Raw genomic sequence first — 114,784 nt, forward strand, 5'->3', positions numbered from 1 at the left:
CATGAAGATAGAAAACCAGATGCGTGTTCAATTCTTTCCGGTGTCGCTACCCCTATGCGGAGACTTCAATGCGTATTTTTAACAATGCTGTCATTCTTGTAATATGGAAAATACATCAATTTTGCTTTCAATGCGTATGTGGAACTCGCGGCTTGGAATTAAAGCGGATTTACGTAGGACAGGAGATGTGAGACAATTTGTTTTTGTCAATGGATGCGACAACTTCATGTTTGATTTCAACATTTAGCTTGTAGCAGATGTGCACATTTCACCATGACGTCCCTGATCCACTGGTGAAAAGGACACTTTGATCCGCTCATCTTTCATTCAGAAAACAAAGAGGGTGCAGAAAGTGCTTAAGATTGAATGACAGTCGGTGTCTTTTGTGTTGTGTCACATTGTTTGTTATTTATTTTGTTTGTTGTTATTTTGTCTTAAAGATGGTGCAGCAAGAGTGGCTGCCTTTACAGAATGTTCAGTATTTTGTTTTTCTACTTCTTCCTTTCCTTTCCTTTCCTGCTTTACTGCTGTGCAATTTAAATTTCTCCACCGTGAGACTAATAAAGGCTCATCAAATCCAATACAATAGCAATTGTAAAGAGCGGCTATCGAGATTGTGACTAACATTACCAATCTAGCCTACCACTCCAGTTCACCAGTTGCCGGCCAATCGCAGGGCATATAGAGACAACCAACCATTTGCGCTCACAAGTAGGGACAATTTAGAGTGTTCAGTCATGTCTGTTATGCATGTTTTTTGGAATGTGGAAGGAAACCGCAGTACCCGGAGAAAACCCACCCACGCACGGGGAGAACATTCAAACTCCATACAGGAATACTGCAGCCAAAATTTAATCCTGCACCTCTGCAATATGAGGCCGAGCTGACAACCACTTTCCTTACTTTAACATTTACTATCTGTATTTGTCGAAAAAAATAAAAATAAAATAATAATAATAATAATAATAATAATAATAATAAATAAATATAGAATATGGTCTCCACGGTGGGCGAGTGCTTAGCACATCAAACTCACGATTCAGAGGGTCTGGGTTTGATCTCAGCTCCAACCTTCCTGTGCGGAATGCGCGTGTTCTCCCCGTGCCTGCATAGGTTTTCTCCGGGTATTCGGGTTTTCTCCCAAATTCCACAAACGTGGCAAACCGGTTCAGGGTGATTAAAATCAAATCTTTGCATAATGTTGACCGGTATATATACAGTCCAAGTATTTCAAGGACAACATGTAGCCTCAGGTTCTTCTCTCATTTTATTCCAGATTTCTTTTTCAGTAGCTAATTTGACGGTGTCACAAACGTGAGTTCATACCACTGGGAGATCGCATTTTCGGAAGTAATCTCGGCGCGATGGAAATCATGCCGTTGTTCTTTAAAAGACAAGTGAGACATGCAAGGAAGCTGTCACCTTTACTGGGCTGTGTGTGTGCGCGCGCGCGCCTGTGTGCGTGTGTGTGTGTGTGTGTTTGTGTGTGTGTGTGTATGTGCGTGTGTGTGTGAATGTGAGCATGCACGTGTGTGTGTGCGTGTGCGTGCGTGTGTGTGTGAGTGTGTGTGCACGAGAGGCCTTCACCCAAGTCTGTGCCATGCAGTTGCCATGGAAACATGTTCTCCTATTTGATGACAGCCGTGAAACTCCGTTTGAGGAATTTTATGTTTCGGTAAGCGCACATATGCCCAATTCATCACAGGAAGACATTTTGTGCGTGCGTGTTTCGAAACGTTGCTCACAGCAATCTGTATTCATGCATTTTTGTGCAGAAGAAAGCAAAATTGTTTGCTTGGACGGTATCGATGAGAAGGTTTCTTCAGCCGTCATCTGTACAAATTTGAAGGTTTCGGACGTTTCGCCTCCTATCCCAGAGGCTTCGTCAGCGAACTAAAGTCTAACTGGTCGTATGGACGCTATGTCAAAGTCAGCTTTATTGTCAAATATGCTAATATGCATGACATACTGCACAGATGAAATTACTGTCCTCTCTGACCCAGCATGCAAAGCACTTATAATGACTTTAACAAACATAATAAACATGAAAACGCCAATTTGCCGGGAGAGGGGAGCAGCTGCGTGTTCACGCGCCGCCATCTTGGGAAAAACAAAAATAACAAATAATATGACAGCAGAAAGACACAGTCATTCATTCTTCAGGACTTGCTGTACCCTCTTTGTGATGACATGAAGCAGTTCTAGATGAAAGAGGAGAGGATCAAAGCATCCATTTCAGCAGTGGATCAGGGACGTCATGGTGGAATTTGCACGTCTACTACAAGCTAAATGTTGAAAGCAAACACGAAGCTGTTGCATCCATTGACGAAAAGACATTGTCTCAAATCTCCTGTCCCACGTAAATCCGCTTCAATTCCAAGCCGCAACAGTTTCACATACGCATCGGTGCTCTGCGCTGACGCTCCTTTCTTCTTATCGCGGGCTCCTCAAGCCATGCATCCATCCAACCGCAGACTGTCCAACAGCACCGACCTTTCTGCTGAACAAAGAGGGGCTGTGAAGATGCTGCCCATTACAGACGCAAAAAAAGCACAATGGCCCCAGAGCTGCCCAGATGACAGTCAAATGGCTCCGACATTCCTCCCATTCAAAAACAGTACTGGCATATTCATGCTGCCGAAAAGGCGCAACCGCTCAGCACAGTCTCCTCCTTGATGATTGTCGTGGCCAAAAATGCTGAAAAAACAATCCGTATCCGTTCCACACGACGCACGACAATATAAAGTGACAAAAGAAAACACAATAACAAGACAAAAACAACAAAAAAGCAAGGCTCATCAGAGCACTTGCTGACGGCTGCCTACTCAGGTGCCATCTTGGAAAAAAAAATGTACTACTATCGTTCCTCTTTGCTGCCATTTGCATTTCACTTTGCCATTGTACAACTCAACACATTCACGCTGATTACAAGATACAAAAGTGACCGCTGAAAAGAGAAGGAAAGAAGTTTGCACTGTAAAGTGAAGGCAGGTCTCTTCATTTGACATTTTAATATGCTCAGTGGGAGCAAGTCACGTTTCTAGAAAAAAGACAAAATGAAATGACAATACAGCAGTGAATCGAGTACACGTCGCGATTGGCCGCAACCGGAACAGAAGATTAGATTGTCTCCTCCGGGTCGACACCGCCTGCTACAGAAACAGTGGATGAATATGCAAGTGCGTGTTTCAATTTCAGATGCTAATTGGTTCATCTTGAAGGTGCCGTTTGTACTTCTGAGGTCACAGTCCCCCTTTTTTTCATTCGTCACATCAATTTGCAAACGTTGGTTCTCAACGTGAATGTGCGTAACAAAAGTGGGCAACTGTCACAAATGTATCGGATGAATTAACGTAGGTATTTATAGCTTAGAAAATCTGAAATAAAAATAGCCTCCTCTTCACGTGAGCCATAATTCAACACATTGAAGCTAGACTTTCACATGAAAAGTGACTTTTGAATGAAAATGAATGTCAGAAATGTTGCCGTTTAAAGTTTTCATCTTAAATTGTGTGCATACAATATTTTCTGCATGACAAGTACCTAAAAGCCATGAATATTTTTCAAAAGCTGACCATGCACTTCATAACCCTGTGCGGCTATAAATAGAAAAGGGTTAAAAATATGGAAATTATTGAAGTTTCACCTTATAATCCGGTGCGCCTTATATATGGAAAAGTTTAAAAATATGTCATTCATCGAATGTGTGCCTTATTATCCGGTGGACCTTATAGTGCAGAAAATACAATACTTTATTAATGCTTTTCGCAGTCTATCACGTTCAACTCGAGAAGGGTTCAAAGACCGCCACAGAAAATACGTAAATTAAGAATTGCTACACAGACACTCTGAAAATCAAAGGAGGGTATCACAAAATAAATCCAATCGGAAAGAAAAATCAAATGGAATAGATCAATTAACATAAAAATGGGTATCCTATTTTCTGGTGAAGCACCCAAAAGCCTTTATTTTCTTCAAAAGATGACACTCTGCCTTCTACGCAGGTGCACCTTATATGTGAAGTAATATTGAGCCGCAACAGCCCTGGCAGCTGCTGTCAACAGCCACCAAGTCCATTTCCCACTTTATAAGTAGTCGTGCATAACCCCAGGGGACGCCTTATACTCCGGTGCGCCTTATATATGGAAAAATATTGAAAAAGCACCATTCATTGGGCGTGTGCCTTATACTCCCGTGTGCTTCATACACCAGAAAATACAGTTTTTCCTGCTTCCTCTCCCCACCCCCTGCCTTTTTTCTCTTTCTCTACCATTGTATGCATGTCCGAATGCGCTTGCCGAGCCAGCATGGCATCTAATTAAGTGCCTGACTTTGCCAGAGAGAAATGATGGATAACGCTAATAAAAACCAGCCAAGCTTAGTTAAATAGAGATTGGGAATAGGCTGCGTCCGATTCGAGGGCGTGACGTCACACGGCGAGGGGTTTGCAGATGGAGTTGAGGGTGCTTTGAGTTTTAAAATGCGCCCAATCCCATCGCGATGAGCAGTTGAGCGGGAGCGGAATGCAGTCACTGTTATGCTGCACAGTCATCTGTGATACACGGTTTAATTGCTGAATAATTTGCCAGCTGCTACGTGTTTAATTTGATGAATTATGTTTTCCAACTCAGGAAATGAGATTTGAATGCATTTTACGCGGTCGTCAGGACACGCTGGCTTCCACTTTTGTTTGAATTTTTGCTCGTGTTCCTTTTTCAAATAATATTTTAATTGATCTTCATCACAAACACGAATAATAAATTCATCCATGTGTACTTTTAAACAAAATGGAGCATATCCAGCAGCCACCGATAAGAGCAAAGTCAGTTGGTAACTGCTCAATCATCCAGACGTAGCGGCAGACAACGCTCGAACAATGTGGAGTGAAAGCGCCCCGTATTTCTGTAGTTTTACCCGCAGAGTTCTTTGTACACCCATTTGTAAACACCGAAGGACATTTGATGGATGATAAAGCTTTGCTGCGTTGAAAACCTTTACAGCTTTTCAGAGTGCATCAAATAGGAGGACCCTTGCGTGGCAGTATGTGTTCACATACGCGGATGTGTTATGACGATAAGAGCACAACCTAACGCTCAAAAGTTACCATTTAACATGCCCTTTGCGGCCTGAATCGGCGTGTCTCATGTCACCGCACTTCACTCACGATGTGTCTTTTCCGTCACACATTTCTTCCCCTCGTTGTCGGGCCTTGGTGTCTCCTCTGTGGCCTTCTGTGTTATGGAGAGGGCCCCCTCTTCAACCCCTCCCTGCCACGGCCACCATGTCTGAGTCCCTGTCAGGTCCATCTGTTGCTTGGATGCCAACAGATGGGGGAGATTTTGCCCACAGCGACTCATTAATACCGTGACACCAATGATGTTACTGTTCGATTAATTCTGTTTGGAATCGAATGCCGCATGACTTTTTTTTTGCGAGGCGTCGGAAGCTACGTCATGTGATCTTCAAATTCGGCTTTTGCAGGACGCTGCCGATGAATGTGGAGTCCGAGGTCTTTTTTTTCTTCTCCAAGCTGACAACCAAAATCAGATTTTTAGCCCATCTACATTGAAAATGGCTCTTTTGTCGACTGAAGTCACAAAGCATAAAAAATCCGATTTTTGTACCAATTGGGGATGGATGAAGTGGCGGGTGGGCTGGTCAATATATAAACACCAGAAGCGCTTCCGTCGTGCCATTTTCTATTCAGTCGCTATTGAATTTTATATCATACTTGGAAGTAACCTTACACAATGTGTCGCATTCACATGTGGTGGGGGTAGGGGGGCAAAGATAGAGCAGCGTCCAACATCTTATTGCCACTCAGTATTGAAAGCCAAGATGGATAGAACAAGTCATGCCGTGATGATTCAACATTAAAAGTAATGTCCTTGCCCCTCCGGGCAATGAATAGGGAAATCCGTGTCCGCATCACAGCAATAAATGTGTCTTTGCGGCTTCTTAGCCTGGTGATTGGAAAAAAGTGCCATTTATTTGAGGAGTGAATATTTCCGTCAATCTGAGCTAGAGTGTGGATCACAGAGAGAAAGAGAATGAGAGAGAGAGCCAGAGAGTGAATGAGAGTGAATGAGAGTGTGAGAGAGCCAGAGAGTGAGTGAGAGTGAATGAGAGTGAATTAGAGAGAGAGTGAGAGAGAGAGAGAGAGAGAGAGAGAGAGAGAGAGAGAGAGAGAGAGAGAGAGAGAGAGAGAGAGAGAGAGAGAGAGAGAGAGAGAGAGAGAGACAGACAGAGAGAGAGACAGAGAGAGAGTGAGTGAGAGAGAGAGAAAGAGAGAAAGAGAGAGAGAGAAAGAGAGAGAGAGCGACAGAGAGAGTGAGAGAGGGATTGAGAGCGAGGAGAGAGAGAGAGAGAGAGAGAGAGAGGAGAGAGAGAGAGAGAGAGAGAGAGAGAGAGAGAGAGAGAGAGAGAGAGAGAGAGAGAGAGAGAGAGAGTGAGAGTGAGAGTGAGAGTGAGAGTGAGAGTGAGAGTGAGAGAGAGACCCCATCCACACCACAAACGCGATTGAGCTATTTACGATGCTTAGGAAGTTATTGTTAATGAAGGCAGACAATGGCCGTGATTTCATAAAATGCAATTTGATAATGGTCATGTTTACGATGTCCCTGATCTACTGGTGAAAAAGACGCTTTGATGCTCTCCTTTATCATCTAGAACTCCTTCATACAACAAAGAGGGTGCAGAAAGTGCTTAAGATTGAATGATTGTGTCTCTGTGTTGTCATATTATTTTGCTATTTTGTTTTTTTGTTGTTGTTTGACTTCAAGATGGCGCCGTACGAGTGGCTGACTTTCCAGCCGCTCGTGTATTTTGTTTTTGTACTTCTTCTTTTCCTTTTCTCTTCCTGTTATAACTTTGTTGCTGTGAAATGTAAATTCCTCCACTGCTAGACTAATAAAGGCTAATCCAATCCATTCCAATAATGTAATGATTTTATTTATTGATTGATGTCATATTGTGCTTTTGGTTCTCCATGGAAGGTCAACTGACATACACAATGTACTAACATTTTTTTAATGATACATGAATTACAGTAAAGTCTCGTTATATCGATATCGGATATATCGATAGTCCCGGTTATATCGATACTATTTCTATGCACGCACGGAGAAAATTACATGCAAACAGGGTCGGATATATCGATATTTTTTCGGACTCCCTTGAATATCGATATAACGAGACTGTAATTTCATTCTGACACACTTTGGCCCCCAGAGCCTCCTTGGCAGGGGTCTGCATGAAACCGGTGTATGACTATTTGACCTGTGCAAGAAAAAGCTCTGCTTCTAAAGTAATCTCCGTGAGGATTTTCTCAATGTAAGAGCCAAATATTATTGCATTCATTTTTCATTCATATAAATTGCTGCAGTAGGAATATTGAATTGTCATGTGACGCCCAGTCAAACGCTGTTCAAATGCTTGAACCAACCATATGTGCGGTATGACCAAAGCATGGATAAAGCCGCAGGATTTTGCAGTATTAAACTGTTTTTATCTCAGCTTGGCTGGGAGATTATACCTCACAGAAGAAAGAGACCATCTGTCCGATGGGCCAGAAAATAGAAGACACTTCTCTACCTTTTTATGAAGCCGGGGTTCTATGGTGCAGAACAACTGCAGATCAAACAGCAAAACACTCTGAATGGGTCAGTAGGTGCGGCATGAGAAGAAATAGCTACTCGGAGCCTTTTATGTGCCGTAGCAATTCACATTTACTCCAGGGATGTCAAATACTCTCGCAGCCCGGATTCTTAGACTCTCGGTCCGACAGATACCGAGCAGTCTGAAGACAAAACATAAATTAACGTATGTCAAGTGTATCATTCTACCCATTCATTGATAACATTGATAAATGTGAGAAATATAGCAAGACCGTGCCAAAATGTGTCATGGTTTAATATATGTGTGACTGAATATGATAGAATCCAAGATTCCCTCAATGGAGTGCGGTTTTAAAGGTGTCACGTACCCTTACTGGCTCTGGAGGCAAAGAACATCAGGCATTTCAAAGTCATGACACATCCAAAAGTCAAATGGTCTGGAATTTAATGGAGTCTGATCAAATGTCCACTGTGTTACTCTCATTACGACTTTTATTCCCCAACCCATTATACTGTGTATTTAACATCACTTTTCCGAACTGAGCAGTTCATTTTTGTGGAAACGGAGCTTTTTACAGACAAAAGCCATAATAACCTACATCAAGGTTTATTTTATTGTATTTTTTCATCTGTAGGAATGGTAAAAAAATACTGGCAGTGGTTAGCCACACAGAGAAGGCTCCATTGGGGCTGATGCACAACGGTGACATGAAGATGAATTAATATATGAGAGAATGTGAATAGCTGTCCACGCTCGTAACCACTGTCCTTGAGGTTTAATTTGCGCACTACAGATGTAAAAAAATAGTGTTGTTGAGCTCTGTGGATTTTATCTCTATCTCGTGATCATTTAAACTTCAGGTCTATTTTGCAGATTACCGTATTTTCCGGTGTATAAGGTGCACCCCAAATGAATGGTATATTTTCAAACATTTTTCCATGTATAAGGCGGACCAGACTATAAGTTGCCTCTTCAATGTCAGCAGCCACCGACTCCATTCACCACCACCCCCATTGATGTAGTGCGTAACCCTTGCCTCTACTGTAGTGCTTTATAATGTGCTGTACCTTATATTTGGAAAACCTATATATATATATATATATATGGCTGCTGACAGTAGTTGTGAGTCCAATGTGGCTCAATATTATTCACACATAAGGCGCACCGTCGTAGAAGGCACAGGGTCATTTTTTGAAGAAAATGAAAGCTTTTGTGTCCGCCTTATACATCAGAAAATATGGTACACAGTTCTGAGGTTGGAGCTTCATATTGGACCGAAGACCGTATGAAGTTTGCATTTTTTTTCCTCAGTGATTGCATCCATTCCCTCCAAATTCTAAAATAAAGGCTTTTTTTAGGTGAGTCAAGCCATATTAATTTTGCTGAAATGTGAAAGGAAGTGAAACTGTGAACTGCAGTTCAGCATGGATCCCGCCTCCCACCCAAAATTAGCTCGGAAAGGTTATGACTCACCTGTGACCCGCGTGAACATATTCTGTGCAAAAATTGGATGAATGGAGGTATGGATGGATGGATGGAATTGATCTTAACGTTAAACTATGACATGTGTGCCTTCCCTTTACTTTTCCAACGGGATCGCCTGAATTATGCTAATCGCCCCTCAGAAACATGCAAATGAGACGGCACTGCCGGTGCAATCTGCTCAACATCCTCCACTGAATACCAAGGGCCTCAATGCAATTTCTGCAGGAAATGATTGCGCTGATGAGCGGAAGATACGAGACGTCATCAGCGGAAGCATGGACCACCCATCGAAATATCTGTTACGTTCAAGTTCGCCCGGAAAATGATCCGTGTCGTGCCTCTATTGCGGAATGGAGGCAGACTATTTTTCGCATCTAATTAGCCAAATGTTGCGGTGTGTCTCCAAGGAGGGGCGGGGCTATGTTGTCTGTTAAAGCAGCGAGTCCCAATAGAGACGACCTACAATCGGATCGCTCGCTCGATCATAAACCCAAAACTTACCCAGAAACTCTCGCGGTAGAAATGAACTTTAGTGAAGATTTGGACAAAGTGGAAAAATATGAGGGTGACAGGCTGGCAGTGTCAGCGCTATCACACTTCAGCTCAGTCCAACTCTGAAAGTGAGAAATAATTCAGCTGTCTGAACACTTTCAAATGCTCTTGTCATTAATCATGCATCTCCAAGTCTTAACCCGATGGAAACTTTTGTGGTGGTTTTGTTTTGATTAGATGAAGACAAAATAAGAGCATTGAAGAAGTAAAAGAATTTGGGTTTAGTGTGGCATACTTATTAGCATCAATTGGATTTTTGGAACTGTTCATAATCATTCATTGTTTGCAGTACATGAAACTGATAACATGCGTTTTCGATCCGCTTTTTCTTGTAATCATGTCAATGTCTTCCTGGCTCCCTACCTTTTTGAAGTATTTAGTTCAGTAACAGAAATAATTTGGACATCACTACATCATCCTTGACCGGGGTAGATGCAGGCAGCTTCAGTCATGGCTTACAGAAGACCAAAGGACATATGTAGTCATACTACAGATCTGGGAGAGTAGATCTATGAGAAGGTCGTCGATCTGAGTGAGTACGCCAAACATCAGCGATGGTGGAACCGCCTGTTTGGCAAGACGTCCGGACCTTTAGCAGAAAAATACTCCGTGGCCATACAGATAGGAGTAGTGAGTGGATGGTAATCAATGCATTTATTATTATTATTATTATTATTATTATTTGCTTTTTTGAATGTTGCTTTGCTGATGACCATTCTGTGTTTGGGAGCCTTTTCCTGAGCATCTTCATCTTTATTAAGTTCATAGAGTTGCTTGTTCTGTAGCCACAAGGGGACACAGGCCAGTGTCTTCTTGTGCCGGTCCCAAGCCCGGATAAATACAGAGGGTTGTGTCAGGAAGGAAATCCGAAGTAAAAGCTTGGCCAAAAAAACATGCAAATAAAACCTCTGAAGATGGAGGACACTGATTCGCTGTGGCAATCCCTTGAAGGGAAAAGCCGAAAGGAAAAGAAGAATACAGAAATATTTTAATAGCATTCACACCATGAAAAGTACCATATTTTCCGGTGTATGTGGTTCACCGGAGTATCAGGCACACTCCCAAAAATGGTGTATTTTCAAACATTTTCCATATATGAGGTGCACCTGACTATAAGGCGCCTCTTCAATGAATGAAAAAAGTATTCAAAATATTGTATATCCAAATATATACAAGTTTTCCGAATATAAGGCACACCACATGATAAGGCGCTACCGGAGAGGGTAGAAATGGAGTCAGTGGCTGCTGATAGTAGTTGTGAGACCTGTTGTGGCTCAATATTACTTCGCATATTAGGCGCACCGGCGTACAAGGCACAGGGTCATCTTTTCAAGAAAATTAAAGCTTTTGGGTGCACCTTATACACCGGAAAATATTGTATTTCTTGTTTTTGGAGCCCCACAAGCGTGTGATGTGATTTTTCCAAAAGAATAACAGTTCATTTAAAAGCAATTAAATAAATAGCTTTCATGAAAGAAAAGTAAACAAAAAAACTGGCTGATCTATTATGAATTATTGGGTATAATGATCTCAAAAAAGGAAAATAAAGAAAAATAAAGACATAAAACAATCCACGTCCAAAAAATGTCTAAAATCCCATGAATGCCATGAAAAAAATGATTGCAACATTCAACAAAGAATAGGAGCCCAGAAACCACCACAGGCATTTTCATCCCATCTGGTCACACAAGAGCAACCAAACCCTAAGGAATCGTGAAAGGAGGCAGAAGGACACCCGGGCTTCTTGCTCATCCTGCTGCTATCATGGCCTGAAGGGATGTTAACTGGCATGCGAGTATGAAGGAGGAGGCGGCCTTGCTAGTTGCCTGCTGTCATTTCAGGATCAAAGGCATCCAGTTTTGGAGGAACCCACATTAGTGTAAACAAATTCAACACCTGCTGCACTTCCAACAAAAAAAGCTCATAACGACAGTTAAGATATGACAAAATGGCAAACTGAAGGAATGGGCCTGTTGTACTGTTCATACAGAAACAAACTCCAACTACCATATTTTCCAGTATATAAAGTGCACCGCATTATAAGGCGCACCCCCAATGAATGGTGTATTTCCAAACATCTTCCATATACAAGGCGCACTGGACTATAAGACATACCTTCAATGAATGAAAAACATTTTCCAAATATCCTATATACAACTATATAGAAGTTTTCCAAATATAAGGGACACCACTTGATACAGTTATATTACAGTAGAGGCTTGGGTTACACACTAATTCTACAGGAGGAAATTGAGTCGTGGCTGCTGACAATAGTTGCGAGACCTTTTGTTGTTCAATAAAATGGCAAAAATGGCAAAATCTGACTTCAACGGACAGTTAGTCCGGCGGAAAAAATAATTGCAACCTACCCACTCTTGAGGACTTGCACACTGCAAAATCAAGAGAAGGGCGCGGAAAAATCCTACTGGAGCCTTCGCACCCTGCCTACCACCTTGTCCAGCTACTCACCTCAAGAGGCATTACCGATCCATGCGCACCAAATCCAGCAGACATTTAAACAGCTTCTTCCCACCAGCCATTAACGCTCTAAACCCAAATGTAACTATATAGTGCCTCTTTGCAATTTTGCACAACCCTGTGGAACAACATCCCGTTATAATCATTGTAGCTACAGCTCTGTACTCACTTGAACCACTGTCCGCCTGATACTTTGCACATTGTCTCACAGTTATTCCTGAAAGGTGCAGTCAGGATTTTTGATTAGATTTGATTAGATTAGCCTTTATTTGTGTCCTCCAAAATATGCTGAGCCACACCAACCCATTTTTCCCTCTACCATTTTTTACTTCTTTGAATGTTCATCCACCCATGTTTGTATTTTACACCAACACCCTCGTACCCACAAAATCTTACCGCTGGATGACTACATTGCGAGTGTGGGCCATGATTCAACTCAACTCGGCCTTACTTCAGAGATTGTTATGCAATATTACTGAGCAAACCATTCGGGCTCATCTGGGGATTAGTGGTGCAATTGTGGGTATATTGAATCAAGTTGTAATTATAGATGCATAATTCTTCATCTGTCTTCATCTCTGCTGCCAGTTTTAGAGATACTCATCCAAGTTTTTTTGACTACAAAGGACTGAGGGCAGAGAAAAAGCAATGTGCGTTTGTATGCATGTTGCTCTACTTCGTGCTCTTCTTTACAAAGTCAGTCAGGCCACAACATGATTTTTGATTCAGCACGAGACTTGATACATACACACACACACACACACACGCACGCACACACACACACACACACACACACACACACACACACACACACACACACACACACACACACACACACACACACACACACACACACGCACACACACACACACACACACACACACACACACACACACACACACACACACACACACACACACACACACACACACACACACACACACATACAGTATAGTCATCTAAAAGTCGTTGTTTTCATGGAAACACACAGTCTTCCATCAGCCGCAAACTGTGACTTGTAAAGCGACGCATAATCTCAGAGACTGTCATGTGTGACTCTGAAATGAGATGTGTATATTTATATCCTCATTAATAATGCAGTGTCAAAAAAATACTGAGCGTCACGCCATGTGATTAACCACATTGTCTAGGGACAGAAGGGATAGATAATGCAAATTTACATAATTGGTGAAGGAACATTTCTCGTCTTGATTGAGGTTGATACCCATATCCAATACATTTCATACATACACGATTATTACAATGATTACAACATGTAAATCAAGCCAAGTCACGCAAGGATGCATTTATTGAATAATTTAGCATATCTGCATTTCTAACCAAATGAGACCATTTTTGCAATTTAATGTCCCATTTTTAGTTTTACCTCTAAAAATTATATTTCGTATTTTTATATGCTATAAGAGTACCCACATTTTAAAAATCGCTGCAAGTGGAACTCTGTGTCGACGATTGTTCCCGGCAAGTATGTTGTTTCAAGGAACATCATCATATTTCAAAAGAACAACCAACCATGAATGGCCAGAAAATTTGACAGCTGTTTTTGATGGAAAAAATACCAACAAAAAAACAAAACATCATCATTTTAAATGGCCTTAAAAATACAACTCCAGAGCATTCGTTGTGTTTTGGGACCATGTGAATGCTCAAGTGGGGATAAATTCAATACATGGAATTAAATTCAATCGGCGCGGTGAAAAAGATGGAAGAATGTTTGTGTTCCTAACATTTTGCATGATAGAAACATGAGCATATTGACAACGCTTACATGTTTTGCTTTAACGCAGCAGCTTGTTTTTCCGTGGAGGAGGTACACGGAACGTGTGGGATGCTTGGTTGTCTGTCTGAGGCGCAAGCACCGCTACGTCCTTGTCATCTGGTGCTGTGATTCAGTATCAACCGAGCCTCCTCGGCATGCCCGCGTTCTGCTTTCTTTTCCTGCTGCCACTTCGATATTTCCTTTTTTAGTTTTATATTCGGTTCAAATTCCTTTCTGGAATTATTACCCAGTTGTCAGTCATTCTTACAGTTTAGTTGTCAAGCTCACCACTTTTGGATTTTGGGCCAATAATAAAACTTCATCTCATATCATCAGATGTCATCCAAGTAGTGATTGTAGATCAGCAATTAATCTTGGTGGGGCAACAGGGGGTCACTATAAATCCCGGCGACTTCTGTCTATATAGGAGGTCACCAGGCAACAGACTCACCTCCAAGTAATGATACAGCCCAAGGCCGTGGACACAGTAGCGGGCCAATAATGGAACGGCCACCTGCCTGTGTATCAGTTTAATGTTTTTTACAGCCAACTCGTACAAACTGTGTTATCCATCCATGTCTGCCAGTGTTTTAGCGGAAGCGACGGCTTCATGAGTTCGAAAAAAACGGCATATCGCTCTGAGGCGCTGGGCTATTTGGTCAGAGATTCATATTGCGATGTCAATTGCATTCCCTCACCGTAATGATATACAGTATGTATCATAATATGAAATTAGATTGGATTGGATTAGCATTTATTACTCTCACAGTGGAAAAATTTACATTTCACAGCAGCAAAGTTATGAAAGTAAGAGGAAAGGAAGAAGTAGAAATATAAAATACAGGAGCTGCTGTAAAGGCAGACACTCTCATGGCGCCGTCTTGAATCCAAAAGAGGAGCACTCTTATCCACCCTCTTTGTTGTATGAAAGAGGAGAGGATCAAAGTGTCCTTTTCACCAGTGGATCAGGGATGTCAAGATGAAATGTGCACGTCTGCTACAGGCTAAATGTTGAAAGCAAACACAAAGCTGTAGCATTCCTTGACGAAAAGAGACTGTCTCACATCTCCTGTAATTAAGGGTGAAATATTTGTATATGTATATTGCATATGTATATGTAATCAATGAATAAATATGTGTACTCCACGATAAATGCATACCCCAATCTAGAAGCAAACTTGATAAATTAAATGTTGAAACATGAAATTTTCATTTTTGGCCTCATATAAGTACAGCCTTCATTTACATGCAGTAGTCAGCACAAACCTGTTAAAATTTAAAGAAAAGTCATGCTGACTAGAAGTTATGAAATGATGAATCATCCTCACCAAACATAGAACCCCATCTTTTTTTTCCCCCAGAGTGACGAAGACTCTGTGAACCAGACACAAATTGGCAGAGATCGTCCCATCAAACATCCTTTTCACACACTCACAGCTTTTGATTCAGCAGCTCTGGTAATGAAAGTCCGAAGATTGCCGCCTGACCCAAAGCTCAAAATACTGCACAACACTCGGTGGTGAAATATTGCAGGTAGCTGTAAAATCATCCGAGAGCTTTTCTTCTTGTCTAGACTCACATCGTATCACTTGGCGGCTATGCCCTTGAGCAGCGGTCAAAAATGATGAACCAAAACACAGTGTGTTATTCTGAAAAAACATTTCAACTTGTGGGGTGGGGGCTTCAGAAGCTTCAGGAGGAGGGGGGGGGGCTATTCTCCAATAGCAGAAATGTGTGCGTTCCTCAATATGTGGACCGTTGGGGATGTTCCAAACTCTTTTGTCATTTTTATTTTTTTATTTCAATTTTAGGATTTATTGTTTTTACCTGAATCCTTCGATCATAACAGTAACTCTGTGTGTGTGTATGCGTGTGTGCGTGTGTGTGTGTTTGTGTGTGTGTGTGTGCGTGTGTGTGTGTGTGTGTGTGTGTGTGTGTGTGTGTGTGTGTGTGTGTGTGTGTGTGTGTGTGTGTGTGTGTGTGTGTGCAGCATATAGAACACGGCAATACTCAAAACTGAAGAGGTCTGTGTATGACTTTTTTTTTTTAACATGAGCTACACTTTTACCGCTTCCGTCTTATTTTTCCCTCCGCGCAGCGTCCAGGCCGCGTTTATGTTTCAAACCCTGAGCTGCAAAGCAGGGACAAGTCAGCCCTGTGAGCCCACAGGAGGTGAGCTGGCCAAGTCGATGCCTCTGAACCTCCAACCAGACGCTGTCTCACCTCCACCACTGACGAGTTCTTTATTCAGTGACGCCTGAAATGAGATGTTTCGTGGGATGGAAGTGCACTGGAATTGGTATTTCAGCCTCTCTCTGTCAATCACTGAAGCCAAAATAGTACACAAAAACACCCACTGGTTTATATATACATATATTCTTCTTCTTTTCCTTTCGGCTTTTCCCCTCAGGGGTCGCCACAGCGGATCAATGTCCTCCATCTATCCCGGTTTTGTGCATCCTCTTCCCTCACACCAGCTACCTTCATGTCCTCTTTGACCACATCCATAAACCTCCTCTTCGGTCTTCCTCTCGGTCTCCTGCCTGGCAGTTCAAGGCTCAGCATCCTTCTCCCGATATAGTCACTCTCTCTCCTCTGAACATGTCCAAACAATCTCAGTCTGGCCTCTCTGACTTTTCTCCAAAGCCTCCCAAAGAAAACCTCAACATCTTCAACTCTGCTACCTCCAGCTCTGCTTCCTGTCTTTTCTTCAGTGGCACTGTCTCCAGTCCAAACATCATGGCTGGTCTCACCACTGTTTTATACACTTTTCCTTTCATCCTAGCTGAAACCCTTCTATCACACATCACACCTGACACTTTTCTGCAGCCGCTCCAGCCTGCCTGGACACGCTTCTTCACCTCTTTTCCACACTCTCCATTTGTCTGGACAGTTGACCCCAAGTACTTAAAATCCTCCACCTTCTTCTCCCTGTAGCATCACTCTTGCACTTGGATCCCTCTCATTCACACGCATATATTCCGTCTTGCGGCGACTGATCTTCATTCCTCTCTTTTCCAGGGCATATCTCCACATCTCTAGTTTCTCCGCCACCTGTTCCCTGTTCTCGCTACAGATCACAATGTCATCTGCAAACATCATGGCCCAAGGAGATTCTTGTCGAACATCATCTGTCAGCCTGTCCATCACCATAGCAAACAAAAAGGGGCTCAGAGCTGACCCCTGGTGGAGTCCCACCTCCACCTTGAATTCCTCAGTCACACCGACAGCACAACTGTCTTGCAGTCATGATACATGTCTTGCACTGCTCTGACATAATTTTCCGTCACTCCAGACTTCCTCATGCAATACCACAGATCTTCTCTGGGCACCCTGTCGTACGCTTTCTCCAGATCTACAAAGACACAATGCAATTCTGACCTTCTCTGTACTTTCTTAAAGCAAACATTGCATCTGTCGTACTCTTTTTTGGCATGAAGCCATACTGCTGCTCACAAATGTTCACGTCTGCTCTTAGTCTAGCTTCAACTACTCTTTCCCAGAGTTTCATTGTATGGCTCATCAACTTTATTCCTCTGTAGTTAGTACAACTCTGTGTGACAGGTTGTAAATTATCGTATTTCCTATTTTGGTTACATTCGCGTAGTTCTATTGGTTTACAAATGATATATATCGAAAATGTTTATTTAAACATGGAACGCCTGCTTCGGTTCGTGTTTCGTGTCGGACCGATTTAGATCGTTGGACCGGAAATTGTTGTGCGCGTACGTTTGCATTAGATCGGGGCATTCGAAGTAAACCACTGTTGAGTCAAGGCGTATCACATTGCTTGTCTTGTGGTTTTTTCCTGGATCCCACAACACCGTATCTCCCTTACTATAGTGGAGAGCGCAACATTTTGGAGGCACCGCTGGGATATTTGCGTTCGAGTGTTGTCTACTCGCCGTGGGTAGAAGCTCGCGCCGAATATCCCCAATCAACCCAGTCGGAGTGGCGTCGCCGTTTACTGGTTTGTTTCTACATGTGCTCTAGTTGCATCTCTGTGCGTACAGCCACCACTAGAGGGCACTGGAAGACTTTGAAGTGAATCCGGCCAGCTGAACTGCGTCTACCCTCTCGAAAATGGCGTTAGAGGAATTACAGTTGGACATCAAAGGCAAGTTATTTGGACTGAATTTTCAACAGTTGTCAGAGTTATGTGCTGAAATCCAAATATCTGGACTGGAAAGAGAGCAACTTACAGGAAAGACTCGAGGCCAACTAATTAATATTGTGTCAACCTACATTGAAAGAGCTGAATTAGAGCTAGAAGATGAAGGAATGTCAGATTTGCTACGTGTAAAGGACTTGATTGAAAGTATAAAAGATTTTGAACTAGGAATAGCCAAACCAAGTGAAAAAGGTCGGGATGCAGTGCGAAAGAGAAGCATAGTGCCCCCAGACACTGCCCCCTGGCGCAAAGATTTCAAAATATCTGGACAAATAGGTGAACTCGGACAAAAAGATAAACTCACATTTCCTAATTTGGTCAGACAGATAGAAAGTGGGCTCAGTAAAGGCTACCAGGGGGATGAGATCATTGATGCAGTGGTTCGTGCCATAACACCAGGTCTGCAGTTGAGAAGCTACCTCGAAGGGAAAGAAAATCTCACCCTACCTTCTTTACGAAGGATTCTCCGATCTCACTATCAAGAGAGAGGAGCCACTGAATTGTACAAGCAGCTCTCATCGGAAGTGCAGACTAATAAAGAGTCCCCACAGAAATTTCTACTGCGTGCGATGGATCTTCGTCAAAGGATTCTTTCTGCATCTCAAGAGGCTGAATCAGGGGTGAAGTATGATCCCACGTTGGTCCAGAGTTTATTCCTGCACACAGTTCTGACGGGGTTACAGAGTGACAATGTAAAGAGTGACATGCAACCTTTCCTCCTGCTAACCACCACATCAGATGAAGTACTGTTAGAAAAATTAAACATGGCATGTGCAAATGAAAAAGAGCGACAGGAAAAAAAGAAAAATGCTGCTGCACGGGTGACAACGCTGAACACTGTCCAGTTAGATGACACACCAGTCCCGATTGGGAAGAAGACAGTCTTAAAGCAGAATACTTTTACTGTGCCGAATGAACTCCTTTCAGAGATCAAAGAGATGAGGTCAGAGATGATGCTGTTAAAAGAGCTGCGTGCAGAAGTGTCCCAGATCAAAGAGACTATTCAGAAACCAACAGCCACTTCTCAGCCCACCAGCGGAGGACCTGAACGCCTGCCTGACCACTACCCTGAACAGGTCGCCTTCACTCCACCTTCACAATATCAGGTAGATCAACCAGCCAGGCACTACTACAACCAGCACTCCCCATCAGCTCTTCAGCAGTACCACCCAGCACCAGGCCCCAGGTCGATGAGGGGGGCAGCACAGTTCCAGCAGCGGTTCGCCCCTCAGCAGTACTACATGCCCCGTCGCCCTCAGCCCAGGTGTTATTCTTGTATTCAGACAGGTGAAGAATATTGTCAGCACTGTTTTAAATGTGGAAGTAGTGAACATTTCAGAGCAGGCTGCAAAGCACAGAACTCAGCTAGGAACCATGCTTTAAACTAGAAAGGGTTACCCCAGTGGGACATGGTGTGACCACAGAGACAGATAGGTCCCAGCGTTACAGTGGTGCTATGAAAATGGAATGTAAGCCCCACACATGTGGCCCCGTTCAGAAGAGATATAAGCAGTCATTTGTCGAGCGTACAGATAAGAAACAGTGTGGCAAATTACCTTCGGTCAGGGAGTTAGTGGGGAAGAAATGTCTTATTCGGTGCTTTTTGGGTAACAAAAGGGTTGAAGCACTCTGGGACTCGGGGTCCCAGGTGTGTGCTGTAGATGAGTTATGGAAACAAACGAACTTACCTGACGTGTCATTGAAAAATGTGAATGAGCTTATTGACCCTGATAACACTCTCAATATTGTGGCAGCTAATGGAACGGATATGCCTTATGTAGGATGGCTTGAGATACCATTTAAACTTGGTGCTAATGATCCAGGGCTACTTGTACCAGTATTAGTACTAAAAGGTGACCAGCAACAGTGTCCTGTCATAGGGTTTAATGTCATTGAGCGTCTTGTGTTAGATAGCCTCTCTAATGAGTCACAAACAGGGGATACAGAAAAGCTCTTGAAATCGGTTAGACTAGCTTTTCCCCACCTTAAGCGCAATAAAGCTGCCACTTTCATAAAAGCAGTTAGTCTGGGACAAGCACATGAGTACCGTGTAAAAACAACAAATGAGAGATTCACTATAGCCAGGCATAGCTCACTTATTATTCCATGCAAAGTACAGGCTAAGCCCTTTAAGGAAGATGTTACATTGGTTTTTGAGCCAAGTGAAAACCCACAGTGGCCAGATGGCCTCGAGCTTTGTGACTCGTTGGTCTCAGTAAAGGCAGGTTCCATCCCTAGGATAGTTGTTAGTGTCCAGAACCCTACTAATCATGATATTAGGTTTCCAGTAAAGACTATTATTGGTACAGTGCAGTCAGTAGGGTCTGTCTACCCAGCTAACATATTTAAAAGGGACCTTCCTTCAGCGGTTGTCAATGAGGTCCATGTCCAGAATACCACCATCGCTCTCAGTGAGCAGTGGGACCCCCCAATTGACCTTTCTCATTTGGACGAAGATAAAAGAAAGACCGTTCAGCAGATGTTGAGAGAGGAATCGGCATCATTTTCAAAATCGGACGCCGACATAGGGTGTGTGGAAAACCTACAAATGGACATTTTGTTGAAAGACACTGAGCCCGTTTCAAAGACATATATGTCTGTCCCAAAGCCAATGTACAGAGAGGTGAAAGATTATTTACAGGACTTGATAGCGCAGGGTGGAAAAGTCCACTTCCTCCTACTCATCCCCTGTCGTCTGTGTCAGGAAAAAAGATGGTACACTGCGCTTATGTATTGATTACAGAGAGCTGAACCGGAAAACACACCCTGACCGGCACCCCATCCCACGGGTACAGGACGTGGTGGATAGCCTTGGGGGTAACACCATCTTCTCGCTGCTGGACCAAGGCAAAGCATACCACCAGGGGTTCATGTCCAAAGGGAGCCGACACCTGACTGCCTTCGTGACCCCTTGGGGCCTTTATGAATGGATTCGAATTCCGTTTGGACTCATGAATGCACCAGCAGCGTTCCAGCGGTGTATGGAACAATGTCTGGAGGGGTTACGGGACGAAATATGTGTCCCCTATCTTGATGACATTCTTGTTTTCAGCGGGACATTTGACAACCACGTTGAGGACGTCAGACGAGTGTTGCGACGTCTCAGGGAAAATGGAATAAAACTCAAAGCCCGAAAGTGTGACCTCTTCAAGCCGGAAGTGAGATACCTCGGCAGGATTGTCTCTGCTGAGGGGAGCCGAATGGACCCGGCAGATACAGCAGCAGTGCGTGCCCTGAAAAACAAGCAGCCAGGCACTGTCGGTGAGCTTCGAGCCATTTTGGGACTATTAAGCTATTATAGGCAATACATCAAAGATTTCTCTTGTATCGCTAGTCCCTTGTATGCTTTGCTTAAAGCCCCTCTGAATGTTGAGACTCAGCAGCATCAAAGACAAAAATGGAAAGTGAGACATAACAGTGTGTCTTCCAACACACGTATTGAGTGGAGTGATGAGCATCAGTCAGTGTTAGAGCAGCTAATAGACTGTTTAGTTCAACCACCAGTTTTAGGTTTTCCTGACTTCGCGCATCCTTTCATTTTGCATACAGATGCCTCTAACCGGGGTTTAGGCGCTGTGTTGTACCAAAGACAAAATGGCAAACTTCGCGTGATAGCCTATGGCTCTCGGACATTAACTGCAGCTGAGAAGAATTATAACTTACACTCGGGCAAGTTGGAATTTTTGGCGCTTAAGTGGGCGATCACAGACAAGTTTCGTGATTATTTGTACTATGCACCATTCTTCACTGTGTATAGTGACAATAATCCACTCACTTATGTACTGTCGACTGCTAAGTTAAATGCAACTGGGTGCAGGTGGGTCGCAGAACTTTCTGATTTTAATTTTACTGTTAAATATCGTCCCGGTAAGGAAAATGTTGATGCAGACAGTTTATCTAGGATGCCCCTTGATATGGTAACATATATGGAAGGATGTACAAAAGAAATGTCATATGATGCTGTGAGTGCTGCCGTACAAGCGGTTGACCAACAGAACGAGTCTAGTGCAGCTTGGTCTATGGGAATCTCAGCTACGTGTGCCGAGGTGTCACTAAACACACCGATAGCCCCATTGACTGTTGGACAGATCAAGCTAGATCAAGAGACTGACCCCATTATAGGACATATTATTAGATACAAACTGGCGGAGACGAAACCGCTAGGTACTGAACTAAGAAAGCATTGTCCTCAAGTTGTTTGTCTTGTGAGGGAATGGGACAAGCTACACTTTAATGACAGAGGTGTTTTGTACAGAAAAACGGCAAACAGAACCCAACTACTGCTTCCTGAAAAACACAAGGTGACAGTGTTAAAAGAGCTGCATGATGAAATGGGCCACCATGGTGTAGAAAGGACTCTTTCCCTTGTAAGGGATCGTTTTTACTGGCCCTTTATGCAAAAAGAAATAGAGGACTATGTACTGAGAGAGTGTGTGTGCCTAAAACACAAAAAGCCCAACCGTGAGACCAGAGCCCCTCTCACTAATATTGTGACTACTCAGCCTTTTGAACTTGTCTCCGTTGACTTTTTGCATCTCGACAAATGTAAGGGTGGTTATGAATACGTGCTTGTGCTAGTAGACCATTTTACACGTTTCGCTCAAGTTTATGCTACGACGTCCAAATCTGGCAAAACAGCGGCAAACAAAATCTTTAATGACTATGCTTTAAAGTTTGGGTTCCCCCTTCGAATTCACCATGATCAGGGTGGTGAATTTGAAAATCAACTTTTTGCTCAACTGAAGGAATATTGTGGGGTTGCGGGTTCAAGGACAACCCCCTACCATCCACAGGGAAATGGACAGGTTGAACGATTTAATCGAACACTGATCCAGATGTTAAAGACACTGACAGAGAAACAAAAGAGTAACTGGAAAGACTCACTAAACAAACTCGTTTATGCTTACAACTGTACCAAAAGTGAGGTGACAGGGTTCTCACCTTTTTACTTACTTTATGGACGTTCACCACGTTTGCCAGTTGATATGTTGTTTAGTTTGAATCCAGACTCTAACCAGGGTGAAACCAACCAGAAGGACTATGTGAAGAAGTGGAAACAGGGCATGGAGGAAGCGTATGCGATCACGCAAGAAAATAACAACAAAGCTGCTGCCAGGAGTAAGAGACTATATGACAGTAAACTAAAGTATTCTACCCTGTTGCCCGGTGATCGTGTTCTGGTTCGAAACTTAACCCCACGTGGAGGTTCAGGCAAACTGAGAAACCACTGGGAGGATGTTGTTCATACAGTGGTTCGTCAAGTCAGCCAAGACATTCCAGTTTATGAGCTGAAACCTGAGAGGGGGAAGGGCAGATCTATGATACTCCACCGCAATCTCTTGCTGCCATGTGATCATTTGCCATTAGAGACTTTACTACAGTCCCAGTCCAAGGAAAAGTCCACTCGGCAACGACCGAACAAGATGCCGGAAATGGATCCGGAAGAGGATGATGAGGAGGATGAGTATTATCCAGTGTTGCATCGCCAGAGCACGCGACCAGACTCACCAGAACCGCGGGACGTGAGCTTCGTGGAGACAACCCACCATGATGACAATCAACTGGGGAATGGACTGCCGGGGACAGAGCCGGGAGCTGCGGAAGTTGACCAACCTCAGGAGGGCAACATTGGTCCGGAAAATGATTCACCTGTGACGGTGTGTCCCCCTTTTCCCCAGCCAACCCCCAGTAATCCTGATATTGGGGGAAATCAACGGCCACGACGAGAACACAGGAGACCCAAGGTATTCACGTATGATCGCCTTGGTTCGCCATCTTGTTACAATGTAGGGACAGTACCATATCATGGTGAACAGACAATGCCTTGGATGTATGGCGCACACCCCTATCATGCCACGAAATACTACAGAAATGGTTAATCGACACTTCGGTTTAATAGAACAGTGAGATGGAAACAAGAAGACCCCGATGAGCCCTGTATAAGTAAAACGGAATGTATGAAAAGAGTTCCAGTCTGTGAATTGTTGATTGTTATAATGTAAACAGAATGTATGAAAAGAGTTCCAGTCTGTAAACTGTTCATTATTATAGTTCATATTTGGATGCAGTTCATAATACTGTGCGTCATTGTTTTGGGCACGTCGTCCAGCGTATTTATGTATTTACTAGTACATATGTTGGGGACAACATCTATTTTGAGGGGGAGTATGTGACAGGTTGTAAATTATCGTATTTCCTATTTTGGTTACATTCGCGTAGTTCTATTGGTTTACAAATGATATATATCGAAAATGTTTATTTAAACATGGAACGCCTGCTTCGGTTCGTGTTTCGTGTCGGACCGATTTAGATCGTTGGACCGGAAATTGTTGTGCGCGTACGTTTGCATTAGATCGGGGCATTCGAAGTAAACCACTGTTGAGTCAAGACGTATCACATTGCTTGTCTTGTGGTTTTTTCCTGGATCCCACAACACCGTATCTCCCTTACTATAGTGGAGAGCGCAACATCTGCACATCTCCTTTGTTCTTAAAAATGGACACGAGTACACTTCGTCTCCATTCTTCAGGCACCCTGCCCACCACCTTTTCCAGCTACTCCCCTCAGGCAGGCGCTACCGATCCATGCGCACCAAATCCAGCAGACATTTAAACAGCTTCTTCCCCCAAGCCATTAACTCTTTGAACTCTTTCAACAGTAGCCAAAATGGAACTGTATAGTGCCACTTAGCAGTTTTTTTTTGACAACGATACTAGTGCAGCGTGTTCTACCGGAAACAAATTCCTTGTGTGTTCTACATACTTGGCAATAAAGATGATTCTGATTCTGATTCTGATTCTGATCTGTTCACCATCTAAGATCTTGTTGAATAACCCAGTCAGGAACACCACCGCCACCTCTCCAAGACACTTCCATACCTCGATTGGTAAATCATCAGACCCGAGTGCCTTGCTCACCTTCATCCTCTTCAGCGCCCTCCTCACTTCATCCTTGCTGATGCTTGCTACGTCTTGGTCCACAACAGTCACGTCTTCTACTCTTTGCTCCTTCTCATTTTCCTCATTCATCAATTGTTCAAAGTACTCTTTCACCTTGCCATCACACAACTGGCACCTGTTAATACATTTCCATCTCTATCCTTAATCACCCGAACCTGCTGCAGGTCCTTACCATCTTTGTCTCTCTGTCTCGCCAGCCTGTAAAGATCAGTCTTGCCTTCCTTGCTGTCCAGTCGAGCATACAAGTCATCATAGGCCTCTTGTTTGGCCTTTGCCACCTTTACTTTAACCGTGCGCTGCATCTCCTTGTACTGCTGTCTACTCTCGTCCGTCCTCTCAGTGTCTCACTTCTTCTTTGCTAAACTCTTTCTCTGTATACTCTCCTGCACCTCCCCATTCCACCACCAAGTCTCCTTCTCTACCTTTCTTCCACTCGATACAACAACATTGAAGTCTCCACCAATAACAACCCTCTCACTTCTCGGGATGTTCTGTATGACTTCATCAAAGTCCAACCAAAATTCCTCCTTCTCCGCCAACTCACATCCTACTTGTGGGGCATACCCACAAACAACGTTGAACATCACGCCTTCAATTTCTAGTTTCAGACTCATCATTCTATGTGATACTCTTCTTACTTCTAAGACATTCCGAATAAACTTCTCTTTTAAGATAACCCCAACTCCATTTCTCTTTCTGTCTTCACCATGATAGAACAACTTAAACCCTGACCCTAAGCTTCTAGCCTTGCTCCCTTTCCACCTGGTCTACTGGACACGCAGTATGTCTACCTTCCTTCTCTGCATCATGTCAACCAGCTCCCGACCTTTACCTGTCATTGTTCCGACATTCAAAGTTCCTAAGTCGATACTCTTGGCGTTCCATCTCTTTTCCTCCGGGCACACCTCCCTCCTCTCCTTCTTCGACCAACAGTAGTCAATTTTCCACTGGCACCCTGAAGGTCAACAGTACCAATGGCGGCCGTTGTTAACCCGGGCCTCGACCGATCCGGTATGGGATTCGTAGGTTTGATTCGCATATTTGTTTTGGCAAATTTTTTTACGTCGGATGCCCTTCCTGACACAACCCTCTGTATTTATCCGGGCTTGGGACCGGCACAATATAGGCTCTCTCTCTCTCTCTCTCTCTCTCTCTCTCTCTCTCTCTCTCTCTCTCTCTCTCTCTCTCTCTCTCTCTCTCTCTCTCTCTCTCTCTCTCTCTCTCTCTCTCTCTCTCTCTATATATATATATATATATATATATATATATATATATATATATATATATACAGTAAAGTCTCGTTATATCGATATCGGATATATCGATAGTCCCGGTTATATCGATACTATTTCTATGCACGCACGGAGAAAATTACATGCAAACAGGGTCGGATATATCGATAGTCCCGGTTATATCGATATTTTTTCGGACTCCCTTGAATATCGATATAACGAGACTTTACTGTATATATATATATATATATATATATATATATATACATTTTGTGTCAACGGCGCCATCTGAAGGAAATCAGTGACTGCAAAGTAGTGGTTGGTGAGCGTGTAGCCAGCACAATATAGGATATCAGTAAAGTCTCGTTATATCGATATTCAAGGGAGTCCGAAAAAATATCGATATAACCGGGACTAGCGATATATCCGATATCGATATAACGAGACTTTACTGTGTATATATATATATATATATATATATATATATATATATATATATATATATATATATATATATATATATATATATACAGTAAAGTCTTGTTATATCGATATCGGTTATATCGATAGTACCGCTTATTACGATACTATTTTCATTTCCCTTGCACATTTCTAGTCTTTATGTATAATTAGTACCGTTTAGTACGATACCCGGTTATTATGATAATCCGGTTATTACGGTGCTCCTTTTCATCCCCCGCCGGCCATTTTTGTTGTTTATATCGATATATCCGTCGCGCCATTGGTCAACTTGGTCACGTGTCTTGTTACGTGAGCCGCCATCGGTCGCGCCATTGGTCGACTTGGTCACATGAGCCGCCATCAGTCGCGCTATTGGTCGACTTGGCCGTGTGACTTTGTCACGTGACACGCCATCGGTCGCGCCATTGGTCAACTTGGTCACGTGTCTTGGTTACGTGTAACGCCATCAGTCGCGCCATTGGTCGCCTTGGTCAGGAGCCATTTTCATTTTCAGACGCTAGCTCGTGTGTAGCAGACGAGATTGAAGTGTTTGTGTTAAAAGGTAAAAATGGGAAGCAGAAGAAGATTGATGACTTTTTTAAATTGTATACATAATACAGTAAGATGTAAGCGTTGCAGTTTCCCTGTTGTGTTATGTACATGCCCACTGTACTGTATATGAATGCAATCGTTTTTTGCAACAATGTTTCTTGTTTTGTCTGCTGAAGCGCGATGATTTTGAAAATTATTAACATTCCATACTGTGTATTAAAGGACAGCCGATGTCACTTTTTATTCAAATGCAAATAAAAATGACTTCACGCCAAGACATCTTGCATTGCTTGTGAATCGAAACAATGGCTTCAGATTTGGATAATATGCTTTCTTGTTACACATCCAGTTATGAATATGTGTTACGGGTGTCACAACAGTGACTGTCTTCATCTCCACGATGCTGCTGTATTAATGAAGACGAGACGCGTGGATGTGTCTTTTTATTTCTTTTATTTCTGCAACACAGTATGGCAGAAGGGATGGGTGAAGTCGCATGGGTTTCGTCTTGTGATTAACCTGAATCTCCTCGAGATTGTTCTCAAATGCAAAACATTGTAGATAACAAAACAGAATTAACAACGTGTGATCGTATAGTGGTTATTTACAGAAAAAGAGAATACAACACAAGTTCACTGTTATTTACAAGATGTCCCTGAACGCATCATGGGCGGAGACTCGGCAGAACACGCGGTGCGCTTGTAATGGCTGGCGCACAGTTCAACCAGCCACGGACACTCACGGGCAAATGAGACACGACACAAGAAACTAAATATTGTTCAATAAAAACGAAATGAAACAATTATTACCTGCAACACAGTATGGCAGAAGGGATGGGTGAAGTCGCATGGGTTTCGTCTTGTGATTAACTGCGATAGAAAAGCGCATATTCCTAAGTTCCACTCGACAAAACGTGAAGTAAATAATGACACAAAAAGTAATCTGGACTCGAATGAATAAGGGAACTAATTAGATAACACTAGACAGTAAAAAAGGGGAAACAAAATAAGATATTTTCATGAAAATGCGCGTTAATCAAGACCAACAGAAAATTGCGACTCACCCTGAATCTCCTCGAGATTGTTCTGGAAACTATGGGCGGGACATAGTGCCACACTGTGCGCCGTTGCGTCACTTCCTTCATAATTTAATAACCTAAGTGTACAACTCCGTTACATACACCCCCCTTAAATTATGCAGAAGTGAGGCAACATACACACGGAAGACAACAGAAAGACCAACAGGCAAAATAGACAAGGTTATCGGGCAAGGATGTACAAGGAAGTCAATCATAGGAATTCTTCTTTCAGAAGTGTGAAGGAATAGGGTGGTTCAAAACCCATCCTATCACAGACTAGTAGAAATGCCATTTACATTTCACAAAACAGCACATAACAACACCCGTTACTGAGAAGCCATAAAGATAATGGCGACAATTGGCACACAGCACAAACCCAAAAAAAAAAAAAAAATCAAATGGTCATATTAAACCCACATTAATGTTGGCATCCCGACTCTCTGATAGGACATTTCACATATCAGCCTGTCAGGGGGTTTAACTGTCCTACCACATCTCGTGAAATTGATGGGGCCCTGTGTGTCTTGTGGTTGTGTGCAAATTACCGCCTCAAGTTCAGTCTCATCTGGGGGTGAGTCAGGGGTCGAGCGTGCTATGTCAAACACCGGGTCTGTGGAAAGTTCAGTCTGTGTGTGGATATCATGGCCTGCTGACAGACTTCTCTCACTGACATCCCCTCGACATGCATCGGCGGAATCATGCTCTGAAGAGAAGTGCTCATGTTCCTCTGTCTGAGCTGGAGACTGCATGACCCAGTTCTCAGTGCGCAGCTGAGTGTCCTCCTGATCATCAGGGACTGAGCTTTTGTCACTCCCACAATGTGCGTCCATCTCTGACCCCTCTGAACACGAACCAGGCTCCACCTGCCCAGAGAATGTCAAGAAGTCAACCGGGAGCAGTAAGTTCCTGTGTACGACCTTCTCTCTGCCTGTGGCATCATCTCGGATCCTGTACACATTGATCAACGGCTTCACAGACACCACGTCATAAGGGGTTGACTCCCAACGATCCGCAACCTTCCGCTTGCCCTTCTCGCCTCGATTGGCTAGTAGCACCTTGTCACCAACAGCCAATGGCGACCCCTTGACTTTGCGGTTGTAGATCTGGGCGTGGCGGGTCTGTTCCTTGGCTGCATGCTGTTGAGCAATTTGCACGGCTTCAGAAAGGTCTCTCTTCAAGGTGCTCACAAACTCATTGTGACTGACAACATTGGCGTTCTCCAAGACATGGTGGAACATGATGTCAATGGGCAAGCGAGGGACACGTCCAAACATCAAATAGAATGGCGCAAAGCCCGTCGTCTCATGTACTGTGCAGTTGTAGCAGAAAGTCAACATATTCAACATTTGTGGCCATTTGGACCTAGACTTTGGGGGAAGTGTTCTGATCATCCCTCCAAGGGTCCGGTTGAATCTTTCTGCGATGCCATTACCCATGGGATGATACGGTGTTGTGTGGGACTTATGCACCCCTGCCATCTCAAGAAGATCCTTGATGAGTCTACTCTCAAAGTTGGCTCCCTGATCCGAATGGATCCTTTTGGGGAACCCATAAATGCAGAAGAACTTGTCCCACAGGCAGCGGGCAACTTGCTTTGCTGATTGGTTCCTGCAGGGGAAGGCGAGAGCCAACTTTGAGAAGTGGTCGGTGACGACGAGGACATCGGTGGTTTTCTTGTCGCCAGACTCTGCTGTCCAAAAATCAATGCATACCAGTTCCATTGGAGCCGAAGTGCGGATGTTCTCCAGGGGTGCCCGGGCGTCTGGCTCGGGGGTCTTACCCAAGATGCACCTCTGGCACTGCCTTACATGTTTTGTAATGTCTTTCTCCATCCCTGTCCAAAAGAACCGTTCACTAGCCAAGGAGAGTGTCCGAGAACAGCCCTGATGACCAGCCGCGTCATGCACACCATGTAGGACTTGGTGTTTCAGAGACCCAGGTATGACGAACTGAAAGACTCTTCTGTTCATGTGGCGATCTTTCCTTACTCTGTAAAGAGTCCCGTCACGAACTTTCAGCTTCTTCCAGTGCCTCAGCAACAAAAGAACACAGCTCGTCTCAGCTGCTCTTTCATGTTTGGTAGGTCTCATATGTCGCTGCACATAGAACATGACTCGGCTGACTGTTGAATCTTGGTGCTGCAGGTCACGTAACTGACTATGGGGAATGACAATGGAAGGGTCTTCTTCAGGTAGCTGTAGTGACAATGGGGTTGCTCCAGGGAGTCGAGAGGTCCCGCCAGTCTGATGGACGTCTAAAACTGCAGACACCTCCTGCGCATCAATTGCACTTCCAGAAGACTGATCAGGAGCTTCTCCCTGGGAAACTTCTCCATCATGATCACCAGCCATGTGGACAGCCTGACAGTTGGTGGTGAAACGGAAAGCATCCTGTACAGTCTCATTCACGACCCCTTGGACTCCATTGAGTAGGTATTGGTAGGGTTCTTTCACCAGGCGATGGCTCACGCAAGACTGAACGAAGGGTTCTCGACTCAGTGCATCAGCCACTATGTTCTTGGGCCCTGGGACGTACTTCAAGTCAAAGTCATATGCTGCCAGCTTCGACACCCACCTCTGCTCGCAGGCATCTAGTTTGGGCTTCGTCAGGATATATGTCAAGGGGTTGTTGTCAGACCATGCAGTAAAATGTCTGCCTTTTAGCCAGTGGGAAAACTTGTCACATACGGCCCACTTTAAAGCAAGAAATTCGAGCCGATGTGCAGGGTAGTTCAATTGGGCTCGTGACAGCGTTTTACTCGCAAATGCCACTGGTCTCGCAACCTTGTCATCAGGCTGAAGCTGGGAGAGGACAGCTCCAATGCCGTCAAACGATGCATCGACTGCCAGGATGAAAGGTTTCTCAAAGTCAGGGTGGGCCAACGTTACACTGTTTGACAGATCGTGCTTCAGAGTCTCGAAGGCAGTTTGACATTCAGTGGTCCAGTCCGCCGGTGTCAACTTCACATGACTTGATGCATCCGATGTGGGTTTCGACCTGCGTCTGGCCTTACCACGGGTTTTCTGGCCTGAAAGGAGCTTGAAAAGGGGCTTGGCCTTGATGGAGCAGTCCTCAATGAAGTGCTGATAATACAACACCATTCCCAAGAAAGATCTAATTTTCTTCTGCGAGGGAGTGAGGCCATCACTGTCCATTAGGTCTGGTACCTGTACACTGTTTATCGCTTCCACCTTTTCAGGGTCTGTCCGTACCCCTGACTCTGAGACAACATGGCCAAGGAACTTCACAGATCTCCGAAGAAAGTGACACTTCTTCGGAGCAAGCCTCAGATTATGGTTCTTCAAGCGGGAGAAAACCATCTCCAATCGCTCAAGCGCAATCTCTTCTGTCGGACCAAAGACCATGAGATCGTCAAGATAGCACAGGAGGCTGGTGAAGTTCTTGTCCCCGAAAATGGAAAGCATCATCCGCATGAATGTAGCCGGGCTGTTCGAAAGGCCTTGTGGCATCCGGTTATATTCATGTAGGCCAAATGGGGACGAGAAGGCGGTGTACTTCTTATGGTCCTCAAACAGGGGCACATTATAAAATCCCGAGGTGAGGTCCATGGTGGAGAAGAAGACATTTCCTCCAAGTGCGGCAAGAGCGTCAGCCTGATGGGGCAATGGGTGAGCATCGCGCTGTGTCCTCGCATTTAGCCATCTGAAATCCGTGCAGATGCGCAACTCCCCATTCTTCTTCCACACTAAGACCAATGGAGATGCATATTCACTCGTGGATTTCCGAATAATGCCTTTTTCTTCCATCTCATTGAGAGTCATTCTCAGCTTTTCATATTGACTTGGTGGCACTCTTCGATAAGGCAGGCGGAATGGTCTCTCATCCACGAGGTGTATCTTGTGCACAAATTCAGAGGCCTCTCCACAGTCCATCCTGTTCCGTGAAAATACTGCTTCATATCTCTCAATGAGTTGGAAAAGTCTGTCCCTCCACGTATCGGAGACAGCACATGCATCCAAGTCCAGATCATGTAGTCCAAGCTTGTCCAGTGCTATTTTGATGTCTTCTTTGGACCTTGGCCTTGCGGTGGCATTCTGAACAGATTGGGACATAATTTGGATGTTGTCAGGTTCAGACAAGTCTTCTGTCGCAATGCAGGGAAATACATCTGCCAGCTTTGTGTTTCTTCTCAACACCACTTTTTCAGTCGAGGGGTTGATGACCCTCACTGGGAGCCATCCATCGCCCCACATCGGTGTGATAATCCGGCCAACCAGAATCTTCCTGGATCTGCACCTTGCTTGAGTTGGTTCAACTATGACCGTGCTGCCAACTGACATTGGTGCGCAGGCGGGAAGCTTAGCCCAAACAAGATGTTCACTCTCTGGTTGCAACATCACACATTGCTGCAACTTCAGCGTGCCAACTTTGTCAGGAATCGTTCCACCCCTCCATTTCTCTGTGTTGGAAAGCAGTGAGAAAAAGTGGTGGGAGTCATCATCAATCGAACTACCGGGCTCTGACATGAGCCGCCAATAGCCTTCAGTCTTCCGCATCAGGTGAAGGATTTTCTTAATGGCATTGCTGCCAAGAATTATGTCGTCGGTTTGTCCAGGCACCACAAACATGGGCACAGCTAGCTTGCAATTGTACACGACTATTTCCAAATCACATATGGCCGAAGGCGTCACCTGATGACCACCACATCCTACAATGACAACGTCATCTGCAGAGTAACGTTTGATGTTAGGGTTGCACACTAACAATCGTGCCATAGCCGACTCACTCAATGTGCAACCAGTAGAGCCGCTGTCAATCATTGCGGTCAGGGAAATGCCTGCGACAGTGGCAGTGGTGTAGAACAAGCTATCTGACTTCAGGACCTTGTGTGTGCCTTGGAAGATAACAGTCTTCTCCGTGGGGACACTGGAAGTGAGGGACTCTAATATCGAATCAAGATCATCTGTCGAACTGTTGGGAGGGTCATGAACTTCATCCGCATCATACTCCCTTGGATGCGGAGACATTAGTTTCCCGACAGTAGTGATCTTGTGGGCTGCACTTGTGTGGGGCAGTTGCGTCTGGAGTGATCAGGTGAAAAGCACAGAAAACAAAGTCTTTTTTCGCGGCAGTGAATAAGCGCAGAATGGTCAGCGCTAGCACAGACAGCACATGGTAGCTTATTCAAACCGTCCACCATTGGAAGCCTTGACTTGCGTCTACCAGAGGCAGAGGGATTGTTAGCTCCTTGCAGCAAAACTCTTTCCAGCATGGAAATGACACGCTCAAGATTTGCGGAGTCGGGTGGCCTGGCTGAGTGGGATATTTTATCGTTGTCCTGACATGCTGTATTCTGAAGCATTTCACTTTTATTTACATGAATGGGTTGACTGTTCGCCGCAGCTGGAGTGGCAGTCCTGGGACTCATTTCTGTCTGGTACTCATCCAGGATGGCTTGGACCTCAACTGCCGACCATTTATCCACTGTTTTTGACCTAAATGTCATGGAAAGATCTTTGGATGGACAATTTTTAATAAACATCCGTGTTACGTCGAGGGAAGAACAGTCGAAATCTCTGCCCTGTTCTTTGAGACGATTGGTGGCAACTTCAGCTGCGTTGTTAAGCCTCAACCAGTAGTCATATGGGGCCTCCTTATCCCTGGGCAGCGTGGTGTAAAAGTCTGCTAGAGGGAGAGGTGAACAAGGGGCAGTAGAAAAATGCTTGCGAAGAAGGCTATAGATGGCATTTGGGTTCTGGGTTACATCAACTCCACTGTTTCTTGTGCTAACCTTGACAACATCTTTAGCTCTACCGCTGATGTTCATGAGGATTTCCTCTGCCTGATGCTCAGGAGCTACTTTTGCTCTCCTTATGTAGTTCCTCATTAGGTCTTCCCACTCATCTACATTCATTTGATCAGTGTGGTCACCCTTGAAAGTCGGGGGTTCGCGAACTTTCCTGTGCGGTAGTATCAGAACTTGTGATGAGTCAAGACTTTGTGTTGTTGTGTCAATGGGCGTGTCATGTGGGAATGAGGTGTTATGCATGGGGACGTTATGTGTTGGGCTGAGATGTGCAACAATGCTGTCTGCCAGCTGCTGGCCAATGTGTCTAATTATGTCACTCATCTGACCAACTACGTCAGGTGACTGGGGTAAGGGATCTGTCACTGGTGTGTCAGGAGTCTGTGCGCTCGTCTGAGATGTACTACACTGGGTCTGGGAAGGAACTCTGTCCCCACTAACATAAGTGGCCTCAGCTAGAACCTGCCCATTCCCCTCTACTACATCACTCTGAATGGGACTCCACACCTGTAACATGGTCGGGATGCCTCTACCTCTACCAATACACTTATTAAAAGGTGTGCTAAATGTCTCTTGGAAGGAGCTCATTCTCAAACTTCACAAAAAAAACTTACAGAAAAAAAAAAACACAGCAATTGCAAAACAGCAGCTCAGACAATCAACACACAATTTAAAGAACGGGGTCGACACACCGTCCACCGAGTGATGGGATGAAGACACTGTGCAGCATCGCGGTCCCGGTCCGAAGTGGAGAGTCACTTGTGATCGACGGGTCACGGCACCAATGTTACGGGTGTCACAACAGTGACTGTCTTCATCTCCACGATGCTGCTGTATTAATGAAGACGAGACGCGTGGATGTGTCTTTTTATTTCTTTTATTTCTGCAACACAGTATGGCAGAAGGGATGGGTGAAGTCGCATGGGTTTCGTCTTGTGATTAACCTGAATCTCCTCGAGATTGTTCTCAAATGCAAAACATTGTAGATAACAAAACAGAATTAACAACGTGTGATCGTATAGTGGTTATTTACAGAAAAAGAGAATACAACACAAGTTCACTGTTATTTACAAGATGTCCCTGAACGCATCATGGGCGGAGACTCGGCAGAACACGCGGTGCGCTTGTAATGGCTGGCGCACAGTTCAACCAGCCACGGACACTCACGGGCAAATGAGACACGACACAAGAAACTAAATATTGTTCAATAAAAACGAAATGAAACAATTATTACCTGCAACACAGTATGGCAGAAGGGATGGGTGAAGTCGCATGGGTTTCGTCTTGTGATTAACTGCGATAGAAAAGCGCATATTCCTAAGTTCCACTCGACAAAACGTGAAGTAAATAATGACACAAAAAGTAATCTGGACTCGAATGAATAAGGGAACTAATTAGATAACACTAGACAGTAAAAAAGGGGAAACAAAATAAGATATTTTCATGAAAATGCGCGTTAATCAAGACCAACAGAAAATTGCGACTCACCCTGAATCTCCTCGAGATTGTTCTGGAAACTATGGGCGGGACATAGTGCCACACTGTGCGCCGTTGCGTCACTTCCTTCATAATTTAATAACCTAAGTGTACAACTCCGTTACATATGTTTCAAATACACTGTAGTTCTGAAGATTAAAGCATACATGTTTACAATCATTAAAGAATTATATGTGCCATTTTGAGGCAACATTGGGGGAACATCTCTGACCCAAAAAAAAGGGAGCTAATGGCCAGCTCCGTTTCTTATATGGCGCTTGGCTACCCTCTTTTGGTGGCTTTTGTTTAATGCAGTTCGGCGCAGGATCTGATATATCGATAGTCCCGGTTATATCGATATTTTTTCGGACTCCCTTGAATATCGATATAACGAGACTTTACTGTATATATATATATATATATATATATATATATATATATATATATATATATATATATATATATATATAGTTCGGTGGACTAGTTTTCGGCGGATGAACACCAAACCACATGGTCGAACAGAGCCACGGTGGGTTGCGGACTAGTTTTCCACACCCCCTTTGTGTGCAGATGTGGTTTGCTCTCGAGTGGAGTACTTTTGCTATTGTGGGACCGAAAAAACTACACCACAGGCTAGTGTTCAGCCGAAGACACAAAAAGAAGACACAAAAGAAAATTACGGTCGAGCAGAAGAAGGTGATCATCGAAAAACACCGACAAGGTGTGTGCTTTTGTGTGACTTAGCGTCCCAGTACCAGTATGCTAAGTCAACCATAGCTACATGTGGCTCAGGGTGTTACTGTGTTGTCTAAGCAACAGTCTCAGGCAATAGGGCAATAGAAGAAGTTGAAAAACTTCTCTTGATTTGGATTAACGAAAAGCAGCTCGCAGGGGACTGTGTTAGTGAGGATATTATCACCAAGTACAGCAACTTCACTCGGATATCATCAAGAGGCAACTACAACGACCATCATATAGGTAAATAAAATGACTTTTTTAGACAGTACAGTTTATTTCTTTATTTACAATACAATAGCACATTTATTACATATAAAAGAATGTATATTTTGTGTGGTTTTAAGGCTTATTTAGTAGAAAATGATGTTTTATAGGGACCTGGAAACGGATTATTCTCATTTTTAATGGAAAATTAATGTTTGGAAGATACACCTTTCGCCTTACACACACTTTCTGGCAACCAATTAAGTCGTAAACTGAGGTATCACTGTATATACAGTGAGACCTCAACTTACGAACTTAATTGGTTCCCAGACAGAGTGTGTAAGGTGAAAAGTGTGTATCCCAAAAAACATTTTCCCATAGGAAACCATTAAAATGGGAATAATCTGAGGATGTCTGGCTCTTACAGTGACAGACATGCCGAGGTAGAGGAAGGTGGGGGGATATGGGGGGAGGGTTCACTAGATTTTAAACAGGGCTGTCTTTATGTGTTTTGTCACCAGCCGTCTTTTCCATCGTCGATTTTTTTCCCCTCACACTCCCTCTACATCCCCCCCACCCCACCCCGCCATCGAGCGGCAAGTCACCCTCTTCTGAGATTTTAATGGTACATGCCATTAGAAAGCTCATCTCGGGAAGGGAGGGAAGGTCTCAGTCTCAGCTTCGAGCTACTTTCGCCCCCCTCCCCACGGCCACTACCATTCCGCCCCCACCACCTCTTATCATAAGCACATTCACATATGCCTTTGCACGCGTACAGTCGCATCATCCGTCTCGATAGAGCAGTCGACTTCACAGTGCAGCAGCCCGCCAGCCAACCGGCAGGAGAGAAACGGACGAGGACAAAAGCAGAAGGGAGGGAGCGAGAAATAGAAGGGGTACGGACCCACTGAATAAACCAACACGGGAGAAAGGAAAGCATCCTGCGAGTCCAACGGATGGGGAAAAAGTCACCATCACGTGGGTTAAGGAATACAAGGAAAGGATGCTTTGAATGCCGTAGCAAGTGGGACGCAAAACACAGCAGGGACAGCACCAGGAATGAATGGGGGGAGTCCTGCTCGCCTGCCGCACGCATTCAGCGAGAAGAGCCGCCGTACACTGAAGTCGCTGAAAAGGTAAAGGAAAAAAATAAAGATGGATGTATCTGCCCTTTTCCTCTATCTGATCCGGTCCCATTTGAAAGGATGCAAAAGCGCTTTGACAGACATGAGGCAATTTCCATGCTGATCAGGCGACGAGGAGGAGATTGCCATCTTTGTCCCTTGCTTATGCGCGACCGGGGGGGGGGTGGGGTACACGACCGAGAGGGGAGGCTGTCTTGCATGCATGCCTGCTGCAGGGAAGGATTTGGGAAGCACAAGTAGAACAAGAAGGGTCTCGATGAAAATGATGGGGTGATAATCCTATGGATGAGCATGCTCAGATGAGGCGACATAAAGTCCTCTCGCTGAAAATGACCGATTGTGAGAGCTAAAAACTATTCATTCTCAGTTTGACGTATAAATAAGACAAGGGTCGAATTTCATGACAAAGCTGCATGCATACCTTGCCGGGAGTTTTCTCAAGCTCAAAACCTGACAGACCCACTTTCACTCACGACCCAGGGGAATAGTGCGCTCTCTTTTCCTCTCTTAACAACTTGTCTGTAGAGGCAAACAAAAAGAGGCGCAGGAAAAAAGGGGGAGCCTGAGTGGGCTGTACAATTCCTATTTCTGTTACCTGCCAAGGAAGATTTTGACTCTTTGCGATGGGATGTACTTTGAGATCCTCAACAGCTTTTTTCAGCTGTTTTTTTTGCCATGATATTCTCAGTGGCGGGAAAAAGTACATCGTTGTAAAAGTCAGAATACAAATATATCATGGTTACAATAAATATAGTTTACGGCCTGCTGCATTTCTGACGTTGCCTCTGCAAGCCAGATTGACTTTAATATGTATTTTTATTTATTTTCCTGTAGTCTATCAAACTATTTATTTACCTGCGCCACTATGTTAACAATAGCTTGACCCGTTGTACCAGCGGCTATCGCATAAACCTCACAATGCACAGGTACTGGGTTCAATTCCAGCTCCGGCTTGCCTGTGTGTGGAGTTTGCATGGTCTCCCCAGGCGTCTGTGGGTTTTCTCGTGGAACTCTGGTTTCCTCCCTTATTCCAAAAACAAGTCTGGCAGACTGATTAAATATTCTAAATTGTCCCAAGGTGTGAGTGTGGATGGTTATTTGTGACTGGCAACCGGTTCAAGGTGTCCCCCGCCTACTACCCAAAGGCGACTGCGAGAAGCTCCAGCAACCCCGTGATCCTTGTGAGGATAAGCGGAATGGAAAATGGACGGATGGTGGGACTCTGTGTAATTTTGCAGCAGATTCACACATTTCATAGCGTCGGAAAATCTTGCATGGTGCGAATATAGTGCCAAGGGTCTAAAGTCCAATTTTAAATTCTTAGTCATGTGTCGGTACACATCAGTCAAAATGCTAGGAAGTTCTTACTGGTCCGGTGGCAGGCAGCTGACACCCAGCATGACATGCGCCACACTTGAATGAAACTCATCGTATTTACTCATCAGTGTAACATTCAGTTCATCTCATTTTAGAAATAATTACACACGTTCGCATGCAATGCGAGAGTAATTTCAATCCTGTGCTGCCACTGACACGCCGGGTGGTGGAAATAAACCAGACTGCGATCTCTCCTCATTCAATGCATCCGATGAAACAACACATCTCTGAAAAACAGCATCCTCAGTTAATCCGACTGCCACTGTTTAAATCTGCGTCTCATTTTTTTCTGATACGGCTAACGCATAAAAATATCTTCTGGTTCTCTAGCTTCTATGCAGCGAAAAGAATGTGCGCTGTGTACATACCGAATATGCGCGCATGTTGCCCCCAGGTGTTTGCAACACTGGTGTCAGCACACTCCTGTGGCACCGCACTCTTTGACTGTGCATATATTTAGTTTTGCTCAGTGCGCCAATGTCAGCAACGAGCATCCATATCTCATTTCAGGACAGGGACATCTTGTCATGTCATCTGTATTCATCGCTTTCGGCCCACAAATACCGTATTTTCCGGTGTATAAGGTGTACCAGAGTATAAGGTGCACCCCACATCAATGGTGTATTTTCAAACGTTTTCCATATGTAAGGCACACCGAAGTATAAGGCGCACATTGAATGAATGAAAAAAAGTTTTCAATAATAAAATATGAATATATAAAGTTTTCCAAATACCTGAGGCTGGAGTTATGCACCACTTCTGCGACTTAGCGTCCCAGTACCAGTACGCTAAATCGACCATTGCTACGTGTGGCTAAGGGTGTTTCTGTGTTGTCTAAACAACGATCTGAGGCAATCGAAGAGGTCAAAAAACTTCTATTGATTTGAATAAATGAAAAGCAGCTAGCAGGGGACCGTGTGAGTGAGGGTATTATCGCCGAGAAAGTACGGCAACTTCACTCGGATATCATCAAGAGGCAACTACATCAACGACCATCACAAAGGTAAATAAAACAACTTTATTATACCGTACATGACAGTACACCTATCTATCTATCTATCTATCTATCTATCTATCTATCTATCTATCTATCTATCTATCTATCTATCTATCTATCTATCTATCTATCTATCTATCTATCTATCTATCTATCTATCTATCTATCTATCTGTCTGTCTGTCTGTCTATCTATCTATCTATCTATCTATCTATCTATCTATCTATCTATCTATCTATCTATCTATCTATCTATCTATCTATCACTCTAGCGCTCTCTCTCGCTCCCTATGGCTCTCTATCGCTCTCTATCACTCTCTAGCGCTCTCTATCGCTCTGTCTGTATTTCTCTCTCTCTCTCTCTCTCTCTCTCTCTCTCTCTCTCTCTCTCTCTCTCTCTCTCTCTCTCTCTCTCTCTCTCTCTCTCTCTTTCTCTCTCTCTCTTTGTCTTTGTTTCTCTTTCATTATAATATAGATATTCACCAACAACCCTGAAGTGGATCTTTGACACATTCACGTTCATTGTTTGGTTCCATTTATGACTCAAAAAACAGATTATAGAGGAAATCAAGTTATATTGTCTTGAAAAAAATGTGTTCAACTTAAATTCCTATTTATTTGTGTCAAGGTTAAATAAGCTATATGATTTAATATTTGCCCGTGTAGCTGTTTAAAAATTCAGTCACTCGTGCCAAGCTATTCATATGTAACCCCCACCCATCACCCTCCTCCCTTTATTCTTTATGATTTATTGTTTTTTGGTTTGTTTTGCATAATCTCATTATGTGTATTTGTACTTGGCCACGCAGCCTCAGGCAAGTGCCGCTGTCTGGGAAATAGGACGTAGTATTCGGGATAGCTGGCGGTGCAGTGTCACTTGTGTTCACATTCATCAGGCCTGCTAAAGATTAGGAGACAGTTGGACGCTACTGGAGGCGCAGTCACACGGCGTATTAATATAAAGACGCCCACCCCCACAAAAACACATATTGTACAGTCTACAGGCAAAAAGAAACAACAATGAGCAAAGCTCCTCGAGCTTTCTCTCTCTCTCACACAAATAAAACACAAACACACACATACACATACAGTGAATAAAAACAGCAGAGACGTCACGCCCCACCCCCACTCCTCATCACCTCTCCCCAGATTGATTCAATTACAGCGAATAGGAGGCAGAAGACTTTAGCCTGCAGTCGGCATGGTCTGGTGGACCCTTCGCTTTCGGCACACACCGTACAGTAGCCACAATAAATTTTTATCTAACCACGGGCAGCCTGAGGTCACCAGAGGCGGAGACATAATCATTTGACATAATGACAGAGGTCAACCCTTGTCAAAAGTCTGCCCTTATCTTTCGGATGCGACACAATAAACACGGAGGACTCTTTAAACAGCCCAAGGTCGATCCTTCAAGTTTTAATGGCACCCGCTATAGCCTAATTTATGACTGACTCACCGAACTATAGAATAAAGACTTTTTGGTTTTGATTGTTAGGAAAGAAACAAGACATGCTGTTTAAACTTTAATAGAATTCATATGTGTCGTTTGTGGTGTGCTTAATTCTAGAGGAATGAATAAAATCTTACAGTGCAACTTCCGTATACTTGACAGTACCTCTATGTGTAACGATGCTACCTTGATATTAATGGAACCAAACTGCTGTAGAGATGATCGAATGAATTGTGTAAAATGTGTTACTTCAGTGTATGAAGCAAAAGGCTACAAAAGTAAGTAAAAACACACTTTGAAATAATTTTGGAAGTTGTCATGTTTCGGGTTGCGACCAACAGGTAGCACTGTCGGGCCCCGCCTGCAGCTGCACAGGTGTATTAGTGGCAGTTAAAGGCACACGTCCATTCAGTGTTGGGTCATTGTTTATTTGACCCTGTCAGGTTTGTTTTATCTTGTCATGTTTTATTCGTGGTTTTGTTTGCTACTTTGGATCTTTTTGTTTTGGTGACTTTGTTGTTTGAGATATTGTCCCTGCTGACTTTATTTTAATACAATTTGCCAAATACACCCTGCATTTTTGGGGTCCACTACCACCCACCACCTTGCAAATCGTCAATGAAGTATTATGCAAAAATGGCACCAAAAAATAAAATGGATAGATACAAAGCAAACATGTCCAAAAAGATCATTTTTTTTAAGTCATCTGCGTGAGAAAAATCTGACCTTCCAGGGACGGCTTCAGTAATGACTTGGAGATTAGGTAAATGCAAAGGAAGGCACCACAAAGATAAAGAATGTTTTGGGGGGAAAATCTATTTTCCAAAACTAGTAAGCTCTCACAATTATCTTCGTTGGAGGATTGAGGCTTTTTTTGTAAATCCTCCCCAGTTTTGATGAAGAACAAGTTTCCGTCCAACCAGTCATGTCGCAAGTCTGCACCATTCGGCCACATTCTCTTCATTCTCTTATTGACACGCCAAATGTTTTTTTCTTTTCTTTTCTTTTTTTGGTGGGACTCATGTGTATGCACCCAACGGCATCAAGAATCTCACTGTGGAAGCATCTTCTGATTGAACCATCTGAGCCCGACTGATGCTGTCGCCTGCCGGGGATAATTAAGCAAGATAAATAATGAATGTGGTCGGGCTGCTGCGTGGCATGCATTTCACCGTGCGCAGAGGCGCTCAGCTAACTTTTAATTTCTTGTATTGTTTTAACTTTTGCATATCGATGACAACGATGCCGAATCGGCGGAGGGAGTCCAACACAAACTCAGGGTCAACTTTGTTTGCAGGGACTTCAATTCTCAGCTGACGTTGTTCAATTCTCTCTCATCTCTCTCATTTTCTGTACCGCTTATTCCTCATTAGGGTCGCAGGGGTTGCTGGAGCCTATCTCAGCTGTCTTCGGGCACGAGGCGGGGGACACCCTGAATTGGTTGCCAGCCAATCGCAGAGCACACAAAGACATACAACAGTCACTCTGACACTCACACCTAGGGACAATTTGGAATGGTCAATCTGCCTGCCATGCATGTTTTTGGAGTGTGGGAGGAAACCGGAGGACCCGGAGAAAACCCACGCGGGTCCGGGGAGAACATGCAAACTCCACACCGGGAGGCCGGACCGGGACGCGAACCGGCGACCTCTGCACTGTGAAGCCGGTGTGCTAACCACTCGACTACCGGGCCGCCCGTTGTTCAATTCAATTCAGAAATATTTCTTTTCAAAATGAGAGGCCGACTGATTTTAATTTTGATTTTGTGTTACAGCCGGCTGATGTTCAACGAGCTAACGGTTACGCGTTCCTTTGTTGAATCAGTCACACAGTCCAAGTGATATTTTTCAAAATTTCACATTGCACTTCCGGATTGATTTCCAATTATGTCCGCATATTATCTAAAAACAACAACAATAATTATTTTCTTTGGGGTTTCCTGCATAAAATACATTGGACACTGACCATAGGCACCCGCTCTCAGAATAAGATAATCACATATCGCAATGGCATGTAGCATCATCATTCTTCAGCCGTCATCTGTACTTCTTTGAATGTGTCGGACGTTTCGCTTCTTATCCAAGAAACTAACAGTTAGTTAGAACAATAGGAACAATCAGTGGAGCTGCAGGGAGTAGTCCTCTGCTCCACTCAACCTGAGAGCAGAGACCTATCATAGCAGAGTCCGGCACCACCGTGTCTGGACAGTAGGAGTATATATATATATATATATAGGGCCTAAACTACCAGTAAGACTTTAGTTTGCTGACGAAGTTTCTCGGATAAGAAGCGAAACGTCCGACACCTTCAAAGAAGTACAGATGACGGCTGAAGAAACCTTCACATCAATGGACCACTCCTGTACGACTGAGAGCTTACACAGACGTGTGTAGCATCATCTTTTTTTTTAAACGGATTCACAAGATGTTAGATCGGATAATATTGCTAATCTAGGCCGTGAAAACACAATTAGAACCATGATGGGATTTCTATTCAGCAATGGTGAATGAACTGGACTCATTTGTTGCTATGGTTCAATCATTTCAGCTAAACACTGTGAAATACAAATGGCAATGAAAGATTTGGATTTGTCTGATGCCAGTCTCGGTGTAAAATTAATGAAGGTAATCTCAGATATGATGAATTACTTGAGTGAATGAGCTGGGCATGCATTCAATTACAGTACGCTTGAATATTTGTAACGCACCCTCACGACAAGTCACATTTTTAATTTGATGAGCATGATGCATTGTAAATAATAGGCTGCGGGAGCTGTTTACATTACATTTTCCAGGTAAAAAACCATCACACAAATTAAAAATCTGGAAACGACAAAAGAGGATTTGGGGCACCAAAGAAAAAAAAGTTGGCAAGGTTCTCACTTTAATCTCAGAACTCTGACTTTAAAGTGAGAATTCTGCAATTAAAGTCAAAATTCTGACTTTAAAGTCAGGTTTTTGAGATTAGTCAGAATTCTGACTTTAATCAAATTGGACTTTAAAGTCAGAATTCTAAGAATATAATCAGAATTATGAGATACAAAAATCAGGTATGAAAGAAAAGTGGAAAAAAACGGTCAGCATTGCTGAGCTGCCAGACAGTATCAGTGTTGGCGTGATTGTTTTTGATTGCATGGCATTTCCTGTGCCACCTCACACGCTCAAGTGTCGCATCTGTGAGTCATACAAATACATCCGTGTCATCTTTTCCCTTATAATATGCCTGTTAAACCCACCTTTTATACTGGATGCTGTTGTTAATCTTGCCAAACATTCTTAGAGAACACATCATTGCAAAAAGTGCTTGTTTTAAAAATGAAAATACATGTATATAAATCTTTGGTGTAGACAGAGACGAAAAGCGATAGTTCCAGTCCTTGCAATGCACCGTGGGTATTTTTAGCATTGGTGATCATCATTTGTGACGCATCTGTGTGATGTGGAGGTATGTGTGGTGAGATCTAAAGTGGCTCTGTGAATTTGGCAAACACGATATTTGCTGCTCGACCTCAGGCGCGCACATGCGTGTGTGTGTTTGTGAGCGCGTGCACGTATCTCTTGTGTGCCTGCTTTTACATCTGTGATCTGTGGTCCTGATGTGACTCGGTGGAGTGATTGTTGAGTAGCAAGTAAAACATGATGGGTAGAGGGTGTGGAGATGACTTTGGGAAGACAGTAGGATAAGCCACTTACAAATTTTGAACATCTCGTGATTTAATTTTGGGCTGGACTTCATCGACTTCAAAGTTGTTTGTCACTCTGAAATACTCCTGGCTGCAATGTGTACGCGCGGGTTTTGCAATTCGGCACGCCAAACGTCTCGCGGATGTTGCAACGTGAGCGTTTGAACCGACGCCAAGTGTCTCGCTTCATTGACATTCAGCCGAGCGTGCGGCCTCAACGCGGAAGATGACTGTCGGCTGCGCAACGCTCTAAGTTGCACGCTAACGCGCGCTGCGTTGCTCTCCCGAAACAAATGCCCCGATGCCATTGATTACACACTACAAGCTAATGAGATAAGCTGAGGCTGAATCGATTCAATCGGAGAGGAATCACGCCGGAGGGGCACACGTAAACATGCGTTTGGGCGTACAGCGAGGTACCATGCTCCGCTTTTGGCCGAGATTCTCAGCGTCTAGTCATCGCCTACTCTGCTTCTAGCAATGGTAAATGAACTGCTTAGTCATTACATTGTAAGACATGTTGTCAATCAAGTTGAGCTTCGTTTTAGGAAACCTCGTGGAATAATGTGCTCCAACGAGTAAGCATGATGGACAATTATGGTTACTTGTCATCCTTGGATCCTTGCCCAAAGTGTAATTGGTTCTATTGTCCCCCCCCCCCCCACAAAAATATATTTTTTTTACTGTTCCAGCAGCTGCATCATGCAAATGACTTAAAATCATGGAGATTCTGTTACCATGTACAAATACATTCTCACTTTAGTCGGATGACTGTTTTCTTACTGCAACATGTATTTATTTATTTATTTATTTATTTATTTATTTATTTATTTATTTATTTATTATTCTTATTCTTATTCTTATTCTTATTCTTATTCTTATTCTTATTCTTATTCTTATTCTTATTCTTATTCTTATTCTTATTGATGTATACTTAGTTCGCTGACAAAGCCTCTTGGATAGGAGGCGAAACGTCCGAAACCTTCACTTTTGTACAGATGACGGCTGAAGAAACCTTCTCATCGATGGACCACTCCTGTACGACTGAGAGCTTACACAGACGTCTTATTCTTATTCTTATTCTTATTCTTATTCTTATTCTTATTCTTATTCTTATTCTTATTCTTATTCTTATTCTTATTCTTATTCTTATTCTTATTCTTATTCTTATTCTTATTCTTATTCTTATTCTTATATTATTATTATTATTATTATTATTATTAGCTATGACCATTACTATAATGGAATCAATCCGTGGTTAGCCAAACAGGGATTTTGTTCAAGTAGAATGTTTATTTATTTATTTATTTATTTATTTATTTATTTATTTATTTATTTATTTATTTATTTGACAAGACAAATAGTGACAGCTTTTGACATTTTATTGTGATCTGATGTCCCATGGTGATAGTGGGTTTTTTTTCTGCAAAAAGAAGTCAAAGGAAAAAGGGTGAAAATGTTTCTTACAGCATGTCAAAAGGGAAAGCTGCTGGTTGGTAATGGGATAAAAATCAATATGGGTCTAACCGTGCCGCAGTGCAAATGAAAAGCGTGCATGCCATGATAACAGCGATGGATTAATGGCTGTGTGGCTTATAATGAATTGTCACGTAGAACTTCAATTTTCATGTATCATGCTGCAAAGTGTACCTGAAGAGAACAGTTGTGGTTTATCATGAAGGACGGATATAAACAAAGACAAAAGGGATCGGAATCAAACCCTCTGCACTGTGAGGTGGATGCGTTAACCGCTTCGCCACCGGGTCCGCCCTGTATTCCATCCTAATTCCAGTAATATTTTTGCAGACCATAAAATACTTCATAACCCGACTCCATCTGCCCATGCATCACTTTGCGCATAAGCGTTGTGCTTTGATTTGGGACGCAGCTGTTACAGAGCATCCCTTCTACCAGCCCAGCATTTGTTAACATGCAGGTGGTATCTCACCTTGTCAGAGGCAAACCCGCTACCAAAAAGTCAGAGGTCAAACTATTGCTGTTAATTGAAGTGGAGAGGGAGGGTGATGTGGTGGTGAACGTGGTGGGGGAGGAGAGTGGCGCACGACAGAGCGATAGGATCCAGAAGCTCCTGTGATAGCAAAGCGTATCTGGAGATGAATCTATGACCGTTGGTGAATTCAATGTCATGTTTAGATGGAAAGGGTGCAGATGTCAGGCAGAGGCTGGGTGATGAAACCTTTTAATTGAATACTCAGCAAACCCTCTAATGCATCTTGGGATATTTTCCCAGCCGAGTCATCACAAGTAACCAACCGATGTATCTTTTGTTGATGCATACTTTCAATAAAAATGGGACTCGGTGCGCCACACGTGACGTTTGATGAGATTGCAGGGGGTGTAACAACCGACAGGAACGGCAATTCAAAAACGGCTGAAATGTACTCGCAACCTGTATATTACTAAAGCGAAACAGTAGCTTTAGCTTTCATCAACCACTGCAAACAAACAACAAAAGCGGCCCATGGTTGCCATGGTAACTAGAGCAGCTCAATTCACACCATGTACAATCCAATGTGGCGTAAAATGATTTTTAAAATCTGATGTCAATCTCAAACGTTTACGTCACGCTGTCATTTTTGAAAAGGAACATACCTGTTTCGTACCAGCTATATGATTCCCGCTCTGAAATCAGCAATGCGGACTTAATGGTGTACGTGTACTGAAGCTGATGGATGGCCGTGTAAGGAGCAAGGCACCACACTCCTTCATTCATCAGGACCAGACAACCTCTTCAGGCGTGTTGGCCTGACTGACAAATGAGCTTCCAAAGCACCCCGCTGAGCGCTGAAAAATGTTCCAGATTGCCTGTAAACAGGACAAAGACCTCTTGAACGTGACCAATCCAGTCGGTGCCCAAATAGACACCTCAATGTCCATAAAACACCAGTTAACTTTTCATCTCCAGCAAACGGATCGTGTGAAAAATAGCACTTTGTACTGTCAAAGCGGTTTCAATGACGACCCAAAATTGGCACTTAAAGGCTTGCGCTCAAACTTGGATGGATGCGGCATGGGGAGCCTGCGGCCACGTGAATCACTTTTTTTTTCGGGGCATTTGGAACAGTGAGAAGAGGAGGCGGCTGACTGAAAAGAGAAAGCTTTTTTGGACGTGGGAGGAAAGCAGGAGGAGGCGGACGAGACTGGAATTGTTCGTAGAGGTTATTGTGAGTGAGGTGTGAGTGAAGCTGGGAAACAACTGTCTTTTCAAGAATTTTGGCGATGAATGGAAGGTGGGAAATTGGACGTAGGTTATTGAAATCGTTTGGGTCTGAGCCAGGTTTTTTCAAGATTGGAGTGACAGCTGCGGTTTTGAGTGGGATAGGAACAATTCCAGTTGATAATGAGGAGTGAATAATAGTAGAAATAAATGGGAGAAGAGAGGGTAGGCAGGACTTGATAAGGATAGTGGGGAGGGGGTCGAGTCTTATCGCGGGCTCCTCAAGCCATGCATCCATCCAGCCGCAGACTGTCCAACAGCACCGACCTTTCCGCTGAACAAAGCGGGGCTGTGAAGATGCTGCCCATTACAGGCGCAAAAAAGCACAATGGCACCGACATTCCTCCCATTCAAAAACAGTACTGGCATATTCATGCTGCCGAAAAGGCACAACCGCTCAGCACAGTCTCCTCCTTGATGAATGTCATGGTCAAAAATGCTGAAAAACAATCTATCCATTCCACATGATGCACAACAACACAAAGTGACAAAAGAAAACACAAACAAGACAAAAACAACAAAAAAAGCAAGGCTCATGAGAGCACTTGCTGAGGCTGCCTACTCGGGCGCCATCTTGGACTTCTTTTCAATTCTTATTCTTATTCTTATTCTTATTCTTATTCTTATTCTTATTCTTATTCTTATTCTTATTCTTATTCTTATTCTTATTCTTATTCTTATTCTTATTCTTAGCTATGACCATCTCCTATTACTGTAATTGAATCAATCCGTTGTTGGCCAAACATTCGGGATTTTGTTCAAGTAGGATGTTTATGTATATATGTATGTATGTATGTATGTATGTATGTATGTATGTATGTATGTATGTATGTATGTATGTATGTATGTATGTATGTATGTATGTATGTATGTATGTAAGTATTTATTTATTTACTTGGTTGTTTATTTTATTGTATATTTACTTGTTATTTATTTAGTTATTTATTTATTTGATTGATTGTCTATTTATTTTTTCATTTATGTGTGCATTCGTTCATTCATTCGTTTGTTTGTTTGGTTGGTTGTTGCATCATGCAAACGACTTAAAATCATGGAGATTTTGTTTCCATGTATGTATGTATGTATGTATGTATGTATGTATGTATGTATGTATGTATGTATGTATGTATGTATGTATGTATGTATGTATGTATGTATGTATGTACGTACGGACGTATATACATACATGTACATGTATTGTATTTATGTACATGTATTTATTTATTATTCATCGTCTTTATTATTCATATTCTTTATTATTATTATTATTATTATTATTATTATTATTATTATTATTGTTGTTGTTGTTGTTGTTATTATTATCATTATTATTGGGCGGCCCGGTAGTCGAGTGGTTAGCACACCGGCTTCACAGTGAAGAGTTCACCGGTTCGCTTCCCGGTCTGGCCTCCCTGAGTTTGCATGTTCTCCCCGGACCCGCGTGGGTTTTCTCCGGGTCCTCCGGTTTCCTCCCACACTCCAAAAACATACATGGCAGGCAGAATGACCACTCCAAATTGTCCCTAGGTGTGAGAGTGACTGTTGTATGGCTTTGTGTGCCCTGCGATTGGCTGGCAACCAATTCAGTCCCCCGCCTCGTGCAGAAGACAGCTGAGATAGGCTCCAGCAACCCCCGTGACCCTAATGAGGAATAAGCGGTACGGAAAATGAGATTAGATTATTATTATTATTATTATTATTATTATTATTATTATTATTATTATTAGCTATGACCATTACTATAATGGAATCAATCCGTGGTTAGCCAAACAGGGATTTTGTTCAAGTAGAATGTTTATTTATTTATTTATTTATTTATTTATTTATTTATTTGACAAGACAAATAGTGACAGCTTTTGACATTTTATTGTGATCTGATGTCCCATGGTGATAGTGGGTTTTTTTTCTGCAAAAAGAAGTCAAAGGAAAAAGGGTGAAAATGTTTCTTACAGCATGTCAAAAGGGAAAGCTGCTGGTTGGTAATGGGATAAAAATCAATATGGGTCTAACCGTGCCGCAGTGCAAATGAAAAGCGTGCATGCCATGATAACAGCGATGGATTAATGGCTGTGTGGCTTATAATGAATTGTCACGTAGAACTTCAATTTTCATGTATCATGCTGCAAAGTGTACCTGAAGAGAACAGTTGTGGTTTATCATGAAGGACGGATATAAACAAAGACAAAAGGGATCGGAATCAACCCTCTGCACTGTGAGGTGGATGCGTTAACCGCTTCGCCACCGGGTCCGCCCTGTATTCCATCCTAATTCCAGTAATATTTTTGCAGACCATAAAATACTTCATAACCCGACTCCATCTGCCCATGCATCACTTTGCGCATAAGCGTTGTGCTTTGATTTGGGACGCAGCTGTTACAGAGCATCCCTTCTACCAGCCCAGCATTTGTTAACATGCAGGTGGTATCTCACCTTGTCAGAGGCAAACCCGCTACCAAAAAGTCAGAGGTCAAACTATTGCTGTTAATTGAAGTGGAGAGGGAGGGTGATGTGGTGGTGAACGTGGTGGGGGAGGAGAGTGGCGCACGACAGAGCGATAGGATCCAGAAGCTCCTGTGATAGCAAAGCGTATCTGGAGATGAATCTATGACCGTTGGTGAATTCAATGTCATGCAGTTTAGATGGAAAGGGTCCAGATGTCAGGCAGAGGCTGGGTGATGAAACCTTTTAATTGAATACTCAGCAAACCCTCTAATGCATCTTGGGATATTTTCCCAGCCGAGTCATCACAAGTAACCAACCGATGTATCTTTTGTTGATGCATACTTTCAATAAAAATGGGACTCGGTGCGCCACACGTGACGATTGCAGGGGGTGTAACAACCGACAGGAACGGCAATTCAAAAACGGCTGAAATGTACTCGCAACCTGTATATTACTAAAGCGAAACAGTAGCTTTAGCTTTCATCAACCACTGCAAACAAACAACAAAAGCGGCCCATGGTTGCCATGGTAACTAGAGCAGCTCAATTCACACCATGTACAATCCAATGTGGCGTAAAATGATTTTTAAAATCTGATGTCAATCTCAAACGTTTACGTCACGCTGTCATTTTTGAAAAGGAACATACCTGTTTCGTACGAGCTATATGATTCCCGCTCTGAAATCAGCAATGCGGACTTAATGGTGTACGTGTACTGAAGCTGATGGATGGCCGTGTAAGGAGCAAGGCACCACACTCCTTCATTCATCAGGACCAGACAACCTCTTCAGGCGTGTTGGCCTGACTGACAAATGAGCTTCCAAAGCACCCCGCTGAGCGCTGAAAAATGTTCCAGATTGCCTGTAAACAGGACAAAGACCTCTTGAACGTGACCAATCCAGTCGGTGCCCAAATAGACACCTCAATGTCCATAAAACACCAGTTAACTTTTCATCTCCAGCAAACGGATCGTGTGAAAAATAGCACTTTGTACTGTCAAAGCGGTTTCAATGACGACCCAAAATTGGCACTTAAAGGCTTGCGCTCAAACTTGGATGGATGCGGCATGGGGAGCCTGCGGCCACGTGAATCACTTTTTTTTTCGGGGCATTTGGAACAGTGAGAAGAGGAGGCGGCTGACTGAAAAGAGAAAGCTTTTTTGGACGTGGGAGGAAAGCAGGAGGGGGCGGACGAGAGAAGCGATAAGATAAACGGAACAGAACAATAAAGCAGAAGAAATACTGCGGATGCTTCCCCAAAAACTCTCCAAAGCACTTTGACTCATGCTTTGTGCTAATCATCTGGGAGCGGCACTACGACAGCTTATTTTAAAGCCTTGCTCCAAAATCTTCTCTTTATATCAAGGATGTCCAAACTTTTTGCAAAGGGGGACATTTTTTGGTATGTTAAAAATGTAGGAGGGCCAAACTTGGCGGACCTTTTTTACAGACTACAACAGCCATTAATTTCAATACATTTCAGCGAGCCATTCTGAGTTTCTCATTTGTTTTTTATTTTAGTTTCAGCTTTCTGAAGCATGTCTTTTGGTTCATTTGAATCACGCCTATCAACATTGAATTGACATTCAAGATTGAAATTGAATATTCACTTAATTTCACTTTTTTAACACTTTTAGTAACAGTTGAACAGAAGTTATTGTTCTTTTGTTGATTGTCACCATTTTAGAAAATGTTACACATTTTTTTGAAACTTGCCATTCTATAAAATTTGGGGTCTTATTCAGTCAATTGCTCATATACAGTAAGGTCTCGTTATATCGATATCGGATATATCGATAGTCCCGGTTATATCGATACTATTTCTATGCACGCACGGAGAAAATTACATGCAAACAGGGTCGGATATATCGATAGTCCCGGTTATATCGATATTTTTCCGACTCCCTTGAATATCGATATAACGAGACTTTACTGTATTTATTTGCTGTTCCTCATTGAGCCTCTCGAGGGCAGCACTTAGTACACACATGCAGGCCAAATGTTGATTTTATGACGGAGGCTGCGGGCCAAATGGCCGGACTATGGACATGTCTCCTTTATGTAGTCCATACAGATGTCGTCTGAAATAAATTCAGGTAAAAAACATTCCGCATAAGCTTGTACAGAATGTCGTTGCTTAATTTACTGCCCAAGCAGTAATGACCTTGCCTTTAAGAGTGATTCAAGTCCGACACAAAGCTGAGATGATGAGATGACTCTCACCAATATATAAAAGTTAGCTTAAACCTTGTTAAAGTTCCGTGACTGACAGATGCAAAAATGTTGTGCCCGTCAGTCGTCTGATGAATGATTCACAGTGGAAAACTATCCATAATGTGGCAACTTCATCGTAGTGTGAGGAAAATACTTGATATTTTATTGAAGGGGCACCTTGTCTGTGAGCGATGAGGGGAGCTCTGTGTTTATTTGTCACCATTAGGGAGCCAGACGCTGCGATGGCTGCCATCGGTCATACTTTGAATTCAAAGTCGGTGCGCCACACGTGACGATTGCAGGGGGTGTAACAACCGACAGGAACGGCAATTCAAAAACGGCTGAAATGTACTCGCAACCTGTATATTACTAAAGCGAAACAGTAGCTTTAGCTTTCATCAACCACTGCAAACAAACAACAAAAGCGGCCCATGGTTGCCATGGTAACTAGAGCAGCTCAATTCACACCATGTACAATCCAATGTGGCGTAAAATGATTTTTAAAATCTGATGTCAATCTCAAACGTTTACGTCACGCTGTCATTTTTGAAAAGGAACATACCTGTTTCGTACCAGCTATATGATTCCCGCTCTGAAATCAGCAATGCGGACTTAATGGTGTACGTGTACTGAAGCTGATGGATGGCCGTGTAAGGAGCAAGGCACCACACTCCTTCATTCATCAGGACCAGACAACCTCTTCAGGCGTGTTGGCCTGACTGACAAATGAGCTTCCAAAGCACCCCGCTGAGCGCTGAAAAATGTTCCAGATTGCCTGTAAACAGGACAAAGACCTCTTGAACGTGACCAATCCAGTCGGTGCCCAAATAGACACCTCAATGTCCATAAAACACCAGTTAACTTTTCATCTCCAGCAAACGGATCGTGTGAAAAATAGCACTTTGTACTGTCAAAGCGGTTTCAATGACGACCCAAAATTGGCACTTAAAGGCTTGCGCTCAAACTTGGATGGATGCGGCATGGGGAGCCTGCGGCCACGTGAATCACTTTTTTTTTCGGGGCATTTGGAACAGTGAGAAGAGGAGGCGGCTGACTGAAAAGAGAAAGCTTTTTTGGACGTGGGAGGAAAGCAGGAGGGGGCGGACGAGAGAAGCGATAAGATAAACGGAACAGAACAATAAAGCAGAAGAAATACTGCGGATGCTTCCCCAAAAACTCTCCAAAGCACTTTGACTCATGCTTTGTGCTAATCATCTGGGAGCGGCACTACGACAGCTTATTTTAAAGCCTTGCTCCAAAATCTTCTCTTTATATCAAGGATGTCCAAACTTTTTGCAAAGGGGGACATTTTTTGGTATGTTAAAAATGTAGGAGGGCCAAACTTGGCGGACCTTTTTTACAGACTACAACAGCCATTAATTTCAATACATTTCAGCGAGCCATTCTGAGTTTCTCATTTGTTTTTTATTTTAGTTTCAGCTTTCTGAAGCATGTCTTTTGGTTCATTTGAATCACGCCTATCAACATTGAATTGACATTCAAGATTGAAATTGAATATTCACTTAATTTCACTTTTTTAACACTTTTAGTAACAGTTGAACAGAAGTTATTGTTCTTTTGTTGATTGTCACCATTTTAGAAAATGTTACACATTTTTTTGAAACTTGCCATTCTATAAAATTTGGGGTCTTATTCAGTCAATTGCTCATATACAGTAAGGTCTCGTTATATCGATATCGGATATATCGATAGTCCCGGTTATATCGATACTATTTCTATGCACGCACGGAGAAAATTACATGCAAACAGGGTCGGATATATCGATAGTCCCGGTTATATCGATATTTTTCCGACTCCCTTGAATATCGATATAACGAGACTTTACTGTATTTATTTGCTGTTCCTCATTGAGCCTCTCGAGGGCAGCACTTAGTACACACATGCAGGCCAAATGTTGATTTTATGACGGAGGCTGCGGGCCAAATGGCCGGACTATGGACATGTCTCCTTTATGTAGTCCATACAGATGTCGTCTGAAATAAATTCAGGTAAAAAACATTCCGCATAAGCTTGTACAGAATGTCGTTGCTTAATTTACTGCCCAAGCAGTAATGACCTTGCCTTTAAGAGTGATTCAAGTCCGACACAAAGCTGAGATGATGAGATGACTCTCACCAATATATAAAAGTTAGCTTAAACCTTGTTAAAGTTCCGTGACTGACAGATGCAAAAATGTTGTGCCCGTCAGTCGTCTGATGAATGATTCACAGTGGAAAACTATCCATAATGTGGCAACTTCATCGTAGTGTGAGGAAAATACTTGATATTTTATTGAAGGGGCACCTTGTCTGTGAGCGATGAGGGGAGCTCTGTGTTTATTTGTCACCATTAGGGAGCCAGACGCTGCGATGGCTGCCATCGGTCATACTTTGAATTCAAAGGCATTTGACATGTCAAATGCCTTTGAAAATCCGATGAAACTGCTCGGGTGTCACAGTACTACGTCGAGGCACGTATTGACAACATAGTCACAGCAAGGAACGACTTAGGACGGAGGGTATCAAACTCATTTTTATAGTTAGCAGAAGTCAAGGATCATGTTTAACTCATTCACTTGCACATTCTCTCGATGTGCAAAAATATGTCCACTCCAGTACCAGGGTTTTCGTCATTTTCACTCAAATTGCAGGAGCCACAGAATATTTAGCTTTAGGAATACATAAACATTCAATTCAGCGTAAGAAACCTTAGACGCTTTTCTTTCATCAGAAAAAAAGAGTTACTTCATAAGTTATATGGGTCTGGAGTTATCTGAGCTTGAAATAGGGGCAGACGTAAAAATATAATACTTCTTTTCCTTACGGCTTTTCCCTTCAAGGGGTCGCCACAGCGAATCAGTGTCCTCCATCTTCAGGGGTTTAATTCACATTTGTTTTGGCCAAGCTTTTACGTCAGATGCCCTTCCTGACACAACCCTCTGTATTTATCCGGGCTTCGGACCGGCATAAGAAGACACTGACTTATGTCCCCTTGTAGCTACAGAACAAGCAACTCTATGAACTTAATAAAGATGAAGATGCTCAGTAAAAGGCTCCCAAAGACAAAAGGGTCATTGGCACAGCAGCATTCAAACACAGCAAAACTATACTCACCATTTGATGACATTGCAAATAAAGTGTCTGCCTTTGTAAACAAAGTTAAAGTTGCATCAAAGGCGGTTGATCCTCACTGGTGATTTACCACCATTTACCAAACTAAACAAGATCTGAGACACGCCGGCGAGATACTGGCAATAAGAACTATCCCGGGAAGACTTTTATGGATTCCCCTTACATTTTGAGCCACGCTATAAATGAAGATGCAAGTTATAAGGAGACGTCTTCAAAAGTGGCTGAGAGGTGGAGGTGCATCGCGGTTTCAGTTGCAGGTGGCAGGTGATGGAGTCGAGCGCAGGAAGACGTTTATCCGCTTCTGTACCTGCCCGTTGTTTTTGCCGAGCAAACATGGCATTGGAATTAAAATGTATGCAAGCGAACGCGCTGGTTGCACAGCTGTGTGTCACAGAATGCCGCAAGGGAACATTTATAGATGACTTTATCTTAAACGCTCATACAGCGATCCAACAAGACCATCCGTGTTCTCCCTAATGCCTCCCTTCACACCATAAGATTACTTAAGCCCCCTGTTATATGGGAAGCAAAGCCCCCCCACCCTGCCCCCATACCCCAAAGCTTATGTAATTACGTAGTCTCGGCGTGTGGTTTATATGATTGTACCGTAAGGAAGAGAGTGTATTACCATTTCTCCGTCGTGCAACTTGAGACATGATTTATTTGGTGGATTTGGAAGGGCACTGTCTATTTGTTTTGGATTTCGCCAGCTGGTCACAGGCATCATAGGAATCGAATAGTTCTAAATGTTCTAAACTTGTAGGATGGACTGTTTAATATTGGATTCAAAGAAGATGAATTATGTTGCGCAGGGGTGGCCATTAGGTCGATCGCGATGCACCGGTAGTTCGTGAATTTTTGATCGTGAAATGTGGAGAAGAAAAAAATCCGGAGGACGGTACGTGTGAGTTACAATCCTTTTCAATCCTTGAAAAGTCGATCTTTGGTCAAAGATGTTTCGGCCCTTCTGACATATACCTGTAAAACAACAAAAAAGAAAATGGAGTGACTGTAAAGCACCACAGACATGCTGTCCTCGCGCAGTTGCTAAAATAGCAGCTCATAAAACATTCAACGCACACTTGGGCTTAAACATGTCATTACCTCCATGGCTACCGTCAGTTTCCTGTGTCGCTGTTGACACATTTTTCATTCCCCTTGGCGTAAAGCCATCCGCTTAACACCATCGACAAAGTGCAGAGACAAGTATTGCTTAGTTCACAAGGCCCGGATATCTATTTGAGTTCATCCCAAAGGTGCTTGACGCATGGCGGTCAGGGTGTGGAACTTCGTCCACTTCAGATTCATCCAAGTCTAAATTGATAGCAAGTAGTTGGCTTTGTTCAGGGCGTTTGTCTGAAATGTTTCACACGATTGGCAGCGTCCAATTATTTCACATTGTGCGGCTTCAGGGATCACGACATGTGGTGCTGTTTGGTGTCAAAAAAGCATTTCCATGTGAGTTGAAGAGCTTCATTTTGACAAAAGTAGCATATCGCGAGTTGGTTGCATGCAGAATTTTGCCAGATGGCATCCGGCTCGGTCCTTGTCACCAACAGATAGCTGGGGCTTGAAAAAAAAGACTCAAATGTGATTCAAATGCAATTGGATTGAAATGTGAGATAAGGAGCCTTGGTATGAGTGGGAATGCAAAACAATTGAAGCGAAACCTCATTTATTTTCAATACCAGCATGCTGTTGTGGTATGTGGTGACTTTTGGCAGTCACAGCAACAAAATGAATCATTGTAGCTTCACTTGAACCATAACAAAAGCTGCAGCAAAGACAAAAGGGCCCCGTACTGATTCAGCATTAAAAGCCAGTTGAAACAAATTTGTGAAGACGGTGCGCATTAATGTGTACTCAGCTGTTGTAATGGACTTTTGAAAAATGCCTGAGCAAGGAAATGTCTTTTGGATTCAGCACACTTACAATGCAGTTTATTGTATTCTCCTTTGATTAAAACAGCAACGCAGAGTACAGCGGTACCTCTACTTACGAATGTCTCATCATACGATATTTTGAAGTGACGAAACGTTTCAACATGAAATTATTGCCTCGGGTTACGAAAGAAATTTCAAGATATGAAAGGTAAAAATACAGAACAGGCAGCTCCGAGTTTCCCGAATGCACCATTCTTATAGCTGCTCTGCCATTGGATTGGATTGGATTGGATTTGCCTTTATTAGTCTCACAGTGGAGAAATTTACATTTCACAGCAGCAAAGCGATGAAAGGAATGAAAGTAGAAAAACAAAATACATGAGCTGCTGGAAAGGCAGCCACTCTTGGGGCGCCATCTTGAAGTCAAAAGAACAAAAAACAAACTAAATAACAAATAATATGACAGCATACAGACAATATGACAAAACAAAGACACAGAGAGACATTCATTCTTCAGGACTTTGTGATGCCTTCTTTGTGATGACATGAAGCAGTTCTAGATGAAAGAGGAGAGGATCAAAGCGTCTTTCCACCAGTGGATCAGGGACATCATGGTGGAATGTGCACGTCGACTACAAGCTAAATGTTGAAAGCAAACACACAGCTGTAGCATCCATTGTCGAAAAGAGATTGTCTCACATCTCCTGTTCCACATAAATCTGCTTTAATTCCAAGCCGCAACAGTTCCACATACGCATCGGCGCTCTGCGCTGACGCTCCTTTCTTCTTATCGCGGGTTCCTCAAGCCATGCATCCATCCAGCCGCAGACTGTCCAACAGCACTGACCTTTCCGCTAAACAAAGCGGGGCTGTGAAGATGCTGCCCATTACAGGCGCAAAAAAAAGCACAATGGCCCCTTTGGTGTTCAGCGATGGCAGTCGAATGGCTCCGACATTCCTCTCATTCAAAAACAGTACTGGCATATTCATGCTGCCGAACAGGCGCAACCGCTCAGCACAGTCTCCTCCTTGATGAATGTTGTGGTCAAAAATGCTGAAAAACAATCCGTATCCGTTCCACACGACGCACAACAACACAAAGTGACAAAAGAAAACACAAAACAAGACAAAAACAACCAAAAAAAGCAAGGCTCATGAGAGCACTTGCTGAGGCTGCCTACTCGGGCGCCATCTTGGACTTCTCGACCGCGGTTGGCTATTACCTAGCATCTTCCTTTTATCACATAGGCTAAAAAGGACAACTGCCGTACGTGTGGATAAATAAATAGTGTCAATCGTTATTGTTCGCTAGCCCGCCAATCGCTCCCCAAGCCAATTTTTGCTCTTTTTGACATTTTTAAAGCATTCTTAAAAGCCCACAAAAGTCCTTGGATTAGTTCTTTACAATGCGCCAGGCAAAAATCACCACTTGAAGAAAACATGAACTATAAGAGGGCAAAATAACACTAAGATCACAGTTAACGTTTCAATGACCATCATTTTTATTCCTTATATACAATATTGTTTGTTTTGCACATAATGCACAACGCTCATTTATTGCGCAATTATGTAATTATAACATGTATTTGGTCCATCTTTTGATGATTATATTTGCATTATAAATCATTTGTGTTTGAATTTAGGGGGCGATTGGAACAGATTAGGCCTCTTAAATGGAAAACGCATCTCTACTTATCGTGCAAAAATGTATTTTTTCAATGTAAATTTTTAGTGTTTTCATTTCTCACATTTTATTCTCAAAATTCCAGTCATTCATACATATTTCATTCAAGTGACGGAACAACGGGGAAAGGTCGTGAAAAATAAATAAAAATCTCAGGATTTGACCTAGGCCAATTTGACCTGACACGATGAGGCGCAGCAGCTATAAACACCATGGAAACTGAAAAAGCATCACTCGGGCAGCCGACTGGATACCAGCCAAATTATCATCAGTCTCATGTTATTTCATTGTTTCCGTTAACAGCGCGAGCGATTATCCTGCACACTTGGCTAACACGTCGAAGGATAGGAGCAAGATTATTGTGGGGAAATGTTTCCAATCAATCACGTTGGTGATAATTACCTCTCCGACATTTCCTTCATTGTTGAATGGCTGTGAAATAATAGGTCAATACTAAATCTAACGCGCAACCATTCCATTCACAATTAGCCAAGTGATTAATTATGATTCTCTGGGTTCGACCAATGGACATGATGATTGTTTTCGTGTGAAAAAAATATGTGCTTTCATTGGGGGGCTTTGGTGGGAGAGGGGGGTTGATTATGTCACAACCGCCATCCTTTGAAAGCCAACCGCAGCTTCTCCAGCTGATGGGCCACCTTTTTCTATCCTGAGGTGTCACAGCTATGTGAAGCACAAAGTGGATGGGATATTAAGCCTCGGGAAGAGGAGTATGGAGACCGTGCATGTCGATTGAACTTTTTTTTTTGCCAATACAGATGCTGAAATATGACCTACTTGCGAATTATTAAGATGGACACTTTTACAAGAATAAAACATTTAGTTACCCACCTGTGGTCCTGAATTAATCATGGAGTTATATACAGAAGCACATGACGATTCATTAACTGACTCAAACAATGAATGCCAAATGATTGACAGAGGAGCGGCGATGGCGATATGTTTTGATACTACGATACTGTACATCCATCTTGGCAAATGATTGCCCTCATTTTGCATGAAATTGTATATCAGAGGTCTTTTGATTGTGCAGATTCTGTCTTGTTGTCTCCAAGGAGAGTACATGCAGCGACTGTTGTTTCTGCTTTTTCGTCTGTGCATTTTTTCCCCCTTCGGGCACATGAGCTGGGCACATGTACTATATATTGTTCTCCTGCATTAAGGAGAAGGATTGGACCTTCAAGGCTCTCCATCCGCACTCTTGATAAACAAGAGACACCTTTGAGAGGTTTTTTTTTCTCCCTTATATTCCCGAATGATGGATGCATTGATGCCCACCACACATGTGAAAGCATAGCTGCATTCTCTCCATTTGCGTCTTCGCCTTCAATGAATACATCACTTTCCGCTCTCACAGTGTAGCGCACTCCTCAGGCCCTCATCCCACACTTACACTTACAGTACATCTAAAAAAATACTAAAAATACAGTACATCTAAAAAAATAGAACACAATATGAAAGCAGTTTACTTTGTAAAATACAAGTCAATTTTTGATTGTTTTTTGCTTGTTTTTTTCCTTCATCAAGATGTTTGCTTGGTTGTCGCAATGCTTTATGGCCAGTTCCAAGTAACTGTCCCGCTGCTCAATAACATCCGGTGACTCATGTGCATAGAGGAGTAGTTTTGAAACCATCTCTATAGTTTCTTTGCTGGACAGTGGCTTAATTGTCAGCAGGAGGGTCGTCAGATTCGTCGTCAACATCATCATTCACTTCCATATAATACAGTATTTTGTTGTTCATATTCTTATTTATTTATATCGCGTTGTACACCTGCGTTCTACCTATTTTGACTATTTCTTGAATTTGTATCAGTTTATATCCGTATTCGCTCAGTTTAATATACTTCACTTTGTTTTACAGTTTTGTGCATGCACTTTAAAACAATTTGGCGAAGCCCCCGCTCGTTGCACCTTCGAGGGTTGTTTGTAATCATGGGCCTTACTGTTTGTTATTTATGATGATGATTAACTGAGTTTGTTTCCATTTTTAGGTTCTGAAACTTTTTCTGCGCATCTTCATCTTTATTAAGTTCAGGGAGTTTCTTGTTCTGTAACCGCAGGGGGACACAAGCCAGTGTCTTCCTGTGCCAGTCCCAAGCCCGGATATATACAGCGGGTTGTGTCAGGAAGGGCATCTGACGTAAAAACAAACATGCGAATCAAACCTCTGAAGATGGGGGACACTGATTCGCTGTGACGACCCCTTGAAGGGAAAAGCCAAAAGGAAAAGAAGAAGACTCTTTGTTTCACACTCATAACAATTCTCTTACGTTTGGATGCCACCATTACAGAATTTGCTACTGACTAATACTAATACAACTGCTACACTCCACTAAACAATGCACGATTGAGGTAAAATATCTAAGGGCATGTGACATGAATGAAAGATGGAAATATACGTTGTTTTATTTTTATTTTTATTTTTTTAAACATGACCCGATGAACAATGACATTGGACCTTGTTTTGAAAACACAAAAAATGTTTATATCAAGTGCCGTTGTCAGATAACAGTGCTCTTAAAAATATTTTAAATATGAATGTATCTGCATGCATAAAACAGTCATGACTTTTACTGGCCGCCCTCTATTAAAAGGCGTTTATCCTGAAAGCAAAGGATAGACTTTACTCTTTGCACATCACCCTTCCAATCAGAGGGTGGTTTCAATTCAGTGTGGTAACCATAGCGACAATTTGGCTAAAAAAAAACATTTTAGATACGTGCTGGGGTTGATCTTTGAGCTTTTAACCCTCAATGAGCTCCAGCGCAGCTTGAGAGCCGAAGCATCATTGGTCCTTCCGCAGTGAGAATTGTGATTTTTTTGTGTGTTTTTTTTAGATCAGATGAGCGGATTTGACATTAAAGACACTATCTCTATTACCTTTTTTTCCTAAATCTTGAATATATTGAGGGAGATCACCAAAGTCAAGCAAGCTCGCTGGCTCAATCGCAGGTGGACCGTCGAACGCAATAAAACGGCTAACCCCAAGAGTCTCCGTTGTGTGGTTCATGGAGCGCGGCTGCGGATTATTAGATGCGCCCAATGCTGCCAGTGACATCCCAATTGGCGGTGCGACTCCCCAAATTCAGTTGTCTCGCTCTGTATGTCACGTCTGATTTAGCAACTTGATGGCATCGCTTTTCAAACGCTGGCCAAAAATCCTGACAATGAAAAAGGTGAAAAAGAGTTAATGCGATTATCTCAATAATTCAGATTGCGGCCTGTGCGCGCCTCAGCCCTTCAAAAGGATTTAGAGTCATCCTTGAAAAAAATGACTTGACAGGAAAATTTGGTAGTTGTGCCAGTCGCTACAAATTACTGAGATTGATCAATGAACCGAAGTATGTTATTTGTAGACCTTTTTGCATAAATGAATCAGAATCAGAATCATCTTTATTGCCAAGTATGTAGAACACACAAGGAATTTGTTTCCGGTAGAAAACGCTGTACTAGTATCGTCGTCAAAAAAACTGCTCAGTGGCACTATACAGTTCCATTTTGAAGATACGTAGGTTGGCAAAATCCGCATTGATGTATGCGTGACCAGACACTTTAATAATTTCACTTTTTTTCAGTCATTGCATCCGATAAAGAGTTCAATTTCCCCTCCTGACACAAATTCCAATTCCATTCTGCGTTCTGAGAATGATCCAGCGGCTTCATTCCCGTCCGTCAATGCTCCTCATTGTGTCACAAAGAGGAAGCCCATTCTTACCCACGTCTATCCTTTCTCCAGCCCAGCGAACTCCTCTCGGGAGTTCGCCCGTCACCTTTGGCGTGATTTCCACGTCGTTTGACCAGCCTACGAGCTACGAGATCGTCTCTCTTCTCCGGTCGGCACCAATTAAGGTGGGCCGGATTTGGAGCAAATTGTGACAGAATTGGACGACGCACCAAAGTGAAGAGCAAAAGGGACGACGACGGCACAAGGAGGAGGAGGGGCCTGCGGGTGGAGCAGACACAAGTGGAGGAAAACCGGTGAGTGTCTACTCCTTGACAGCGTGGCATGGACATGGGGATATTTTCTTGATGTTTGGATTTTTTTCATTAATTTACTTTTTAAATAACATGACAAAAACATTTATTTATTTAAATTTTTCTTTTCTTTTCTTCTTTGTTTTTATATTTTAATTAACATGACAAAAACTTTGATATATTTGAATGTTTTTGGGATGTTTGGATATTTTTATGTATTTATTTTTTAATTAACATGACAAAAACCTTGCATACAAACCGGTCCAGGTAGACATTTTATATCCAATGGAGATGATCACTTCAGTGATACTGGCCACAGTGTATCCTGTGATTATTATCTCATGCGCAATATTCCCGCCGGGCATATTTCAGATTCACCGAGCAATGCCAGCTCACAATTGACATCATTGACTCGCTTTCTGGTCTCTCTTACCGTAGCAAATAGCATATGTTATATAATCATTCTAATCCGCCTGCCTGCCACTTCATTTCGTGCAAGTTGAATTAGCACGCACTCACTTCCTAATCAGCAAAGTGGCCTCACATCATAGATTTATAGACATCAACACTCACTGCCTGTCATGGGAAGTATTAACTCTTCTGGTTTGCAAAGATGTGTGGGCACCCCCCCACCTCCCGCTAACACAAATGTCAACTCATACAAGCATATGCCGATGAGACATGTATGATCCCTTTGACTGCGTCTCTAATGCTGTCCCTGAAGTTGACTTGGATTAAATTCTGATTCCATTGGGAGGTCAGCGGAGGGCCAAATACGGCAGCTTGGTAGCGGGAGAGATCTATAAGGAATTGATAGAAAGTTATCCATGTGACGGGAGATTAGAAGATGATCGGGCTACTTCATATCCAGATAATTCCTTTTGCGTGAACCATCGAGATATCCTGCAGGATGATATGCATCCTTCAGCTTCTATAGCCCTAATCTTTCTGAGTCATGTGGACGCTGGTGACAGCTGACTTGGCGCAGGAAGTGTTAACAGTGTGGACTGATCACCTGCCAAACGCAACACTGATGCACAAACACTCGCCCACAATTAAGGCTCTTCAAATAAGCCAACAAGACAACTCATCAGTAAAGCTTTTTTTTGCATGTTTTTGGTACGTGGGGAGAAACCGCTTTTTAAAGTCAGAAGTTCGGAACTTCGTCGGCCCAAGTCTGCGCTTCATATACTGTACTGTAGTGTTACTGTTTATTAGGCACGCGCACACACACGCACGCACACACTAGTATTTTCATAGATTAAATAAATGGTAATCATGATGACAGTTCACTTGTAATTGTTAGTGGTGATGATTTAGAAAAAAAAAACCCAAGAAGAGTTCGTTCAATTGGTCCTGTTTTTTTCCATCTTCTTAACTCATTCATTGTGTCCACTCCAGTGCCAGGGTTTTGTCATTGTCACTTGAATTCCATGACCCACATAATATCCTCTCTCCCCCTGGCAAATTGGCCTTTTCGTGTTTATTATGTTTGTCAAAGTCATTATAAGTGCCTTGAACGCTGGGTCTGAGAGGACAGTAATTTCATCGGTGCTGTATGTCATGCATATTAGCATATTTGGCAATTAAGCTGACTTTGATTTTAACTTTGATATTGCGTTTTAGTACTACATAAACGTCCGTGACTGGTGAGTGAGTATACTTTTGCTTTATTGATTGTTGCTGTACCACTGACCATTTTGTGTTTGGGAGCCTTTTACTGAGCGAGATGCTTGTTCTGTAGCCACAAGGGGACATAAGTCTTCTTGTGCCGGTCCCAAGCCCAGATAAATACAGAGGGTTGTGTCATTAAGGGCATCCGACGTAAAAGCTTGGCCAAAATAAACATGCAAATCAAACCTCTGAAGATGGAGGACACTGATTCGCTGTGGCGACCCCTTGAAGAGAAAAGCCGAAAAGAAAAGAAGAAGAAGATAAACGTCCGTGACTGTAAAGTGTCCTTGAGAGTTTTGAAATGTGCTTCGAAATAAAATATATTATTATTATTATTATTATTATTATTTAACATTCAATGCAACGTAAGAACACTTAGATTCTCTTTTTTAATCAGAAAAAAAAGAGTTAGTTCCTAAATTATATAGGTCTGGAGTGATACGAGTTTTAAATGGGGGGATGTCCAAAATACAATGAAATACATACATATCGGTTTGTATCGGGCTTTAACAACAGCCGAAGCTAGAACAAAGCGCTCACATGGAAAAAAGGGAAATGCTGCCCCCTTGTAGAAAGTAAAAACATTGCCAGAGGCCATGGCCAGCGCTTTATCGGTAGCCAATTAAGAAAAAAACAAAACCCGAACAAATTCGGGAATGGCGCTCTGCGTTTTATTTTCAAATTCCCAATGCATTCGTGAACGGCAGTGAATGAGTTAACAGCAGTAATCTCCTCAATAGAGAGCTTCGCTTATTTTTGCACCATCAAAAGAAATTGCATTTGTATGTCCTGACCAAAGGCTACACATCATAAAGAATAGAGTGTCATTTTCCCTATCACACCTTGCGGCATTATTATTTGCATTTCCCATTCCCTGTATCTCATTCACTTGGCCTTGCTGATGAACATGCCTTGACTGAGGTTTTTGTACAATAATTAAGTATTTAGTGGGATTGCACCTTCCTAAAAAAAGTCCTTTTATATGTTCTCATTTTGCTTCCGAACTCGGACGTTGGTGCATTGATGCAGGCTTCTTAATGCCTAAAACACATTGCTCGCTTTCTTAGCTCTGCTGCTATTCTTGTACGAGCTCTTTGTTCATTAATGACACAAACCTGCTGTGCCGCTCGGTTGTTATTTGAATTTCACAGCGCTAATTGCCACATCAAATAATAGTGATGGATTTATGTTCAACAAGCGCAGTTATTGAATGTCATGCTTATTTGATGCCTGTGCTCTTTTGTATTACTACATTTGACAATTTGGAATGTTACAGTTGGTCAAGCGGTGGGGAAGTTGACATGATTGATTTGATTAAGCATTAGCCTTTTGTACAGCCGACCCCACCTTCAATGCAGATAACTACAACCAGCTCGAAAAAAAATATAATTCTGATGATAGAAGAGAGTCTAAGGTTTCTTACGCTGCATTGAATGTTTATGGAGTGCACTGGTGTAGACACATTTGTGCACATCGTCTGGCAGTGAATGACTTAACTGTTTATTTATCAGCATGATTGTTTATTTTTTATTTTGTTTATACGTTAGTTGACTTTTTGTACAACTGCACTTTAAACAAGTCTGGCATTAATGGTAAACCACACTGACATTTCAGATGTATGTCATATTTTGTAGTATTTGCTCAGGAAAGGAATTTGGTAGAAAACACGTGTCCACAAACCGACGTGCTCATGCCGGGCAAAAAGTGTTGTCATGTGATGCAACCGTTTGCAATTTTATTGTTACAATGAGAACAAGCTCTCCACATGTCCCTCTTGAACGGTGAATTATTCAGAGGACAACATGCAGCTTTTTCTGCAAAGCAGAGTCGCTGGGCAATTGCCTGGCACAGTTGCTATAATAAACCTGGCTCATAGAAGTTGCAAGCAGAGCGCAACTCGTGTTGAAAAAGAAGAATTCGAAGCAAAATGAGCATGAGAGATGTGCGAGGCTTCGGCGTTTGAATCATTTTTATCTCTCAAAAGCATGACCTACATTACTCGTTCTGGGAATTGACTGCACATTAATAATAAGCAGCACTTTCGTGAGTCTCAGACACAGGGGTCCGCAAACACAGTCTTATTTGGAAATAACGACAAAGCTCATGATACAGGCACACAAAAACAAAATAAGCATCCGCACCATCTGTCACGATTTGTGAGGTGGTGGTGGTTGACCCCAAAAATGCAGGCAGGAGGGAGGAGCAGGTTGGATTGACAAATTGGATCAAATAAAGGTCCAAAGTAGAAAACAAAACCATTAGTAACACGGCACAAGATGAAATAAGCCTGACAGGGTGAAACAAACAATGATCTGACACTGAATGGTCGTGCCGGGAGTCCTTTTAACTGCCACTGATTAAAACGACCAACACAGCTGCAGGCGGGGCCCTACATTGCCACCCGTTGGTCGCAAACCGAAACGTGACACCGTCATACTCAAAGACTCGGTGGGACCAGATCTAGCCTGCCACATTATTTTATCAATTTTTCGGCTTTATCCTCACAGGGGTCATGGGTGGGGTTTGAATCTTTCCAGTTGGCGGAGGACACCCTGAACGAGTTGCCAGCCAATCCCGGGGCGCACACAGACTAAAAACCATGTGCATTCACACCTCACACCACAAGTGTTCAATCAGCTTGCCATGCATGTTTTTGGAATGTGGGTGGAAACCAGAGTCCCCAGAGAAAACCCACGCAGGCAATGGAGATCATTTAAACTCCACACAGGAATGCCGCAGCCGGCACACACACGACTTCTGCACAGCGAGGTCGACGAGCTACATCAAGCCGCAGAGTCAAAATTATGTAATTTAAACATTTTAATGCAGACGAGGAATTGTTTCCATTTCCATCCTTTTAGTTTAATTTAGCCGACTGGTGGATTTTTCAACATTGGAGTCATTCAACTTATATGTGGTGTATCTTATCCGCAACTCTGCAATCACTGGACAATTTGTGGCTTGTATTATTGTGGGTTGTTTGCTCAGGGTAATCACTCTTCTTTTTGTCATATTTCAAGTCTGACCCCCAACTCTGAACCCCCCCTCTCACTGCGCTTGACAGCATGCTAGCCCAATTGCAGCATTTCCACATGAAATGCAGGAGACCTCGAGGGGACTTGTTATGGACACTGGCTGGACAGGTCCTGCGGTGCAAAGGAGTGATGAATATGTGTGGTTTGATTCAGCCTGCGGGCTATTGATCACACTTACAGTATAGGAGGGGGGAAGGGGGATCGCCCGTTGGTGCATCTGTGCCCCTGCAGAAAGAAGACTTGCAGAGAATGCATACTCTATGGTGATGAAAAATGGGATAAGATGAGCAAAGGCGCTTATGAATACGATGTGTATACAAAAATATATTGGATTGGATATGCCTTTATTAGTCTCACAGTGGAGAAATTTACATTTCACAGCAGCAAAGTGATGAAAGGAATGAAAGTAGAAAAACAAAATACATGAGCTATACATATATATATATATATATATATATATATATATATATATATATATATATATATATATATATATATATATATACAGTAAAGTCTCGTTATATCGATATCGGATATATCGATAGTCCCGGTTATATCGATACTATTTCTATGCACGCACAGAGAAAATTACATGCAAACAGGGTCGGATATATCGATAGTCCCGGTTATATCGATATTTTTTCGGACTCCCTTGAATATCGATATAACGAGACTTTACTGTATATGATTATTCCGGTTTGATGAAGACTTGACTAAATACGTGAGTACTCTTTTTGCCTTTTTTGTTTAAGCCACATTTACTTTATTTGTCATGTTGCCTGGCAACACTGACTTTTTCCCCTCTCCACATCACAGTGCAGTCTATTGTGTTTTATTATCAGCGTAGAAAAATTGAGAATCCCTTTTGGACACAGTAATTTAATGTATTCAGGCCTGATGAAAAATGCAAACATCACACATCATCGCATTCCACATGACATGACAAGATTTGTTTGAAATTCTTGAAGACAACTTGGTGTCGTTATTTGTTTGTGTGACTTATTTTTATTTTCCCCCCAAAAAACTAATCGAAGTGTTGAAGTTAATAAATTGTTTATTTGTTTATTTATTTTAAAAATGATGCTCAACGCAAGTACGCCAGAGTCAGGCTTCGTACCCATGACCTTCGCACTGTGAGTGTCACATTTCCGTTTGCAACCAACGGGTGGCAGTGTCAGGCCCCGCCTGCAGCTGCGCATGTGTTGATTGTTTTACTCAGTGGCGGTTAAAAGAACTACCTGCATGATCATTCAGTGTCAGATCAATGTTTGCTTCACCCTGTCAGGTTTGTTTCATCTTGTCATGTTTTACTCAAGGTTTTGTTTGCTACTTTGGACCTTTTTTGTACTGATTACTTTGTTGTTTGAGATTTTGTTGCTGCCGACTTCAATACAATTTGTCAAATACACCCTGCTTCTCCCTCCTGCCTGCTTTTTTTGGGGTCCACCACGAACACCTTGCAAATGGTCACGGGCGAACCAGTCGAAACACCACGACATGCTTCGAGAAACCAATTTGAGTTTTGAAACAAGCCTCTTTGAGCAATGTGACAGCTGTGACATATTGTCACAGCATGACACCCAGCACAATCTTGTTTGATAAACGTGGGTTAGGATAAAATGTGCTGTTGGCAAGCTTGTACGCAGCCTCCTTAAAGCTGCCTCGGAAGCCAGTAACATGGCGCCAGTCAAGCACGCGTACTTGTTGTCTTTGCAAAGTCACCTCAAGAATGCAGACGTTTGCTGCGTCAACATTGTACTGTACGCTGGTTGTGCTTGGCCACCGCATTTTGACATGAGAGGACAAATGGTAATCGGCGGGGACGAGTAATTATTTCACGGGCATGGCAAAGGGCAAATTAGTCTCACTTTGAAATGTCAAAAATGTCTTGTTGGTACGCTGGGTTGGCACCTTTTGCCGACTTACTGATTCTCTTTCGACAGTGTCGCTCTTGACATTTTTAGCAGGCGTCTCTAAATGTCAGGACATTTTTTTACTGACCCCCCCCACCCCCCTGCCTTCCAAATTAAACAAAAAACATCTCGGTATGTGAAAGGAAAATTTTAATTTCTGAGTGAAATCTCCAGAATCGATGAGAAGGTTTCTTCAGCCGTCATCTGTACAAAAGTGAAGGTTTCGGACGTTTCGCCTCCTATCCAAGAGGCTTCGTCAGCGAACTAAAGTCTGACTGGTCGTATCGGCCCCATTTATATATCCCTAATGTCCAGACCTGGTGGCGCCGGACACAGCTATGATAGGTCCCTACTCTCAGGTTGGGGGGGCCGCGGGACCTCCCCCTGTGGCCCCACTGATTGTTCCTACATTCCTGACTAACGATTGGCCTATTACCCCCACTCCCCCCGGTATCACCTCATCAGCATAACGACCCTCATCAGCATTGCGAAAGTTGCCTAACCTGTTTTGCCTGAGCAGGCTATTGTATGAAAGGCAACTTTAGGCAACTTTCAGGGGGGGGGGGTCCCGCGGCCCCCCCAACCTGAGAGTAGGGACCTATCATAGCTGTGTCCGGCGCCACCAGGTCTGGACATTAGGGATATATAAATGGGGCCGATACGACCAGTCAGACTTTAGTTCGCTGACGAAGCCTCTTGGATAGGAGGCGAAACGTCCGAAACCTTCACTTTTGTACAGATGACGGCTGAAGAAACCTTCTCATCGATGGACCACTCCTGTACGACTGAGAGCTTACACAGACTAATCTCCAGAATGTAATTTTAACACTGATGCTAGTATGTTGAGGAGACATTTGCTATGGTCTGAATCATCGATCCAATAGAAAAAAAAGGTGTGCAACTAACATAATGTATCCACCAATTAGGCAAGCTATTAACTGTCACAGCCACACATGAGCTGACATCTTCTAAGCTAATGACGGCACGCCAGAGATTGGGGGAAAAAAGAATTCACATCGCCGCAGTAATTATGTCATTAGGTAAACATCAGGGAAGGACATGAACTCACTGCCAGCTGTGTTGGCTCCTTAATTGCGTTGTGCATGACTTACACATAGAGTAGTGGCGCAGACATTCGGAGTTATCCTGTTGAAGACAGTGCTGGAATAAAATCACACGTACACATGCTGTAACGTTGGAGGTTGTTTCTAGATGCAGCTAAGCAAACTTGACACTTTGGAGACATGCATGACTTGCACTGGTTTAGGATGTCAAGGCAAGTCCGCCCTTCCCTGTGGCTGCTAATGGCTTTGTAAAATATTGCATTTCTGATCTTTATTTATTTTTTGTTTGCACCACTACAATAGATTTTAAATGAAACAAACTGAATGCGATTGAAGTATGTATATTCAGCTTTTTTTTTTTTTAATTTGAGCAAAAAAATAAAAACTACGTATTACAATGGGGGTATTAGGGTCACCCCTTAAGATGAGTTTTATTCTTGAGGGAGGCGGAACTTTTCCCTTCCTTTGCTTTGTATGTTTTGATTTCTAAAGTAACAAAGACAGAAACAAAAATTATTATTTGGCTCACACATTCAATAATTTCCTGATATGGCTAAAATAACATTAATTTACAGACAATTTCTCAATTGAGGAAAATTCAACTGGCAGGTAAACATAATATAATACACGTGCCAAAATTAAAATTTAAAAGATCCATCATGTTGAATTTGTACGGAGCCCCTAAGGGGACATCGAAGAAAAAAAAAAAACTTTGCGAGATCTCGCAAAACTTTGCGTTCCCTCGCAATACTTTGCGTTCCCTCGCAATACTTTTGCAAGATCTCGCATTCTTTGCGAGATCTCGCATTCTTTGCGAGATCTTGCAAAGAATGCGAGATCTCGCAATCTTTTTTTAAAAAATACGCGTACATGTACTTCCGGTTCATCGTCAGTGTAACCGAAAACAACAAACATGGAGCCTTTTCACCCTTTCGTTCCTTTAATCCAGTTTTACTTTAAAATTGGCTTGAAATACAAAGATATAAAATCCGTTCTTGAGATTAAACACGGCTTACTAATAAGTGAAAGACATTTGAAGCGAGTGGTGAACAAAAGTGGACTATTTCGCCGAAAAACGTTCGATGACTTGGGCGTCTTGGTTGACTTTATTCACAACCAGTTGCAGAATTCCGGACAACTACACGGTTACAGGTGGATGTACAGTAAGTGCAGAGAACATGGGCTTCTTGTCAGGAAAGAGGATGTTCGTCTGGTCCTGAAAGAGTTGGATCCGAGAGGAGTGTCTTTAAGGCAAGCAAGACGTCTGAGACGACGAAACTACTTCTCGAAAGGGCCGAATTTTATTTGGCATATGGATTCATGACAAACTGAAACCGTTTGGAATTTGCATCAATGGGGCTATTGATGGCTTTTCAAGGAAAATAATGTGGCTCAATGCCTACACAACAAGTAGTGACCCGAAGTTAATTGGAGGTTACTACATTGAAGTTCTGCACCGTTTGGGAGGTTGTCCTCGAATCGTTCGAGCTGATTTGGGGACTGAAAATGGTCATGTTAAAGGCTTCCAGCGTTTCCTGGTGCCCATACCGCCAGGCAGCACCCTTGACAGTTACTTGGATGGAGCCAGCACCGCCAATCAAAGAATTGAATATTGGTGGGGGTTTCTTCGCAGCCAATGCATGGAATTCTGGTTATCACTCTTCAAAGACCTCAGAGACAATGGCTTCTTTGATGGTGGATTTCTGGACAAAAGCATCCTGCAATTTTGTTGCATGGGACTTATTCAGGTGAGTTCATATATTCTGTAGCTCCATTTATGAAATATGTATTTTTGTATTTGAGAGGGTGTTGATGGGACACAAAAGAAGGTAAATAATCGGATAGTGGAAAGAAGATAGTGGTCTGTGTGTGTGGGGACATAGGGTGAAGGTGAAATGATCAAGGAAAAGATGAAGGAAAAGTGGGGATGGGCAGAGTAGTAAACATGAGTGACGAGTGTAAGGTAGAAAGGAGGGAGCAGGGAGAGAAAAGCAGTCTAATTCTATAATTTCTTGCTCATAAGAGCTGCTATGACTGTGCAACTATTCCTAAATCTGTCTGTATGTGCGCACCAAATCCAGCAGGCATTTAAACAGCTTCTTCCCTCAAGCAATTAACTCTCTAAAAAGTAACCCAAATAGAACTGTATAGTGCCTCCATTTTTTTGATGAGACTAGTGCAGCGTGTTCTACAGGAGACAATTTCCTTGTGTGTACTACATACTTGGCAAAAAAGATGATTCTGATTCTGATCTTATTCTCAACAGGATGAGTTGGATGATACTGCCCGTGTTTGGAACAGCCATCTCATCAGGCCCTCAAAGAACATAAATGTCCCCAGTGGTCGGCCCAACGTGATGTATTCTTTACCTGAACTTTATGGCACAAGGGACTTCCTCTCCACAGTTGACAATGAACAAGTTCAACTATGCAAAAGCCAGTGTGTCTTCCGTTTAACTATGCCTTGTGATCCGGACGTATTTGTATTGTGTGCTTCCTTAATGGCGACAGTCTGGTCTGATGCCACCAAAAGAGCCGTATCAGGCTGTGAACTTGTACTTGCACCTCAGAGAGGCCCTTACTGCAATTCTAAATTAGAAGCATGATGTTTTCAGGGGTCAGAGACATTAACCTTTGGTGAAAGCATTTTTGTTTCCGTATACCAGTCATACTGGAATTATATTACATTAAAATTTAAACATGAATTACTCAAAGCAATAACCATATATTTTTTTGGTGTGTGTTTGGGTGAAACCATTTTATGGCTCCTCAACTGGTTCGAAGTAACATTTAATGAAGGCTGAATCCGACGACCATTGCCATTTCTTCAACCCTTTGTTCATCATTTCTTTTATCACTTCACTTTAAATGGATTATTGGGATACATTTGAGGACGAATAATATATAGCAATCACAATTTAAATCATTTTTTGTCTGCTGTTTTTGTTACTGTATAAGGAAAGCATATTTGATCAATATGAAATGTTCATTTGTCAAATCATTCTGGGTGTCAATAAATATACTGTCTTGGTTGCTGATTTTAACCAAAGATACTTAACCAATGTGGATCTGAATAGTATTCCTGCACCCCAGTACACAATCACTTGCCTGTAAATGATAACATAATTGTCACTCTTCAATTTCGTCAGCAGGTGGTGTCTTGTGTTTAAAAAAAAACATGAATTATTTGGAACAAATTTTATTAACATTGACAAATTCGTATGAACAGCAATCACAAACATATAAATAGAATACAATATCAAGTACAAAAATAATTGCTTTTGTTTGAACAGTGCAAATATTTGCAACATTACATGACATATGTCATGATGCTAAAAGAAATGTTAAATAATTTTGTGTGTTCTGGATTTTGGATGGGAGAAAGGTGCACATTTCTCCCCATCCAAAATAGTTGAGTTGGGCGACCACTAATTGACTCTGAGAAGGTGATTGCAACCACCTGGGAATGGCCAATTGCCGCTGGGACCTGATTGGCCAGAAGCTCAGGTGAAGCACCTTTAAAGCCAGCCTGAGCCAGTCACTTCGAGGAGGAAGAAGAGGGACAAAGGACAAGCTGGAGAGCAGTGTTACCTGTGGTCTGTTGGAAGCTGATATCAACTTCAAATAAAGAAAACTCACGATACCCTTCCTGCATCTAGCTGAGTGAACTTTTATCCTCTTTCCACCTGCTTGCTGTATCGCCGCACGACAATTGGTGGCAGTGGTGGGATCGTTTCACCCTGCGTGAAGAAGGTGGGATCGTTACGCCTTGCTGAAGTGGAAAGGATAACAGGAAGCCGAGATGGAGAAGGTGGGACGAGTAAGAAGTTGTGTAGCACGGGCCAACCAAACTGGACTGAAGAGTTCTGAAGGGGATCAAGGAAACCAGAAGCTTGAGTTGCCCCAAGAAGATGCCGTTCTTCTTTTCCATGAGGCGTCTGACAGTTGCCAAGCCAAGGATGGAACTGAGCAGAGTGAGATGGAACCAGTGGTGAAGCCTAAGACTCAGACAAGAGGTGATGTTGATTGAACAGATCTAGAGATCAGATGCACCCAACAAGTAAGAATGGACATTTGACAGTCGATCTAGTTAACATTATCCTCCTCTGGGACCGCAGCCCCGGGGCGCTGACTCTCGAACAGCCAGGCCAACGAACCTTCCTCCCGCACAAGAAACTCCCAAGTCTGGTTACCTAACATGCCCAACCTCCACAGTTTCATCATCTAAGACAAGCTGCAATTCCAATGCTTTCTGAACCCAGAATTCCAGAAAGAAACGGAAGATGCAGAACGTCAGGAGCTGGAAGAGGATCTCCAGCGAGAATAACGGCAAGAATTTATCAGGGAGAGATTGGCACCCTGGACAGAAGGTGTTAATATTGTTGCATATGGGATCAAGTAAGCTACTGGCAAAGTGGCAGGGCCCATACGCTGTGACTAGGAGAATAGGACCTGTCACATATGACATTCTCTGCCCTGACAACAAATGTTATTGCTGATTATTTGACAAGAATGTCTGAACTCTGAGGAGAGGGGGTGAATGATGTCATGATGCTAAAAGAAATGTTAAATAATTTTGTGTGTTCTGGATTTTGGATGGGAGAAAGGTGCACATTTCTCCCCATCCAAAATAGTTGAGTTGGGCGACCACTAATTGACTCTGAGAAGGTGATTGCAACCACCTGGGAATGGCCAATTGCCGCTGGGATCTGATTGGCCAGAAGCTCAGGTGAAGCACCTTTAAAACTAGACTGAGCCAGTCACTTCGAGGAGGAAGAAGAGGGACAAAGGACAACCTGGAGAGCAGTGTTACCTGGGGCCTGCCGAAAACTGATATCAACTTCAAATAAAGAAAACTCACAATACCCTTCCTGCATCTGGCTGAGTGAACTTTTACCAACTTTCCACCTGCTTGCTGTCTCGCCGCACGACAATTGAGAGTGAGATGGAACCAGTGGTGAAGCCTAAGACTCAGACAAGAAGTGATGTTGATTGAACAGATCTAGAGATCAGATGCACCCAACAAGTAAGAATGGACATTTGACAGTCGATCTAGTCAACATTATCCTCCTCTGGGACCGCAGCCCCGGGGCGCTGACTCTCGAACAGCCAGGCCAACGAACCTTCCTCCCGCACAAGAAACTCCCAAGTCTGGTTACCTAACATGCCCAACCTCCACAGTTTCATCATCTAAGACAAGCTGCAATTCCAATGCTTTCTGAACCCAGAATTCCAGAAAGAAACGGAAGATGCAGAACGTCAGGAGCTGGAAGAGGATCTCCAGCGAGAATAACGGCAAGAATTTATCAGGGAGAGATTGGCACCCTGGACAGAAGGTGTTAATATTGTTGCATATGGGATCAAGTAAGCTACTGGCAAAGTGGCAGGGCCCATACGCTGTGACTAGGAGAATAGGACCTGTCACATATGACATTCTCTGCCCTGACAACAAATGTTATTGCTGATTATTTGACAAGAATGTCTGAACTCTGAGGAGAGGGGGTGAATGATGTCATGATGCTAAAAGAAATGTTAAATAATTTTGTGTGTTCTGGATTTTGGATGGGAGAAAGGTGCACATTTCTCCCCATCCAAAATAGTTGAGTTGGGCGACCACTAATTGACTCTGAGAAGGTGATTGCAACCACCTGGGAATGGCCAATTGCCGCTGGGACCTGATTGGCCAGAAGCTCAGGTGAAGCACCTTTAAAGCCAGCCTGAGCCAGTCACTTCGAGGAGGAAGAAGAGGGACAAAGGACAAGCTGGAGAGCGGTGTTACCTGTGGTCTGTTGGAAGCTGATATCAACTTCAAATAAAGAAAACTCACGATACCCTTCCTGCATCTAGCTGAGTGAACTTTTATCCTCTTTCCACCTGCTTGCTGTATCGCCGCACGACAACATATCAACTTCAAACCTTTAGGTCAAACTGAAAGTGGCACCATATCCGAAACCATTAGGAGAATAAGTGATATGGAAAATGGAATGAATGAATAATAACCATGAAATCAATTGTAGACACAAATGGAAAATACAACTGTAGACTGCCCTATGCAAGGTTGACCATGACAGATGTTTTACATCTCAAAGTACAAATAATGAAATGCTCCTAAACTGATGTGTGTGCATGTGTGTGTAGACATAAGAGAGTCAATCAATCAATTGCGCACTTTCTCCCACCATGTTGGTGACAGATGAATGAGCTTCACTGCATTCATCCAAATGAGATGTTGGAGTATTTTCTTTTGTGCCAATGTAAAATCTTAACAGTTTCAATTTGTTTTTTTTTCATAGAGTCTGCCAATTGTTTCATCTAAAGCAATGTGGTTTCTTTTGAAATCACAGACCACAAAAGTAAAGTCTTCAACAGGTCCTTTGGTTGAGCTTCCACCTGGGAAAAATAGCCCTTTTCCCAGCTCCAAAATTTGAGCGACAGTTGCTGTTTTTTTCCAGGATGGCATACCTTGTTCCTCCACCTTTGCTTGTCCTCACTTGATGGTAATCGTTGCCATAAATCTTCCTTTGAGTCTTTTCTGCAGAAACATTGTTATGTCTTGCCATCCCATCAACATGGTTTTGGAGTACTCCCGAAGTCTCAGCCAGTACACCTTTTTTCCTTGATCTTATTTTGCCTCTTAATTTTTGGAGGAGCAGTTCATTATCACCACTGGACATTTTCTGATGACAAAAGCAAAGGACAGCTATTCGATCACCATAAGAAGTGATATATTTGCCCATTTGCTCTTCGGTCATCATAGCAATTACTGCCATGTCAACCTGCAAAGATAAATTGTGAGAATAAATACTTGACATGTTTATTTAATTATCAATAACTTTTAATACATTTAACATATTCACATGAGTGATGGGACACTACAGTCATCATTATTTGTATTCAGTATTACACGAGAATAGTACATTAGGTAGCGGCAGCCCAATTACTAACTGTAATATCGATTTTAAATTGTGTTAATAACCTCATTATTAAAATAGAATTAACAGTACAGGTAGAGTAGATAGAAATGTTAGCTTCACTTTCACTTTATTGACCTACTACCATTACTACTTCGAAAAAAAATGTCCATGTTTCTCTTGTTTTGCTTATTACATCAGACTTTGTAGCTGTATGCCCACCTTGTCGCTTTTCATACGTGCAATGTCCACGTGAGGGACGTTTCTTGACTGCAAGAAGTGTTCCAAGTCTTCCTCCATGATGCGCCGAGTTGTTGCCTTCTCTCAATAAGCAGCGCGCGCGACCGTCTACCTGAGCCAAGCTGACCCGGAAGTACAGGAACGCACATTTTTTTAAAAAAAGATTGCGAGATCTCGCAATCTTTGCGAGAGAATGCAAAGTATTGCGAGGGAATGCAAAGTATTGCGAGGGAATGCAAAGTTTTGCGAGGGAATGCAAAGTTTTGCGAGGGAACGCAAAGTTTTGCGAGATCTCGCAAAGTTTTTTTTTTTTCTTCGATGTCCCCTTAGGGGCTTCGTAAATTTGTAAAAGTCCGGACAAAAACAAACAAATGGCCAATCAGACAAACAAACGAACAAACTGAAAGAATGAATGAACAAACAAATAAATAATTATGTACATAGACAAGCAAATAAACAAATAAATAAATACATACACAAGAAAATGAACAAATAAACAAACAAATAAATAATTATTATATATAAATTATAATTATTATTATATACTAATAATTATCTGAATGACTTGCCGGGGGGGGGGGGTTAAAAAAAATAAACAAACGGAAAATCACACAAACAAAAAACAAATGAATGAATGAATGAACGAACGTATGTACACATAAAGAAATAAATACATACATATATACATACATACATACATACATACATATGTATGCAAATAAATAAATAGACAAGCAAATAAACAAATAAATAAATAATGTCCATTATCTGAATGACTTGCCAAGCGGGAAATAAGAAAAAATAAACAAACGGACAATCAGACAAACAATCAAACGAATGAATGAATGAATGAATGAATGAATGAATGAATGAATGAATGAATGAATGAATGCACACATAAATGAATAAATAAATAGACAACCAAGTAAATAAATAAATAAGTAAATACAATTTTAAATAAAAACATAAATACATGAATACATAAATACTTAAATAAATAGCGTCCAATATCTGAATGACTTGCCGGTGAATATGCCAAACATCACTTTGTATTTTTATGAGGCCAAAACTATGCTTTACTTTGGAGAGACTGCAACATGCACAAGGTCATCGATGTGACCTTTTATTGTTTATGTATTGTTTATTTTTAATCGTTGGTTACTTTATATCCCTGTTAGACTTGCAGGGCGGATAATAGCGTTGTTCTGCAGAAACGCGTCGATGTGTCTTGTGTTATTATCCAAATGGCAGTTGCCGAAACGACTTGACTTCCTGAACGCAGCGCTGAATGTGAATCCCGTCGCTTTCATTCAAAATGATCAAATTGATAATTAAGCATGTTTTCCTTTTCCAAAGGAATATAATTGGCGGACTTTGACGCCAGCAAATCTCTCTTTGGGGAGGTCCAGGCCTTGACCCTCATTACAGCATTTCTAACTCAGTAGAGGTAGAAGATTAATACGGCAAAACTTGCACTCTGAAGGTGACCTTTAATTAGCTAATGAACGCGGAAGCTCTCGCTTCCCACCTCTGACCTCTTATCAAAGCCTCGTAAGCCTGCACATGGTGAAACATGTCACAAGCGGCTGCGATTGATGTCCCTTAGACTCCAAGCTTCTCATGTCATGAGATAAATGTTATGGTGCGTATTCATGAATCACTCCCGCAGACTCGCTAGAGATGTTTTTTTTTTGTTTTTAATGTATCGATTCGCTGGATTTTCAACCAAGGTGACTAATTTTCCGCAGCAAGGATGACATTTCCAAATTGATACCAAAACACAAAGGAGAGGGAAACAGAGACAATGAACGGGTATCGAGACAAAAAAGGTCATTTTTAAAAGTTGGTTCATGTAAATTCCCTGTGGCGAAAATCCAATTCTGATCAAATTCCACTCAGCCACAACATACCTTGAGCAAACCAACTCGAACTTGCACCATTGGCAGCCTACCGAGGAGAATCTGAAACTGCCATCGTCTCCTCCGTGGATTCCCTCACGATCAGACGAGAGAGTGCCAAGCCAACACTCTTGGTGTTGATTTCCGATGCAGAGACTCGACAGTCCCATTGAAGGTCTCTCACCGAGGCCCCGATTGCGATGAGAAGCGTTCGTGGAGCTCTCACCGGGACCCGCATTGCAAATGTGGTCTTACTGAGCGAGCAGCTCAGTAAATTATTTCAGGGCAGGCTGGACCCCCTCCACCCCCCTCCCCATAGTTATAGGCAGAAAACAAGCTGCCTTTAGGCTTGGTGCTCCAAAATCTTTGATCATTGCTGAGGCAAGCTGATCCTGGCATGGACTCAGGCCATCAATCATGGGCAGTCCTCGCAGCAAATGGCTTATTCAACATTTCTTGGGTAGCCTAAATCAAGATTGAAAAGTAGCATTTGGTGTAATTAGGCCAACTTGCGCGGGGGAAAGAGGCTTATCTATTTATTTCAAATTTCGGATAATCCTATACAGGCTTCAGTTCAAGTTACGATATAAGGAAGACTGTGCAACATCCTGGATTTTAAGAGGACACTATCTGGAGCACTTTAAACCATAGTCATACAGAGTTACTTTGACTGCATTTTTATTTTTGGAAACGTAAATCCACTTCATGATTATTCAATTCTGGAGAGCCTTCAAGTGTGAATCGCATTGATGGGGGCATGTAGCCCCCCACACTTGTTGCAGGGTGACCTTTCGGTGAACTTGCGTTGAAAAGCTGCGATTGGCGCATTACTATCAGACTGGATTTGAATAATTAACGGCGAAACGCCTACTTTTCAAGATTATGTATTTTTTATCCCTATGATTGTCACCAAATTGTAGATGCAAAGCGCAGTTTAAAGGAGAACAGACACAGTTTCTTGGGTGCCCAACTGACTTCAGAAAAAACGCTACTAATGAGCTCAAAACTGGAGAGATTCAGAAAGTCCTGCCCCCATTATCCGTGACGTCACATTGAGAACTTCGGTGAATTCGGTGATGCTGGCCCACCCACAAACTACCTTGCTCCAGAATCAAAACAATGGCGTCAGAAAGTTCAGATTCGGAGAAGATGCTTACTCGTTACTCATCCAGTTATGTATATGATTCAAATAGTTCTGAAGAGGAAAACATAAGTGGTGTGCGATCGATCGATTAAAGAAATCCATCAGCCGTATGCAAGCGACGAAACCGGTGACTCCTTATAGGACACTCTGTCCTTGTCATCATATCAATGTTACGGTACGGGGTACTGGTAATAATATTATTGTATTTAATGGAGCGAACATATTTTATGGTTCTGCATTACCCGCTGGTTATGGATTTACCATGATTATCAATTAACTGGTACAAAGCACCAAGACCGAATGTGTACATGTATATATGCCTATTGGGCCGTGGTTCGATTTCTCACGATTGTATGTACAGGTAACATCTGAGTTACAACCGGGTTCCGTCCGACAAAACGGTCGTAAATCGACAAGCATTCAAAATGACCGATGCGAGGTTTATACGACAGAATAAAATACAATGTCAATTTGTTGTTTTTAAATTTTCTATTGAATACTATGCTATACCAAACTGCTTACAGTTCAGTTATAAATCTTATAACTTTTAGTGTCATTTTTATCATTTTGTTTTTCATATTCATATTTCATATCAATTTTTATTACTGTCGTTCTGCTGCCCCAAATACGCACAGCTTCCCACAGATTACGCGCTGTTGAAAAATGCCTCTCCCTGCTAACGGAGAGGCCAGAAGAAGTCGCCCAACACACACGCTCGGACTTAGACGGACGCTGAAGGAAAAAAGTCTCAAAGAGGCGGTGGCGCCGTGGGCCCAACGTGGCGTCCTCGTAGTGCGGATCCCGCACACCCGAGTGCCGACCTGCCTCGGCTTTCAGCCTGGCCGGCGTCGGAGGACCCTCTTCCCAAAAGCCGACCTCCTCCCGCTTCTGCGTCTGTGGACGCTCCCCCCCGCCGGTGCCATTGTGACAAGTAGTTTCTTTCATAACTTTGCTGCTGTGAAATGTAAATTTCTCCACTGCGAGACTAATAAAGGCAAATCCAATCCAATCCAATCCAATCCAATCCAATCCAACACAATCACCCGCTTGGCTGGCCAAAATTGTCATATGCGTTTGTGAAGAAACAGTTATTTTGTATCATTTTGTGCAATGCTGTAATATTCTTTGTTAAGAAAAATGAGGCATGCTGAATGTTGACCGCATCTGGCAACGCAGCCGCAACGCTACGTATGGTCCTTTGACAGCGATTAAAAAAAATAGTTATTGTACAATTCTGAGTGTACCGGTTGCTCTCTGTGCTTTGGCAAATAAACATCATACTTGTTCAATCTAAACAAGAAGGACCATCTGGAGTCTTTATTTTACTAAATGCATCGCAAACACTGCAGAGGTGCCGGCCGGGCTGCCACCGTAGCGGTCCCAGCTGGCGGTCGTGGTCGTAAGTGCGGGTGGTCGTAACTCGCACCGGTCGTAAATCGGATGTTACCTGTATATGGGTTAAAGCACATTTTTGAATTCTAGACTATGTCAATACACTTACCCTGGACCTCTCCCGTTTGGCAAACGCTGTGCGGGGTCTTTTGTTTGGTGGCGGCGCGCCTGTTCCTGTCATGATCTGGTTGGCGACCAACGGGTGGCGCTGTTGGCCCCGCCTGCACCTGTACAGGTGCTGCTCATCCCGATCAGTGGCGGACTGCCACGTTCGGATTGCGACCAACGGGTAGCGACGTCAGCCCTGCCTGCTGCCTCGCAGGTGCTAGTCGTTTTAGTCAGTGACACTTAAAAGGACTCCCGGCACGACCATCCGGTGTCGGTTCATTGTTTGTTGCATGCTTTGTCTGCAATTGCATGCATTGTGTGCAGTGCATGTGTTTGTCTAACCTTGGCGGACTTTTACACTTGGTTTTCTTTTGATACTTTTTTCGATCATTTTGATGTTTTACATTTTGTTCCTGCTGATTTTTATTTCAATACAATTTGTCAAACAACCTCCTGCTCCCTCCTGCCTGCTTTTTGGGATCCGCACCCGCCATCACCACCTCGCAAACCGTGACAGTTCCATCTGATTTTGAGGACACTTTTCTTTCGAACCAATCTTCTTCAAAATGAGCACTACAAACAAATGAATGCTTTGTGGCGCTGCTCTGGTTCGTTGGACTTGTCTTTCCCATCCCGCCCATATGGCTGGTTTGTACGCTGGGAATTTGTGTAAATGTACACCATCTTGATGCGTGTGACCGCAATTGGCTGCACAACGATTCACCATCACGTTATTTATGTAGTTTTCCTTCTAATTCGTACTCAACACGGTGTTTTCAGACTAAACAAATGACCAAAAATGCACTCAAGATCGCCTGTGTTTCGCTTTCTCGCTCAATTCACAACGTCAAGAACTCTGGGGGTTCCTAAGGTGACGTCACATTGTCATCAACTCAAAAACAAGACCCCTTGAATATTCAGCGTGCATTTTAAAAAGTAAAAATATAGCTATATGCATGTGAACTCTTTGTAAAATGCGGTTAGTAGAAGTAATTTGAAGTGATTTTACAAATTATGAACGCAACTTGTCGGGAGGTATCTGTTGTTTTTTTGGGAGAGCTGTGAAGATCAGAGTGAAGAATTTTCATTTTAATCTCTTTTGAGCATGTGTGTGTGTGTGTGTGTGTGTGTGTGTGTGTGTGTGTGTGTGTGTGTGTGTGTGTCTGTGTAGCAGTGGGAAGCAGTGCCTTTTGGATTTGGGCCTTTCACAATGCCAAAGGTTGTACGAAGAACAGTCATTAAAAATAATCCTGTCAATCTTCAACTTTACCTTAAGCAAGCAAGCCAAAAATCCTTCGTGTAATGATCTCGACAATTATAGCTGTCATCTAAGTTGTCGGAGCTGTTTTGTGGGGAGTGGAAACAATGAACGCCATAAAAGGCACAAGTGCCGGTGGAGTGGATGAAAAACGAGCAATTCATACTCTGGCACTTGACGAAGGATGTTGTCATGTGGCGACACTGATCCAAGGTGGGTTGTCATCCCGGAGGTAGTTTTATGCAATTAGTTTTCACAAAAAATTCTGGTTGGATGCTGTTAACAAGGACGTCTGGGAATTGATGTCGGGCCCCAGGAAAAAACTGTCTCATTCAATGATTTTCTGTGTGTATTGCGGAAGCCATCTTGCCCTTGGTCTCACTGGTTGGATTCGGTTACCTCTTTTCATAGGGGCGACTCTGTGTGCTGGATTGATTCTACCGGAATGTTTTACTGTATTTCATTATTGTTGAAAACTACAAATCTGTTGATAAGGCAGGTGTTTTGTGTTTAGTGGTGCTTCGCTTCCAATATGTGTTTTTTGTCATTGTTGTGTCTCGCACTCGTGCGCTGTTTGGACAATGAAAAGTTGGAATTTCGACTATTATTGGTACCTTTTGGTCCCCAGGACTTGAATGGCGTTGGATTATTGAGCTGTTTCCCGATAAATGGGCAATAAAATGTAGCAAAACATAAATTATAATAATTTTAAAGCAAATGCACTGCACCGTTTGATCATTTTGCTGCTGATATTTCTTTTCCAATCAATTGAACTCGTGGGAAGCAAAAGGCTGGTACGTTGAGGAATGTTGTCACACAACTTTGGATACACTCGACTGAGCCGGTCCCATTTTTACAGTCAGGGGAATTCCATGAGGATTTATGGGAATCAAGAGACAAACACCTGATGGGAATTGATACTTTGGTCACATGGAAAGTGGAACTCAAAACCGTCATCCGGTTTATGAGGGTACTACTTACAGTAAAGAGGAAAAGTGGAATAGTCAGAATTGAAATGGATGAATATCGCGCCATGAATGATCAAACTTTTTCATCCAACAGACGGACGCGTGCGAGTCGCGTGCCTGATGGGAACCGGAAGAGGATCGCATGATATTGCTGTTGTGTAGCTCACCTAGCAAAACTCTGTGGGCCTCTCACCTGTGCATCACCTGTGATGCCATGATCTAATTCTGACTTTGGGTAAGTATAAACTTGTCAGATATGTCCCAAAGCATGTAAAACGGTAAATTGTACATGAAACACACTTTGATTGATAAGAATAAGAGCTATATTGTAAGAGTTCAGGTTGTCGGACATTGTGCCAGTGTTTGCGGCGATCCCCCTTCCATTTCGGCTCTTTTTACTATCCACAATGCGTGTTGTCTTTACAACAGAGTCTTGTTTGGTTTATGATCGCGGATCTGTCCTGTTGCTTCAAACAACACGTTGAAGATTCAACCGCATTTTGGCATGGCGGTGGTGAGAATGCCTTTGGCAATCATCCCGGCGAGTCTTTTCCACATTCACACGCCCGCTTCACGGAAGCGCCGCGGCTGCGGTAAACGTAGCGGTCAGCTCGTCAAGCTAAAACAGGATTATTACCGAATGCACGGAATTACTCCATCCCGGCGTGCCCTCGATCTCGTTGGTACACTCGCTGCGCCAAGGCATTAATACGCCACGCGCCTTTCTCGACATGGAGTCGATATAAATGTCTTGAGGGAATTTCCCTAATCGGAGAAAGGACCCCTCGTCGCTGCTCCCACAACGACCGTGTCATGATGTGGTTGGCGACCGACAGGTGGCGCTATCGGCCCCGCCTGCACCTGCACAGGTGCCAGTCGTCCCGATCAGTGGCGGACTGCCACGTTCAGATTGGCGACCAACGGGTAGCGCTGTCAGCCCTGCCTGCTGCCTCGCAGGTGCTGGTCGTTCCCAATCAGTGACAGTTAAAAGGACTCCCGGCACGACCATTCGTGTCGGGTCATTGTATGCTGTGTATGCAATTGTATGCTGTGCATGTGTTTGTTTTATCTTGGCAGACTTTTAATCTTGGTCTTTATTTTATACTTTGTATTTTTCTATTTGAATGACTTTGATGTTTTAAATTTTGTTCCTGTTGACTTTATTTTAATGCAATTTCTCAAACACAACCTGCTGCTCCCTTCTGCCTGCTTTTTGGGATCCACGTCTGCCATCACCACCTTGCAAACCGTGATTTCATACGTTTGGATTGGATTGGATTTGCCTTTATTAGTGTCACAGTGGAGAAATTTACATTTCACAGCAGCAAAGTGATGAAAGGAATGAAAGTAGAAAAACAAAATACATGAGCTGCTGGAAAGGCAGCCACTCTCGCGGCGCCGTCTTGAAGTCAAAAGAACTAAAAAAAAAACTAAATAACAAATAATATGACAGCATTGAGACGTACGTTCAACGTGATCCACGTTGTTAAACGCCCAGTCGCTGTCAAATAAGACCCAGATTTTGAAGGGTTTTTTTTCTTTCAAGTGACATGGATTTCTGGTCTGAGTCACTTGCTGCCCCTCTGTCATATGGTGTTCCGCAGGGCTCAATTTTGGGACCTGTGTTGTTCTCACTATACTTGCTCACATTGGGTTCCATCCTAAGGAAACAATATATTTCCTTCCACTGCTATGCAGATGACTGTCTGATCTATGTCCCACTGAGCAAAAAAGACACTTTCTCGTTAAGGCCACTTTTGTCCTGCCTGGAGGAAATCAAAACCTAGATGGCACAAAACGTCTTGAACTTCAATGAAAAGAAGACAAAAGTCACAGTTTGGTCCCAGTGGCCCATGTACATCTCATCTTGTTGACTTCGGCCCCCTGGCTCCTTATATGAAACTTGGGTCTTAAACTGGACTGACTTTAAACAACAAATTGGTGCTGTTCTTAAATCCAGCTTCTTTCATCTTAGGCAACTCGCTAAAATAAAGCCGCTCCTTTCTCATGAGCACCTTGAGGCAGTAATTCATGCCTTTGTCACATCTTAACTTGACTACTGTAATGTGCTTTAGTTTGGGGACAGCCAATCCTCCATGAAGCATTTCGAGCTGGTCCAAAATGCTGCTGCTCACACTTCACTGGCTTCACTTCACTGGCTTCACTTCACATTTTAGAATTATTTTCAAGATCTTATTGTTTGTCTTCAAATCTTTAAATGGCCTTGCTCCTCCTTAACTCTCTGAGCTCATCCACCTCGACACACCTTCCCGACGCCTCAGGTTTGCTGACCAGACATGATTAGATGTGCCAAAAACTAACCGGAGGTTCAGAGGGGATCAAACCTTTGGCATTCGATTCAGCATGATTCCGACACGATCTTGGTTTCACTCCGTGGTACTTTCTACTGTGATTGCATTATTTCCTGTATATGATACCTGTTCATGATAAGCGCTTTGTTGCAGTTTCAATTGTTGTTAAAACATATAAATGTATGTATTATATTGTATTATATTGTATGGTATTGTAAGTACAGAATCGTAAAACTGACATTTTTATATTTTCTTTTTTTACATTAAACGTTTTCTGGGCATGGTGTTGAGCCTTTTTTTTGCCGATGATTTTTTTTTCTCCATGGATCCGTGATTTATTTATTCATTTATGTATTTATTTATTTATTTATTTATTTATTTATGTATTTATCCCACCAGCCTCTTGGTGCTGTGGATTGGGCCTTTCGCACTGCTATAATGAAGCATTTTGAGCTTTGCCCCAACATGGAAACAGCCTATATCAATTTCAGCGAACAATGCGTTCCGGACAGATGGAGGGGGGACATGAAGTGCCACTGAAATAAAGTCAAATGAGGAGAGAGAAAAGAGAGGACTAAATGGGACTTGATGAATTTAGCTTTTCATTTGGGGTCATCTTTCTCAAATAGCGCGACGGCTGGCCTTGCCCAACATTTTTTATTGCTATAATAAAGTCGAATTGCACAGCTGCTATGTGAGTTACCATTGCCACTTTTTTTCCAGGCAAGATTACGCATTTTAAATCTTTTCAATTCGTCATTCGGTTTATAAGGGTACCATTTATGATAAAGAGAAAACAATATTCATGACGTTGGATTGGATTGGCTTAGCCTATATTAGTCTCGCAGTGGAGACATTTACATTTCACAGCAGCAAATTTATGAAAGGAAGAGGAAAAGAAAGAAAGAAGTAGAAAAACAAAATAGAGGATTCTCGGGGCGCCATCTTAAAGTCAAAGCAACAAAAAAAAACTAAATAATAAATAATGTGACACAATTGATGACACACAATTGATGAATAACATTGTCCATTCTATTGTATCTGCCAAAATTGTTTTTTTTTTATTTTAAGTATCTGATTCAGGCACATAGCACAACTTGCAAAAGCTTGTCCAAAACGGCAAATCAACCAAATGATAGATTATTTCCACTTTGCAGGGTTTTTTAAGTGTCGATAAACTTGAAGTCTCTGTTTGTCTCGGTGTCTATCACTCTCACCATGGACCTTCATAATTTATGACTATTAGTCAATCTTCATCCAGATGGCCTTTTCTAATTCAACGAAGCAATGACGAGGGATGATGTAATCATATTAATTGCTGCTCAATGCCTAAACTAAATAAGAGACAGACAGACAGACTTCATAAGAGACAGACAGTTATTCAATCTTAAGCACTTTTTGCACTGTGTTGTATGAAGCAGTTCTAGATTAAAGAGAAGAGGATCAAAGCATCCTTTTCACCAGTGGATCAGGGATGGTGCAATGTGCATGTTTGCTACAATCTAAATGTTGAAAGCAAACACGAAGCTGCAGCATCCATTGATGAAAACAGATTGTCTCACATCTCCTATCCCATGTAAATCCGCTTCAATTCCAATCCGCGACAGTTCCAGATATGCATGGGTGCTCTGCGCAGACGCTCCTATCTTCTTCTCACGGCCTTTCTTGTTATTTTTATACCAATTAAGTTACATTTTTTTATTGTGTTTTCCTGAATATTAATCACATTTTTTGGACAAATTATATGAATTATATTCGAGGCACGAATTGTTTTCTTGGTCGGGTGCGTGATGCATGTAATGGCAAGGATATGAGAAACCCTGATTTTAGATGCGTGATCACACCAACAAAGGCCTCTTAAAAGTCTTATTCACTTCATTCGCCATGTGCCCTCGCGTCTGCCAACCTACAGAAGTCCATGAATCACCCCACCCTCGTCATGTTGTTCCATTGTCTTCACATTTTCATCGGTTTTAAAAACATAATTATGTTTATTAGATTGAATTAGATAGTATCCACAAGGGGACACAAGCCAGTGTCTTATTGTGCCGGTCCCAAGCCCGGATAAATACAGAGGGTTGTGTCAGGAAGGACATCCGACGTAAAAGCTTGGCCAAAACAAACATGCGAATCAAACCTCTGAAGATGGAGGACACAGATTCGCTGTGGCGACCCTTCAAAGGGAAAAGCCGAAAGGATGAATGTGGGCAAGCTCAAGTACGTATTATGCCGCTCCCTTGTTGTTAATACTAATTAAGGCACTGTATATGCACCAGTCATTTCCTAGCAATTAAAATTCAGCAACATGTTTAGCGCCTTCAGTAGGAAGTTTATGTGTCCATGCTTCAACTTCAAGTTCGGACATGGCTGACGATGTGTGTGTGTTTTGTTTCTCCGCAGGTAATGCAGAGCCCCAAAACCAATCCTGGAGATGCCGAAGAGAAGAGATATTCTTGCCATCGTGTTGATCGTGCTACCGTGGACTCTGCTCATCACAGTTTGGCACCAAAGCGCCATTGCACCGCTCCTCGCGATCCATAAGGGTACGTAATGCGGCCACACTCCACAAGCCATATCGAATCTGAAGTGGGTCCTTGAACCTCACAACGCGCTGCATGAGTAGACAGGCTGTCGGCTCGTTTAGAAGCTTTTACTTGCCACGAACATCGACTTCAGTCCGCCTTATCCAGTTGTAGCGGGTGATAGAACATTCATTTTTCCCCAACAGCGGGTTTGTCGCAGAGTGCAAGATGAGGCTCCCAAGCTTGTATCGATCCCATAGGCCAGGGGTCGGGAACCTTTTTGACTAAGAGAGCCATAAAAGTAAAATATTTAGAATATATGTTAGAATGTTGAATATATGTTAGTATATTAGAATGTTGAATATATGTTAGTATGTTTAGAATATATGTTTTTCAGTGAGAGCCACACGCACGCGCGCGCACACATACACACGCGCGCACGCGCGGCCACTTTTCAACAAAATATCAGAATGTATTATTTAAAATAACTTTGTGATAGTATTCACCGTTAACATGAATGGTTTTCCGTTCCTCGTGATAAAAATCCGTTCCTCGTGATAAAAATCCAGGCAAACGATCGGAATGAAATTCAATTTGCCGGTCCAGAGGCGAAGTTACTGCTAGCTAGCCTGCACACGGCTCATAAGCTTCCACACTTGCTATCTGCAATCTACTTCTCACAGAAGTATGTTGATGCTAACGTTAACATGGGGCTTGTTAAAATGTCACTGACATTCGACTGTTTCATCGATGGTATTGTTTCATTGCAAATTAGAATCAGAACATATTCTCTCCTCTAATGCTACGGTGTATTCCCGCTGAAGTGCACTAGTTGGGCTCATTTAAAGGGGTGTTTACCTGTTTCAACATGACGGCCACTATCATCCAATCAAAATGGCGCTTTCGGCCATTCTAGGTCAGTGTCATCCAATCAAAATTGCACTTTCCGCCAACTGCAGCCCCAACGGGAAATGAACGGCGAAAAAAAACAACAATATGTATTTAGTTTTATCGGCGACCCATATGCAATCATCAAAAGAGCCATATATGGCTCGCGAGCCATAGGTTCCCGACCCCTGCCATAGGCAAAAGCAACATAAACATAGTGCAAGAAATGCGCCGCAGATGCGGCAGTCAATGTTTCAGTGAAAAACACCAAAAATATGGTGGAAATACAAAGAAATGAAATAAGAAAATAATCTGGTGATGATGACATAAAAAATCGAGCACATATAATAATAAATGTATCGCATCTCAATAAATACGTTTGACCAACCCAATGTAAGGTTTATGCATTAACAATGTGCCTATTCAGTTGATATAGCAATCCTATTTTAAAAAATAACAAATAAATAAATACATAAATAAATACATATATAAATACATAAATAGTTAAATAAAACAAAATAAATAAATACATAAACACAATTATATACACACATAAATAAATACATACATACATACATGAATAAATACATAAAGAAAGAAAGAAAAAAAGATGAACAATGATGAATTTCTACTACATTATGAAAATTACATTTATTTGCACAACATTAGCATTTGAATGTTATGCTTTGTTAATTTCTGAGTCTCATTGCAGCCTGGTCAGCCACCTCAAAACTCTGCATGAAAAGAGGAATTCGGTCATTTGTCATTCCACTTTAAAATGAAACAAGAATTGGAGCATTCAACCAAGTCCATTTTGAAATAAAGTGCTCGGCGGTCACCGAAACCAATATGCGATGCTTGTTCATAAATTTGTCAAGCATCTGTAGTAAATATTATTCCAATTACTCAACTGGAAATCTGTCATTTGGGTGTAACCGTTTCCCTCCGACTGACATTCGCCGCTAATCAATTGCGGGGTTGGTTTTCAGCTGCATTTGATGTCATGAATGTGTCCGCCAATTAGCTTAATGGAGCCCAAACGACATGGGGTTCTTTCGCGTATCGTATTCATGAGCCTCACGATCTTTCTCTGCCGAGCAACAGTGGGAAATGGCAAATAAGCTCTTGGGTAAACAAAGCCCAATGAGATCGACAGCAAAACAATGTGTCTTTTGTTCACGATTTATGAACTTGAAAAATACATACAAAAGGGGTGAATACGGCAATAGAAAATATCTCTTCAGTGTCTTTTCAAGCGCACCGGCGAAGAAAGCGCAAGGTGTGAAACCAAACCAAAATTCCTCATTTCATTTCATTTAACCTTAAATGCGCAAAGGGTTGCTTTTGTGGGCTCTTATAAAGAGGAGCCGGAGGTTTTGGCAGCATACTCGTTGGCAGACTGTTGTGAACATCTGGCCATCAGCAGATTGTGTTAATCTATGCATTGCAAAAAAAGCAAAACAAAAAAATCCTCTTTTATGTTTAAAGTGCGAAGGGCTCTGAGCATGAACTCTTGACGGAGATTATTTTTAGCCACGACAAAATAAAAAGCGCCAATATCCTCTATAATTCTCAGTAAGACGCTATTTTTCCAAATTGTTGAATTTACAAAACCATTTCCAATTTGTTTGTGTCTTGATAAGAGGAGCCAGCCATTAATTCTCCAAAATATGCAACATGACATTTATACCTGTGTTGTATCGAGATGAATACATAATATTATTTGATGAGGTTGGACCTGACTATTCTGTGGCGAGTCAAAAAAATCCATTTACGTGTGAAATTCATTGAAATGTTTCAATTTATTTTTAAACTCCGTGTCATAAAACAATATTCTAGACTTTTGTCAACGATCGGGAATATTATCTATCATAGAGTACATTGTAAGCTATGTATTAAAAAATATATACATCTTTGATTATACCTACATTGGGATTTTAATTTTTTTCTATACAAAGCCACAAAGAGTTTGGTCAGCACGATTATCAAAAAAGTTGGGAAATATGTTGTCCCAATTGTATGGAAGATACAGTGAGCACCTCATCAGAGTGTATGTTGCAAAATATGCAAAACAGCTTCATCGGCTAATGAGATGTGAGGAAGCGTTCTTTTCGTATGCGGTGAACCACGAACAGAATTGTTTGCATTCTACTCTGTGGAAAATAAATGGCGTAAATTATTAGTGAGTCAAATGCGAATTAGCTTCACATTTCCATTAGTCATGACAAAGGACTGAAGCAAAAGTGTTTTAGTAGAAATTTGAAGTACAGTATGCAGTTAGAGTGCACAGTTTCCCACTGGAAGAGTGGGAAACTGGATTTTAATAGGCTCGGCCAAAGACAAAATCCTCACGCTGCTTCGAAATATGATTTCCAGTGAAGCGGGAGCCTCAATCCGGTGAAATCGGCAGCACGCGACGGTCAAAGTAGGTCCCGTCTGCTTGTGGGTCCCTTGGTTGTTGCTGAATCAGAACGCCTGTCAGGATCACAGACCGTGACGGTTTGCGGCTCAAAAAGTTGGTCTGGTCCCTTGAGGTGCAACCAAGCACACGGCTGCCCACAGCCTGACCACAACCTGCCTTGTAGACTAGGCTGGGAAAAAAAGTTCCTCAAAGCTATTCAAACGTAGCACCTGAATAAAGATACCCATAAGCCCAATACCATTTCAGTGTATCTCTTTGAAATGTGAAAATAATTTTCACAAAAAGGATGCTGTCACTTCAACCCACAGGTGTCAAAATCAAAGCCCAGGGGTCAGATCTTGCCCGCGATAATAGTTTACGTGGTCTGCAAAAGCTAATCAGACATGTCGAACCCCGTGATGCTTGCTTGTTATATTCTTAGATGTAATACATATGAGCGATAATGTCGCATTAGCATTATTTTTTCGTTTTTATTTTTTGGTTTGTCCAGAGTACCTGGAGAAAACTCACTCAGGCCCGGGGAGAATATGCCAACTCCACACAGGAAGGCCGTATCTGGAATTAAACGCCCGTCCTCTGCACTGTAAGGTGGATGTGCTAACCGCTCATTGGCCCGCCACCTTTTATTACGTGATCCTTTTCATAATTTCCACTGGTTCGGGGTGTCCCCATACTGCTCGAAGAGACCTAGGATCGGCTTCGGCATGCCCTCTGATCCTTGTGAGGATAAAACAAATCAGAGAATCAATGTATGGGTGGACATATAACACATTTTTATTGCTTCTTTGACAATGCGCGGCATTCGCAGCAACAATGTGAACCCAAACATTTGTGACAGCAGCACAGCAGGCGAGTCGGTAGATAAGAGCGGATGTGTTGACACTTCCAACACAAGAGGAGCGAAGGCAGCATATTTCCTTTCCCGATATGGGAAACGTCAAAGTCGACGTTTGCTTCTGTCTGCCTTTCCACGCTTTCCCAGCACAATCTGTTTGTCCGTCCGCTGTGTTGTCCTCTCAGTGCTTGCTTTCGCCTTTTGCAGCATGTCACCACCTAGTAAAAGAGATCTTTATCATTCCAGAGAGGCTTGCGGTGCGCCACCGACACCCAGGTATACTTTGGGTTTAAGTTCCCCCAGGCGAACATGCAATGGGCGGCCCCTCGGTTGCACTCACGCCTCGCACGTCTTCTTGAACCCGCAGGTGACGGCGTGGAGGGTAAGAGGGAGGCGGAAGGCCAAACGGGAGACTCCAAGGAATACTGCGCCTCGGATAAGGACATAGTTGAGGTGGTGAGGACCGAGTATGTGTACACGCGGCCGCCCCCTTGGTCCGACGTGCTGCCCACCATCCACGTCATCACGCCCACGTACAGCCGACCGGTGCAAAAGGCCGAGTTGACACGGCTGGCTAACACCTTCCTCCACATTCCCAACCTGCACTGGATTCTGGTGGAGGATTCCCAAAGGCGGACGTCCCTCGTCACGCGCCTCCTCCGAGAAACGGGCCTCAACTACACCCACCTAAATGTCGAGACGCCCAAGAGCTATAAGGTACGCAGTGAAACGGTTGACCCCCGAATCCCGCGAGGGACCATGCAGAGGAATCTGGCACTCCGCTGGCTGAGGGAAACTTTCAATGCAAATAGCACACAAGCTGGAATCGTCTACTTTGCTGACGACGACAACACTTACAGTCTGGAGCTCTTTGAGGAGGTGAGTGTCCGTTTCTTGGCTCTTCTGTCGTCCCTCTTTTTTCTCCCGAATTATCTTCTTAAACCCCTCGTATTAACTCATTCACTGCCATTCCCAAATATATTTGGGAATTGAAAAGTGTCACGTGGAGCGCCATTCCCAAATGTGTTCTAGTTTTACCGATAAAGCGCTGGAAAGACCTCTGGCAATGTTTTTCCCTTCCACGAGAGGGCAGCATTTGCCTTTTGTCCATGTTAGCGCTTTCTTAAGGCTTCAGCTGTTGTTAAAGCGCTATATGAATCAATATGTACGTCTTGTATTGCATTTTGTACAGCCGCCGATCAGATAACCCCAGACCCATACAACTTAGGAATTAACTCTTTTTTTCTGATGAAAGCAGAGAGTCTACGGTTTCTTACGTTGAATTGAATGTTTTTGTACTCCTAAAACTCAATCTTCTGTGGGTCCTGCAATTTGAGTGAAAATGACACAAACCCTGGCACTGGAGTGGACACATTTTTGCACATCATATGGCAGTGAATGAGTTAATCCCGGTAAACTGCAATGACAGTAAAAGCAGAAAGTCTACCTTTTGATCCTTGCTGGGTGAGGTTAAGTTAGGTTACTTTAGGACAACATTCCGAAGGCACAATAACGTGGAAAGGGTTAAAAGACCATTGATTAGAATGCTGACCATTGATTAGAATGCTGAAAATCATCACATCCCAATTGTACTTATTGACTGTTTTGTGCCTCTGAGTGTTAATTGATACTCTTGTGCTTTATGGGAAACCATCAGTACGGTTATTTTGGGAACTGTGATACATAATGAACAGAAACTTCTCGCTCAGGCTAGTCATTATTTTCCTCGTAACAAGCACAAAGAAGATTGCGACCCTACCAGCGCCTACCATCATGTCACCAGTTGAATTTCTTTCCGTAAAAGTTACCCCGTTTTTCGGGTGTAGGTCCAGAGGTGAATTGTGTGGGGTGCTAAGTGTCAAGTATCGACACAGCCTCCGGAAATCAGCCAAAGTGCTCAGTAGTCACCCTACTGAAGAGCTCCATCACCTTCAAAAAGCCTGTTTATGCGGTGCTGTAACAGCCCCGAAAGGACATAGACTACAGAAAGGGAAGCGCGGACAAAAACAAAAGGAGAGACACAAATCCAACTGGGGTGACTGTTGCTGACACCGATGAATAAAAATGTCTGCCATCCTCTGCTTGACGACTGAGTCAACAATGACTGAGACGCTGCGTGTCCTTTGAAATAAGGGTATCATTTGCCAAAGCTGCAAGTGTTTCCTGTTCATTTTAAAATGAAAATCACGATCAGGCTAAAATGGGGGCGGGAGATGGCGAGGTTGGTAGGGGGCTGTCAAAAAGGCAGCCCTCAATTTTTGATGGATTTCAGTTCCTACAGTGCTGCAGTCACACAAATTTGAAAGTCAATCATCCGGGGATGGAATTGAGCTTACATTGAAAATTGTATTGATCTTCGCATCGGAGAACAACAGTATGGAGCCTCTCAAAGTGGTCTTACCCCCGGCCCCCCTCCATCCCCATACATTTCTTAGTAAATAAAACACCACCACGTTTCACCACTGACGAAAAATAATTCTTCAAAAAAAGTACTCTGCCACTCCGAGAAGACATCGAACAGTGTAGCTGCAACGCTATTGTTCACACTTATTCGATTCAAATATGATCTCGGCTAAATGTCTCCAATTTGGGCGACTTTTTGAACAATGCAGGTGGTAGGCGCTTCATGACGACGTGTCAGGAGTACGCCGCAAAATGGCCGGCTCAATAATGTCTTTTGCAATGAATAATAGTCGCGGCTCTAAAAATCCTCGATTGGAATGTCGACTTGTTCAAATGACTCATTCTTTCTCTTCACTTCCTGCTAGATGAGATCAACTCAGAAAGTTTCCGTGTGGCCCGTGGCCTTTGTGGGCGGTCTACGCTACGAGTCCCCCAAGGTCAACGCGGCGGGGAAGGTGTACGGTTGGAAAACGGTGTTCGACCCCAATCGGCCCTTTGCCATCGACATGGCCGGCTTCGCCATCAACATGAGACTCATCCTCTTCAAGCCGCAGGCGTACTTTAAGCTTCGCGGGGTGAAGGGAGGCTACCAGGAAAGTAGTTTGCTGCGGGAACTTGTCACGCTCAACGACTTGGAACCAAAAGCCGAAAATTGCACTAAGGTAAGTCAGTACTATTTTTTGTTTCATTATTTGTACTATATTTTATGCCGAGATAGTGGTTAGGGAAGCCCAACGATTTACGATCAGGATTGTTCAATAGAAAGTAAAATAAATAGTTGATAAAGTACAAATATCCATTCATCCATTTTCCGCCGGGTCGAGGGGGCAGCAGCTTTAGTAGGGAAGCCCAGACTTTTTTCTCCCCAGCCACTTCTTTCAGCACTTCCCGGCGAATCCCGAGGCTTTGCCAGGCCAGCTGGGTGACACTGTCTCTCCAGTGTGTCCTCGGCCATCCCTGTGTTCCCCTACCAGTGGGACATGCCTGGAACACCTTACCAGGGAGGCGTCCAGGAGGCATCTTAATCACATGCCTGATCCACCTTATCTGGCTCTTCTTGACTTTGAGCCCCTCTCAAGAGAAAATGTCTTCACAAATATGTGTGTGTATATGCACATGCTTATAATATAAATGTAATAATAATAATACATTTTATTTCAAGCGCCTTTCAAAACACCCAAGGACACTTTACAATAAAAACAATAGAACACAGCACATAACAATAAAACCATAAGTAAAATGATAAATAATAAAATAGCAGAGAGAATTAGACATTGAAAGCAATTTTAAACAAATGGGTTTTGAGATGAGCCTTGAAAATAGGGAGGGAGTCAATATTACGGATGTTGGGTGGGAGTGAATTCCAGAGTTTGGGAGCAGAGCGGCTGAAAGCTCTGCATCCCATCGTGGTGAGACGGGCAGAGGGCACATAGAGGTGAAGGGAGGATGAGGATCTGAGGGACCGAGAGGGAACAGAGATTTGAAGCAGGTCAGAAAGATAGGGAGGAGCAAGGTTATGGATGGCTTTGAAAGTAAACTGAAGTATTTTGAATTCGATACGATGTTTAACCGGTAGCCAGTGGAGTTGCTGGAGTACAGGGGTGATGTGGTGAAAGGAGGGGGTTTTGGTGATGATCCGGGCTGAAGAATTTTGGACGAGTTGGAGTTTATGGAGAAATTTCTGATTGACACCGAAGAGAAGTGCGTTGCAATAATCGATGCGGGAGGTGACAAGACTGTGGATAAGGATAGCAGCGGAGTGAGGGGTGAGCGAGGGACGGAGACGGTTAATATTACGGAGGTGGAAATAAGCAGACCGAGTAATGTTATTAATATGGGAGTGAAAGGAAAGTGAGCTATCGAGGATGACACCCAGACTCTTGACCTGAGGGGAGGGGGACACGGTAGAACTGTCAATGGTGAGGGAGAAACTGTTAGTTTTGTGGAGGGTGGATTTGGTACCGACAAGAAGAAGTTCAGTTTTTTCACTGTTGAGCTTGAGAAAGTTATGGGAAAGCCAGGATTTAATTTCTGAGAGGCAACATGAGAGGGATGAAGGTGGAAGAGAAGCGTCGGGTTTGCTGGAGAGGTAGAGTTGGGTGTCATCCGCGAAGCAGTGAAAGTGAATGCCAAACTTACGGAAAATATTGCCAAGAGGAAGTAGGTAGATAATAAAGAGAAGTGGCCCCAGGACAGACCCTTGAGGCACACCAGAGGACACCGGAGAGGACCGTGAGGTGAACGAGTTGATTTGGATGAATTGTGCGCGATCAGAGAGATAGGAGTGAAACCAGCGGAGTGGGATGTGGGTGATGCCTAGGGTGGAAAGTCTGTCGAGAAGGATAGGGTGGGAAATGGTGTCAAAAGCTGAGGTCAGGTCGAGAAGAATGAGGATGGAGAGTGAACCGGCATCGGCTGCCATAAAAAGATCATTCGTGATTTTTATGAGAGCCGATTCAGTACTGTGGCGGGGGCGGAAACCAGACTGGAATTGTTCGTAGAGGTTATTGTGAGTGAGGTGTGAGTGAAGCTGGGAAACAACTGTCTTTTCAAGAATTTTGGCGATGAATGGAAGGTGGGAAATTGGACGTAGGTTATTGAAATCGTTTGGGTCTGAGCCAGGTTTTTTCAAGATTGGAGTGACAGCTGCGGTTTTGAGTGGGATAGGAACAATTCCAGTTGATAATGAGGAGTGAATAATAGTAGAAATAAATGGGAGAAGAGAGGGTAGGCAGGACTTGATAAGGATAGTGGGGAGGGGGTCGAGTTGACAGGAGGAGTTCTTGGATTTAGTGATAATGTCTGAGATTATAGAGGGATGGGGGAGTGCAAAAGCGGAAAAAAGTTTGGAAGGAGTAGAAAGGCTGGGAGAAGGGGGGCGGACAGAGGACCCGAGGTGCTGATGGATTTTGTTGATCTTTTCGCTAAAAAACATCAGCAGAGTGTTGCATGTCTCAGAGGAATAAAAGTGTGAGGGGAGAGAGATAGGAGATTGTGTGATTTTGTGATAGAGGGAAAAGAGGGCCCGTGAGTTACCAGAATTTGAATCAATGAGTCCAGAGTAATAAAGCGATTTTGCGCGTGAGATAGAGTCCTTATAAAGGGTAAGGTGAGTTGCATACATGTCCTTGTGGATAGTGAGCCCGGACTTTCTGTAAAGTCTTTCAAGTTGGCGAGTCTTTGTCTTGATGGAGCGGAGATGGGGGGTGAACCAGGGTGCAGGTCGGGTAAATTGAACAGACCGGGACTTTACAGGAGCAAGGGCGTTGAGGGTGTTCATGAGGTCCGCGTTGTACCGGGAGACAAGTTCAACAGGAGAAGAGTTGTGGTCCAGAGTCAGGGTGGCAATCATCTCAGCAAGGGTGGCAACGTTGATGTCCTTGATGTTGCGATATGTGATGACACGGGGTGGTTTGGGGAGAGAGAGAGTGATGGAAACATTGAATGAAACCAGGAAATGGTCTGTTATAGGGATTTCATCAGTTGTGCAATTCTTAGGGGTAAGGCCAGACATGCAGATGAGGTCCAGGGTGTGGCCTTTTATGTGGGTGGGAAAATCCGAGAATTGGTGCAGACCAAGGCTGTCGAGTGAGGAGGTGAAGTCTTTAGTGAGGGGAAGAGTGGAATTGTCCATGTGGATGTTGAAGTCTCCGAGAATAATTACATTCGGTGACAGGGTGGAGAGGTGTGTGAGGACCTCAGAGAATTCTTTTAGAAAGTCACAATGTGGTTTTGGTGCACGGTATACAGTGGCTATGATGGTGGGTGAGGGTCCAGAAATTTTACACGCAAGACATTCAAAAGATTGGGTTTCCTGGATAGAAACTTGAAGGATTCTCCAGTTCTTGCGGTAAAGTATCGCAAGTCCACCTCCGCGGCCTGAGAGGCGGGGCTTAGCAATGTAAACAAAGCCTGGTGGAGTTGCGCCATTGAGCTCGGAGAAGTCTCCCGCCGTTTGCCAAGTCTCAGTTATACAAAAAAAGTCAAGCTTACGGTCAATTAGAATGTCTTGGATAAGACACCCCTTTCCCGTAAGCGAGCGGACGTTGAGGAGGCCGAAGTTGACGCTGGTGGCGTCCCCACGACGAGGCGCATTAGCCGACCTAGCCAGGCCGGCTAACATACGGTGGTCGATCGTGCGGTTACTCCCTCTGCGCGGCTGGCGGACGGATGACCACAGGGGGGTGATATCCTTGGAGCCATCGAGGTGAAAGCCTCGACGTGATCCGCGGTGGATATACCTCCGTGAAGGGCGACGAGCGATTTCCGGAAACCGGAGAACCGCCAGTGGCACGCTCGTCCATCGGGAGCGGAACTTCAGCAGCTCCGCCGCCGAGTACTGTAGCCGCCCAACAGGTCGATGGAGAAGCGCCATGATATTCACCAGCAACACCCAGAGGGAGGCAGCGGCCAGGTAGCCCTCGACAGCGGGAACAGGTGGGTGGAGATGATAACGCGGCTTCGTCAGTGATCCGGATAAGCGACCGGAATCATGAGATGGATCGATAGCCAACGTTCGTTTGGTGACTGTCTGGTAATTCCAGAGGTTCGTGAACCATAAAAAACCTAAAAAGAGGTTTAAAAGGCTAAAAGAAGGTAAAAAACAGGTAAAAAACATTACGCGGGAAAGCAGCGGCAGCCAAAGCGCGCCAGCGTCCGCTCGTCCCGGAAGAAGACATACATACATATAGGTATACAAATGTGTGTATCCATCCTTGCTCATGGGCGATGGGCAGTTGACACTCCAGAAAAGCTCTTTTCAGTCAGCCAGAGGGCTTCATCTCACCTTACAGCCATAAACTAAGCCCATAGAGACAGTAAAAAAAAGAGTTTCAGACAGCCCGTTCCTGAGCTTCCTTAGCCATCCACAGGGGTAAATGAAAGGCAGGCAAATCGGGGAACCGCTGAGAGAGCTTTAAAGGAGCCGGAGGAAAGAGCGAGGTCAGGACACTGCCCTGATTACAGATGAGGGGGACTGAGAGAAGGTGTGGATTTAGACGCGGGAGACAGAAAAAAAAAAAAAAAAAAAAAAATATATATATATATATATATATATATATATATATATATATATATATATATATATATATATATATATATATACGTCTGTATATATATATATATATATATATATATATATATATATATATATATATATATATATATATATATATATATATATATATATATATATATATATTTTTTTTTTTTTTTTTTCTGTCTCCCGCGTCTAAATCCACATTACGTCTGTGTAAGCTCTCAGTCGTACAGGAGTGGTCCATCAATGAGAAGGTTTCTTCAGTACAGATGTGTGCTGAAGACGGCTGAAGAAACCTTCTCATCGATATATATATATATATATATATATATATATATATATATATATATATATATATATATATATATATATATATATATATATATATATATTTATTTTTTTTCTTTGAATTTTTGTTGGCATCCAGCTGTGATGCGTATTATAAATGAGTAAACATTTATCAAACAAAAATATATATAAAACATTGATGAAACAAAAAATAAATGACCTATTATATAATTACAACAAAAAAGCATTTGTTTGATTTTGTTTGCGCCCATTATCATTTTTGAGCTTTCTGGGTTCATTTTAAAATATTTTTTTTAATTGCTTTTTGTTCATAACTCCAAAAGAAGACGATGATTGCTCATGTTTTTATCCCTCTGTTTTTTCATCATCAGATACTTGTTTGGCACACGAGAACGGAGAAGCCCGTTCTTGTAAACGAAGGGAAAAAAGGATTCACTGACCTGAATGTGGAGATTTAACCATTTCTACCACATCGACCCTAATCAGTAAGATCACAAAACACACCTAAAAATCACTTACGGAAATACATGTGAAGTTGTCCTTTGTAATAAAGATCTACCCAAATTTAACACCGCCGACCTCACAAACAAAATATATATATATATATATATATATATATATATATATATATATATATATATATATATATATATATATATATCAGAATCAGAATCACAATCATCCATGTAGGACACACAAGGAATATATATATATATATATATATATAGTAAAGTCTCGTTATATCGATATTGGTTATATCGATAGTACCGCTTATTACGATACTATTTTCATTTTCCTTGCACATTTCTAGTCTTTTTATGTATAATTAGTACCGTTTTGTACGATACCCGGTTATTAAGATAATCCGGTTATTACGGTGCTCCTTTTCATCCCCCGCCGGCCATTTTTGTTGTTTATATCGATATATCCGTCGCGCCATTGGTCAACTTGGTCACGTGTCTTGTTACGTGAGCCGCCATCGGTCGCGCCATTGGTCGACTTGGTCACATGAGCCGCCATCGGTCGCGCTATTGGTCGACTTGGCCGTGTGACTTTGTCACGTGACACGCCATCGGTCGCGCCATTGGTCAACTTGGTCACGTGTCTTGGTTATGTGTCACGCCATCAGTCGCGCCATTGGTCGACTTGGTCAGGTGACTTGGTTACGTGCCCAGCACCCGTGTAGCAGAGCCATTTTCATTTTCAGACGCTAGCTCGTGTGTAGCAGACGAGATTGAAGTGTTTGTGTTAAAAGGTAAAAATGGGAAGCAGAAGAAGATTGGTGACTTTTTTAAATTGTATACATAATACAGTAAGATGTAAGCGTTGCAGTTTCCCTGTTGTGTTATGTACATGCCCACTGTACTGTATATGAATGCAATCGTTTTTTGCAACAATGTTTCTTGTTTTGTCTGCTGAAGCGCGATGATTTTGAAAATTATTAACATTCCATACTGTGTATTAAAGGACAGCCGATGTCACTTTTTATTCAAATGCAAATAAAAATGACTTCACGCCAAGACGTCTTGCATTGCTTGTGAATCCAAACAATGGCTTCAGATTCGGATAATATGCTTTCTTGTTACACATCCAGTTATGAATATGTTTCAAATGCACTGTAGTTCTGAAGATTAAAGCATACATGTTTACAATCATTAAAGAATTATATGTGCCATTTTGAGGCAACATTGGGGGAACATCTCTCACCCAAAAAAAAGGGAGCTAATGGCCAGCTCTGTTTCTTATATGGCGCTTGGCTGCCCTCTTTTGGCGGCTTTTGTTTAATGCAGTTCGGCGCAGGATCGGATATATCGATAGTCCCGGTTATATCGATATTTTTTCGGACTTCCTTGAATATCGCTATAACGAGACTTTACTGTATATATATACACACACACACACACACACACACACACACACACATACACACACACACACACACACACACACACACACGATTATCTTTGTATTTGCTGTAGAAGCAGGCTAGGATACTCTTTTACAGATGTAAAATCAAGCTGTTTGTCTTTAAAAAAGACTGCTGTTCTTGTTGTTGAATTGATGTTCACACTTTCTTATCGTTCCTCTTCCATTGTAGACTTCTGTCATCGGAGTTTGGGAGCACGCGCTGATGAAGATGGCCTTTGAGGTCCGTGATATGTTGACATTTTACAAGAAACGGACAAAGCGGCGCCGATGTATTATAGCAAAGCACAGATTGGCGACAGGCGGCTTTTATTTCAAGAGGTCTGTGACAGGGACATCATCAAGGTCGCCTCCACTCGACTGTGTGGGTGTCTCAATGATGGCAACCGGCCGAAAAGACAGCACAATTTCAACCAAGTCAGGTTGGTGATGGGGCGGTGGAAAATGTGAGAAATCCACAATGAAGGACAATGAAATGACACGGACAATGTGTCTTTTCAATTTGACTGCGAACATAACACTGGAAGGGATGAAATGTTCTTTTGATTGTATTGTAATGTTTGCTTTAATTTATTTTAATTGAATTTCTTTCAATGTTGACCAAACTACTGACCCCCATCGTTGAGATTTACAACGATTACATGCATTTTATTTTAAAACAACACTTGAAGATTACGCTGTTGTAAATGTACATTTAAAAAAATGCACTTCCTGCCTTAGCACTTAAATTACACGGATGGTATTTCTTTGTTATCACTTATGTAAATAGAAATTCTTCACAGGAGCAATCAGGAAATGATGGAAATGTGTTGTAACGACTGTATTTATGTTGGCGCATTACAAAAAAAAATAATAATAGCACAGTCAAGTTTTTGGTCAGGGGTATAAATTGTGTTGAAAAATCGTTGACATTGAGTCTTCCCACTCCTCAAAGCGCAGATATAAACATACACAAACCCCATTCGATCATCCAACGAATTGTTCCAGCTCATCTTGAGGCAACTCAGACACACCAACATTTGCTATTCATTCACTCTAAACGAGTTGGACAAGCTGAGCATGGCTGCGTTTTGGGACAACTCCAGACATAATTATACCCGGCATTAAAATGCTTGCTCCAAAACTAAGTTCAGCACTTTCGGAGAGCGCTAAATAAATTAATAAATACATAGATAAATAAATACATCACACACACACACACACACACACACACACACACACACACACACACACACACACACACACACACACACACACACACATATATATATATATATATATATATATATATATATACACACACACACACACACACACACAATATGTGACTCTGGAATAGCTCTGGTTTTTAGTATTTTTTTCTTGTTACATGCCAGACAAGTTACCAGTTGGTGCAGTGGTTTATCAGAAAACAAACAAGACCCAGCATTCATAAGAGGCACATTCCGAATGCTCTGCAATTGGGCAAATAGTTCAAAGGGGTGTGTTCAAAAAAATCGCAGTGTCTGCTATTGACTGTACAAACTCAAAACTATATTGTATTTCCCAAAAAAAATAACATTTAGCAATCCTAATATTTAGTTGCATGACCACAGTACTTTTTTAAAACTGTTTCACATCGGTGTGGTATAGAGTCAACCGACTTGAGGCACCTTTCAATTGTTATGTCACTCCATGATTGCATTCCACCAACCATTTCCATTTTTTGGTTTTGATATTATCCCACAAGTTCTCAATTGGATTGAGATCTGGGAATTAATTTTATTGGTTTGGAATCAAGACTTTGCTCATCTACTGGTGGCCATTTACTGGTTGAAACACCCATTTCAAGGACATGTTCTCTTCAGCATAAGGCAAGATAACTTCACAGATCTTGACACACAAACGGATCCATGATCCCTGATATGCAATAAATGGGCCCAACACCAGAGTAGTTTGAATTCAGAGTTTGGGTGTCGTCTCACACACGGTTTGTGGGCTATGGACTCCAAAAGTACAATTTTCCTAACATCCGTCTTGAGGCCAGTTGATGTGCTCTTTGCCGAATTGTAACCAATTCTGCACATGCATTTTTTGTAACAGAGGGATTTTTTGTGGGATTCTTGAAAACAAATTTGCTTCGCACAGACATCTTCTGTCACAGCACTTACAGGTAACTCCAGCACTTAGAGGTAACTGCAGACTGTTTGATCATCCTGGAGCTGATCAATGACTGAGCCTTTGCCATTCTGGTTATTCTCCGGTCTATTTTAATAGTTGTCTCTTGTTTTTCTACCCAATTGAAGGCAATGAAGATCATTTTAGCTGAACCGCCAACAATTGTCTTCACCTCTTGATAGGTTCTTCCCTCTCCAATTAACTTTTTAATCAAAAAATGCTGTTCTTAGGAAAAGAGTCTTGAAGGACCCTTTTTTCTCAAATGCATGTTCGACCTGTGCTGGCTTTTTCATCCTTAAATAGGCGCCACCTGATTTACACCAAATCCATAACTGTTTTTCTTCTCCCCCCAATTTTTGAACATACTCCCTTGAACTATTTGCACCTACTGATACCTTGTCTGGCATGTAACAATAAGAAATATAGCAAACCAAAACCCAAGGATATTCTGTTTAGTCACATTGCGCTGCTATTATTTTGAACAGCATTGTAAATTTAAAAATGTTAACATGAGAGAATTTTGTGGAAAATATATCTGGAAAGGTTAAGCATTCCTAAAATATCAAAACATTCTCCACAAGCAAAGGCAATCACTTCATGTCCCTTTTAAAACCACTTTTTAATTGCCCAAAAGTCCCAGCGCTTGAGTGTGGCTAATGTGCTCAGATCCGCTAAAAACATCTGTATTGTCACTCCAAAACATCATTTTTATTTTTGGGTGAATTCAGCTTACTTTTCTGACCACATTAGCATATGCTTTGGGGAAGCACCATGAAGAATGGTCCAAACAGAGTCGTATTAGTCGAGGTGAACTATCGATGCCGGCAGCTGCATGTATGAAGCCGCTGCGGTCGACGATCGTCATATCTGCGTACGTTTTCAACTCCATAAATCAGAGCTTATCTGAACGGCGCAGGGCAGAAGCAATTGGAGATGATTCAGACGTTGAGCCTCTGCATGCTGCCAAGCGATATCTAAACACAAGCCACAATATAGCGCAGGAAAAGGAGATCACATGGAAAAGGTTGCCGTCTAAATGTTACACTGGACTACGTCAAGATACTGTCTTAAGAAAAATGAGCAAACTCATCTTCCTGCCTGCTTTTATTTACCCGTGGATTGCATCATGGGTTGATCATTTTGCATCTCGCAGTTTTGATCTGCTGTTTTTTTGTATTCTGTTTTTATTTGCGGATTATATTGAGGTACGGGTGTGCAATAAAAAAAAAACTAGAACTGTCTGCCCGCTATGAAACAGAAGACACGCATCCTGTCATGCCAACAAATCAGCAATAGTTGATGAAAACGATTTGAAAAGTCCAATTGTGCCCGTTAACCAGCAGCTTTACCGAACTCCCGACTGGCACAGAAGCACGACGCCGTTTTCTGTCACTTGAGAATGGTGAACAGCCCCTCTCGAAGGCGTTTAAAGGCACAAAAGGACTCCACTTAAACCTTCGCTTTGATCCCCTCATCTTGACTGTCATCCTCATGTGAATCTTATTTTATGCATGGGACTCTTTAAAGTTGTCCAATTGCCTCTGCGGATTTGTCTCAAAGGAAGATGGTTGTTCCAGAAATCCCAAAAAAATAAACAATAACATCAATTTTCCTGACTGGACTTTTATGTTGGTTTGTTTGCGCTATCCATCCATCCATTTACCATACCGCTTATTCCTCATTAGGGTCGCGGGGGGTGCTGGAGCCTATCTCAGCTGTCTTCGCACACGAGGCAGGGGACACCCTGAATTGGTTGCCAGCCAATTGCAGGGCACAAAGACGTACAACAATCAGCGAGAGACAATTTGGAGTGGTCAATCTGCCTGCCATGCATGTTTTTGGAGTGTGGGAGGAAACCGGAGGACCCGGAGAGGGCCCACGCGGGTCCGGGGAGTGCATGCAAGCTCCACACAGGGAGGTCAAGCCGGGACGCGAATCGCCGACCTCGACACTGTAAAGCCGGTGTGCTAACCATTCGACTACCGGGCCTCCCTTTACTTGCGCTACTTTATTCATATTTAAAACTGCAGTAGATCTTTGCTCATATTTGTATCCCAGCGATTGAATGACAAGCAGTTCAGGGTGTCATGATTTACTGTATTTTCCGGACTATAAGGCACACCTCCATTGAATGACATAGTTTAAAACGTTTTCCATATATAATGCACACCCAATTACAAGGTGCATGATGAAGGTGATGAAGAAGAAGAACATGATCAGTTTTAGGAAAAAAATTGAAGACTTTTAGGTGCGCCTTATTGTGTGGAAAATACGATAAATGTGAAGGATTTCTGTTGCTCGCCACCCTTTGCTAGTTCCCTTTTCAGACCATGAAATCAGCAATTCAAAACAATATCTGCCTTGTCGATCTGTGTTTGCTTGACTAATCCATCGCATCAGAGGGAGTTGATGTGGACCTTTCCACCGCCTCCACAACGTTCTGTCCACAAGCAAAGGCTCAAGGTGTGTCTTTGAAAACATGTTTGACGCCTGACAAAATATCCCTTTGCGTGACTTGTTCTTTCAATCCTGCCTCCCGGACCCTCGCATCCGCAGAGGTCAATGTGGCGTATCATGGAAGGTCGCTGTCGAAGCAGAATCTTACCATCTGTTCCCCGCATGCTGTATTATTGACGCGATCTGTCGGGAAGCGAAAGTTACCAGCTCGGGTGGGGTGAACGCGAGGCCACATATAGTGGGAGGACGGGCTGAGTTTGAGCCCGTTGAGATTGCTGACTAAGGTGGAGAGGATACGGTGATGAAGAGTTGATGCACATCATTGGCTTTTTGGGGTGTGGTTGTGGGGGGACAAAAGGTAGCCAAGTGGCCATCTTTTGGGAAAAATAATTACAGTACATGCTGAATTTTTAAGTTAACTCACTTGTTTACTTCCACAGTGTTGCTCATTGAATATAGTGAGTGTTTAATCAATGAGTAACATGGCGTGACATTAAAAGGTGGATTCCTTTCAATGTGCAACTTGGGTGATAGTTAATGTTAATTCCTCATTTATCATAAATCGTACAGAGTAAAGTGACAGTTTGGTTTAAAAATAGAAGGCAAAAAAATAAATATAAAAAATACATATCAAAACATTGACCAATAAATAAAAACAAATAATAATCTGTGTATTGAACAAACAGGTTACCAGACCGTCTTTTGTGTGCTTGATTAATGTGGATTAGCAAAGCTGCTCACTTAGAGTTTAGTTTGCATAAACAAATAAAACATACATACATACATACATACATACATATACACACACACACACACACCCACACACACACACACACACACACACACATACACACACACACAACATACATTTTACAAAAAAACTAAAAAATGATCTAATTGGCAGCAAGCCGGCAAGACAAAACACTGCACACTATATTATTCAGGATTCACAAGCTACTTTCGACTGTTCCTGTTTCATTTGCCTGCACTATATCAAACTATTCACATTGATAGCCACTGTCCAATGAAGGTCAAGTTAAACACTGTTTATGGACGACAGGCAATATATACAAAATCCTTTGTGTGTGCTACATTTATCCTGCTTTAGGAAAGTGTACATACCCATCACCCACATTAGGCAATGCCCTGTTGGGTTCTGGCGTCGACTGCAGGAGAGCCGAGGTTGCCATTTTTTGCAAACTTATGGAGCTTTGACAGGACTTCACCTTGAATAATGTCATAAAATGTTAAGTGCACAAATTTGCAGTGACAAACTCGAACTGGTTCACGACTTTCAATTTCCAGGGAGCACGCATACTTTTTGCACCATACAAATGCATTGCGGTTACAAGAGGGTGTGCACACTGCAGTTCAGTTCCTTAGATGAACTTCCGCTCGGAGAAATTGTTATCCAATGAGATGTAGAGGTTATAAGTTGTATGTTAGATAAAGATATGAAATGCTTCGTCCTGGTCTCATCACAAAACCTTGGAACTGACGTTAACTATAGCTCGGTTGCTAGCTTTGTCACGTTGGAAGAAAAAATGGTTGTACCTCGAGACAGATTCCCAGGTCTCCCAGAGTCCACTCCATCTTTTTTCCTGCCTCTCCTCCTGCCCCCTGCTGTGTTACCTTGTCGAGCAGACTTGCAAGGTCACCCGTTCTCGTGATGCATTTTGTCTTTCTAGTTAAAAAAAAAACCTTCCCGGAAAGCCATATTTCATCAAACACAAATGAGCTTTGCTGACGGGGGCTCTGAAGTCTTTCGTTATTCTTTCATGATTGCACGATATTGTTTCGCACACCCCCTCCGGAGACGCATTGTGCATCCCCACAAGACAATAAACGGTTATGACACAATTAAGCACCTATACCGATGAACACACAGACACAATTTGAGACCTCTACTTCCCACTCGCTAGCTCTGAAGCCGCCAATATAGGGGTTTGGAAGGGAAAAAAGCAATTCCATGCAAATTATTCGGGCGGGAGTATGAATAATGAAAGATGCCAAGCATACTCTCCAGACGTGCTGCACCGAATGCAACGAGCGGTTTATGCGGACCATCTGTGCTTTCAATGCGTTGTTCCTAATTTTGTTGATGTTTTTATATAAGGCAGATATTCCTCCTTTAATTTCAAAACAACAACAAAAAACATTACAGTCGTAAAGCAACAACATTTTATTCCTGCTTTTTCTCAGGGAGGCCACTTTGCAGTATGAAAAGTGCAGTTGTGCTCAGGGGCACTTCAGTAGCTGTCATTCGCTTAGGAAAATCGGCTTCCGACTATTCTTCTGTTATTGTGAAAGGGGAAATGATGCAAATATAATACAGTGAGACCTCAACTTACAAACACCTTATCTTACAAACTTTTCGTCTTACAAACGTCAAATTTATGAAAATTAAACCTTATAATAAGCACTATTTTCATAATACACACCCACCACGGCTGGCGGAGTGATCTTCGGCGGAAGCACATGACCGAACAGCACCAGAGGTTAAGTTACCAACAGTCCTTATGGAAAGTGACTCTCCTTCCATAAGCCATCAACGCCCATCAAAAAGGTAAATAAAACTTTATTTTACAGCACAGTTTATTTCTTTAATTACAGTCCATAGTCCATGTAATGCGCCTCTCTTTCCAAACAGCAATTCCCTTTGACCTTCGATCTCCAACGCCATTCCATCAAGCCATAAATGACCATCACAAATGTAAATAAAGTAACTTTATGATACAATGCAGTGTATTTCTTTCATTACAATACAATAGCACATTTATTATACGTAGAATAATGTATGTTGTGTGTACTTTTAAGGCTTATTTAGTTGAAAAGTAAATTTTATGGAAACCCGGGAACGGATTATTTCCATTTTAATGGTTTCCTATGGGAATTTTGTTTTTGAGATACACACTTTTCGCCTCACACACTCTGTCTGGGAACCAATTAAGTTCGTAAATTGAGGTCTCACTGTATAATATAATATAATATAATATAATATAATATAATATAATATAATATAATATAATATAATATAATACAATATAATATAATATAATATAGCCGGCCCGGTAGTTGAGTGGTTAGCACACCGGCTTCACAGTGCAGAGGTCGCCGGTTCGCGTCCCCGTCCGGCCTCCCTGTGTGGAGTTTGCATGTTCTCCCCTGACCCGCGTGGGTTTTCTCCGGGTCCTCCGGTTTCCTCCCACACTCCAAAAACATGCATGGCAGGCTGATTGACCACTCCAAATTGTCCCTAGGTGTGAGTGTGAGAGTGACTGTTGTATGTCTTTGTGTGCCCTGCGATTGGCTGGCAACCAATTCAGGGTGTCCCCCGCCTCGTGCCCGAAGACAGCTGAGATACGCTCCAGCAACCCCGCGACCCTAATGAGGAATAAGCGGTACGGAAAATGAGATAATATAATATAATATAATATAATATAATATAATATAATATAATATAATATAATATAATATAATATAATATAATATAATATAATATAATATAGGGCGGCCCAGTAGTTGAGCGGTTAGCACGCTGGCTTCACAGTGCAGAGGTCGCCGGTTCGTGTCCCGCTCCGGCCTCCCTGTGTGGAGTTTGCATACTCTCCTCGGGCCCGCGTGGGTTTTCTCCGGGTCCTCCGGTTTCCTCCCACATTCCAAAAACATGCAAGGCAGGCTGATTGAACACTCCAAATTGTCCCTAGGTTTGAGAGTGACTGTTGTATGGCTGGCAACCAATTCAGAGTATCTCCCACGTCATGCCCGAGGGCGGCTGGAATGGACTCCAGCACCCCCCACGACCCTAATGAAGAATAAGCGGTACGGAAAATGGATGAATGGAAAATAATATAACATCACGTCATATATCATATCATATCATATCATATCATATCATATCATATCATATCATATCATATAGCATACAATATCATATAATTCAGAGAATATGATATAACATACAATATCATATAATATCATACACTATCATATAATATCATACAATATAATATAATCTAGATAATTTGGAAGCTCAAAACATTAAATTTGACGAGTATTGCCCAAAGGCCAGAAAAAAATACTCAAGACTTAACCCATAACCGCAGAGAAAAATTGTGTTGAACCCCACATTTGATTGTGCTTTGTAGTTAACTCTGCAATTTCACCAATTGGCAGGAATGGAGGGTCTCCGACCTCATGTTAAGATACTCAAACGTAGATGCGATGTGCATATCCACCATGGTTGTGCGAGAAGAATTAAGTCCTAACGATGAGATGAAAGGGAGCTGGGGGCTTGAAGCAAACGAGGCAGTCGATGAGAAGGCCCATCTCTCTGCAGCAACACTCCACACTCGTAGAAGTACGGTAAGTGGGGGAATTCATTGCTCACAAGATGCTCATCGACATTGTAATCCACCAACCTCGGCTACTGGAGCGTCATAATCTACAAGATAAAGCGCTATCAGAGGAGTGGACAGTGGAGAAAGTGGGAGGTGGGGTGATGCCTCTTAGGATACTGCATAATCGCATCTATCAAACATCACCAAACGGCAAAGGCGACCAAAGGATCCTTTTGCATTATCTTGATGGAAAATGTTTCATTGTTTTGTGATTCGCAAAAAGGCTCAAGGCATTCAGTAAATACTAATGGGAAGATTGCTGCAGACAAATATCGGCGATTTTCCACAACAGAATAACAAATGCCTCTCTCACTTGAAATAAAATACCAATGGCTGTCTGTCATTTATTTTTCCTTTATTTGTGTTATTTGTTTGTAAATAAACCCTTTTCGGTGTGTAGATTTTGTGGAATCAATCCAGATTATTTCGGAACGTGTCAATGTTGTTGCACCATTTTGTTCTCAATTCATTGCTCACGGCTTCACAGCTCTGCATAATAGATGCCATTTACCAAACTGCAGTCATCACATAACCTATTGATGTAAGAAAACAAAAACAACACAAAAATTAAGCATGCAAACCAATGTACAGTACATGGCAAAAGAAACCACTTCAAATGAAATGACTGTGGGTGGCAAAAATCTTGTGTAACATTTCCTTAAAGTGGACAACAATGAGATTTCCTTCAATTTCATTGGAAATGAAACACGGATGGGCCACAGCCATTTTATGGCCCATTATAATTTACGAGGCCCAATGGGGCGATGCACCCATAAAATGCACCTATATCACTGCATAAATTAGCTACCTAGATTCTTTAACGTGAAGCAATTAGGAATTCAATTTAAACTTTACTGGCCAAATTGGACTGACTTTAATGGTTTGAATCAAGGGCATGAGCCTGGCTGAATCATAACCAAGCCAGGTGCTGAGTGACAAGAGCTGGCCGGGCTCAGCTGCTTTGACAACGGGGTCACTGGCCGTGACCGAGAGCTGGATATGTTTGTGACTACAGAGCAGTCAAGCGTCAAGGACGCGAATCCCTCATCATGGCGAGCATAGGTGGACACGTGCTTTTTGCGCAATCCGATTTGGTTTGCATCCAACAATAATAAGGTCGCATCAGTCATTGTGATTGGCGATGGGGGACAAATTTGAAGCTATATTGATTCATCTGGAGGGAGAAAATGAATGGGCGGTGCTGAGTTGACTGTGTGTGAATTACATTTGTTTAAATTGTCAGAAAACTTTTTGGATGTCAACACCTGTACTGTGCATCATAGATTTCAAAGTGGATATGGAAAAGGCAGTGGCGGGTCGTGGCTTACTTTGCTCGGCATTCACTAGTGCTACGTCTGAATAAATCCAGACTGAAAAAAGTGTGGTGTGATTTACTACAAGCAACTAAATAAGTGCCCGGCCTTTCTGAATGATGTCCATTTTTACTTGAAAAGTCCGTCTTGAAATGGCTTTAACAGTAAATATCCAAACAAATCATCTCAATTTCTTCTCCTCCTTCAGCCATTGTGGGTTGACAAAACTGCTATTAAATCAACACAATATATTTGCTTATGCAGATCGCTACCGATACAGTGTGCTAGCTCTGGCCAGTATGCTCTTGTCACTAGCGGCTTGTGGTCAGAGCAGTTTTCGCAAACTATGATTGGCTAGTGACTAATCAATCATAGTTTGCGAAAACTGATGTTGACCAGCGCCTTC

The 114,784-nt window shown here is 42.6% G+C and overlaps 1 protein-coding gene and 1 long non-coding RNA gene across 8 annotated transcripts; both read left to right on the forward strand.

Annotated features, from left to right (window-relative positions):
* The first annotated feature begins 17,700 nt into the window (after window positions 1-17,700).
* On the forward strand, window positions 17,701-22,938 carry LOC148888141 (uncharacterized). The gene is made up of 2 exons (XR_016117241.1): window positions 17,701-19,189; window positions 20,827-22,938. It is a non-coding gene; the product is annotated as an uncharacterized LOC148888141 (long non-coding RNA).
* Window positions 22,939-37,251: 14,313 nt separating this feature from the next.
* Window positions 37,252-105,326, forward strand: b3gat1a (beta-1,3-glucuronyltransferase 1 (glucuronosyltransferase P) a). 7 transcript variants are annotated; one of them, XM_089014051.1, is made up of 9 exons: window positions 37,253-37,687; window positions 63,554-63,795; window positions 85,491-85,631; window positions 90,109-90,251; window positions 94,583-94,651; window positions 94,743-95,254; window positions 97,144-97,440; window positions 102,497-102,610; window positions 104,224-105,322. In XM_089014051.1, the coding sequence occupies exons 4-8, from the start codon at window positions 90,140-90,142 to the stop codon at window positions 102,581-102,583; spliced, it is 1,077 nt and encodes a 358-aa protein (XP_088870177.1). In that variant the 5' UTR covers window positions 37,253-37,687; window positions 63,554-63,795; window positions 85,491-85,631; window positions 90,109-90,139; the 3' UTR covers window positions 102,584-102,610; window positions 104,224-105,322. The 7 variants fall into 7 exon arrangements, with proteins under 7 accessions (XP_088870178.1, XP_088870177.1, XP_088870181.1 ...); XM_089014055.1 differs by having other exon boundaries at window positions 94,622-94,651; window positions 104,224-105,321; XM_089014052.1 differs by lacking the exon at window positions 85,491-85,631 and having other exon boundaries at window positions 37,252-37,687; window positions 104,224-105,325.
* The last annotated feature ends 9,458 nt before the right edge of the window (window positions 105,327-114,784 follow it).

This window comes from Hippocampus bargibanti, linkage group LG14 (assembly GCF_051943395.1).
Source record: "Hippocampus bargibanti isolate YZ-2025 linkage group LG14, ASM5194339v1, whole genome shotgun sequence".
NCBI lineage: Eukaryota > Metazoa > Chordata > Actinopteri > Syngnathiformes > Syngnathidae > Hippocampus > Hippocampus bargibanti.

Bases quoted from the DNA above. Each gene is read 5' to 3' on its own strand.
- b3gat1a (XM_089014049.1), top strand. From the start codon at position 94,468: ATGGGAAACGTCAAAGTCGACGTTTGCTTCTGTCTGCCTTTCCACGCT. The intron at 95,255-97,143 runs GTGAGTGTCCGT...ACTTCCTGCTAG, and splicing joins GTCTGGAGCTCTTTGAGGAG to ATGAGATCAACTCAGAAAGT. The intron at 97,441-102,496 runs GTAAGTCAGTAC...TTTCATCATCAG, and splicing joins AAGCCGAAAATTGCACTAAG to ATACTTGTTTGGCACACGAG.